The sequence below is a fragment of the Drosophila obscura genome, unplaced genomic scaffold, assembly GCF_018151105.1.
Source record: "Drosophila obscura isolate BZ-5 IFL unplaced genomic scaffold, ASM1815110v1 contig_165, whole genome shotgun sequence".
Taxonomy (NCBI): domain Eukaryota; kingdom Metazoa; phylum Arthropoda; class Insecta; order Diptera; family Drosophilidae; genus Drosophila; species Drosophila obscura.
The window spans coordinates 2,613,295-2,748,493 of record NW_024542752.1 but is presented as its reverse complement, the minus strand read 5'-3'; the positions used below and the strand labels follow the sequence as shown (position 1 = coordinate 2,748,493).

Sequence of the window (135,199 nt, the reverse complement as noted above, 5' to 3'; positions counted from 1 at the left end):
ATTTAATTTTTGATCTGCGATGGCAACGGCAACGGCGACTGCGCAACGGCGTCGACTGAGCGGTAATAACGCAGCTATCGAATCTAAGAACATGTTGCTGGCAACATCAAACTGTTGCCACAGTACTAGCAGCATGCTGCTAGCAACTTAACATGTTGCCAATTTCGTAACAGCATGCTGTCAGCAGCTTAACATGTTGCCAATTTATTACAGACATGTTGCCAATTTATTAAAATCATGCTGCCAACAACTTAACATGCTGCCCACAACTTAACATGCTGCCCACAACTTAACATGTTGCCAATGTCATAACAGCATGCTGCCGTTTTTGTTTGAACCCTCCCATGTAAACAATCCAATGCAAAGGAGTTCTGAAAACTAGCATTAATATTAAACCGAATATTAAAATCGAGGAATATCAACGAATCTGGTCGTGTCCGTCAGTATATTAACGGTATATTATTTAATCATTAATATACTTTTCAAAATGACCGCCAAACTCCATTCAGCGCACATAAAAAATACAGACATTTTTCGATCACAATGTTACTCTCTCAAACAAGTCGGTCGGCTCGCTCGCGCTCTCTTTCGAGCCCAATTCGAACATGTCTGTGAGAGCTTGAAGCTTCGAAGTCGCTGCTTGAGTCAAACCAGAAATCTCCCAGCACTGCTTGCCCAGACAGACGCTTCGAAACAAAATGGCGGCCGTTAAGATCAGCATAGAAAACGAAGCAGCAGCGTTACTCGACTCGTACGTAAATGAGAAAAAAGGTACAAAAGCGAAACGAACAAAAACACGTTTACAGACTTAACTTAACGAGTTTTGCTCCACTCCATTCCACTCTACTCCACTGTTGTCGCTGTTCCAAAATCAACGTGCAACAGCAGCCAAAAAGGTAGAAAATCAAGAGAAACGCCAAAAGCAACAACAACAACAGAATATTGTTATTGAGGTTGCCAAAGTGGGATGTTGGAGAAGCTAAGAAGGGGTAGGGGTGTGGGGGGATACAGGTAGAGCGGGGGCAGATCATGATGTGTTTGTTGTTGTTGTTGTTGGGTTCTTCTGCTGCTGCCACAATGGTCGTGATGGGGGCCCACTGTGGAGACCTGGAGGCTGCTGCTGCTGCTGCTGCTGCTTCGTTTTCATTTTATGCCTTTTCATCAGCTTCTTCTTCGCCTCTTCGTTCGCATCTTCCTCTGCTTTATCTTCTTATTGGGGATTTCATAGTTGTTGTTTCATTTTTTTCATGGCCCATTAGCTGCATTGGCGCGGCTTTTGTTTTGGGGGCCAGTTTCTCCACTGGGCTGCCAGCCTCATATTCTCCTGCTTCCCTTTCCAAAATCATTGTTTATGTGGCACTCGCGGCGGTCAGGAGAATTTCGCGCCAAAAGCCACAGAAGCCAAGCCAAGCCAAGCCAAGTGAAGCCCAGAAGAGCAGGACGGAGCTAATGGTGGAGATGAAGCTGCAGATGAGAATCCGTGGAGCTTATCATTAAGCAAAAGAGAAGCGCGGGCTGGTCCGCTTAGTGTTTGCTTCTCCACCTCTGAACCTTTAGGGCACATCGGCAACAATATCTCCCTTCTACCGCCCCCTTCCTGAACCTTCTACCCATCTCCGCCACGAATTGCCTTCAAGCAAAGAAAAGTGTTTTGTTTGGGGCTGAATATTTTTTAGCATTTTGAAGGATTTGTGGCGATGCAACGCCAATGCTGACTGACTGACTGACAATTATCATAATTCGTTGGTTCAAAGCATAGAGCCAGCAAATTGGCAGTTGCATTCCACCATTTTGATTAGCTTATTAAATTGAAATGCATAATCGGCAGCTGCTGCTGCTGCTGCACTTGTCGCTGGTTAGAGTGTTCCCTCCGCAGAGCTCACCCCTCCCAGGGGCTTGTGAACAATTCGTAGCTGATAATTTGCAATTTTCTATGCCTCATGCTGCTGCTGCAACGGGTGCACCTAACAGCCAAACACACAGCTCATTATGCGGTGGCTGGAACTGCGAGCAGTGGCAGCGGGGGGCGGGAGAAGGTCGCCCAAAGCATTGCCCAACATTGGCTAAGTTGATCTACATAAATCAGCTGGCCAATCTGCCAATTGCGATTCGATTCGCAGGGCCCCGGGGCCAACCCAAGATATTTGATTCTCGAGAAAGCCCAGGCCCAGGCCCAAGCCCAGGCCCAGGCTAGCTACTCAAAGACCTTCAGAGGACCATCGAAAGGCTTTCAACTCATTCCAAGAAGCCCCAACGTATTGGTCTGTTGCCTGTCCCTTTGGTTTCCATCTGCCTTTGCAGGAGCGATCCACCGAAATACTTGGCAGCTGAAACTGAAAACTAAAAACTCAAGACTGAAAAACTGAAGACCCGAGCGAGGAACCCCAAAAAGGGGGCAGCTGCCTGGCAAGGAGAAAAACTTTCAAAAGCTGATACGAGCCGTGGATCGAGGCTGGGGGGGGGAGCACTGGGGAACTGGCTGAGAACTTGGCTGCCAGCCAATTTATGTGCACAAATTAACAGGCTCAAAAGAGTGAAGAGACAGAGACAGAGCAAGAGAAAGGGTACAGCAAAAGAGTGGCAGAGAGAGGGAGGGAATAGAGAAATGGAATGAAAAAAAAAAACAGGCAGCAGAAAGGCAATCAAAAGGCTGCCACATAAATTTATGAGCCGCGTCAGGCCAAATCCCCACTGCGGGCCAAGGAGTTTGCGATAAAGCTCCCAAGGGGCGCAGCAGCGGTGAGGCAGGAGCAGGGGCAGGGGCAGGGACAGGCGCGTGCTGTTCCATAAAAGGGGTACGGGGCACGAGCACGAGGGGGGGTGGTGGCAAGCAGCAGGGATCATTGCGCGCGGCTCACAAAACATGAAACCAGGAAAAGGAGCCAACTCGAATAAAACTGGTTTGCTGTTTTCTGTTTGCTGTTTTCTGTTTTGCTGTTTTGTTGTTTGTCTTGCCCCTGCAACTGCAACTGCACTTCCATGTCCAACTGCAACTCCGAATCCAAGTGCCCCCAGCCCAGATCCTGAGCTGCAGCTCCTTGGCTAAATTTAGCACGAGCCTGGCAAAAAGACATCAAGCTCAGCTAGCTGGCTCAGAAAGGGCCACTGACTGAGCTGAGCGCTGCGCTGCGCTGAGCCATCGGCCAAGTCCGAAATATATTCTCTTGGACTTTGTACGCTGGTCTTTCCCTCCTTTTTACTTGTTGTTGTTTGCTGTCTGTTGTTGCTTGCTGTTCTGATACCCTCTCACAGGGTGCTTTGTTTTTCATGCAACGCTTAGAGTTGGCTGGTCCGTACAGTCATTCCTCTGCAGACCAGATCAGACCCTTGCCCTGGTCTTGCCACAGGGCATGTATTTTGTGACAATTATTTAAGCTAAAATATATTTGCTGTATCGCATTAACGTTGCATCCGAAAGTATAGCTTAAGTTTCGGTATCTGTGGCAAGCCTTTCCTCTGCTGTTCCTCTTCTGTTCCTCTGCTGTTCCTTTACTTTTCCTTTGCCTGTTCCTTTGCTGTATTTCGCTGTTTACGCGCCATTTTCCACACAGCAAGAGCACAACAGCAGCCCCAACAGACACAACATAAAGCTATCTATATGGACACTGGCCACTGGCCACTGGCCACTGAGGGTTACCTCACCCATAGGGCAACCCTGCCGCACAAGCCTTCTATTTTCACACACTTAGCCGTGGAAAGTGGAAAATCTTTAAGTTCTGTGTTGAGGCTATTTGTGCCTGCAAGCATTTTTCAATTCATTTTTAGATTGTTTTCTTTGGCTGTTGCCAGTCCCTGCCAATTCTGGACGTATTTTTTTGTTCAATTTTGTTGTTGTATTAAATTAATTTGCTTTTTTATTTATTAAAATTTACTTTAGTGCATTTTGCCTGCAACTTTTATGCTCCTTTAGTTCGTTGGGGAAGTCAAGAGGCAACCCTCGTTGGCACAACTGCGCCCGAAGCCCGAAGCAGTTTGGGCCTTGTTTGGCCAGTTGCCAGTTGCCAGTCAGACGCGCCTTATGGCCAAGACGGGACTCGATTTGGCTGGTATCGGTATCGTATTGGGATTTGTTTGTTTGTTTGTTCATTCGACTTGGCTTGGGTTGGGCTCCCTCCACTGGGCTGTTCTTCGCTTTGCTTGTTTGCTTTTTCGCTTCGCCTTTTTGTTGTTTGCTTGTTTTTGTCTATTTGGTCTGGTTTTGGCGCGTGTGCAACTGTACCAAGATCGGCCACATCGGCCACAATCTGCGGACAGAGGACATGGAGCCGCCGCATATTGCACTGCACTCGACTCATGTTGCAGCTTAATTGACACAGCAGCAGCAGCAGCAGCAGCAGCAGCATCGATGGCAGCGGCAATTAATAATAGCAACAGGCTCATTCTCTGCCTTTCTCCTGCTGTCCTAGCCTCTCTCTTTCGCTGCCCCTCTCTCTTGCACTAAAGCGTTGTGGCCCGGCGTCTCTTGTCGCATAAATTGCAGTTGTCATTACCCGCAACAGCAGCAGCAGCAACAGCAACAGCAACATTAAGGAGTCAATGGCAAATTTATGTTTGACTCGTGCCCAAGCTGGCAAGCTGGCCACTGAAAAACTTAACTCGAGTGAGAGATAAGTTAACTGGATAACTGGCCAGGCTCTCCTGGCTTGCGCAGTCATCGTCATCGTCATCGTCATAAACAATGATGCAGACTGATTGCCCATCCCCCCAGTCCCCCCCCCTCCGCCTAGTCAGTCACCAACTTTCCTGCGCCTGCGGTGAATGATCAAATCACAAGAGACGGCACAGCAGGAGTTCTCTTTGGGAGTCATTCTTGGGACAATTGCTAATCCGATTCCGGACTAATGCGATAATGCTCGAATGCACAAGCGGCAGGCCTTCCAAGGGTTTCGATTCACTCACACAAATGAAGCAGGGATAAGTCCAGTCATTCAGCTAGGATCAGCTGAGTGAAAAGATTTCGTTGGGCTGCCAACCAAAATAATCCCTGCTAAGAATTCGGGGGAATGAAGTGTCTGGTCTAGTCTGCGTAAAGATCTGATCGACATATTGAGCCTCATTTGAGAGGCTTCTTTCTGGCTTGCGATGAATACATTTTTTGGCTAAGACCCTGGAATGAATTCGATAACTTTATACACAAAGTAAATGGAGAGGAAAGCATCTGGGGGCCACAAGGTAACATCAGTGAAAATTCGACTTTGTATGGCATATATTCGTAGAACAAATGAGCCTGTACCGGGGGGACCCCTTCACCTGGGTCATCTTCAACTTCTTTATGGCCGCCAATGTGACGGGGTGGCAGCGGTCGGGCGTCAACCATGTGCTGATATTCGACATTGATCCGCGCAGCCACCTGCAGCCAGGAAGGCGGCCTTCCTGGAGATCGCCTGCACCTTCGGCATACTGTGGACGCTCTCGATGCTGGGCTACCTCTGCCACGTACCGTTGCATCCGCTGGCCCTGATCCTCATAATGCTGCTGCTGCTGCTGCTGGTGATACCGCCTGCCGATCATGAACTGGTCGGCACGCTGGCACGCTGGCACGCTGGACGATGCGACTGATGACGGCGCCGCTGCACTACGTGGGCTTCGCCGACTTCTGGATGGGCGATCAGCTGAACTCGCTGCTCACCTGCCTCGTCGATCACTACTACATTGTGCGCTTGTACACCACCTACTGGTTGCGGGAGGGGGCGGTGCCGCCGTACCTCACCACCGATCTGATGGTGATTGATAAAAGTTGATTGCCACAAAAAATATCGAGAAGAGAAGCGGAACGGAGCGTTCCGTTTGCCTTTCTCCAGGTACGCGGAATGCTTTCGCCCCAGCCAGCAGCAGAGAGGTTTCTCCCCACAGCACTCCGCTGCGATCGCTTCACTAATTACTTCACTAATCAAAGCTCAATGCGAGTCAATTAAAAGATTGTCCCACAAGCAGAAGCAGCAGCAGCAGCAGCAGCGCCAGCTGCATGTTCCGGGCAGGGGATCCGTGATCGGCAGAACGGGAGAATGAGGAGGATCTTCACCGCCAACAGCAACTGCAACTGCAACGCCATGTGCCTGATTCGCATGCAATGACAATTGTTACTTGACTTGACCAGGAGACAGGCAGAACAGATCGAGCAGGCGGCTGCTGAGGCAGATCGAGGCTGCTTTTGGGTGCAGCTGGTGGACCGGTTTGGCGCGTGCCCAACTCAGTTCCGATCCGATACGATCCTCAAGCTCCCTCTCTCCCTCTCTTCCTCGCTCACTGAGCTTGCTTCAGTCCTCTTCTCTGTTTCTGTCTGTGTCTCTTTTCCTTGCTTATTTTTGCACAAACGAATTAATTAAAGATGATGACGGAGATGCAGAGGGCCATTAGCATTAACGGACACAGCTGCGACTGAGAGAGTGAGCAGGAGAGGGCGAGAGATGGCATGACAGTGCGTGGCAGCTGTGGCCACATAGCCATAACCCAGAAGTACTCCTTGCCGGGTCGCGTGCGCTGCGATTGGTCACCCTGTCCGACTCGTCCATCATGTCCTCGAGCCTGCGCTCCTGCCGCGGCTTGAGCGCCGCCAGATCGATGTGGCACGAAACTTGCCGCAGTTGTACAGATACTCTCCAGATTCTCCAATCGCACGTAGTTCCAGATGAAGCGCCTGCTGGATGGATCGACATGGGCAGGGTACAGTGTTGTACAGTGGCAAGAGCCGCCGCCCTCACTCACCTCACCGCGTGATCTCCAGGAGACTGGCCAGAGCTCTGGCCTTGTGGGGCGTCATCAGGTTGTGGCAGTAGAACGTGAACTCGATCACCCAGAAGCAGCGCAGCAGCAGATTCAGCAGTAGAAGGACTGCGGACTCCCCCTTGCGGATGCGGAACAGGCCAAAGTCCTTGATCACGTCCCACAAATAGCAGTACACGGTGGACACTATGGAGGCGGCCATAGATCCGTGTACGGATTATGGACATCTATGGAAGGGAGGGGAGGCGAGAATGGGGCTAATGTGAGTGGGAACCGGTGGGGGACGAGGCTCGTACCATCCGTTCGATTGCGCAGCGTGGAGAAGAGCACCACGCAGAATGTCGTCGAGTACTTCCCGGCATTGAGCAGATAGGTGACGGACTTGGAGCCGCTGTCCCGGAATCGGCGCAGGCGGGCAGGCAGCGCATGAACGGCACCATCAGATCGGTGGTGAGGTACGGCGGCACCGCCCCCTACCGCAGCCAGCAGGTGGTGTAGAAGCGCACAATGTAGTAGTGATCGACGAGGCAGGTGAGCAGCGAGTTCAGCTGATCGCCCATCCAGAAGTCGGCGAAGCCCACGTAGTGCAGCGGCGCAGTCATCAGTCGCATCGTCCAGCGTGCCAGCGTGCCAGCGTGCCGGCCAGTTCATGATCGGCAGGCGGTATCACCAGCAGCAGCAGCAGCAGCATGATGAGGATCAGGGCCAGCGGATGCAGCGGTACATGGCAGAGGTAGCCCAGCATCGAGAGCGTCCACAGTATGCCGAGGGTGCAGGCGATCTCCAGGAAGGTGGCCGGCTGCAGGTGGCTGCGCGGATCCATGTCGAATATCAGCACATGGTTGACGCCCGACCGCTGCCACCCCGTCACATTGGCGGCCATAAAGAAGTTGAAGATGACCCAGGTGAAGGGTCCCCCCGGTACAGGCTCATAATGGCCAAAAGGTTTGCCTGCGCTATGTGCCGCTCGAACCAGTCCGCGCCGGAGTTGGACTCCAGATACTTGGCGTACTTCTTACAGATCTTGCGGAAGCTTGCCCGTCTCGTTGAGCGACTGAAAATTCTGGAGCAGCACCAGGCTGAGGTAGAACTCGCTGTAGACGGTGCGCAGCTGCCGCTGGGTCATCAACTTACGGCTGCCCGACGTATTGACCGGATCCGGCCGCGTCTGCTGCTCCGCCGCCGCTGTTCGCTGTGAGTTCAGCGCTATGGCACTGGACGTATGCCCGGGCACCCGGGCGGATGCCAGCAGCTGCAGCTTGAGGGTGGCATGCACGCGCCTCCGCCAGCTTCTCCATGAAGAAGTTGTTGACGCGATCCAGCTCGTTGTGGCACTCGGTGCAGAAGGCCTCCTCGAAGGCCTTGTAGTAGCTCTCGACGCCGTATTTGTGCGATGCGGTTCCGAGATGCGGCCACCGTCCACACCCTGCCTGATCATTGCCTTCAGAGCCTGCAGTTGTACGGCATTGGGGATTGGCGGATTGGGGGATTGAGATTCGGTTGGGTTGGGTTCCCCATTGAACTGGAACTGCCGCTCACCGTATATCGCAGGTACTGCTGTCGCCATTCGATGGTCAGATGCGTCTCAAAGGTTTGGGGGGCTTTTGCCCCACAAGCGGCGCAGGAAGCCGTCCCAGCTCAACGCCCGGAGCTCGCTGCGACAGTTCAGTACCTCATCAGTCAGGGGCTGCAAATTCTGACATTCTTCTCCACAGTAACTCAACCAAATCCAGCCCGGCCGAGCCTTATCTGACTGCTTTGCCGAATGAGTTGTTCAATTTTCAGTGTTGCGCGCAAGGAGAGGGAACTCTGGATTCACTTTCCATTGTTCCCCTTGGCAGCCCCCGCCGCTCTCAGCGCACTCTCTGCGCAGTGTGTGAGTCACTTCCTCGATCTCGATTATGCGTGGTTCACACGCTCTTCCTGTGCGCCAGGTCGGCTGACGGTGACGAGTGACTCAGAGAGCGAGTGTTCCCGTTGGCTGAGCCAAAATTGTTGTAAGAACAGTTAAACCCAGGCGATAACGATCGCGCGTCAGACCAGACCCAACTATCTTTGGCTTCTGATTAAAAATATAAAAAAAAATAAACGAAAAACAAAAAAGAACTTAGTTATGCCTTCGGGCTCGTCCGGGAGTTGAACCCGGGACCTCTCGCACCCGAAGCGAGAATCATACCACTAGACCAACGAGCCTCTATATTCGGGATCGTAAAATATGAGAATATCAATGAACTCTGGAGCATGAGCCAAGCAAATGCGAATATGAATCATATTTCATATTTCTGCAATTGCTAAAAGTTTATGGCATATTTCAGTGTTTTACGACACATTTTGCACTGATCAATAAATGTTTATATGCGCCCAATAATCGATCAAATGTTGGCGCTATCCGAAAGTAGATATTGCAATAAATACTTGCAATTAATATAAATTTACATGCGCATCGGCTGTGTCTTCTTAGAACAATGCTCGACAAATGCCCCGAGGTATGAGAATTGCCAAAGCGAAGAAAGCTACGAATTCTGCACACTTTTGGGTCTTCCGAGGGCCACTCCACTCGACGGTGACGATCAGCAGACAGCCGCCTACAACAAAGTACCGCTACTCAGCGACCGCAAACGAGAAGCGAACGAGAAAGAGAATTCGCCAAAGAGGAGGACTGGCAGAAGGAAAGCAAAAATCAAAGCAGCAAACAAATTTTGCATCAAGAACTCTTCCAGGCGGCATTGTGGTGTGGCATGGCATGGCTCTGCCTCTGCCTCTGCTCTGCTCTTGGGGCGCTGACCACCGATCGCATTACGCAACAGTTGAAACAGTTTTGTCGCCGAGTTGCCAGATCGCCTGCAGGCCAAGTCCAAGTTCCAGCCACAGGCCACAGCATTGGCGAGACCAAAATCAATTTGTAAGTGATTTTTCCCAGCTTAGCCAGAAGCTGAAGCTGAAGCCTCTCAGCCAATCTTAATGCACGCGAATTGAGGCCACAGGGTTGCGCCCCCTTGTGACGTGAAATGGGAAAGTGGCCGGGGCGAGGCCTGAAGCTAGACAAATTCGTTTGGCCGCATAAATGATTGAATGCTGGCTGGAAGTGCAGTTCCAGAGCTGGGGTTGGGTAGGCGTTTGCTGTTACCCTGTAAATGAGTTACGGTACCCTGCCCCTGCCCCACCCAACCCTCTCTTTGCTGTGGGCAATATCTGAAACTTTCGAAACACACACACAAAATGTGGGTACAACTTTCTTTCTGTTCAAAAATATACAAAAAATGCTGCTTTAATCTATAAAAAATAAAAAAAAACAATGATCATTCATCAAATAAAATCAAACCTTCAATACATCTTCTAGTTCCCCTGTAAGTGCCCCACCATTCTCCTGCCCCATATGCAGATGTCTCCCTCAAAAGCTAGCCTGAAAATCAAGCTTTGAGAAGGCTTCTCTTCTTCGCTGCCTGCGACCCGAAGGGGGCCATTTGAGCAATCAATCAATTAGAGGGGAAGATCACTTCCTTCTTGCATTGTGTGGCGCCAAAACGGAAGCTGCGCAGAGGCGTGTTGGGGGGCTGGCCAGCAGGGAGGAGGAGCAACACAACATCCGACTGGGATGCAAAGCTCTGGGCTTAAAGTGCTGTCCCCATGCTAGCCGTAGCCGTAACCGTACCCGTCACCCGTACCCACCTATGGCCAACTTCCGTTTTGATTGAGACAACTGCAAATTAGCAATTGGCCATTGGCCATTGGCCAGCAGTGCTGACAATGGATGGACTGGTCTTGGCACTCGTCACTCGTCGTAATCACGGCTAGAACGCAGGCTCTTGTGCAACTTCCGTGCTCCACTTGCGCTGCACTTGGTGGAAATTGGTGGAAATTATGGCATCCATCGCTTATATATATAATTAGAAATGTCAGTGGCTGGGCAATTGGCATGCGTAATTGGCTAATTGAATCCAATTGCCTGTCATGGCAATCGATCGCTGGATTCCATCGCTCCATCGATGAATGGTTGTGTGGATGGCTCTGGAGCCCACATCCGATCTGATCCGATCGGCAGCAAACATCATTCATCTAGCTTGGGAGACACAACAGAAACGACAGAAACGACATCCTCATTAATCATTTGGATTTCCCTCGAACACATTCCCATAAGCATCTTAGCGCGAATCCCTTTTGCCCTCCCTCCCTCCCTGCCTCTCTCTACCTCTCTCCCTCCCAGGGTGGTCCCTAATCTACGCTTAGCTCTTTTTAATGCTGCTTTCTGTGGGTGGCTCTCGGCCAAAATGCTGGCTAATGGGCCCCACAGCACAAAGAGAGAGAGACCACACATCAATGTCTTGACTCCATTCAGACTTCGTTTTTCCCAGGCCACACGCACACCAGAACCAGCAGGGAAACGGTGCGGGAAACGCAGCCTCGGGCAGCATGCAACAAGTGTGTGGTGCTCAGTTTCACCGCCGAAATTCCATCCGAATGTGGCATGTGGAGCAGCAGCAGTAGCAGCAGCAGCAGCAGTAGAGCCCAGAAGCTGGCCAAATATGTGCCAGAGTGGATCAAAGAAATTCAATGATTAAATCTAAAACTTTTGCTGATAAATCCACAGAGAGAGAGAGAGAGAGAGTGCCCATGAAATTGATTTGTGGAAATAAATTGCACTGCCCCCGTTTGGACTGGGCGGAGCGGAGAGTGCTCAGTTTTTGATTATTATTCTGCAGCAGAGCAAAGAAAACACTCGTACAAATGAGTACACACCAAATAGAAATTGATATAGAAGTTGGAAAATTGCCAAAGAGCCGCCAAAAATTTGGTGTAGACCGAAGGTACAGGAAATGGGCATTCTTTTGGCCCCCAGCCGCAGCCACAGCCGCAGCCCCAGCAATAGCAATAGCAATAACCATTACGATTACCAACGAACAAAAAAGAAACAAAACAAAACAAACAAAAATATAAAAGAGAATTTCTAATCTTGCCGACGCTGGCTGCTTTCACCTTTTTGTGGCTCGATCTTGGGGTCCGAGTGTGATTTCTAGGTCTCGTCCAAGTCTGAATTTAGCTCACAGTTCAGAGCTAACCACGGAAATGTATGTAAATTTAAATGTGGATGTAAATGCCGTGTAAATACAAAGCGGCGAGCGGACTAATTGAAAATGCAACATGAATCGAGCAAACGGAAGTGTAGCTCCAGACAAGCCCATTCCATTCCATTTCCATTCGAATCCAATCCAATCCACTCCTAACCAATCAATCCAATTCGAATCGAATCGATTTTGGTTGTCTGGTGATTGATTGTGTCTCAATTAGAGACCCCCCCCTCCCCAGCCACGGCAGCAAACTGCATTAAAGCCAACTCCAAGCGGACGCCACACAACTGCCTAATGAGGGGAAGATACTCACTTTGAGGATGGACATACAAGTCCCAACGATTGGCTAATGAGGATCCATTGATGTTAATTTGTATTCAGCTTAAAATCAACAAAAAGGAGTACAAATGAATGCATAACAAATCCTCACAATCCCAAGAGACGCCAGAGGGAAAAGCCTATGGAAAATGTCCCATAAAAAGTTAAAATAAATTCTTAACTTTTTGCTCTTGCCAACACTCGGCTTAGATTTGCACTTTGAGGGCAGTTTTCTTTTCTAAATTAAAAGCCAATTTTTATTTTGTTTTCAATATCTTCAAAGCATCTTTGGATGGGATTCTTTTTTGATAGATTATGTGCCACTGTACCCCGCGACATTGTGGCTATTGGTAATTGTTGTGCCAACAAAAAAAGACGACAAAAATATATTTAAATTCGGTAATTGTGTCCGGGCAATGTCTTGATCATGATGTGTCTGTCTGCCTGTCTGCCTGTCGCTCTGTGTGAATTTTTTTGGTCAGCATCTTATGGTCAGCGGCTGTTGCTGTGTTGTTTCAGGGCCAAAAAGGCGGCTATGCTCGTGCACACCCCGCACGTACACTCATGATTATAATTGTGGTACACCCGCATGTCGCAGGCCCGTCCGAGCGGGCCCGTCTTCAATCTTGTTTCGGTAATTGTACAAACAGCAACGACAGCAACATCATGTCAGGGCATTCGAAAGTTGTTCATTGGTGGTTTTTGGTTTTTGGTTTTTGGTTTTCGGTTTGGCTGTCTGTCCATGTTCAATGAACCTCTTAAACTGTTACCATTTCTTGTTGCTTGCTGCTTGTTGCTCACTTTGCGAGCTGTGGCAAGTTCGAACTGTGCGAGTTCGTGTCTCAAGTCTTTTGTTCGTGTTGCGCGCTGCTGGAAATTGAATATTTTTGTCTCTCTGACTTGACTTGACTTGTTGTTACCTTCCCTTCCCCTGCCCTGCCCTGGAAATGTGCGTCTCCCAAACATGGCAACGATACAGTCCGGTCCGGTCCGGTTCGGTTCGGTCCGGTCCGGTGGCAGCCCAAATGGAAAGTGTTTTCCGGGCTAAACTCCGTTGCGTTACCTTTTTTATTTTTTTGTTGTTATTTCAATTTATGTCTCAATTAGTCGCCAGAAGGGTCTCGGGCTCGGGCTCGGGCTCGCTCTTGGGCCTAATGAAGTCGCCATTCTGGCTCTAGAACGGTAGCTCTCGCTTGGCTCTGATTGCAATCCCATTTGGAGCCACTTTGTTGCTTGCTCATGAATATTTATCGAGTGTCTCCGCATGGGTTTTGGTGCTCCACATAATTGCGACTTCCTATGGATGCTTGGGTGCTTGGAAAATCTGTGATTGGATTGCATAATTCAGAGAGCCACAACAATATTACGAAGAGTGTTCACTGTACTCGTAGGCTGAACTCTGATAAGAAGCATTTCATATTAAATAAAAATAAAATTAAAATAAAATTAAAATGAAATAAAATAAAATAAAATATGATTTAAATAAAATAAACAATAAAATAAAACTAACTTAAAAATATATTATGAAAAATAAAATAAAAAAGAAATAAAATAAAAATAAAATAAAACTGACTTAAAATAAAATAAATATGAATTCAAATAATATAAAAATAAAATAAAATAAATAGAATTAAACAATAATAAAATAAAAATAAAATGAAATAAAAATAAAAAATAAACTTAATGGAACTCTAACAATAAAGCTATATAAAATATAAAATACGCTTTTATCAGTCCTTAACTCCCACTACTCCTACGAGCGATCTCTTTACCCAACCCCAACCCCTAGCCCTAGCCCCATCCCAAAGCCCATAACAATTTCCCATATGACTCAACGATCTTTTAAACGTTCTAGTTAAGCCCTGCCCATGCCTACACGAGACGTATCTAGATACATATTTACATATGTATGTGTGCTCGTAAGTGTGTGTGTTAAATTAAGCATAGCATTGACCATGGCAGACACAGGGCGGCAGAGGTTAAGCAGTGGAAAGCCGAAGAGGCAGCCAGGAAGGGCACCGTCAAGCAGTCAACTCCATGTCCAGGTCTCAGGGCAAATACAGGGGCTAAGAGGTCCGTCCCGCAAGGAGACTACGAAACTCGTCTTCGCGCGGCAGACTTCTTTATTTCACAGGCAACTCCGTCAGCCGGAACCGACTTCACTTCACTTCACTTGACTTGACTTGAATCAACTTCTTCTCTTTTATTTTTTGTTCCTGCCAAGTTGCCTTATTTTATTTTTATTTTTTTTTGGCAGCTGCTTTCAACGACTGCAGGCGTATCTTTTGAAGACAAATCCTACACATATGTAGATCATATACATACATGCTACATATGCATACTACATAGACGTATGTATTGTTGGAAAACTGTTTTTTTGGGGGGGGGGGGGGGTGCCATTATGGGCACGCACTTGGCTTGGCCAAAAGCGCGTTTTTGAAGCGTTGCTTCTCACACTCCTAATGACAGCCAATCATCATTTGCTTTCGGCCATAAATATCAAATTCATATTAGCTGCCAACCAAGCAGAACCCACCGCCCTCCCCTCCCCCCCCCCTCCCCTAACCACTCTCGTACTCCCCCCTTTTTCGCCTTCTTTCTTGGCCATGCCGTTTGTTTGGCTTATCGTGTGAACTAATCTAAGGGGAGTATAGCTGGTCCCAGTCCCGGTCCCGGTGCCCGGCTCAGTGTCTACAACTCGTCGCTCGTAGATTCGTAGCTGTGAAATGATGTGCGAGTCTATGAGCATAATATATGCCCCTACCTCTATGGGGTATATCCACTCCCCACTGCCCACTCCCCCCCCTGTTGTTTTGTGGGCTCGTATCATGGTCTGATCCGATTGTTGACCATCTCGGGGCCCACCATTGTAATTGAAGCCCAGGAAAATGTTGCGACTGGAAGTTGTTTGCAGGCAGCTACTTTATTACACTCGGCACCACAAGAAGGCCCGCCAAGCCGAGGTCCCAGAGACGTACCACCAAGTGGTTGGATGGCTTATTTCTGCTTCTTTAGTTTTTCTTTTAGTTTTTTTTGTCGCCTAGTCGAGCCGAGGGTCTTTCGTTGCAGTTGAGTGCCCCTGCCCCTGCCCCAGCCCTGTCTCTTGTCTCTCAAGTCTCATGTCTTGTCTCTGCCCCGAAGTCCGACTCCAGCTCTGACTTTGTGGCAAAAGAAACACATTAAAAGCATATCAAGTGAAATCATCAGCCCTGTTCTCAGCATTTGTCAGCTGCAGCGTGCAGCGTGCAGCGGAAGTCTTGGCCAACAGAAAGCCAACAGCTTTGCCCCTCGCCTGGGATGCCTGTGGATCGATGAATCGGCTACCCAAAAATATATTTGTTTATGTCCCGCCAAACAAACGACAATCACAATTAAAGAAAAGACAGTCGAATGAAAGACAATGAAATTATATTGTGCGTAGCTGGCGGAGCAGTTGCCGGAGCTGAAAATCCGAAGATCTGAACTTCGGTTGAGATCGACAGAGTGGAGCTGTGAAGCCAAACAATGAGACCATAGACGAATTCTCTGGGGCTGGCTGACAACTGTCAACAGTTTGGTTTGTCTTTGGGCTTGGCCCACGCCGCGATGGCCATTTGACTTGATTGCCATTGTCTCGTGTTGATTTCTAACCATTGCCTGGCATTGTGCGCCACTGCTCTGCACACCGAGGGTATATAGGCTGGCGCACTCACTTGGCTGGGGGCACTGGGAGCACTGCGATGGGTTGGGCTCAGGTCCTCCTCTTCAGGGGTCGCTGCCCGAAGAGTCGATTGGGGGGAATTCCCTAGAGGTTCTCCGGCACTGTTCCGCAACCAATTGCACACCAATTGATATCCCAAAGTGCCATATATATTCACAGGAATACAGGGTAGCCCTCTGTGTTGTTTAGCCACCATTCCGGCACGTATTTATGTATATATCTTTGCCCCATGCCACGCCCTTGTTGGCCACATGTACATACGTGTGTGTGGCGCAAGAGACTGTGTAAGAGTGTGTAAGAAATACGTAAAATCGAAATAAGAGCACATGCCACATGCCGTCCGTGCAATTAGTTTAATGTTAGTGGCCGCACCTAGGCCTCGCCCCGCCTCGCCTTTTGCCAGCTTCCAGCTTTCAGCTTCCACTCGCTCCCAGCGCCCCAACAGCCCCAACAGCCAACTTCAACTCCAGTTTCAACTCTTAACTCTGACGAGCGAGCCCCACTTGGGTGGGGGGGGACTGGGGACTACTGTGCCTTGTTATATGTGAGTCATGGTGATTGAGATTTATTCAATCGATAATTGAGCGTTGCGATGACTAAAGATGGTTATAAAAAAATCAATCTACCATCCGCAAATCTGCAGAGATAGAAGGAGAGAGAGAGAGAGCACATAGAGATGGTAGATGGGAGATGGGAACGTACTCGTACCTAATGCTGGATGCTTAGACAGGTTAATCATTCATTTTACTAGAACTAATCCGTTAACAACTGTCGCAATGGAAGCACAGATATGGCCAGACAATCCAAGAACAATCCAAGAACTCTCTACTATATCAACAGGGAAGGAACGAAGGAAGGAAGGAAGGCGCAACATATTTATTTAATAGGAGACCCTACACTATGTACCACCGTGTACACCGTGTACACCGTGTAACTGAAGCGACAGCTGCAGCTACAGCTCCATCCCATTTCTTGTTGCAATCGGACTAATTGTTGTCTGCTGTTTTTTCCACTTTTGCATAATTTTTCTAGCCGGTAACCCCATTCTGCATTCTCCAGGCAATCATTAATATACAAATTTATGTTTATTAAGAGTTGCTCACAAAATTTATGCAACTGGGTGGCGCTTCCTCCTGCACGAACCCTCTTTCACTCTCTGTAGCCAGTGCCCTGTACCCCTACCCCACCCAACGAAGAACACAGCTTTGGGCCATGTGAACAGAGAACTGAGAACTGAAACAGAGCCACTGCCTCGGCTGTGAATGGAGCAGAGTCAAGACTGTGCCGCAGAGTGGCGACTGTGCCGCAGAGTGGCGACTGTGGCCCATACAGACTGTGTGGTGTGGTGTGGGTGGCTGCCGCCAGTGTGGGACTTGCTCCACGCATCACACAAAGATGGGCAAGCAATTAACACAATTTCCGTGTCGAAGGCTGCCCAAATATCGATGCGTGGCCTTCAATCAGCAAGGGTCAAGGGTTGCAGAAAAAATAAAAACAAATTTGAATCTGTGACCTACCTGCACGGCACAGTTGAGGAAACAATTATTCTGGCCGGGTCCATTCAGCAGACCCTTCGAGGATGGCTCCAGGCTGGGCGATGTGAGGCTATTGGGCGCTCGCAGCAGCTCCAGCAGGCGACTGCGTTCCGCTCCATTGGCCACGGAGCCGGCGGCGTAGGGCTGTGGCGCCGACTGCCCAAACAGTGTGCTCATTTGATGCGGCGTGGCAGGCGTGGCCAGGCGATACAGGGTGCTGCTGCCACCGCCACCGTTGGCAGCGTTGAGGGGCGTGGTCGTTGTACTTGCCATTCTGCGGCGACCGGTGGCTGACATTCGGAATCTGTGTATCTGAAAGAGAGTAAGAAAGGGTACGGAAATGTTAGAAAAATATTTGACAATATTTATGGACTTGTCGAAAGATTATATGCAGCACTTGCAAAACTTTAGCTGCGATCTGATCTGTCCGTGTCCGCCTGGGGGAAAGTCGTCTCGAAAAGCGGCTTTGAGCTGCCCCCTGTACCCTCCCCTACCAGGTATATAACGAATGACGAATGCCGCATCCGTAGAGTAAAAAATGTGTGTCACTTGGATGCCAAGCGAACGGACGACGGACGGACAGACGGCGGACGGTGGGGAACGGAAATGGCCACACTGGGATGGATGGATTATGCAACCGCTAATTACAGGCCAGCCGTCGGTCATTCGCAATTCATTCATCAAATTGCACGAATCGTGCAGAGTTTTATTTTCATATTGTTGTTTTTCCTGTATTTTTATTTTTGTTTTGCTTGTCCACATTTTCTGCTTTGCAATGCGAGCAGAAAGAAAGACTTGAGACTTGAGCAACCTGCTCTGCCCTGCCCTGCTCGCTCGCGCTGACAGCTGGAAAACTTTCTCAGATACTCTCCAACAATATGTACATACGTATGCATACATATGTATGTATATATATGTACATATCCGTGCATTGCATTGCCGATTAGAAGAAGAGCAAGAAGAAAAATATAAGGTTCCACCGAGATTTGAACTCGGATCGCAGGATTCAGAGTCCTGAGTGCTAACCATTACACCATGGAACCCTCCAGAGTCTAGACGCTGTCGCTTTTTATATGTTATTCGAGGTATCAAAAGTGGGTGGGTCGGGAGGTAAAGCCTCCCTGAAATACTTTCTTCGTATCTATTTTTAGACATTTTATTCAATATATATTTCTATGCATAAAAGTTACCAGAATATAATTAATTTTAATGCAGAATATTGTAAACAAAAATTTATAATTATTATTTTATTTATGATTATTTGTTTAATTTACTTTTTCTTTAAATAGAAAATATATTTTTATTTATTAAATAAACAAAATTTATAATTCCAAGCAACAAGTCTGGCAAAAATGCTCTTTGGACATTTGCATATTTGATTCTAGCAAATATATTTGTAATATTTACATTAAATATATGAATAAAAACATTTTTAAGAATTGATTTAAAATTAAGCATCATTCAACAATGACTAAAGTCCCCACACTCCATTAGACATTCTGCTCGTTTAATGTGATTACTTTTATGGAATTCATTTAATATAGAAGAGAGAGAACATGTATATGGGTATACCCATTTATTAGTTCAACGAATCCATTTCCAATTCTAAACACAAATCCATTTGATAAATTCCCTTTGGTTTGGTTTGTTTTTGAATATTTTTTTCAGATTCGATTGCCCTCAATTCCTAGAATTAAAATAAAAATTTTTCCAATTATCCACAGAAGGGAGAGAGGGTAAAAACGAATCGGATTCTCTTTGGTAAATTTGACTTTTATGCTAATTGCTGAATGCCCAAAACGTTGCTAATTGATAAATGCTACCCATAGGGCAGGGGCAGGGGCACGGGCACTGCTGCAACACGTTGCCTCAGCTCAGTGGCTCCCCACCCCAACTTCGGCACCGACGGACACAGGTTAATTAACATAATCGGCCCGAGCACCTGCAACTGCAAATGCAACAAAAGAAAAACTGTTTTGCATATTAATCGAGCTGGCCCCAGCCCCCCCACTCCATAGAGAAGCTTCGTACGGTGCGAGTGAGAGAGCTGAGGATGGGATAGGTGAGGCATTTTTCAATTGCTGTTGCGTGAAATGCCACAATTTGTGGCATGATATGATCCAATCAACATTCGCCATCGTCTTGCTGTCAATTCAATTTCTGTATGTAGCCCCCACCGGCCCCATGCAACATCATAAATGTTGATAAACTTTATAATTTTCCACTCTTCTGGCTGCCGTTTTGTTGTTGTTGTTTTGTTTTGTTTATTTTTTTGAAAGCCTAATTTAGAAATTCTTGTTAAATTACTAGGAAACCGTAATGGTACAGACCAGACACGAGACTGCAGCAAAAGGAGCAGCTCAAAGAACTCGGACAGAGCCATGGCTCATACAATCCAGGGGAACCGACGTGGATCATGTTTAAATGAGTAATGTTCAAATAAATCAACTGACTAATTGCAATATTTTTTTTGGTTTGGATTGGATTGGATTTGCTTTAAAGCTACATCAGTTGTTTCTACAGCAAAAAATGATTCATCTAAGTAGAAAAATTCTTTCAGACTGTCGCGCAAGTATCTGGAATTAAATATGAAATGTCTCAAGCTCTACATTCTGCTGACGTTGATCAAGTAAAATCCTGCACATATTCAATTGGTTCTCTCTCTCTCTGCAACACAATTCTCTAAGTTTTAAATAGAGTTGAAGGAACTTTCTCCTCATATTGAGGGAGCTGGGCCACACACACAGTGAATGGTTTTGACTGCCATGCAAGTTCTGCCTGGTCACGCACTCGAATTTTTGCGACAATTACGCAGACAACGAGCTGAGCTAATGAGCTCTGGTCACTCATTATTGTTGTAGGTTGCCGCCTGTACTCGCACGACCCGAAGACTGTTGGTCGGTCCATGCTGGCGCCAGCAACTACTGATGCTTCCCATTAGGCAGGCCCAGAGCAAAAGCTAAGAGCTGAGTGGAGCTGTGATTGGAGCTGTGTGGAGTGGAGTGAGGTGGCTTGGACTAAAGTGGAGTGGATTGACCTCGCCTCGGCGGGAAAAACGTGACATAATGCAAATCACACGGTGCCCCAAAGCAGATGGTGGCCCAAGTTGTGCATGCCACGATGAAACTGAAATAAAATGAGTTGGTTTTGGATTGTATGCGATGGAATTAGTCTGACTCAGTCTCTTACTCCTGGCATAATACCCAACCAATGAAGATCTCCCATGCCCCCAGGCTGCTTTAAATAATAGCGAATAATCGTTAAAATATCAGTTCCTATTAATCGTATATTTTGAATACTTCCAAAAGCACACCAACAATTTGCCTTCATATTATCTTCGTCTCTGCCATTGGGTCTGCCCATAAATGATCCATAAACGACCCATTTATGACCTATGACCAGCAAACACATGCCTATTTATCGATTAATCGTTGACCAATCGAAAACATGCCCAAATGGTGTGGATAATCTGCTCTATAGCAGCGATTGGTCATGCAACGAAAACGAATTTCGTGCAGTATTAGAGCAATTTAGATCGGGGCTACAGACTTTCTTCACTGCCACAGATTGTCTGTTGCAGGTCCATCAGCAGCCCCCTTGCCCAGTTTCAGTACCCAGTTTCGGTACCCAGACCACAGCCATGACTCTGCATGACTGACAATTACAATAGCTCAATCAAGTACCCAGCCACCTGCTTTAGTTTTGTGCGAGTATCTTGTGGCCCCAGTCCTAGTCTCAGCTTCAGCTCCAGCGCCATCCCCATACCAATGCCAGCCACCCCCCCAGCCACCTTTTCAATGATCGAGCCTCAATTGCTCTAGAAACTATGCCAAGAATGTTGAGCACCTGTTGGCATCATTTCTGGCACGACAGAGCACCAGAGTTGCAGTTGCAGTTTCAGTTGCAGTTGCTCCAACAAAAGCCGCCGCAGGCAAACGAGTTGCTTGCCTGCTTGCCTGCTAGCTTGTCTCCGACCCTGAGAAATCAATGCAGTTTCTTCTCTGGCTTTGTTGTACACTTTAAAAGAGTACAATGGCTGTTTGCCGTATATTTTTGTTGCTCAAAAAAATAGTTCTAGATATCTGCACCAGATTTGCTCAGAAAGGGTATATCAATATTCGGCTGCCGAAGTGCTCAGGATCGCCCTCTGTTCTATCGACTGCGCTGCTGCTGCTGCTGCGCTGTGAATGAAACGTTTGAACGTGTCCCGCAGCTTGAAGCTTTCAATTGAGCAGCTGCTGGAGCTGTTCTGCATCCAACATGAATTGATGGGCAGCCAGCAGGGGCGGTGTGTGTGCTGGGAACGAGATCAAGATGAAGCGAGAGACCAAATGGTTGTCCCTCTTCTGTTGTTGTTGTATTTAATTTGACAATTTAACGGCCTGCATTTTGTTGAGGCGAACGTGAACCCTAAGCGCAAGCCGAAGCCGAATCCGAACTTCCTCCCACGTGGATCGCTCCATAGATAACGCATTTATCTAGCCGCCCACGCGCCACCCACCCTCGCAGTGATGTGGGCGACATCGCTGTCCGAACTTGAGCACAGTCCGAACCGAGCCGAACTGCTGACGAAGCTGAGCAGGCACTCTGTCCGCTCTCGCTGCCCTCTGCTACGTCGTCGAAATTTGGCACGAGCTTGCATGTCGCGGCGCATTCCTGCTGCTGCTGTGCTGCTGCTGCTGCACTTAAAGGTGAGCGCGCGGGGACCTCCATTTGGCATTCCCAATCGTCGCGCATCAAATCGGTGTGCGGCCAGCGGTGTGGAGTGTGGAGTGTGGTGTGTGGGGAGTGGGGGCTCCAGCCCGCTATTGATTGGACGCGCATGCGCATGCGCAAAGGCGATGAACACTTGCGCAGCGACAGCAGCTGCGCAGTTTAATTGCAAAAGCAGAAAAGAATGTTAGCTTCAAACAGCAAGAGAATGATCGACTGCAGAATACTCTCGCTGGAATATTAGAGAATTTTGCCAGCTACTGCTGCTGCTATCACTGCACAAATTGTACATAAGAAAAACGCTAGAAGATTGCAATTAATTGTATTATGTGGGTATTACCTATGGCTCGTACCTATCAATCCTATCTATTACCTTAACTCACTAAAATATTGTACATATTTCTTTCTTTTCGATAGGAAAACAGATCCACCCCACGAATACGCTGTAAGCAACCACAAAGCCACAGCGGCAATCAAGAAAAATGGGCGTCTTTGTGCGGAAAATTTTAAAGAGTGGGCACGGCGCAAAGCAGTGAGAGAAAGGGTAAGAGAGGCTGTCCCATGGAGACCGACCGCGAAATCGAGAACTACCAAGACAATGGCTGATTGTGACTGACAGCATAATTTATAGTTTCGCGATTTGAACTGCGTCACAAGTCTGCGTCTGCAGCGTTTGCCGACAAAAACATGAGCGAAAGCCAAGCCAAGCCAAGCAAAGCCAAGCCAGCGCACCCGAGGAAAGCCAATCCAAGGCCCAGCTGCGCCAGGCTGATGATGATGCTGATGCTGGTGTCCACTCTGGTGTAAGGAACCGCGTGTCTGGTGTCCAATCGATTGGAAACGAAACGAAGCATTGTGTGTGGCATCCAGCGAAGCGCTGACCACAGCACTCATAACTGACAGCGGTCATCTCCAGCTCTGGTACATCCATGTCCATCATTTCCATCATCATCATTGAGGTATGCAAATTGGTTTGTGGTGGAGGGAGGCCCATCAGATGTAGGCTTCATTAGCGAATCGACCCAAGTAGTTTGGCTGCCATTAGCAACACCTTCGACCAGTTAATTATGGCACCGACTATAAATCCACGCTAAATGCGCTTAACAAGATCCAGCCAAAGATACAGATACAGCTAACAGCTAACAGATACATCCAAAGTATACAGCAACAGATTGATTTTTGTGGGAGCGTGTGGGCGTGTTATGTAAATTTCACGCATAATTATTTTGACAAACGCAACTCCATTCCACACAGTTCCACACACCACAAAATTCTGAAGCGATACATTCCGCATGTAAATAAAAAAGAAAAAAAAGATAAAGAGAAAAAAAAAAAAAAAAAAAAGGTAAAAAGATACACAAACGCCTTGCCTTGTTTTCTGAACTGTTTTTGGTGTTTTTTGTTTGTTTCGTTTTTTGATTTTGTCTTATATTTTGTGGCTTTTAGCCACGTGCTGGCTGCTCTCGCTCTCTCTCTCTCTACTGCTCCCCATCTAGGCAAGAGCTACGATACTGAGCCTCTATATGGCCCGCTCTGTCTTTTCAGACGGTTTTATTTGATGGAAATTAACATTTTTTAATGGGTTTCTTTTTCTAGACACACAAACACACACACACACATTAATTTACTGTCGGAAAGTCATGTCATGCCGCATATTCTCGTACTACTACGACTGCTAGTTTCTCCAGGCCCCGGTTACCCACAAAACAAAAATTCCCCTAATCATGGTCTGCTGCTGCAGGTTGCGTGCGTGTTGCATTTTGGGGGAAATCGTACATCTATCGATCTGGACAGGTTTCGTAGCTGACCGAAGAGACCGCATTTAACGGTGTTTCCCATGGCAAGGCGGGGCTGGGCTGTGCTGGGGTGAAAGCGCTGCAGTATACATGGGTTTATCCACATACATATAAAAATATATATAGAGGGACAACATCTTCATATTCTGGTGGTTCTACATAGACAATCCTTCAAGATCCTGCCCTTAATCTTGAGCTAAAATGGCAGATCATCTGGCTGACATTTGATTTAATTAACCCCCAACTTGTATGCATGTTCTTTTTGATTCAAATATTCATTAAATAAATGATCCTGTGAAGTAAGAAAAGTTGCTAATCAACAGTAAGAGTACGTTTAGTAATTGTACTTTATTGTCTGTGATAATTTTTTACAATAAACCTACATAATAAAATTAAAAAAAAAAAAAATATGTATTCATATTGATACTCATTTCAGTGCTAATTGGTTGCATCGATCAGCTTTTGCGATATCCGTACTCTAAATTGGGAATAGAATAAATATCAAATAGTGGAAATTCCTTGGGATACATGCAACATGACAAATGGAATAGCGGCTTAGATCAACCGTTGCAATAGACCTGATACTCACACCCGATACACATGGCCTAAAGTCTAGACTTGGACACGAAATTGTATACGGCTCCGATGATGCAAATCCAACGCGTTCGAACATCGCGGAGATTCAATCAATCAGCAACATACAAAGAGCAAAATGCTCAGGCAAAAAACCGAAACGAAAATGTGGAAAAATCTTCGAATGGAAAAATCAATGATAATGATGATAATAACAGTGCTAATAATGATAATGATTGCTGCCACATGCAAACGGGTGAGGGGTAGGAAGGCGTATCAAATTTTCGATAAGTCTAACGGAAAATCCTCAATTAGTTTACGATTTGGGGATGGAAGATGTGAGAGCTGACATGTGGGAAACCGAAGACCGTGGCCACTTGAGCCAAAAATTGTACAATAGGTTGAGGGGAAAATGCAGCTCAAGTGATCAGAGACTTTAGCCAGAGAGAGTGAGAGGGAGAGAGAGAAAGAGCAAGAGACAGAGGGGGAACACAAGAGGTTGACAAGTGCACTGAATTGCATTACATTTTGGACAGCCACAAAAAAAAAGCAGACCAAAAACGAAACCAGTCAACCAACAGCTGGCACATACATATCTCCACCTCCATCTCCATCGCCATCAATCAATCTCGAATTTAAAATCGATTAAAAAAGGAACCACGCAAAGAGTCGTGCCAAAAAGGAGAACTGCCGGCCTGATTCGGCTCCTGTCACGGCCACTAGTTGCCCATTTTGGTGTTTTAGTTGAGATGTTGTTGAAATTTGAATGCCCCAAGCGGGGCCGCAGCTCAAAGCTCCAAGCTCCAAGCAACAGCAAAGAGAAGAACCCAACAGACCAACACGCAACGTCAACGAAAATCGAACATAATTACAGGCCAGGCCCCCGCTCCCACCAAAATGGAATGTCAGAGATACACCAGAACGGGGCAACGGAGAATTACGGGTCTTGGAATCGTCTTGAGTTGGGTTCTTTTGCCACTCCACTCTACCATTCGATTCGATTCCATTCCCCGTTCCGCCGCCCACAACAACAGATCGGATCGTTACAGATGGGGTGGGGGGGAGAGTCGGGTGGGTGGGAGAGAGGGTTACATGGCAAGATGACAAATGGTTGATGGAACCGCCATCCGCAGATAGATGGAGATAAAGTCAGAGTCAGAGGCAGACTCAGACGCAGAGACATAGATATGGTTATGGCTATGGCTATGGCTATGGCTATGGCTGTGGCAGTGGCAGTGGCTGGAATGGTGAATGTGAGATGTGAATGGCAAGAGCGGGCGAATGAAGCCAAGACAATGCCTGGGACACAAGGCGGTGGCAGAGCAGGTTCAATGACAGCCCAAGATAATCATCTTCAGCACTATGATAGTTCATTAAAATTTTGTCGTTTCGCGTTCTTCATTCAAAGTGAAGTTTTCTGGATTCAATAAGGAGCAGCAAAGAGAACTTCCCACTTGGGAAAGTCTAATTTATGGGGGCAGCGTCTGGATATCTACGAGAATATGCAATTATTTAATGGAATTTAATTTTAAACTTTAAATTTTTCAAGTAGAAATGAAGTAAGGGGCGGGAAGGGGTTTATTCCCATAAGAAGAATAAAGTCCCATTCTCGATCTAGTACATATATTTTGTCTTATAAAAAACCAGAGAGAGGGAGAGAGAGCCAGAAAAATATATAGAGCGATCAATGATCTGTCGGTTAGTTCCCTACCAAAAAATACAAAAAAAAATAAAAAATAAAGCAGTGCAGGGCAGTCCTAAGAGTGAGAGTACATGCGGTGCATACTCCATGCCACATGTGCTGCAACATACAAAGATCTGTTTATTGTTTACGAATGGCCAGCACCAGCAGCAGCCCAGCACCCCGTCCAGTACCGTGCGGGATCATTTTTAGCTGTCCAGGCACGTGCCCCTGCCCCCAGGCCCAGTCCCCATCCCACCCTTCTGCCATTCTCGAGAAAAATCTGCTGGGCCGCCTTCGTTGCGATTTGGAATTTGATTTAGGGGCACAACGAAAGCTGATAGCCAGCAGAGAGAGGGGGAGCACTGAAAAGAGCAGTATGGAGTGGAGTGGAGTCCGAAGAAGCCTGATGGGAGGCACGTCTCAGTGCACTCGATATCGTTGTTTGTTTATATTTTATAGGCCATTCATAGAGCGGCAACCGAAGACGAAGGCATTGGGAATGGAATTCCAATTGGTTAAGAATCAAAAGTTCCTGCTCAAGTCACTTAAGTGGTCGGCAGGGGGGCTGAATAGGGGGGGCTGCAAGTTACATATACATATGTACATACATATGCGAGAATTGAGAAGAGTCAGGCACAGGTTCATTTATCCAGAGAACTTCTGAAGATATGTACTTTGCATGTGTTTGGTTTGCCTTCAGCTAGAAGCAGTTCCAGAATATATATATCTAGATATACATGTGTATGTATGTAGCAAGAGAAAGAAGCCATTCGACAATGAAAATGAGTCTGACTATGTACAAGGCATAATGGACTTTTTCTGCATTTCTTTCTGGCTTTACAAATGCTTGCAATTATTTTAAGCAACAATTTTTTTGGCACAGCTCAACCCTTTCGTTCGCCTTCTTTCTCTTCACTTCCACGTCTCTTAGTTATGCTCTTTCTCTTGCTCTTCTCTGCTCTTCTCTTGCTGGTGTTCTGGCATTGGGTCAACTGCCGCCAAGCCAGAAGCTGGATCTACTTAAACTTCAAATGAAACTCAAACTCAAACTCAAGAATGAGTCTCAGGCAATTCGCTTTGAACAATTGCTAAATTGGCATTTGCTTGTACGAGTGTGGCTTGTGTGTGTGTGTGTGTGTGTGTCTTCACTGGTTGCTCCACATACATGTATGTGCAAATTTGTGTGTGAAGAAAATTTCTTCTTTATATTTTCACCCATTTTCATTCTAGACGACACAAAATTGGTTAATGGTTATGAATTATGTACATGCCCAGGCTCAAGGCAGCGCAGTCTCTACCTCCCTTCTGTGGCTCCAACTCTTTGGCCCCCCTCTGACTACAAGTTGTGCTCACCGCAATGGAAATTAACAATCTTTTGGCGGCGACAACATTTAACGGGAATTTTATCGAACGCAGACATCTACGCACCTACAGACGCAGGCACTGCCCCTGCCACTGCCACTGGCACTGGCAGGTGAAAAGCAACTCAACGCAAATTTTACGCAATTGGGGACAACAGGCAGCCGCTTCGTGGCACTGGAGGGGGGTTGGTACACCGGATCCACCATCAACCACATAAGAGAGTCTTTATTTATTTTTATATTTTTTTGCCCAACCCTCAGAGATCTAATAGCCGAACGAGCCCAAAGCCATCAATCAGTTGCCTGTGGCTTCATACCGATATACATATACATATATGTCAAATATATCACGTACAAAATGTTTCATGCATAACTCTGGTGTACGATCGCATCAAAAGCTTCAAAAGTGACTGACCCCGAAACCCCAAAAAAACACCAAAAAAAGTTATACATTGCCAGAGAGAAGCCAAACACCGCAAACATTGCACAAAAAGTGTGTCCAAAAAGCAAACAGCAAGAACTGGCCAAATCGGAATCAGAGTGCCCAAAAAAGTATTGCTGCGAGAAGAGACCTTCGGAAGCCATGAATCTGTATTTGGTCTCTGGTTGCCTGGTTGTTTCTTTGAAGGTTTTCACTTAATGGCTGAAGTTTTATCAGAACTTTACCTATCCGAATTTATTCCCACATTAAGAAACTTTGCTCAGAACTTTGATCTAACTTCTACTTTGTAGTAAGCTCTGCAAGAAGTGCATAAATACTCCAAAAAATAAAACATGAATCCATTGCTCACTGATCGTTTTCCATACCCATCCCCGTTCCCATACCCATACCCATTCCCATCTGCATTCCACTCTTAATCTTTTGTTATGCTGTTTTCTGTGGAACACATTTCCCCGAATACTTTCAGATCACTGATTGATTGATTGTTGATTGACTGATCTCGTCTGCTTCATGATCTGATTATTCCAGCCAACCGACATACCCTTGTACCTTGGTCTTGGTCTGCACTGATTGATCTCTGCCCCCTCCCCATACGATATTCACTTACCTCTTAACACCTGAACTTAGTGTGATGCTGCGGCTGCGGCTGAGGCTGCTGCTGGCGCAGATGCTGAGGTCGATGTCGCAGACGATGACGAAGATGGGGTTTGGCTAGAGAGGTGCAACAGTTGCGGTTTCATTTTGTTCACGCTAGTTGACCGGAAGTTTTGGCTGGCCGCAACACAGGATATGGATATCCACAGGGTGTTAGTGTATTAAGCCCTGTCGTCTCCCCTCACACACGCACGCCACGCGCACACGTACACTCACACACCCAACACGATAGGGCGCTGATGGAGGGAGGGGGGTGGGGGGCTCAAACATTGGGGGCTTCGGCCTCGACGGTTGGCCAATGTTAAGGGGCTACTTTTCACACGCTTTCACTCGAACAACAACAACAAAAAAAACACAAACAAACTTTCCAGCTGCTGATTAAGCGATGCGATGCGGTTAATTGTTGTTTATCGAAGGCTGATAGCCGATCCTCGATCCTCGAGCCTGTTCGGTGTGGCTGCAGTTCAAATAGTTTGTCGTTCTACGATTCAAAACCCAAACAAACAGGCCAAAAAATATCAACAGGTGATTCAAGTGCACAAACGCAAACAAAACCACAAGACGAAACACATACACACGCACGCACGCGTACAACAACACACGCGCGCACACACACGCACACTCGAACACCCTCAAGACGTGCGATTAGACGACAAAAATAATGTTGCCACAGCGCCAGACAGCGAACACAAAAGTCAAAGCAACCGCTAGAAGCCGACAGCAGGCCGACGTCCGAACATTTTTGAATCCGAAATGGAAATAACCTGATCTCAAGCAAAACAAAAACCCCGCCGCCAAACGCCACAGCACCACACTTATATTTTTGTCGTTTCTCTGTGCCAGCACGTGCGGTCACACTGGCCCGCGATCGGCCACCCTGAAAGTATGCACCAGCGAATAAGTTGGCCAATGTTGCTCGAGTTTGCCGCCAGATGGCGCTGACGATTTGTCAGTGTGCCAGCCCTGGCAGCGCCAGCTCACAACCTCGAGACGAGATGGCAGCGCCAGCAATGGTCCCTCGAGTTTCCGCAACTGCGACGACATGCGAAAAGTAATTGTAATTGAATATTAAGAAATAAATAGTTATAATAAACAAACGATAGAGCGTACATTGGCCAAGTCGCCAAATAAGGCAGCTTCCCTGGTTTAAAGCTCCAGTTCGATGAGCTTTTTGTTTCTTGACCGTCAGCTGTCTCTGTGCAGCATTTTGTCGTGTAGTTACCATGTAGAAAGTTTCCGTTTGACATGCTGCCGCGCGAAATTTAAAAGCTTAATACATAAGCTCTGATTTATGCTTTAAAAGGGATTTTCCGTTATAGCCAATTGGATTAGATCGTTGATTGTCGCTTGATGGCCATAACCAAGCTGACAAGTGCTCCCCAGCACATCACATTTTTACGAGCATTATTGCCTTGGGCCACATCTGGTGGGGGGATGGGGAGGGTTGGCAAATGCAACATAAACCTTTTTTTTGGCCAATCTTTATGAGTACTTTCAGTGTGGGCGGCACATCGGACTGACTGTCCTTGACAGTTTGGGGGGAAATATTTGTTCTGTTTGCTTTTTGGGGTTTCTGTCCGTTTTATGGCTTCCAGCGGCTTGTTGCCTTTTTGAGTTTCTGTCAGCACATGGCCTCATCCCCAACCCCATTCCCAACCCCAGCCCCTAGGCACCGACTATGACCATTTGTGGGATGGATGAATGAATGGCTGGGTCTCTGCTTGGGTCAGCGTCTCGGCCACGCCACTCATTATCGCTCGTTTTATTTTCACGCATTGTTCTCCCCACAGCCCACAGCCAGCCCACAGCCCACAGCCCACAAAAGCGCAGAGAACAGAAGAATCGAGAGAGAAAACTTGATGAGGCTGCGTGTCCTTTGATTATGCCATTGCCATCTCTATGCCGCTCGTAAACATTGATGACAGCCGGGGGCGGCTGCTGGCGATGCAGTCATGGCAGCCGCCCACCAATTCCAATACCAATACCAATACTGACCCCCACCCCGGAGTCCTGCCATTGATTGATTCTTGGTTTTTGGTAACAGTTACATTTTTGTGATTTAAAGTGACTCTCGCACAAAACTGAGGGGAGGCTGTGCAATGAGTTCTCCGGCTGACAACTTTGTTTGCCACTGAGTACAACCCACACCCAACGCCCAACCATGACCATGAAAGTGGCCAGGGACAGGGCCAGGGACAGGGACAGGACAGTGTCAAAGGTCCAGCCTCACTCTTAGCCAGAAACCAGCAGGGGCGGCAAATCGCTGTCATTAATCAAACTGGCAACAGTAAACGCTCGCCCCATTCTTCATGCACTGTCCACTGGGCCAAGCTCATCAACAAAAGCTTCTCCATTTTGGGGTCTTTATTGCATGCATGGGGTATACGAAATGTAGCTGTAGATGGTGAGAAAAGATGCGCATTTAAGATGGCAGATGGGCGATGGAAGATGTGTGAAAAGACACGCATTATTTGTGGCAGGAGGGGCAAGGAGGTGTGTGGTGGGTGGTGGTTAGTCGAAGAATAATTGGCTGTTTAAAGAGTGTTTGAAAATGCTTGCTGGGTAGCTGCCTGCTAGCTGGCTCTGCACTGTGTGGCCCGGAAGCAGCCGCATGTTTCCATGCCATTATTCTGTGGGGCAGCCAGCTGGATGTAGAAGTGAAGCATTCCTGTTTTGGTAATCAAATATCATGTTTCCTTGCACTTGAAATATATGCACATACATATGCTTGTTTTTCCCTACTCCCACTCCCACTCCCGCTGCTGCTACGCCATCATTCATGCAGTCAGACGGGAAAGAGCCACCGGAATGGAGGGTCATCCATCAGCTGGACGTACTACATCTATTTGGGTACCCGGGGACTAAGCATAGCTCTACATAAATCTCAAAAATATATATGTATATATTTATTTCATTCAGACTTGCGAGAAGAAAATTACTGGCGTTTGATTATGTCCGGCAAACGGCAAATACTGGCACTAGCACTAGGAATAATACAACAGAAAAAGGCTGCCAGAGCCAGAGGGGAGCGCGAGCATGGAGGGGGCAGTGGCAACAGCAGTTCAGGGCGGGAGCAGAGCGAGTCAGTGCAAGTGCAAAGTAACTTGTGGATGCCCTTGGAGCACAAAGCATTATTGCATATGTATATGCCATGCATGGCAGAAGCCAAAGCGCTCAAACGATGAGTATTCGATTGCCAAAGGTATTCCAGTTTCAATCAATAACGAAGATGACGCAAGGAAAGGGTATTGAATGCTGCAGACCTCAAATCAAGCATTTCTTGCTGTCATGGGAGCAGTTCGGAGAAGCAGCTGCAGGGAGATGGAGAAGCAGTCGGCGGGGTTTGCGCAGGAGCGTACGTTAAAGTTAGTGCTGAAAGACTGAAGGCTTCCGGCGTTTGTTCTTTATGCAGCTTTTGTGTGGGTTTTGTGGGGGTTGTGTGGGGGTTGTGTGGGGTGTGTGTGGTGTGGATTGTGTGTTGGAAACTAAGCAAAAATTTCATTTGAATGTCTCTCGGTGGACAAATCAAAGATAACGCCAAAACAGACGGAGACAGAGACAGACAGAGACAGACAGAGAGAGGAGTGTCGAAAAGTAAATTGAAAACCTGAGAAACTGAGCAGAATCGAGACTGTTTCTTTCCTTGAGGGGGCCACAAAACAAAGCCACAAAATGTCAAAAGGCAATTAAGTTCCGCTCCCTGACCCACGCGTCCATAAATCCTTGGGCCCCCATTCTGCGCCCCGAAAAACCCCCCCATAATACTAAGCATTTTTGATTAGACACTCAAGTGATGGAGGGGAGTCCCGGCACGGTCCAGTTCCCTATTTTAATGGAGCAGTCCAGGCTGCCATGTCAATCAATCTTTAACACTCTCTCCATGAGCCCATGGATGGGTATTACATGTGCGTGTGTGTCTGTGTGTGTGTGTGTGTGTGTGTGTTGCCCCCTCACAATTTGTGGCATTGTGCAGAGATTTGCATGGCATGGATGCTGTGCCTGTGCCTTGAGCCTGTGCCTGAAATTAATTTACATAGTTATGCATATTGCTTGGGTCATCGTTCAGCATTTCGTTGGGATCATAATCGTATGATAAAGCTCTGGCAGAATGTTTTGGCAAGAGAAGCAGCCATGGGGACAGAGGATTGTCAGTGACAGTGTTCACCAGAGATATGGATACATGCTCGTAAGGGAAGTGGAAGAGAGAGAGAGAGCGATGTGCGTCTTTCGTTCGCCCCCAGCTTGTCACGCAAACAGTGGCACAAACACTTGGCTGCCACAGCCACTGGCACCGCCACCCTAAGTTGCAAGTGTCAGCAGCATCTAGCATGGGGGTAATGGCGGCTGGGCGGTTGGGCGGCTGGGCGGCTGTCGCGACATTCGTTTGATTTGTGGCCCCCGGCAACAGCAACATCGACAAGGTCAGGCAGTGGCCCTGCCAACAGGAGGAGGCTGTTGTCACAGCCACAGCCAGAACCCGAGCCCAAGCCCGAGCCAGAGCCACTCCATGTTGCAATGTCATAAATTCCCTGCACTTGAACCCGTCCCGGCCCGTCCGATGGCCCGGGCATAACATCGAATGGCTTCCATTTATTGACCTCTTTACTCTCCTCACACTTTTCGCTGGCTGGTTGGATTGGTCAGCAATTTACGCGTCGCTTTCTCGCCATTTTGTCAAATATGTTTATGGATCCCTTTACTCAAGACATCCACAGCAATGTGCCCCGAACTGGGGTGTAGCTGCTCTCCAATTCGATTCATTAAGAATCCAAACCAAATGGCTTAATATATATTTTATTACACACAACCAAAACACATCAATTGAAAGCGTTTTAATGCCGACAGGCAAGTGCCAGCTGGTCCGTTAACCAGTAACACAGAAAAAAAAAAAAACATCTATTAGATCTCGTGGGTGTTGTCGGAGGGCTGGGAGCTATAAAAGTGATGCCAAGTGGCAGCTTAAAATGATTTAAATGATTGTGTGTATTTTATAATTATGCCATGGCCACTTGAAGCCAATTTCTCAGACATAAACTTGAAGTATCCATTAAAAATAACGAATAGCGAATAACAAGCAGCGACTAGCGAATAACGAATAGCGAAGAGCAGCGAATAACGAGCAGCGAATACTCGTAATCTGAGAAAGAATAATAAACAGTGCACAAACCACTCACACTCATCGTTTCAAATATAATTGTTTTAATTGAATTTTTCAAAATGTATTGTATATAATTGTAATTGTTTTTTTTTGTGATTTTTTTTGTGTTTTCTTTTGGGGGCTTTTGCCTCTCCGTATGTATATGTATACGTATATAATTATATATTGTGTGTATATAAATATATATAGGTATATATTTAGCATTTATTTGATATATAGTACACATGTGTACATGTTGTGTTGTTGAGGCTCTTCTTGTAAATATTGTAAACAAGTTCAAACATTTTGTTGTCGGGGGAAATACTTAAATGGTATTCCTTCAATATGACTATTGGATATGGAGTTCCATAGTTGTAGATCTGGGTGTGTGTTTGTGTGTGTTAGTGGTTCCTTAGTTTGAATTTGAGTTTGAGTTTAGTTATCGGTTAGGCTTTAGTTTAAGTTTTAGTTTACATTGTTCCACATATTTTGCATTAGACATTTGCTTGAGATTTATTTATCTTAAACTTAGAATACAATTTTCGGATGGGTTTTTTGTTTGTTTTTTTGGTAGGCCCCAAAGGAATTTAAAGCTTTCGTTAGTTAGTTTTTTCTTCTTCTGTTCAACTTTTTCTCTCCCTTCTATATGCAGTTTCAATCTGCTGCTTGGTCTTCAAATACTTACAACTTACGAGTAGTTTAGACAGTTAGTTTTGATCGTTCGTGTAAGTGTTCTGCTGCAATAAACAAAATGCTCTGAATGTGGTATTATGCGGGAGGTTGTTCCATGTTGTGGTCCATTTGCCCACAGATCCATTTTTGAGCTTTAAACTTACAAACTAAAACAGTTTTGTTCATAGTATATGTATGTATGTATGTTTATATTAAATATATTTTCATTCGTATATTATGTATGTCTATTCTGGTATCCAATATTTGTGGCAGAAAGAAGTAGTTAAGTTCGAGTACGAGTACGATTAAAACACGCTAAGTTAGATAAGTGTAGAGAAGAGAAACGGGGGGGATTAGCATAGACTACGTTTGAGATTAACACTGGATAAAGCTAACAATACCAGAGCTCTACATTAGATAGTACAACGACTTCGTTTAGACTCCTTTCCCTTCGGGGTTTAACTTAAACTCTCTTGAATGGATACTGTGCCAGCACAGATGTACCGATGAAAGGATAAAGCACTTATCCTTCCCACTAATATAGACAGACAGACAGACAGAGACAGAGACACAGACGAAGAGGGGCATAGCGATAGACAATTAAGTGTATATATAGTTGGGCAGCGTTTCTTTCACACACACATAAAACGAATAAACAAATAAAAAACACTTTGTTCCCTACTCTTAGCACTTACACACTGACTTATAAAACATATGCGACTTAGTCCTTGGCTGCTGCTGCTGCTGCTCCTGCTGCATCTTCGGGGCAGGACATCTACACCTGTTCGGCACTCTCGTCCAGCACCATCGAGTGCAGATCCATGGCCGAGCGCGTCTTACGTGGAGCCCGCGGCATCAGATAGTGACTGGTGCTGGCGCCCACAAACACAGAGTTCTGGCGCGGCCGTGACACGTGCGACACATGCGAGGCATAGCCTGAAACGGCAAAGGAAGAAAAATGTTTAAAAAGCCTGATGCCTGCCACAGAGAGCGGGGCTAAGAGTCATCCATAATATGCAAAGCAAAACGGATTCCATGGACATATTTCTAGCTGAAAAAAAAAAATACTGCAGCGAGTCGAGCACTTTTTGGGCCTCCACTTAATTTGTTTGGGGGATCATTGTGTCTCATTTGATTTAAATCGGAATGCTAACATGGGTTGGCGTTGCCTTTGGCGTGACTCACGTTCGGGTCACGTGCCCTGCTGAGATTCGGGCAAAGCCCCTCAAGCTGAAAGCTTCACCAATTTAATAGACTTCATTCCGGTTTGGGGGTTCCTCTGCCACACTCCCGCTGATTTCCCCACATCATTTTTATCATGCTGCCTCGCATGTTTTATGTGTGTTCCCCTTATTACCCGTCTTCCTGTTCGTGTGCTCCATGCGTTTCCTTGGCATTTAAGTGCGCAACATCCCAGTTGTAGGGCAGAGCCAAAGAGCCAAACAGCATCAGAGCCAAAGAGCAGTGGCATTAAAATTGTATTTGCTGCCTCCGCTCAGCGGGCAACTTAATTGTCTGGCAGCTCATTAAAAAAGGGCAGTGCCAGTGCCAGGACGTGGCAGCTGTGGGATGTCACGGGGCTGGGGGTGGCGGTGCTGAGCCTGATGGCATTAAACTACAGCGGGCATTACGCATAAGTATTCCGATTCAGTTTGAATTTGTAATCTGCCCATTTGGCATAATAAAGAGGGGCCATGGATTGCTGCTGGGGGCTGGATAATGTGTGCTGCTTCTGATACATTCGAGTGCTTAAAGCTCCAATTGCTATCTTAAATGCGAACTCTTTTTGGCTTGAACAACTGACATTTCAAGTAGAGGCTCTTGAGAATTTTGAAGGTTTTCCTACCACATAACACAGCATGGTGAGGTCGACTCAAAAAGCACAAGCAAAGAGTTGAAAAGAGAATTTAAAAAAAACAGCATACATGTCGTGTGCATGATGCGGCACATGCAATGTCCGACCCGGTTGATGGTAAAAAGAAAAAAAAGGACAGTCCCATTTCAATTGAAATAATTTCCAATGATAATAAATAAATTAACAAAATAAATAAATAAAATAAATAAATAAAATAAATTATTAAAATAAATTAATTAATAAATAAAATATATTAATTAATAAAATAAATAAATATTATTATTATTATATCACAATTGCAATATTTGCCTCTCCCAGTTATCATACTTTGTCCGTTCCATTTTAGTTGAAATAATTTCCAATGATAATAAATAAATTAATAAAATAAATAAGTTAAAAAAAAAAAAAATAATAAAATAAAAAAATATTATTTAGTGTATCATGGGCATTGGAATTACTAATAGTATTAATGGGTGCCAGCTTCATATGTCCCCCGGTCCCGTTGGGCCACGTTTTCCCCCCCCCCGCTATAATTTTTTTCCCCCTGTCGTGTTGGCCCCTGGCGGACTCACAGAAGTGGGTGGCTCGCACTGCAAGTGAAGATGGAGGATACTCAATGGATACTCGATGTGGCTGCGGATGCGTTGTTCGATTTTAATTGCATTCGGCACTCAGGCAGAGTTTAAAAACAGAAAATGAAAATGAAAAAAATCAGAGGGGCAAGAGGACAGCCAGAAGACAGCAAGCAGATGATGATATACAATTTTGTTCAATGAAATAGTAGTGCCGCACCTCATCACTTTCAAAACTCTTTTTGACACCCTTCCAGTTATCCAAATTGAACAAATGATACCTTTTTAAATAGACTGGACTGTTACCATTAAAAACCGAAGAAATATCCATACATTTGAATTCCATTTTCTTGTTTTACATGACATAAGCCGATCCAGAGAAATTTGCTGTTCAATGAAATAGTAGTGTTTTTTTACATTGAAAAAAACAACGAATTCTAAATAAAAACATATATTTCATGTTTTTCATGTTTCCTGAGCTTTAATATTTAGTTTTTAATCAATTTGGTTTTCATTTCGAACTTGCACCGGCCGGATATGGGTCATTAATCTCTTGCCAACGCTTCAATAGGATTTGAGCCAATAATCCATGAACCACTTGCTAAATCTAGACTCTGGTTCACGGATTTGCAATTGCAACAATGTATTTGGTATTCCAGCATAAGACTTCGATGAGATTTATATCTAGTTGGACAGTTGGCCTTGGAAAAACGTCGATCTTTTCCGATAAAAATCAATTCCTAGCGAGCTTTTCTGGGTATTTTAAGTCATTATCCTGTTAAAAGATCCTTTTAACATGAATTTTTCAACTGTAATATGAATGTAATGTATTCTAAATGTATGCCTACATCCTTAGTTTCGCACTATCACTCAAACGCCAGGCCAGAAAGTACTAGCTCATATGAGCTGGGCCCCATAAGGCTCAGCCTAGCATGCCCAATGTTAATTTTTTCATGATTTTAGGTGGTAATCGGATTTCTGTGAATGCCAAACATAATCTTTTGAGTTTATCTTAACATATAATACAACTTTACTATCTTTAGTCAAAAGTATTTTTGTCACTGTGACACAGGCCATTCCACATGCGTTTTTCCAAACTGAAGTTGTGCACCCATGTACTCTCAGACCCAAACGCGGAGCTTTCTGAGACTTCTTGCATTCAAATAATGTGTAATCAACCGTCTAAGAACCGTCACATCACTGACAGAGCGATTTAAAATTTTTTTCATAATTTTTGAGGATATTAAAGGCCTGGTCTTGCCTTCGACCATCGCCGACCATCGCCGACCATCCCCTAAAAAATAATTTTTTCGCATACAAAATCGATTTCCAGTCTACCTATTTTAGTTAATTGGGTTAAATACAATAGTGAGAGTGCCTACAACTTAGTTTTCAATCCCATTATACCTCCTGCCTTAAGTTTTTAGTCTAACTCTTAGGTCTCCTCTTCTGGACTGAGCAATGATTTCTTCAACGCCACAAAATCAAAAGTACCGCTATGTCCAAAACTTTCTTTCATCAAATTATTCAATAACCAATATGAGCTTACGGATGGTGACTTATTTAAAAAAATTTGCTTTGCTTTTTCATTTTTAAAAATTAATTTAACCCAGCACTACTATTTCATTGAACAGCAGATATCATGGATAGTTGTCTAAAGTCATAAATAACAAGAAAATAGAATGCAAATGTAATGGGGTTTCTTCAAGTTTATAATGCTTACATTCCAGGCTTTCCGTAAAGGTATCACTTGTTCAATTTGAAAGACTAGAAATATCTCAAAAAGGGTTTTGAAAGTGATGAGGTGCGGCACTACTATTTCATTGAACACAACTGTACATATGCATGCATGCACATGTATGTGTGTGTGTGTGTGTATTGTACATACCCTTGGCATACATGTTGGGATTATAGGCCGCAAATTGACACGTCGGCATATTCAGATTATGCACCATTCCCATCGACATACGCGAGACGGATGTGCGCTGCAAAAAATACGCGTATTTATATGTAAAGAGAAGACGGAGGTAGAGAACATATGTATATATAGGATTGTTGTATACAATATTGAATAATGCCTCACCTGATGCGCCTGCACTGCATCCAGATCGACCAGGGGACAGGAGCTGCGATGCTGCTGCTGGAACTTGGGCTGGTACGGCTCCAGCATGCGTATCTTGCCCCAGCGATTAAAAAACAGCATTATGGCGCCCACCCAGAGCACCAGCACGAGGCCCACAATCAGCACTTCCTCAGTGCGCACAATGATCTTGGGTCCTAGGGAACGAACGAACGGAATATACATACACATATATTGAGATTAACAGAAGGTATTCCAGAGTAAGAAAATTCCCATCCCCTTCGCTGCGCATTTGCCGCATTTGTATTTATTTATTTGTATTGTTTGGTGGCACGTTCATTGCGTAAATAACTCAAGAGTCAGGACTCAAAATTCAAATATCCTTGCAGCGAAATCTCACGCGATAAGCAATGGATTTTCGGCTGCCATTGGGAATGGAATCAGCGACGACTTTAAGCACTTAAATCCACCCCCCACCCCACCCCATACACAAAGGGCCAAAGCCGACAGAGAGGATTTTCTGCAGCGGTTCCGGCCAGCTGTGGCACGATGTGTGGAAAATTCTGTGATGTAAAGTCAACATCAAGCGGGAAATATATCGAAGGGGGAAATCCATCAATGGCAAATCCCACTATTATGATGCTCGTGCCACTTTCCAAACTCCATCGAGAGACCCTTCCCATGGAAACCCCCGTCTATATATTTCCCGAAATTAAGTAAAAATTTGTTGCATCTTACCCGTCTCCACGGTGCTGGCATTGGAGGCGGCTCCCGGTGTGGTGCCCGTTGTGAAGCCGCCATCCTCCTCCTGGCTGCCCAGATAGTCCTCAACGTTGCCGGAACTACTGCCACTGCCGCTGCCACTGCTGCCAATGCCACTGGCTCCTGATACCGAACCCGAGGCAAGGGAGGGTGCCGTCTGCTCCACTTCGACCAGGAAATTGGTGCCCCTCCAGCCGGAGCCCCATTCTGCGTGAAATGAATGTTTGATTATCGTTTAAGTGCAGCTCGGATGGGATGGAGGCAACTCACCTTCCGAGAGGCTGCCTGAAGTGGTGAGCTCCTCGGCGTAAGCCGCCAGTCTGATAGCTGCAAATCGAAGAAGAAACTTTCAGACTTCAGGTGTTGACTTGGCAACAGGATATACAAGTATGCATGAATGTATCTATGTATGTTTGGGTGGGTGGGTTGCAGAAGCAAAGGCAAAGGCAAAGGCTTGTGGCCTTGGTAGGAGAGCTTGTCAGGGACAGCTAGACGGGACTATTCTCTCGTTCGTTTCCAGCTGTTCGAGTACGAGTATTTTAAATGCAAAACCAACTGTGAAATAGCCATAAACATACACTTTGGCCACAGATTGATTTGATGGCCCAGAAGGATTGCGAGAGTTCGTTCAAGTTTTCCCCAGTGCTGCCTCCCTGCCACTGCTGCCCCCCGCCCCCTAGCTGTTGCAGAAGCACTCAAAGGATCAGGCACATAACTGACTCATCCCCCCCAAATACTGAATACGAGTATTCAGCGGTTTTCAGGGGGCTCGGAGTGGCTTAGAAGTGCTTCGAATGCACAAAAATATGCAAAATGCCACAGGGGGTTGGGGTGGAATGCCATGTGGGGGGTTGGGGTGTCAGCCGCAACTTTTCGTAGTTATTTAATGCATTAAAAGTTTGCCAAGAAGCGAGTATGCCATGCGAGTGTAGCAGTAAAGTTGCAGGGTGGAACATGCGATGATGGATTGCCAGCCAGCCAGCCAGAAACCAAAAACCAAACTCCACTCGGCTGGGAGGATGACTCTCAAGACCGCAACCTCAGCCACATAAGCCGCAGAACGACTTGGCCCCATGCCAGAGGAGCACACAGGTACAGCTGGAAAGACAAATTATCTGGCAAATAAAGCCGCTATAACAGACACCAGCCATGGGCCAAGGGGCACATAAAAGGGAATTGGCCATTAAGGCAGCCTGGCGAATGACCTTCAAAGCGTTACCATTTAGCACTGTCTATTCGCATAACCCCTCCTACTCTCGTCTATCCCCCCTTAGAGCACACTCCACTACACACAGAGCGCCCCTACCCCGCCAACCCCCCCAGCACACTTTGAGTGACAGGCACCCCTGCTATAGGCATTGCCACCTATTTATTTGGGCTGCTGCTACTGCTGCTGTTGCCACTGCTGCTGCTTCATTTGCCTAATTCGGTTAATTACATGTGTTGGCGGGGCATTATGTCTTTGGTATTCCATGTCTGGAATGGGATGGCAAATCTATGCCCACAACGAACTAATTAACATGCCTATGCTGCCCGAATTATGCGCAATTCCCCGAGGGATAAGGCTACGTACGGAGACGTACCCTGCCCTGCCCTGCCCTACGGCGGGGGAATTCCGCACAAGGATAAAGAAACAACACAACAAAAAAAGCAACAACAAACTCCGGCGAAATTCCCCGTAATTTATGAATGAAGTGCGCCAGAAACAAAACACGAAAAAAGACAAAAACAAAAAACAGGCACAGAGAAATGGTAAAAGTGCAATAAAAATCAAATTAAAAAGAGAGAGTGAGACACACACACACACACACAGAGTGAGAGAGAATGAGAGAGAGAGACAGAACAAAGGGTAAAATGCAAACCGGAAGGGAAGGGAGTATCATCATCGGTGCAGGTAAGCCCGATATCTGATTGTCGTGGCAGTGCAATATTAAGATCTCCTTCTGGCCATTAAATGCTCATTAGAGTTAAACAAACAACACACAGAAGCAACAGCAACCAGACAGAGGCCAGCGACCAGCCAGCCAGTCATCGATTTCAATTTCAATAATCAGCAGCCAAAGACGAGGACAAAGAAATGCCCAAATGGGCAGCAAACTCACAGAGCAATTAACAAACACCACCACCACACATTTTACGCAATTTGTCACACTCAATTGAATGGAGATATATGTGTGTATGTATGTACGTACAAAGGTATGGACAGGGGCCGTTCGGATATATCCCTAATGGAGAGAGAGAGAGAGAGCGAGGGTGGGGCCTACGCCAACTGTCCGCCCAACTACTCATCATACATGAGCATGTCTTAGGAGAGTCCTTGTTCCTGCTTCCTCCTCCTTCTATTTTCTTTACACTTTGAATACCAGAAAACTCTTGAAATATTCGTAAATATATATGAGATAGAGCTAAACATACATTTATTTACATTTATTTATTTTATTTATTTATTTATTATTTTTTATTATTTATTTATTTCTTTTTTAAAATTTTTATTATTTATTTATTTATTATTTTTTATTATTTACTTATTTATTTATTATTTTTTATTATTTATTTATTTATTTAATTATTTATCTACACATAATTGCAGAATTTTGTCAGCTAAAACAATACGGGAAAAACTCGAGAAAGTCTGAAAAAAAATTGGGAAAAATTCAAGCACAGAGGACATTTTTCACTCTCTACTTAAGAAAGTATCTGTATGATCAGTATCTGTTATATTGCTACACAAAAAAAGGGCATTCACTGTTCAAGTTAATCCAAAAAGCTGAATCCGAGTACAATATGTGTTAATCATAGTGTGTGTGGTGTCATTTGAAAGTGTAGACAAAGTCGAGCCTAGTGGGTTTGGCATAATCAATCCTGTGTGTTGCTACATATTCACATTCCGTTTTAGTTGTAAAAGTACGTAATAATATTTAGACATTGTTGGCATTCTTGTTGGTTCATTCTTTTGCTTTGCAGTTCAATTATGGATTTTCGTAAGCGATTTACCAGAAGGAATATCCCCAAGCTGTGCATAGGCAAGTCATCGCTGGATCGGCTAGCCTTTCGGCCGGATATATACAATTTTCGCCATGGCATTGGCATAAAGGCAATCATTGCCAGAAAGAAATCGTTGATGCCCTTCCGGCGGTTCCGGATGCTCCAAACTATAAGCGCCATTGACCTAATGCCCACTCAAGACCCAACGCTTGCGTGCACTTATCTGGCTGACATGGGGGAGAAGCGTCCCCAGCGACCAGGACGCTTTGAGCTGCTGCTGATTTTGTGCCTCTTGGCCATTAGCATCTTTAGTCTTTCCCAAGTGGCAATGAGCGGCTTTGCGTTCATATCGAAGAAGTATCTGATACTCAAAGTGTTGGGCTTGGCGCGTTTTGCCAACGTTTCCTCATCGTTTTATATGTTCGAAAAATGGGTTTAACTTTTACAACATTTACACACAACAATACACAATATCTTATATTATTTATAATAAATTTAATTATGGGGCGGGGAGTGCAATTATTATGTGTATTTTATTGTTTGGGTATTTAGTTAAGGGTGCTAGGATTCTAGAGGGTATACGCGCTGGTCAGCTGCTCTCTGGCTTACCCAAAATTCGCTGAAAACTAAAATAGATTTGGGAGTATTTATTCCGAAAGCTTTTGGCCTTCCACAGATCATAGAAGAACCATTTAATAAATTGATTAAGCATCTGTAATATATTGCCCGTGCAGTTAGGCGGATGCCTAATCAATATTTGCTGCAGCGAATATCTGGGAGAAAGGGGATCTATAAGGTACAGATGCAGATACAGAAAGGAACGCATGCGAGTCTGTGCAGTCTGTACCCCCCATCATTTATTTGGCTCAACAGCAGTTCACATAATTCATTCTTCACGGACCGACATTCGTTTGTATATTTTGTATACCTATATATTTGATTTGGGAAAAGTATCTTGGGGATACGCGTACTCTCTCTCTCTCTGCTGCTGATGATTGGCAAAAAGAACACTCCATCGACTGGATTTATGAGGTGTCTCATATGTCTCGCTCGCCCCTTCAGTGAAGTCCTGGAGGCTGAAATGCCGATTACAAATGTAAATAAACATCAAGCGGGAGGTTGGGTACAAACTCCAAAAGCCATTCAAATATTCATAAGAACACACAGCCAGACACGTGTCCTTTGGCGCCCTCCACATAACGCCACACACACACACACACATGTGAAACACTGAGGGAGAGACACACACTCATAACACATAACACAAATACAATTATAAGTAAGGAAATTCTATTGATTTTCTCCGATTACAGGTGGTGCGAGGCCCAGCGCCAGTCACGTTGAAAGTTTGCCGTAAGACTCCAAAATCAGGTGGGGAAGGCAGGCAGGCAGGCAGGCAGGCAGTCAGACAGGCAGCTAGGGTGGTAGGGGGGGGACTTACGAAAGCCGCTTACCGCGCATTCCCCTGCCCAAAGCTTCGATTCGAGTAAAGAGCTCAAAAGAATCGCAAAATTCAATAGAATTCGATGATGAAGATATGCGTGTGCCATGTGCCATATTATATATGATACATTCGTTAATCTCTCTTAATAAATAGCTTGGAATATGCTTTAAGGCCGCTGTAGTTAAAGGGGAAAGGGGGCCACACTCCTTGCCGGAATATGGTGGGGAAAAAAAAGTTGCATACTCAGAGGCGTGCAGTCAACTGCAAAAACAGATAGGGAATAAAAGTTGGTGTCCCGTGCCGTGGGACACTAAAAGGGATTCCTCGCCAGAGGAAATCCCCCGCCTCCTGCCGCACACACACAACCCACCAAAAAAGAAAGAAAGAAAAAAAGTCACTTTAAAGCTGGCCCAAAAAGGCATCCATGGCATGCGGAAATGGCGAGCTGGCGAGCTGGAGAGATGGAGATGGGACACGTAAAGTGGCCATCGTAAAACTTCGAGGACAGAGGACAGCCAAGTGGCGAGCGGGGGACAGGGTATGGGGTTAGGGAGGGATGCTTAATTGATGTTTGTTTGCCACAGCAGCAGAAGAATATGCCCGAGGAAACACAACTGTACTTTAAATTTCACTGCAACTTCAACTTTAGGGGAGAACTGTTTTTTAGGGACTAGCCAGGGACTAGGCAGGGACTAGTAAGGGACTAAAATGCATTCCTTTAAGTATAATCAAGCCACACACACACTGGGGTTGGGCTTTATTGCGAATGGAACATCGGGGTAGGGGAGTAAGGAAATATAAACTAGGTATCCTGGCAAAGGAAAATGGGCTCTGTACTTTAATTTCGATTGCACATGAATTGATGCAGCCCATCGATAAAATATCGATAAAGTGTGCGGGACTGTACCCGAAACTTTGTGCCAAATTTCTATCTATAACTTATTCGCTTGGCCGCGATTACATGAACGCAAATCAGGGCCTCAGCAGCCGCAGCTCGGCAAACACCTGGCTGAGTTGAACAGTTTTCGGCTTGGTTCGGGCAAATCCCATGACAGCACGGCACAACAGACCAAAATGCACTTGGATCCAGCTGTGCGACACTGATTCTTGGATAGAATCAGGTTGTTATTGTCGAAATTAGGGCCTAAGTAGCCTCGCCTAACGACCAAATCGCGACATGTGTGGATTGGATCGATGCTGGCCATGGCCATTGCGATGTGTTTCCCCCGGTTTAGTCGGCACAGTCTGTGCGTGAATTTCCCACAGGATGCGGAAATACCACATGGCAGCACACCATGTCCAGATTCTACTTGACCCGGGCCATGGATCAACAAGTGCGTCCAGTCCAACCAACCAACCATCGAATCGAATCGAATCAGACAAGACGAGACGGGACGAGCGCGTCTTGGATCTGCGTTTCAATCATCATCATCGGAGGGATGGGACTGGGAATGGGATTGGGACTGGCACTGGCACTGGATATGGGTGTGCTACCTGCGATCGGTCCTTGTCCCGTTACCGAGAGAGCAAGCACGCGGTATATTTTATGGTTTTATGGCCCCGTAGCAAGGCAAGGAGTTGCTCCTGGCCCGTCCTTTCTCCAGCTATCGATCTACACGGAAAATGCGTTTCGTAAACAAAAATCTGCAAATTGAAATTTTTGAATTTTTCCACCCGCACGCACACACACCTCTATGCTGTTGCTGTATTTTTTTGTTTGTGTACCAAAAAAAAAATAGAAAAAATGCAATAGAAATGCAAAAACCTTAAAAACGAAGTCGCCTTGATGGCCTGCGGCCAGCGACTCCTAGAAATATTCATGTCCTTGCCATTTGGCATTGTCTTTGCCATTGCTGCAGATTGCTGGGACCCGCTCGTTTTTTGTTTTGTCTTCTTTTGGCCAGATGGTCCACGTACTGGTCCTGGCTGTGGCTTTGCCTCAAGTTGGTTCAATAAAAAAATATTCCAGACAATTGCTTGGCTTGCACTTGTGCCCAAAAGTTGCATTCAGCTCCGGCCACGGCTACGGCTACGGCTCCGGTACGGTTACGGTTTCGGTTTCCGTTTCATTGCAACTAAATTTAGGGTCCCAGGCACGTCCTCTGCCTCGGGATCGAAGGGTCTGAAGTGGACTGCAGTGGAGTGAAGTGGAGTGCTCTTTGTACACTTTGCAGTGTCCTTCCTGCTGTGTCAATGGCATTTCAGTTTCGTGGCCATTTCCTTGAGGGGCGGATTCGTGCGGAATCTCTTTGCCTTTGAGCCAGCTTAATTGACAGCTTTCTGTGCGTCAATGAAGCAGGAAGCAAGGCCAGGAGTCCTGGCGCAGCCAGCCAGCTATCCCCTCGCTTTGATTTTGCTTGGCTATCCGCTGCACACATCCCTTGGTCGGTGTGGGGCAGGGACTGTCTTTAAAATGCTAAAGAATGCGTAGAACCAATCGACATTGAAAGCCTTTGTCGCACATTTGGATCTCTCAGGTGCAGTGCTTCCGCTTCAGGACTCTCTTTCGTTACATGACCGACATCCCCCCCTGCCTCTTACAGCCCTCTCAGGGCTCAGTCGGCTTGCGTAAGATGGCAGCTCAGCTGGAAATCAATTCCAATCACGTGCAGCCGAATGCGACTTGCAGGGGTTACGTGACTCCGACTCCGACTCCGACTCTGACTGCCACTCCAAGGCGATGCGAATGCAGATTTAGATGCAAGACTTAGGCTCAACATTGGATAAGCTAGCAAACACACAGAGTAGCAGTGGCAGTGGCATTGGCATTGGCAGTGGTAGTGGCAGTCGCAGTAGTCGAGGCAGATCGTGTTGGAAAGTCCGCAACGGAAGGAAACTCCGCCCGCTCGTTTTCCCAAAAACCAAATATGCGGGAAATTTCACGATTGCGTGTGAAAATGCAACAAGAAACGCGGCCCGGCCCGGCCCAGGCCCAGGCCCACACAAGGCAAAAGGCAAAAGAACACCAAATGTTGGCCAGCGAGGTCGGACTTGAGGTTAGTCCAAAGCAAAGCCCGGCCGGGTACCAAGCAGTACCCCAAGCAGCGAGTCCATTATTGGCACAAGAGAATTAAACGACACTGATGCATGGAAATAATGCTGTTAATCATTGGAGAAATGTGTCAAGAATTATGCATTATATTGGAGTGCCCTCGGTACCCTTTGCGAAAGTCTCTTTTGAAGGGTGGGGCAGTCTGTTTTCACTTTGAGAGCAGTGCAAACACAGGCAAAGACTCGAATCAGACAGCAGAGAGCTGCGTCATGCACACGACATGTAAATATGTGTTTTTTACTTTTTGGGGTATTTTGCTTTGCACGCTCATCCATGTGCCGCATCATGGGATAAACATGGAAGCCATGAACGCAGTCAGTCGATTCTGAAGGGGTCTCCATATGTAATTTAATAAGTGACACATTCAGACGAATGATTGATGATAATTTGGCAGAGAATCCAGTGCGGCTACTCTGCTTTGAGTAGCGCCTGTGGGGAGCTCCTGCTTGGCTGTGGACATGCGAGTATTAAGACAACATCTGGAAAACCATTCACCTGCATTCATTGAGCACAAAACGAATGATGCCAAATGATTTGGCATTCACTTTCATTGCGTTGTTCCATTTGATTTCGGTTTTGGCTTTGGGTTTGGCTTTGGCTTTGGGTTTGTGGCCTTGGATAGAGACGACCTCGTGCTAGTCCAGAATGAATGCAGCAGCAGGAGCCGCAGCAGGAGCGCACCCAACTCCCATTGAGGGAAAATTCAAGCGAAAGGAATTCGTAGCCACGAAACGGAGAAGCAGAGAGCGGAACAATGGATGCAGATCGGTCGGACAGCTGCGCTCTGGCCGCTGGCCGCTGGCTGTGGCTTGGTCTGGTGTTTGATTCGATCGGTGCACTTGCACTTGTGGCCGGCGTCAACGGCGTTCCGGGCACTGCGCCACGGCGTTTGCACAACAATTGCCGCAGGGCCAGAGGGACAGAGGGAAAGCAGCAATGGAGAGTACAATGGCCCAAGGACGCGGCGGCTGCTGCTGCCACAATGAAGAGCAAGGACAACTGCGCGATGATGCCCGGGATGTACGGAATGCACGGGATCAGGCAGCGTCTGCGCAGCCCTGTCTATAGGAAAGTTTTTGCAACCAGTGAGAAGAATATCCAGCAAAAGGGTTGAGCTGACAGAGAGAGAGAGAAAGGGAGATTTATGGTTGGTTGCAATGGCAGGGAGAGAGATGCTCACTCGGTTAGCTTGCCACTTAATGCAGATCCTTAACTCGTTGGCCCTGCATATCGAAAGTGCTCGAATCAAGGACATTTACGGACACATCGACGTGCAGCAGGTAGGAGAACCAGCGAGAGGGGATCTAAATGTTGTTTTGACCAAATTGCCGGGCCATAAAACATTTGTCGTGATTCCTCATGAAATCCCCTTCGCCGCGTCCCGGCGGATTAGGCCAGGCTAATCAGGTAACCTTATCAGCGGACAGAGAGCGAGCGAGAGAGCGAGAGAGTGTCCGCTGGTCCGCTGGTGGATTCCAGGAAATTTGCAATAGCCGGGAGAAAGCTACCTGCTGCAAGATATGCGACAACTGCTGCCTATATAAGAGACAGCTGCCCGCAGGCCAAGCCAAACAGTTGACCACGAACGTCTCGAGCACGAGAACCTACAGCGAACAGACAGTCACAGTCACCGTCTCAGTCACAGTCACAGAAGATATCATAAACCATGGGTTGTTGTTCGAGCAGCATGAAAATCAAAGAGCTGACAGCCAGGCCAGAGCTGGATGGCAGCATCTACTTGGCGGCAGGCAACGGCAATGGTGGCAGTGGCAAGCGGCTGTACAGCAGTCGCAACAGCAGCGGCATGGGCAGCAGCAGCAGCTCCTGCAGCAACAGCAGCAATCGTAGCATCTGGAGCCGCTCCAGGGCCATCTGCGATGACTTCTCCGAGCAGCCACAGCAGCAGCAGCAAGGGTCAGAGCAGGAGCAGGAGCTGGAGCTGGAGCGCTCCTGTGGCTACTACACATGCAGCAGCTCGGCCTCAACGCCCACAAAGCAGCAGCAGCGCCAACTGATGCGCACCCAGGACATGGGCAACAGTTCCCAGGGCTCTACGGGCTCCACCGAATCGAATGAATCAAATGTATCGACAGAGTCCACTGAATCCACACCGATGGTCAGCAATCTCGAGTGGGAGATGTACATGATGCAGCAGGCGCAGCGCATTATGCCAAAGACCTCGTCGCCCATCAGCCAGCGACGCGCTGCGGCTGGCGGTGACTCCTACAACAAGTGGCGCAACTATCTGCAGGGCACACCCGCCCACATGCTGCACAATGTCAGCCACATACCGGAGGCCATTGCCGGCCACTTCTGCCCCACCACCTTTCCGGCCTTTAGCGATCTAGAGGAAATGGAGAGTGCGGCCAAGCGCTTCAAGGTGGATGTGCAAATCGAGGAGGAGGGGAAGGAGGAGGAAATGGAGGCAATGGAGCAGGAGCAGGAGCCACTGTACACCACCTCACAGCTGCTGGCGGGGCATACGCACACCATCACCACAGACCTGTAGTGCGGGTCACCTGGACAGCTCCGCCTGGAACGGAGCCGTCTCTGGTTGGCCCACCCCTGCCCCACCCAAACACACACACACACACACACACACACACAGCGCTCCCGGAGGAAAGGAAACGACTGGCAACAGGTGTGCCAGCTGTCAAACAGTTGGGCAACAGGCAACCGGCAACCCACCCTGCCTCCCCATATTCCTCCTTCCACTCGCACCACAATTGCCCAGCAATGCTAATTATAATTATAAGCGGATTGCTTCGATCCATTTATGTATATATGTATCCCTTTTTTTTGTGTAGACTAACATTGGATAATGCAAATATAATTATATAAGACTTTAAACAAGCAAAAAGACTTTTACATTTTACCAACTGAGAAAGAGGAAGGAACGGGCAGAAGTTCCGACGAGTGAAGTAAAGGAAAGGTTAGACGTCCCAAGTGTGCGATTATTTACTGCAGCACAATACATATGTACATATGTACATACATACGTATACATACATATATATGTATGATTGTCTGCTCGTACTTGAAGAGCTTCCAAAGAATTCTTGAACAAAAATGTTTATTAGAAATCAAAGTTTAAAGTGAACAAATAGGAGAGCAGCAAATACGAAATGCTTGAAAATTCAAGAGAGAGAGAGAGAAAGATGATTAATGTACATTGGAGGGCCATTGAAAAACTTGATGCATTTTTGGGCAAATAAACTGAGAAGAGGCTGAGCTTAGATTTATTTATTTATTTATCTTGAAATATTGCAGCGTATTCAATTACATGCGAGTATACATACATAAGTATGCATGATTTGGTACGATGCGCAGTTCAGCGGCATATAAACAATTGCTAAAGCTTTCAGATAAATATTGAATGCAGATGTTCGAAACTAAGTTCACGACAAATCAGTTCAAGGTTTGGATCGATTCACTACGATGTCATTTGAAGAATATAATTGTTGGTACTCGCAGATGAGAGGTCAACTCAATATCACTACAATGGGAAGAAGGGCGCAAGAGATTGAGCGAGCAGAAGCTCCAAAGCGAAAGCACAAGAGAGCGAGAGCAGCTGTCATTGCTGCTAACTGAAAGCGAACGGTGCAGCTTACATACATAGGTATGTATGGTATGTTCATACATAGGTATTTATGTAGATATGTAACAATGTTTGGGTACTGCAATTGAGCGAATAATAATAATAATATAGTTTTGGTTTTTGCCTGCGCACCTGGCCAATAATTCGTAATTCATCGCGATGCGTGATCCGATTAAAACTGATTACAGAATTATCTATAGCCAGTGCAGGAACACAATTGGTTAATAATAATAATGATAATTGGCTACACTTAGAACAAAGGACAGAAAAACACTCAAGCAGAAGTAAAAGGCAAGAGGAGCTTCCTAAGCTACAAATCTTTTATAAATAATCCACAAAAAGTGGCATCTTTTAGCACTTATTGTACGAGTATATTCCGAGGTGATATATTGTACATATGTATATGTAAATATTTTGAACATTTTGATATCTCTTTTTGGATGGCGGAAATAGGGAGGACTTACTGTGGGGAAAATGGTTTAGGAATCTCCCGTTTAAATGCATTATTTTATTGCAATTCTTTTCAATGATTCTTCTCCAAATGATTATTCACCCGGTTTTAAGCCAACTAATTAGCTGATTGCCAGCCCACAAATTGGCTTAATTGGCATTTTATAATTCGCTGCCACAAGCCGCACCGTGAGTCAGGCCACAAAACAGAGATACGGAGAGAGAGAGAGAGAGAGAGAGAGAGTGAAAGAGTGAGAGACAGAGAGTCCACGCTCCACGGATTGTTGCCCCATATCCCATATCCGTGTCGGGCGGCAAAATGAAATTGTTTTCTAAATAACTGTTCCCCACTACCCACTCCCCACTCCAACCCCGCTCCCCACGCCCCGCCCACCGCATTAAGGAGCCGCAACACTCGTAATTAATGCAAACGAACCAAAGCCAATCGAAAGCGAAACGAACAAATAAATCGAAGCCAGAGATAGGGCCAGCAACCAAATAAAAACGATTATGGATTATGGCTGCCTGCCTGCCTGCCTGCCCGCCTGCCTGTTTGCCCTCCCGTATGTTTGCATATCTAATTTGTGCGGCTTGTCGGCAGTAAAAACAACACAAACAAAACAAAAAACACCGAAAGCAATGACAGAGCCTCGAATGGGCAGTACCCGAGATCCAGCAAAAAAAAAACAAAAAAAGGAAACAAAAAACTGATTGCATGACCCTGAAGGCACAAGACTTGAGCCACACTCCAGGCTTAGTGCGGGCTGGAAATACAGCCTCCTAACCTAAGTGATTCTGCTGTTGGTTCGGGGTAGTCTGCGAGCGGTGGAAATCTCGACTATCCGTCATGATGGGTCCCACTGTAGCGCATAGCTATTCGGCCAAACAAAATATGCTTCGAATTGAAAGTCTTTGGCAAACGATATACAATATACCTATACATATATTTACATATGTAAGTATGTACATATATGCAATGTGCAAACTTACATGGATCGCAAGTACTCAGGAACTGGCAGAATTTGCCTCCATCGATGGAGAAAAAATACAAATTAAATTCAATGGAAACGATTCATTGATAAAATATGCAACAAATAGTTCCACCATTCACATAAATGTGTGTGTAAATATGCATGTACATATGTATGTCTATGTGTTCAAATTAATCACAAGATCAGCAATTTAATTATATTCCCACTTGGCAGTCGCTTGTTTGTTTTTTTTTTTGTTATTCCAGGATATCTGTGGATAATATTATCGATTTTTAGGTACCCTCTGCAGTGTCTTTAGTGACCATTATTCCCTCACTGCATACACCCACTCCGCCCCCCCACTCTACCCTATTCTCTAGACCTCCCCTGAAACGTTTGCTTTTTCCTGCACAATTTTTGTGCTGACAAGCTGCTTTGGGGCTGGCTGGCTGGCTGGCTGGCTTAGCATTGCCATTCAATTGATACTCGCAGCGGACTGCCATAATTGGTGGCGTTCAATCGTTGAATCCGCCAATGAACAGGCAACCGCCGTGAAAGTGAACACTTGGACTGTAATTTCAGTGGATTCCGGCAAGCAGCCCAAAGTGCAAACGAGTGGGGAGGTGTCCTACAAGTCCTACAAGTCCTAATTGCCGCCACTAAGAGCTGCCTTCGGTGGCCCAAGGCGGGGGTTTCCGGACCTTTCCCGGACTTGATTATTGCAAAAGTTTTTCTCTCATTCGAGGAAAGGTGCAGGACGGGGGCAGGGACAACAAATGAAAAGTGCAAAGTGAAAAGTGTAGGACCAGCTAGACGTCGTGGAAAATGGGAAAATGTTAGTGGGGCGGAGGCGTGGTTGCGGGGGCATAGGGAAAATAAGGTGCAAAATGTTGCTGAGAAGTTACAGTTGGCGCCTCAAGGTGCCAGAGTGCTAGATTTTGTAATTTTGTAATTAAATGTGCTCAATTTTCACTTAAACTTTTCTCACACACACACACACACACACACACGCACGCACACATACTAAAATTAAATTATAAATTATTAAGTTTCTTTATTTTTTATGCCGTTCCGTTCCCCATATGCCATATCTCCCCCCACCACCCACTCCTTCTGGGGCCTTATAAATAGTAAAGTGTGGAGCTATTTAATATGGATTTAAGGCATGAACGAAACTGCAAAAAGACGACGACCGACGACGACGACGTCTCCCCTCTCAGAGCTGCCTTTTGGGGGGAGAATTTAAATTGTAATTTACGTTTTTCCATGAAAGCACAGAATTATGGAGAATAAATTTAAATGGAGTGGCTCAAAGGAGTTTACACATGAAGAACGGGGGAAGCAGCAGAGCAGCCGGAGGGAGACCACAAGCAAGAGAAAACTGACATAGAAAGTGCTAGAAATAGCCGGCCAAGAAATACGGCAATGAAGGCACTGGAAGAGGCAACGGAAAAAGCAAAGGAATAATAAACCAAAAATGCAGATCCTCAAGAAGAGTGAGAGAGAGAGAGGAAAGCGGCGAGCAACAGAAATTATAAGGAAACAGAAACAATTTTTTCCGAAAAATATAAATTAAAATAGAGATAAAAATTTGTGTACAATCTGTATAAATTGCTCTGTTTTCTGTTCGCCGCTCTGGCAGCTCTTTGTGTTCCCCTTCGCAACACTTTTCTTCAAGCTTTTCTTCCATGCTTCTGCTACACTTCCGTTGCTTTATCACTAATTTACTGCTTTCTTCTGCCAAGAAGAATTAGCCGCACAGCCATAAAGCCAGAGCAGGAAAGTCCAAGCTAACTTTGTTGCTAAAGAAACAGAGTAAAAACCCGAGAGGAAAAAGTGATGCAAAAGAAAAGAAAAATTGGGAAAATAGGGAAAACAATGCTCTTGCTATTGGGTGTTTCCGTTGTCTGTTAACCCCAGCGGAGAAGGGATTTCTCTCATTTCCGGACAGCTTTTCCGCTCATTAAATCTCGACCCCTCGTGGAATTGCTTTGGCACTGGCTCCTGGCATTTAGCCCTGCCCTGGACCGCCATGAAATATGCAAGTTGACATGCTCCCATCCCTGTCTCTGTCTCCACTGCTGGCCTCCATTTGGTGGCACCATTCCGCTGCCCCTTGAAGGCAAAACTTTCAAGTGACAAACTATTTGAGCAAAATGCATAATTCAGCCAGGCAGGCAGGCCAGGCCAGGCACCTACCCGGCACCTGGCTCAAACGGCCGATCCTGTGGGCAGGGGCAAACGTGAAACGTAACGAAATGAAAAGGGACTTTGCTGCCGTTTGACAGCCCTGCCCTAAGTGTTTTGGCTGACTCCAGAGCGACACAACACTTCCTGTTGGCCTCCTGAGGGAGCAAACCATGGCAGAGCAGGGCAGGGCATGGCAGGGCAGAGCAGGGCAGGGCAGAGCAGGGCTGAGCAGGACATTGCAGAACAGCGAAACAAAGACAGTCTTAAAAACAAAGGGCGCGAGGGCGAATCTCAAGTGCTGCTCGAGTGCCGCTTGCTTTGTGCTCATCCTGGAAACTGGAACAACAGGAGCAGCAGCAACAGCACATAAATCCCGCACCGCTTACTGACGTAAGCCCCTCGAATGGCGAATCGTGTAGCCGTGATCCGCTCTAATTACAATCTGCCACAATTGAGGATTGCTCCGCGTTGCGTGGCCAAAGCCGTATGAGCGAGCGAGAGAGAGTGAGAGATTTTTCTCTAATCATTGCTCTATGCTATGCTCTATCGTTCAGATTAAATGGCTCGGTATCTGGCAAGTCGCGTGCTTTGCGGTGTGAAATCTGGCCGAAGATTAAGGCTTGGGCCGGGGATCATGGCCGCAGATTAACGGATTCCATGGAGCGAAAGGGGCACTTGAAAGAAGGAGACTCGACTCGAAGAGAGCGAGAGTGGGAGTGGGTATGGGTGTGGGAGAGAGAGATAGAGATAGACAGCGTGGGTGGTAGGCGTGGTTAAGCTTGTAAATCCACGAAGCGGCGGGATTAGGCCATCTTGCGGTTTTAATGCTGCAGCTGCTCCACGCACTCCGTGTTAGCCATGTGCCGTTCTCTAAGCCACATTTAAGCCATTTAGAGACGCTGATGAATTTATGGGACCGTCCTCCCCTCCCCCTGCTCTGCTGCCTCGTTTTACTTTTGCTCTCTTTATTTTATTTTATTTTATTTCTTTTTGCGCTTATTGATTTTCCTCATGTGTGTGTGTGTTGTGTTGGAAAAATCGGGAATCCGATGAGTGCTAACAGGAAAAGCTTCTGCCACTGCCACTGCTTCAGGGAGAACATTCCAAGCCCTTCGGGTGCATAGTTCCATTGATTGGAGCTGGCAGGCCTCAGGCCCCATTCCCATACCCATCACCCATCCCTTTTTCCCTTTGGCTGCCGGCCCCCTTTCACTCATCCCTTTGCCCACCCAAACAACGAAATTGAAAACCAAGTTCAGCAAACAAAAAACATTTTCCTTTTTCTCTTGACGCTTAATCAAACGCAATTATGAAAAGCAAAGGGAAATGCTGCCGACGGTTGCGTTGCGACTGCGATAATGCCCAGCAATCAGCAGAGGCGAAGCCATGCGGTCGGATGTATCCAAATGTAGAGTAGTCCTCATACTCATCCCTTTTAGTTACAATTTAATTTTCTAGTCTGTATATAGTAAATTTTCCCAAAAAGTCCACACTCCAAAGAACCCTAGCAAAAAATATAAATATAAAAAGAAAAATAAATCTAAATACAAAATTAATTATTATTAAATAATTAATCTAATCCATAGAACTTTATAGATTTAAACAATTTGCACACAGTTTCATTAAACTAATTAAATAAACTTTTTCGTTCATTTTTAGTATTTTTAATACCATATTTTCCTATGTTATTATCTTGTAAAAGAATTTTAAATATGTGCAACGAGTTCATCATTTAATATCAATTTAATAAAATACAAATTAAGAGAGCCCCATTCCGATTGACTACACGAGTATATGTATGCCTGTACCTATGTACAAAAGAGGTACATAAGTATTATGATGGAACAAAACATTCGATGAAATGTTTAAATCATTTTTGGGTTTTAAAATAAAAAAAGTTCTTAGATGCATTCGGACATCAGTCACATTAAAATGCGTTTGAATTGTTCGACGAGAAAATCACTTGTGTTGTTTTTATCTTTTTATTTGCAAAATCAAACTTGGAAAAAATTAAAAAATGAATTAATTATTAAGCGCTGTAAGTTTACGCCTATTGTTAATATAAAAATCTGTTTTATTTTGATTTGATATGATCATCCATCGAAACAGTCCGTAATAGTCACTTGCGTTGCTCTCCAAGAGATTTAATTGGTTGCCCCCATCTTTAAACTCTTTTTATATATTTAATTTAATTTTATTTATTTTTCTTTATTTTATTTATTTTTTAAATTTATTTTATATATTCAAATGAAACTAATGGAATTTTTCTCAATCTTTGTAGATGGTTAAGATGGTGGAGCCGTAGTAGTAGCTGCCATTTTCATATTGCTCTCGAAGAATTACACAAACAGCTGATACTCTCCATTATCTGCCCCATCAATTACAGGGTACGCGGGACACAGAAGAGTTTTGGTTGGGGGAATGGATGGCTGGCAGGGAGTGAAACAAACGCACAAATTGTAAACCAAAGACTGTCAAAACAGTCTATCATCTCCTCCCTTTCTCTCTGTATCACTGCCTCCACCTCTGCCTCCCTCACCCTCTCCCTCTGTCTCTCACCCTCAAAGTGTGTGTGTCAAAATCACATTAGATGCTGTTAACTTTTGCCAGTGACTGTGTGACTGTGTGATGATGCTTCCTCCGGCTTCAATTTCGGTTTTTTGTTTTCCCCATCAATATTTTTGTGGTCAATTTGTTTGCTTGCCCACAAATTGATTGATTGCTTTGTATTGGTGGGTGATTTGTCCTTAACCCTGCCAAACACACACACGCATGCGTTTGTCCTTATCCATATCCTGCTGCCCGACTGAGATTTGTGGTCATCCCTAAATGGCTTTTCTTTCATGCCACTAAATTACACAGAACTAAATCAAAAAGCCAGCCGCGGAGTGTGTCAATCGGCGTGTGAATAGCTGCCAGTGGGTATATATATTTGCACGTATGTATGTATGTATGTATTAGTGTTTTTAACTTTAGGTTACACTTGACTTTGTATTAACTTTGTAAGGAGATTGATTGTGTGACACTGCTAAGCAGCTTCTAGACTCTAGATGAAAGTAGATATTAATCAATAGGCGAGGGCAGAATAACGGACAGATAACTACTAATAAAGTTGCAAAAGGATTATAATTGTGAATAAGAACTCAACAGATATATAGCACGGCTTTAAAGGGCTAGAAGTGGCAATAGATAACTCCAGAATTGTTTAACATAATAACAAATACGGAGGTACTGCCAATTGTGGGATTTCAATGCCAGTGCCTGGAGCGCACATTTTCCTAAATTTACTAGAAATACTAAACAAAGCGGAAAGCATTGAATTTCTGTTTGTGTCTGTTCAGTGACAGACCCATAAAATACGAGTGCCATTCAATTCACAAGAGAACCATCCGAAAGGCGAAAGGTGCAAAACTGTTCAACTTTGATTCGAGCGTTTTTTATTTTTATCTTCATTGTGGAGGGCAAAAGTTTTTTTGGACAGCCACCAGCGCACTCTCTGCCAACTCCTTGCTCTAGGGAATTCGTTGACACACACACATACACCGAGAGAGAGAGAGAGAGACAGGCACTCGTATATGCTTTGTCCTTTAAAATGTGCAGCGCAGCGGGTGAGGGAATTCGATTTGCATAGGGGAAACAGATAGGGGCAAAGGGTTGCAGATGCATTTTCTATTTTCTGCGGCTATGCTGGGTATCAAAGGGTTAGAATAGAAAAAGGGAACCGCTGATTTTTATGCCAGTTGTTTTATTTTTTGTTGTGTGCCCATTTATTTGTTTTGGTTGCGTTTTATGGCATGCCAACATGTTGGCCTGCTCGTAAAAAATCCGCTTTCCTCGCCCGTTTCTCTTTATTTTTTGTTTGGCCACATTTTTTTCCATTTTGGCCAGGTAGGCATCGAATTGCGTGAGCAGCTAGGGATTTAAAATTTCCCCTCTAAATTTAATTGAAAAACCCGCCGCCAACGAGACAAATTGGAAATCGAAATCAATTACGCTTAGCCGCATTCATTATGGACATTTACAAATGCATTGCCATTAAATATTTGGAGAGCAAATAAACACACACCACATTAAATGCAAGCCACAGCGCACAGTTCTCAGTTGCAGTTGCAGATACAGATACAAATGTATCTGATGCAATAACGATAATATCATTCATTTAGTTTTTGTTCCATTGCATGGCTTCAATTGCGAAAATGCCATCAAATAAACCGTAGAGAAAACTCAATTAAAAGCGAGTGCTGATGGATGTGCATAAATAGGATTGGATCCGCTCCGCTCCGCTCCGCTACTGCTACTTTCTGCAGGGATGCCGCACACACACACACAATTCACCCAAAGCATACTTTCGGGCGTTCTCCCCCGGCCGCCCGAGCGGTGTGCTATGCTTCTGTCACTAACTACCCATGGTTCCCCTCTCTAGTTATTTCTACCTTTTGTAACCCTTTCTGACGCTGCTTCCTCTTCCTGTGCATATCTCTGACCACCAACTCTGCCTCTGTCTCTGCCTCTGTCTCTGCCTCTGTCTCTGCCTCTGCCTCTGACTCTGTCTCTGGTTTTGTTTTTGGCTCTGCCATGGACTGCCCCATTATATTTCTGGGTGTGTGGTGTGTGGGGCAGCTACACTCCATTTGGAGTTATCCGGCAGCTGTTTTAAGCTTGCACTCTCTATTCAGAATTAACATATATGTTCCGCTAGGCAAGGTCGCGTGAGGGAATGAAACTTAATCCCATAGAGTGGAAAACAAATTGGAATTTATGTATGGCACACTCAATCCAATCAGCGGTTGCTCTCCCTTGGCAGTTCCAATTGGCATTGCCTCTAAGCAGACCGTTCCCTGTACCCTTTCCTTTCCCTTCCATAGGGCACACCAAAGTTCGCTCTGGGTACAAAATTCCACTTTTAGCTGCTGTTTTTTTCCTGCTGGAATTCGCAAATGAATTTTCAGCTCCCTGCCACACATCGCCGGACACTGTCGACCGCACAGACCACACAAAATCCTTCCTTGTCCACTTTTCATATGTTTAGAGAGAGAGAGAGGGGCAGCCACAGGGTGTGGCACAAAAATAGTACGAGGTGTGAGGTGTCGTTAAAGAGAGAGCAAAAAGAGTTTTGTTGCCATTTAAACGCAATTAGGGAATGCATTCAAAGTTCTTGGGGTCAGAGGCGGTGGCCAGAGGTGTGGCCATGTACAAGCCACAGGGAAGTCCGTCCAGGGGAGCGCTTACTGTACGTGGAACGCGTACTGCCACATATGTAGGGGATATGTTCGCACTTTCGATGGTGGTTCCTATTGGCTCCTGGCAATATTTTGCTGTAGTACTGTAGTACAGTCTGGCTTGAATGTGGGCGGAAAATGGAAAGCCGCTTAGACACTCAGGCACATCCACATCCACACACAGAGACAGGGAAAGAGAAAGCGAAAGCGATGAGCACAATATTGATGAGGGCATTGCTGACATGGAAAAGCCACGTCCAATGCTGCCTGATTGACACACAAAGGCAGGCAATCTGCAGGATGCCCAAGCACAGGACAGGGCCCCCCCACCCAATGGTCAACCATTGTGGCAATCTCTCATGGCTTTGGCTCGTCCCTGATCTCTGTACGTAATGGCTGCCACTGCAATTCATTAACAATTTTCCCCTTTAGCAGCAGCAGCAGCGGCGGCAGCAGCTTTCCCCATGACTTAAGTGGCCTGCCTACCGTCATCTTGTCTGACGTCTACTCCAGCAATTACCAGACGATGTCCATGTCTCTCTCGCCGTGTGGAGAGGATTACGGCAGGCGACAGGCGAATGAGGCACCATTAGACGTCAGAGAGCAAAGCCTCTTGCCAGGCTGCTGCTGGTTGCACGTGCAGCCACCTCAACCGCCGCCATATGGCCATAAAAAGGAGTCGCAGGCAAATCGCCCCGCCAAATGCTGCTGCTCATAAAACTATGCAAAAACAAGGGGATTATGGTCAGGCGGGGTTTTTATGGAGGGCTAGCAATAAGACCGGCCGATCCGTAATGCCCATCCGAATCCCTATAGGCAGGTAAGTACGAGGTAAATACCTACTCCCTGTAGGTACACAGATATCTAGGTAACCCGAGCAGGGATACATATATATAATGCCTGGGGCAGGGGCCTACAGACATCAGTTGCCAGCGAGCCAGCGAAGAGAGACAACCAACCGGAATCAAGCATCAATCATGGGCAGCACACACTCCAAGAAGGACTCCGAGGACACGACCAGCCAGGCATCTGACGGGATCTGCTGTGTGGTGCCACGGCCGCCACGACTCTCCACCATACTGCGCATGCTGCGGCGCCACCTGACTCCGGCTAAGTCCGGCATGCAGAGGCAAAAGCAGAAGCAGAAGAGCGTGTCAAAGCGCCGGGCCCTGCACCGACCCATGCCCAGATGCTCCTCCTTTGGCTCCTGCGGCACCCTGCTGACGCCCACCAAGCGCCGGTCGACGACCAGCTCTGCCTCCGGCTCCAGCTCTAGCTCTGGCACCGCATCCATCGCCGATCTACACTACGCCCAGTGGAAGTGCATGTTCGAGCAGGAGCAGCAGCAGCAACAGCAACAGCAGCGGCAGTTGGGCTCTTCGCAGCACAACACCAGCGAGGCGCTCTCCGGCCAGACAACGCCACGGGGCTTCCCCTCGCACACGGATCCCAGCCGCTGTCTGGTGCCCGAGGAGCCGCTGCCCTCGCTGCAGTGTCCACTGTACGACTACGTGGGCGAACTGAAGGTGCGGCGCCGCCTTAGCCTGCGCAGTCCACTGCGCCGGACCTCCAGCACCACCAGCCGGCAGCGGTCGCAGGCCCAAGCACAGGCACAGGCACGGGCCCGTCTGGAGGCACAGCTGGAACGGGAGCTGCGCGACCTGGAGGAGTACTACGGCGGATTTCACTTTTCGCAGCGCGGCGAACGCTTTGTGCGCATCTAAGCAGCGGAAAGCGGCAGCGCAGAGAAAGCGAAAGCCCAGATACTTATAGCCAACATTGTGATAGCTTGTAAGCCTAGTTAGTAGTTCTCACCACAAAAGAGAGTTGAATAAAATTCGGAATGAAAATTAAATTGGAAAATATATTTTTTGAATTATTTGGATATGGATTTAAGGGGCGGATAGTGCATGGGAAAAATGCAGTAACAAATAGAAGATACATGCAGATACATTTTAATATTTATGCAACTTTGTAGCTCCATGAAAAAAGAGATGCCCCCACTGCAGAATGAACTTACTTCAGTGCATTCGATGGCAGAACAATAAATATCTGAATATATTTATGTATATTCCAAAACAGGTTCTATCCAGGTCTAGCCATAATTTCAAGTCAGAAATTTAAAAAATAAAAAAATTAACTATAGAAATACATATAAATAAATACACATAAATACAAATTACATATAGAAATATTCAACATTCAGCAAGAGTGCTGCTTGATTTGCTGTTTATATTTATATTTTATATTTATATAATTGTTAGTTTATTTGGTTTAATTTTGCAAATTTAACTGCTGACAAATTAACAACAAAATTGCACATTCGCGATGACCGATGACCGATGACCGATACAAAATCGATTTCAATAAGCTGCAGCAGGCAGGGCAAGCTGATAAGCTTACGAGGGCACAATGTGGCATAAAATGAAAAACTTTAAGTGAATTAAATAATAACATTAATAGCGCTAAATGATTGAGGCAAAAATCGTATGTTGAAGCGAAATTTTGTGTTTATTTATGTTGAATTTAGCGATTGGAAATGTTGGCAAAAATCGGAGCATCGTTAACCACAATCGGCATTCCACTTACAGCAAAAAAAAAAAAATAAAACAAATTGTTGAACAATTTCTGACGCTGAACGTGTGTGAATATGTTATGTCCGATATTAATAATCAAATACCGCGTAGATTCGCGCGTTCAGCAGTGCCACTCCACTATTTTTAGCGCAATTAAAATTCACAGAATTCAGAATCGAGAGCATCACAATTATTGAACGAATGGGGGGCCTCACAGCGAAAGTACATAGCTACCCAGAATGTGGGACAGGGTCAGAATGGGGCAGAATTGGTGGCTGATGGGTGTTAGACAGATGAGAGGCGAGCCAATTAATCAGTTGCCGCCAGCCAGCACGAACAAGCGGGCCAAGAAACAACAACAAAGGCTGATGAGCTGCAACAACAGACAAAAGGCAGACATGATGATGAAAATGAAAATGAATATTTTCTAGCAATTGCTGCGGGACGGGGGGGCTGTGGCCGAGGGTAGACATGGCGCAGCCAAGGGAAAACACTTTGATGAGGCCTTGCCCGATTTTATGCCGGCGCTTTTTTTTTTTTGCTTACCCATTCAAAAAGCCGAGGCGCAAAAAGTTTTAGATTTGCTTTATCCATAACTTTTCAATCAGCCAATTTGCCACAATTTGTGAAACGCCAGATGAATGCAGCTAAATGCTGCACCCCACCCCACCCCATCGATCGAATGGCAGGCTGACGGATGCACTTCATTCGCTAGCCCGCCTGTGGCCAGTGGCCAGTGCCCAAGTGTCAGATGTGAGCCGCCTCACAATAATGCAAATTTCCCAGTGAAATATTTGCGGAATTTGTCGTTCTCGAGTCTCAAATGCGTCAGTCGCCAGGTTGAACGAACCCCCCCCCCCCAAACGCATGAAAAACAAAAACACTTGAGCGCAGTGAAAATAATAAATAAATAAATAGAAAAGAGACCACGAGCATAAACAGCTTAAAAAATACTTCTTGAATTATTTACTGATACTAAAATACTTTTTCTGTGACTATTAATGGGGAAATTCGTTTGGAAAAAATTTAAAAATTAATATACAGAGCTGCCGCATTGTGTGGCACAGTAAGATCTAAATGCCAAGACCCAGCCCCATTCTTATGTTCATCGCAAGACAGTTTTGTGCTTGAATGGTCAGCCACAACAAAAGCAGCAACAGGAAGAGCCAGTGGAAGAGTTAGAACTAGAGAGGGAACAGCCAGAGGAACAGCCAGAGGAACAGCCAGCGGAACGGCCAGGGGAATAGCCAGAGGAACAGTCAGAGGAAGAGAAAGAACCAGTCACAGGTAGAGGCAAAGGAAGAGACAAAGGAAGAGCCAGAACCACAGCAGAAACAGTCACAGGAAGAGGCAAAGGAAGAGCCACAGCGACGGCTAGAGGACCAACCACAGTAACAGCAAGAGGAGGAGAAGCAGCCAACGCCCCGAAAATGTGGAGCAAGAAAACAAAGCTGCTGCAGCTGGGGTAGCTGTTGGATTCCCAACTGCAACATCACACGAAAAATGTTGCAAATTTGTTGGTTGATCGTTTAATTTTAGCTTTTGTTCGCCAACTCTCTGCCTCTCGATGGGCACTGACATTTAACTGGTTGTTGGAGATGGTAATTGTTTCTATATGCAGGTTCGTTCCCCTTGGCACACAGACCGAACGCGCCAAATGTGTTGCAGTCCATCGACGTGGCCCGTAATGCCTTGACCCTGCCACAATTATCCATCATTGATCCGATGGCAACACTTTGACCATTAGCCCAGAGGCCACACCACATACACATACACTTACACACATACACAGGGGAGGGGGATACAAAGATAGCAAATGTCGAATCGATACAAGAAACCAAAGCCAAAAGCCAAAAACCAAAAGCCAAAACCAAAGTCAGTCCACGTCACGTGCTGGGCGCAGCAAAATCAACAAATGGAAACTAATAGGCAATTACGAATACACCAAGTACACCAAGCAACCGAGCAAGCGAGCACACGAGCACACGAGCATACGAGCACAGGCAAATGTCGATACGGCCAAGACACTAGACACTAGACGGGGGATGTGGCTGTGGGTGGTTGGCTATGGGTGGCAGCATGTAGTGTGGCGGGCTGCAATGTGGACACTTGCAATGTGAATTTGTGCATGGCTGTGGCAAATGGAGGCGAATGTAAATCAAATCTCCTCTCTCCTGCCGGCTCTCTCTCTTCATTACGATTTGAGACAGCTGCTGACAATAATCCTGATCAGCATTCACATTTGGGCTTAATGGGGGGTTCCATGCACAACAAATTACAAGCAAATGATTTTTAACCGACTCGTTATATATGTTCCCAAATGATCAGCAACCTCCGTTCGCTTGTTCCCTCCCGATTCGATCATCACTCTAAGGGGATCTCTACCGAGACTCTCTTGAGTCTCAGGCGCAACGAGTATTTGCCACTCCACTCCACAACACATGCAAATTGTTTGTCTCTCTCTCCCCCCTGTGCACTGTCAGTTGGGCAGGCAAACGAAACAGCTGGTGGGGGCCAAAATCGAGGAATATTTTCCCATTCTTTCCTCCCCTTCTGATGGGAAATTTGATTTTACGCTATTTATTAAAATTTATTTATACTTTATCTGCAATTTGGTCTTTGGGGAACATCAACAACGGAGACGGCAGACGGGGACGGTGAACGGGGGACGGGGTAAGGGTATGATGACGAGCAATCTCCTCGTCATCCGCTCTCTCATCCTGTTGAAACGGTTTTATTTCCTCAGAAATGACAAGAGCGTAGGGTGTGGGGAAAGGGAAGATGCGAAGAGGAGGTAGGTTCGAGCCCCATGCATACATTATTTTGCCTTCCCTATTTTTTTTACTCCTTCTCTCGCCTCTTTTCCACCGTCTCTCGTTAATTTTCTTGCCTCTCTCGCGTCTTTTCCTCCTTCTCTTGCCTCTTTTCCTCCTTCTCTTGCGCCTTTTGCTCCTTCTCTTGCCTCTTTTCCTCCTTCTCTTGCGTCCTTTCCTCCTCCTTTTGCGACTTGTCTTCCTCCTCTTGCCTCTTTCCTCCATCTCTTGCCTCTTTTCCTCCTCCTCTTGCCACTTTTCCCCCTTCTTCTTTGTGTACACTTATCTTCCACTCCTCGTTACGCATCCCGTTGACGCTGACGCTGAGCCCGCCGCAGCTGATTGTGTGCAAATGATAGCAATATGGCAACAATCTTTATATATTTCCACCCCACACCACCCACTTTCTCTCTCCCTGCTCCTGCCCCTGCCCCCACATCAGCCACAGCCCCTTACCCGGACAGGCATTGTCGCTGCGCTTATTTTGTTATTGTTATCATTATCAAGCCTGGCTGATGACGATGACAATGACGATAATGATGATTTTTTTTCTTTGCATCGCTTGCCCTTGTGACTGCCTCCGGGGTATGTGGGGAGCCTTCACGACCAGTGACTGAATTGGGCAAGAAAATAAAAAATAATTCAGCCAAGTAAATGCAAGGGAAAATAAAAGTGCACAAGGAAATGAATTTCAGATAGTATCATGCAAGAGCAAATATCCATATACTAATCAAATCAAATGTAAAGGGTACGAGTGTTGCTCTATGAAATAAGACTAATACTCGCATAGTGCGACTGCCAACCGATTGAAATTAATTTTTGTGCTGTGAAATGCCTAAAAAATGCGGAGGGAGCTGCAAGCTATACAGGAAATATTTCAGGGCCGCTGATCAGAACGTATCAGAACAGATCGCTAGATTATGTTGATGCGCGATACCTAGAGATCCCCCAAATACGTTTGCCCATGGATGGTTTTTATACCCGTACTCAAAAAAGAGTTAAGGGGTATATTAGATTTGTGGTAAAAGTGGATGTGTGCAACTCAGAGAAGGAAACGTTTCCCACCCCATAAAGTATATATATTCTTGATCAGCATCAATAGCCGAGTCTATATAGCCATGTCCGTCTGTCCGTCCGTCTGTCCGTCTGTCCGTCCGTCCGTCTTGATGAGCGCCTGGATCTCAGAGACTATAAGAGCTAGAGAAACCAAATTTGGTTTCCAGACTCATGTGATATCACACTGCTACAAGTGTATTTCAAAATTTCGCCCCGCCCCCTTCCGCCCACTCAAAGGACGAAAATCTGTGGCAGGCACAGTTTTAAAGATACGATAAAACTAAAACCGCAGTATCGTAGAGAATGCCCATATCTACCAGATTGCCGAATCATAATTATATATCATAATCATAATTATAGCCAGAATAAAGAAATTAATTTTCAGTTTCTTCCCCTGCCCCCTCCGGCAAACAACAACACAACTCATTTTCCTTCTCGCTCGCACACTCTGCCGCGTTCAGTGCGCGAGCAACCCCTAGCGGAGGAGATGTAGAATATGAGTGGAACATGTACAATCTACATGTTAGATGTAGAATAGACATTGTATATGTAGATGTAGATATCAGATGTAGCAAAAAAATGTAAAATGTAAAATTTTTTTTTTTCTAAAATTCTAAAAAATCATAAGCTCAAAAATGTATATACTGACTGAGTACGGGTATAAGTAGAGTCGCGTCCCCAGAAGCGACTCACACGTTCCTTCTCGTTGACTATTGTTTATTGCATAAAGTATACGTAAATGATAAGGTTCTATGGCTGTTTGCCGAGTGCTCTGTTTAGAACCTGAATTTATTGCACAAATTAATTTATTTAGACAGACAACAGAGGGTAGTCTTATGGCTTTGACTTCTCACACAGGCTTCTCATGTGCATGTAAATTAGTTAAAGATTCAGGTAACACGTAAGTTAAAATTTTTTAATATTTTTTTTGTTTTGTGGTGGTTTTCTATTTTGAATTTAAATTCCCCCAGGGAAGTACGACAAAAGAGACGCGATGCGAATTGTGAGATATTGTCATTTTTATTCCCCCAACAAAATGGGAGCGCTAGAACCTTGAAGCTTGGAGTTTTCCCTCCAAAAAAAAACTGCAGACTAATTTTACTGGCTACACTTTGGGTCTAGTCCCTCTCGCTCTCTCCCTCTCTTGCCAGTTCGCAAAATAACAGTTAATTTCCATGCGTGTGCCTTGCGTGGAGTGGTGGGATGTAGCAGGAGGTGACAAGTTCATCCTGTTATAAATTATTACATGCTCGAAGACGAAACAAATTTCATTTGATGTTGTTGCCTCTCTGAGGATGATGATGATGATGATGATGCTGATGTGGCGTCATCAGTGTCCTTTCCTGTGTACTGTATACTGTGTCTTGTGTCCTGTGTCTTGTGTCCTGTGTCCTGTGTGCTTTCCTTATGTGAATGCTCAGGGCATTTAATTAAATTTTAATGACACTGCACACTACCAAATCATGGTCGCACAAATCCTCAGAAGGATTCGCGAGAATTTCGGCATCATAAAACGAAATCGGGAAATGGAGTGAGGAGCACAAAGTACACAGACAGACGGCAGAGATGGAGGGAGAGCGGAGAGCGGTAAGCAGTAATTCAGGATCAGCATGGACTTGGAATGAAGCGCAGGGCACTGCTGTCCTTGGCGCTATCCTGGGGCCCAAAGCCCACTTAAGGCACACGCGGCGTATACGCAATTAGTTGACTTTAATTTATGTCGCAGCCTCTCCGCCATGCCACGCTCCAAAAATGACAAAGGGATAAAAAAGGCATTGCCAAACAACACAAAAAAAAAATATATATATATATATATATATATGTATATATAAATTAGGCAAAGGCAGGACAGAAGTGGCAGCCGGAAGGAGGGTGGGGGTAAGAGCTTTTGATGGGGCTTTGGTCTAATCCAGAACGCGTAAGTGGCAATTAAAAAACGAGAACAAGGACACCGCCAGAAAAAAAGGCCGCAACTTAGCAAAAGAAAGCCAAGTCAATGAAGAAAGTGGAGTTGACAAACGAAAATTTGAAGTGGGTACAACGAAATTTGTAAAGATATTTCCCATAAAGACTTTAAGTTATTTTGGATTCACTATGGGCTCTGGGATAGAGCCTCACTCATTTTTTTATATATCCGATATTTAGTTTATAATTTATTTATTTATTTAAGTTTCCTTCATTTAGAAAAATATTACAATGATGCGCCTTAATGGGTCACAGCCCTAGCTGATCATTGGTCTTTCTTTCAGCTTTTTTAAGTTCAGTTTATTATCAGTTTGCGGAAAATATATTTACCTTAATTCTCATCGCTTTTGCTGCGTTATTTACACCTTTTGGCTTCTGTTTATGTTCCATATTTACTTTCACTTTGCACTTTTGTTGTGCTAAAGTTTGTTGCTTTTTTGCCTTTGCAAATATTTGGAAAGCAAAACGAAAACCAACTTTACCTACAGCTTCCCATAAAAAAGTAGGTCCAAAGATTGAAGTGGGAATTTATTATTGGTTTTCACCCACACCCACACACACACTCACGCACACAGATGTGGCTCTCCACTACAATTTCCAAGCAAATGCACAACAATAAACGGAGCAGTAAATGTTCGCATTCTCATTTCTTTTCATAATTTACCATCATTCATCTCAATACACATGCCGTGCCAGCACCGCTGCCAGCTCCAACTAAAACAAAAGAAGTTGAGCAAAAGCATGAAAGTGGAAATGGCAAAGAAAAGCATAAGAAAAGCTATCGAAATTTCTATAGTATACTTAGCGGGGCGCTTCAGCAATGAAAGTGCCATTGAAATAAAAGCAAGAGAAGCAGCTGGAGCTGGTTCAGGCAAGATGTGTCGATGCTGTCGTGTCGTGTCGTAGCCCATGGATTGGCCATTTGGAAGGAAAGAATGAAAAAGACGCCATAATTGCACGCATCAAATGAAGTAGCAGAAACAGAAGGATGGAAATGGGAGGGCAGGAGAAGTATGGAGCAGGAAAAGAGAAGTAGAAGCAGAAGCAGACGAGGAAGGAGCAAAGCAATAAGTAAGATTAAAGATCAACTGAATATCAGAAAAACTAGGGATAAGCTAAACCAGAAAATGTTTAGGAAAATGACCTTGAAGGTAAAAACTCGTCAGATTAAAAATTACATTAAAAAAAATGAAAGAATCCCAAGAAAACGTAGAAAAATCGAACAAAAAATTAAAAAGCAACTAAAAATAATAATAATAAGGATAGGCACTAGAAGAAGGTATTAAGAAGGAGCTAAGGCAGCAGCCAAGAGATCAGTTCACAAGAAAAATTAACGCAAAATACAAGCTAAAGGATCAGCGAAAAATGCCAGAGAAAAAAGCTAAAAATGCAATGCAATAAAAAGGAAATGTAAGAGAACAAGTAGAAGCAGAATAGGCAAATGAAAATATATGAGAAGAGAAGAGTAGGAGTAGGAGTAGGCGGAGAAGAAGTAGCAAATGGAAAGGAATGGCTGAGAAGAGTAGAAAAAGACCGAGGAGCATTCGAAGCAAATTGAAAGAAATGAAGCGCAGAGTAGGAGAAAAAGGAAGAGCATTCGAAGCAAATTGAAAGAAATGATGGGAAAGGAAGGAGCAAAAAGGAGATGGAGGAGCTGAAGAAGCAGAATAAATATCAGCAACGAAAGACACACTGAAAAACTGGGAGTGTGAGGCTGAAAAATGTGATGATAGAAAAGAAAGTTTCAGATGAAACCTGCCAGAACAGAGGCAGATGAAGCCGTAAGCTGAGGGTAGCAGCGGAAATTAGGGGTAAGGGGCACAACCTAAATAAGAAACAGAACCCATTAAGGAACCATTTGATGTTTGAGGGTGCTGAACGAATTGAAAGACACTCGAAGAAGGCAGCAGAAGCAGCCAGAAGGCAATGAGCGGCCATCATTTCCAAGGGGGCGTGCAACAATGCGTTGCAAATCAGCCGCCAACTGTAGGCTAGTCAACCCTACCCTTTCTACTCCTCCCCCCACCAAATCACTGAGCGAACGGTAGCCCCTATCCTGTCTCCTGTCTCCGGTAAGTGTGTGTGTGTGTATGTGTGTGTGTGTACGATTATTTCGCGTTTTCTTTTTTTTTGCGGATTCTTCCGCCTTCTTACCCCATTTTATTAGCTGCCTTTTGTTGTTTTTCCCGTCGTCTGTCCTGTGTCCTGATTGTTTGCCCAAAGGATATTAAGTCAATTGCAGAACACGACCCAAGGGTAGGAGCAGCAGCACCATGCCCAATTCCAATTCCATACCCAATACCACGATTCCCCATGCCCACAATGTGAATATTTAATTTTATGATTTTGGGACGAGCACGCAGCCAAAGCCAACGCCAAAGCCAACGAGGTGGGAACTTAAAGGGGCAACCTTGAAAGTAAAAAAAAAAAACAAAACCGTAATTTGAAAAGAGATATCGAAATCAGGAAGGGAGGCAAGTTCCTCCAGTGGTTGCTCCAGGCACGCTACGATTTTCGAATACTCTTCAAGGTTTTCGTTCTACTCACTGGCCAAGTGCCAATTACCATGATTGGCCCAGTGACAGATCATGCACGATTGATGCCTCTATTCCACACACACACACACATATATATACTCTGGCCCCCTCGAGCCACTCACCACATATCCTTTGAGCATATTTCTTGGGTTTCGACCACAAAAAGTTTGTCAAGAGATTTCTTTGTTGCGTCACCCATGGAGCTGGGAAGTACCCAACATCGTTATGCGAATGCTCTCTAGCTTTGGCTGCTTCCACTGTTCTCACTTTGGGCAACTCTTTTGCTTTACTCGCTTGGCTGATAATTGGATCATTGAGGGATTCACTGCAGCCCGAATAACCAGTACTTTCGTCGTATTAAAACTAGCCATATTTCCGTACACTCTTTCTTTACAAGTTATCTATAGAAAATTATAAATTCCTAGCCAGTTGGCGCTCCCTCTTAAAGAGTTTCCATACTCCTTTTTATTTACACGTAACTTACTCAATGTTTTTTCGATCTCGCTGTTGTTCGATTGCGATTGCATTCACAGCGAGTGCTTTATTAACGAGTGCTTTCACAGCGAGTGCTTACATAACGAGTGCTTTCATAACAGGTGCTTTCAAATTGGTTGTTTTCAAGGCGAGTTCTTTAATAACGAGTGTTTCACAGCGAGTGATTATGGCTGAGTCCTCGCTAAGTTGTAATAATGCGACTGCTTTTAGTAACGAATGCTTTCTCCTGTTCTCGCTGGAGTCCCACTTAGCGAAGATACCCTTTAGTGCCCTGCAATCAGACTTGAATCCAGATCCAGATTCAGATTCAATGGGCATCGTGGCGGGCGCGTAGTCCAAGGAAATCCGAGCGCGGCCGAGTGCAGTGGTAACTTTTGATAAACTTTGACCAGAGACAATCCATAGTGAGGATTTGTCGGTGGTTTGACATGGACGGCGGATGGGGAGGGGTAGGAGCTGGGTTTGATAATGACGGGGGTGGTGGTGCGTTAGTTTGGTTTCTGCTTTGTTTTGGACCTTTGTTCGACATCCCTTTATACCTTTTCCATTGGCTGCGGTTGCCCCGGTTTCTTTTGTCTGGCTTTGTCTCGTTTTGTTTTGGTTCTGGTGCCGTGCCGTGCTGTCCGTCTGTGTGTCCCCACTCTCTGCGTAGATTATCAGAGTCGTCAAATTGAATTCAAAGCATGTAAATAAACCATGCCGAGGCCCATTCTCGCCCATCATACCATACTACCTCATGGTCATAATTATGGGCTAAACTTTTGACTTTTGGCTTCTAATTTGTCCATCTTCTCTACCGTTTTGTCTGTTGCTTTAATATGTAAATTAGAGGTTCGGTTTATGTGATGCCTCGGGGCTCCCAGACAAGGAGAGAGAAAGGGTCCCTGGGATGGCCAGCATATTTCGCATGTTTACCTTTCCACCCGATATGCATAACTCAAACAAACAAACGACTGTACAGCCCCCACGCCCCGCCCCGCACCGCTTTTACCTTTTGCATTTGTCTAAATGGAAATTGATGGGAGCAGGCGGTGGGCTGTGGCGGGGGCACAGTTCATGTCCAGCCCACTGATTGATGATGATGGCCAAATATTTGTTTACATTCAAGCACAACAGATCAATGGGGGCTCCTGCAGATAATAGCGGAACTGTAGGGAGGGGCATAGCTTGTACACGATGATAATCTGCGATGTTAAAACTTTTTACACTTGTATGCAGCCATAATTATAGCATAATATGTATTAAACATAAATCTAGGTACATTTATTTATATATTTTTTCAAATTAAAGTTTACAATGTTCAATGTACTTTCCATTTTCGATTAAAATAAATGGATAATTCAGTAATATTAATTTTTTATATATGTGCATAGGAATTAAATTTTGTTGGTATTAATTAGTTTATATTTAGAAACTGTTCTGCTTTTGATTTGCTATATTGATATCGTAATATTATTGGGGGCTTTTTTTTTTTAAGCGTAATTTTATAACGTTTTTAACTAAAAATTGTTCTAATGTTATTTAAAAAGGGATTTACCCCTAGTTCCCAGCTGTTTTGCTGCTGTGTTGCTGTCGCTTATTATCTTAAAGTGCATTTAAAGGTCGTCAATTGTCCCCCCCTGTCAAGACTCTAACGAACATTTAAGTCTATGACACCCTATTCGCAGCCAGTGCGCGGCCAAAAAATACAAAAACTGTATGGCCCGATGAAAAATTGAATGGGAAAAATAAACAGGAAGGGGAAAATCAAATGTCAAAAATGAAAATGTTCCAGCAGACATATAAATTCAATATTCAAATGCAAACAAGAAAGCAATAGTAATAGTAATAGCCATAATCAAATGCAGCCCAAAAATGGAAATGGAAATTTTCTACAAAAAAAAAAACCTGCATGAATTTATGGTGGCCATGATGCAGCTCTGTAGGTACTCTATGCAGATGCGTATGTATCTGTGGCACCATTCACCATCTGCAGCTCAACTTGTTGGTTCAGCTGGTACTCCCCCCCAATGCTGTGTTGCCTCCTGTGTTGACGAAGCTCCTGCTGTTGTGGCTGTTGGCTTTGTGCGTTTTTCATTTTGTGGGTAAAACTACTGCGAACACAAAGATCCATTTTTTTGAGTTTATTTTTTGGCCTGGCAAAATGTGAAACATTTTTGGAATTGCACAGCTTAGGTGAGCAATTTTTAAGTGCAGAAATGGTACAGGAACTGAGACTGGGACTGGGTGTGGGATTTGGGATTTGTGACTGCAGAGATGCTCTCTAAAATTTGACTGCATAAATCTACTTGAATGAGGCAGTGTACTGTGTACAGCACACACAACAAAATTTAATTAAAATAAAAACAAAAACTAATTCTCAAAGCGATTGCATTTTCACAGAGTATTTTCCGATTGGATATGGCAAAAATCCGTCACTGAAATGCCAACAAAGAAACAACGCCACACAAGTTCCCGGAGACAGCTGCTGGACAGCTGAAACATATTTTCTTGCATTTCAATGCGGTCCTTGGAGCCCAGTCTCGACTTGAATGGACGCAAAACTGTTTTGGGGAGCGAAGAAGGTTGAGTACGTGGATGTGGACGAGGACATCGTTAGGATGGTAGTTCTGAGCAGCCATTTGGGTAATTATCCATTGAGCAGCTTACAAGTTTAATCCCCAAGCGGGAGGGAGAAATTCCCCTGATGGACGATTTCAATTAGAGCTTCCACTTATCCTGTCCCACTTATCCCTGGCTTCTGCTGCTGGTTCTTTGGATAGGAGTACCAGTAGCAGCACCAGCACCAGTAAACCAATAAAAGTGATTAGCCGCAGTGGCTACCTGGCACCGCCAGGTACGGTACCTACGGCGTGGCCTGTGACTGCGACCGCACTTTGGTCATTAGAGAAATGTCAAAACATTTCATATTTAATTTTACTTTTGGGCTGTACATATGTATGCATATATTTGGGATATTTTTGGAATGTTTTTTCTGGGGTGTGGCAGCAGAAGCAGCAGCAGCAGAAAGGCTTGCACCAGGGGGTGTCAGTAATCCATCTGAAAATTTCACACGTTCCACAGACAATTCTCAATGGGTTTTTAATGAACTTTCACAGCAAAAACGCTACCAGCGATGCTTCTTCCGAAGAACCCTCATTGTACATACATACTCGTACATATATGGTGGGTGTATTTCAGGGGGCGTACACCGGGGGGGCGGTTGTCACTTTGCATTAGTATTCAATGCGCTTCAGGGTGTGGGAGTGGGAGTGGGCGTGGGAGTGGCAGCGTCGAGTTGAGTTGGTGCTCAAGTTGACTTTCAATTTTCTAGCGCAAGGATAATCGTATAAAGGAGGAGGAACAACGAGCATGTTGTCAGCACTAATGAAATTACAAAAGAAACGAGACACGAGACAAGAGACAAGAGAAGAAGAGATGCAGCAACTTGAAGCGGACTTTTCGACACTTTAAATAATTAAGAACCCTCAGGGTTCAGCTTTCCCGAGCAACTAATCATGTAAGGGCCAAGTAAGTAAAAGGCACTCAAAGCAAATCCCATAGAAAATCAAAGCAGCAAATGCTGATGGATGAGGCTTCACATCTTGAGCGAATCTTTCTTACGTTCAACCAAGATTTGTTGGCACTCTCCCCCCACTTTGCATGCACAATTTTTCTCCTACAACTCCAACGACTGCTTTGATCCTTGAGCTGTGCTCATTAACCGAATTAAAGATTATGATAAATGATGCAATTCAATTGAATATATATTTAATTAATTTCCGCAGCGTACCTTTTGCTCGTTCGTCAGAATTGAATCCAAAAAAATTGCAAAAATTTAGCATTAAAGTGGGGGAAAAAATAGTCTCGTGTTGCAACTTCACGCTGTTGATTGTGTCCCATGAAAATATGAGCAAGTGCCTATCCCCGCACGTACAGTACAGTGTACACTGAATTCTGTTTCAATCAAAGGGTGTTAATGTTTGCCCAGAGGCAGAGTGAAAAAATGGCACAAACGAGCTTACAGTGAGTATTCCCAGAGGAAGAAGTTGAGAGGACTTTAAGCATTCAGCTATTCCTCTACTAAAAGATCTACGCGTATCAAAACGCAGACACTTGGAATTTAATAATTAAATAAATAGTAATAATAATAAATAATTCAAAAACCATAGAAAACCTGCAAGGAATGCTCGATTTGAATACAATTTGAAATTTATTTGCTGGAATTGCATGCACCTGAATTTGAAAATCATTTTTGTGAACTTTAAACTGTTGCAAAGACGAAAAATAAATGCTGGCCCAAGCTAATGATCACTCAAATTGAAAGCCAATTAAAGTGGGTGGCCAAATGTGTATAAAGCGGGGTAAAGTGAGATGTTGCACTTAGCCGATATGGCCTGTAATTGCATGTTATTGCATGTGGGGCGGAATTGAGTGGCGAGACCTTTTGGGGCATCATCATCATCATCAAGGGCAATTCCCGACTCGATTGCGTGACGCTGTTCATGTGTGGCCTGTGGCCTTTGCCTTTGCCTGTACCTGTACCTTTACATTTGCCCCGCGCTTCATTTCCACCGGCGAGCGCTAGCGCTGGAGTTGCCTGTGCGGGTGCATGTAAAGGATTAGGGCTTATCCCCACTCCCCCCACACGACAGGGAGCACCGCTGTGGGGCAGTGCCCCGTTTTATCGAGAATCCTTTGGACATAATTATTTTTAATATGCGTTTTGTTTCATTTGCAGTATGCTTCTTGGCAACGGGCACGGGCTCGGGGGGGGGGGGTGGGGCGGGGGGCAGCACGCACACAAACCGCAGCACCAGACCCGCACCAGCAGTGGCAAACATTCAATGGAGAAGAGCCGGGGGGTGCGAAACTAAAGGATCGACATTTTAATACGATACATTTTTATGAATTAAATATATTTTAGATTTATCAAAATTAAGCGGAAACCCTCTAATGGGTAATTTGTAATATTTCTTTAGCTTGAAAACAAATAAGAGCGTAATTCTAAAATTAATTCAAAGCTATTTTCACTTTTTTCAAGACTTGAGCTGCATTAAATCAACTCCTTTTTACTGATAAATAGTATAAATGAGCTCTTTTCATTTCATTCCAACTATCTGAGGCACAATACTTGCTGCCAGCCGCACCCATTGTGCCGAGATTTATTCCACGATAACCGATGCACAAGCGAAAAGTGCTAAAGAAAATGCCCGAGAATTCAAAACAAATTTCGCCTATTCTGTTTAATTGCTTCCAAATTAAATTAAATTAAATTAAATCAATCAACATTATCATGAACTGCTGCTTGTACGGAGTATCAGCCAGTCTATTCAGCTTGGACATGTATTATTATTTTTGGCTATTTTTTTTTTGTGTTTGTTGTTTGTTACGTTAAAACAAAATAAAGTCGACATATTTCATATGCATGCGCGTCCTTGAAGGACAGCTGGAGGAAGTACAAAGGGCCAGCAGATTGAGGGGCAGGCAACGGGGGGGTGGGGAGGGGGTGTGTCGACCACAAAAGTTGACAAATTTGGAAAAATTGCAACAGCGACAGCAGCCAGATGCTGCCTTTAGGGCAAACGAAACAAAACGAAACGAAGAAGGGGATCGGAAAAAGCTTCGCAATTGAATATCTGAAACGGGTGTGTGTATGTGTGTGGGTGTGTGTTTAAATGTGCCAAATTGTTGAAGATACTGTAGTAGATACTGCCACTGTACTTATACGCCATATACTCTGACCTCCCAGTGGGAAAAACTGAAAGATTTGAGCGGTGAATTGATTTGATTTGTGACTTAGTCAACTTTCCACAAACGGAAATCGATTAAAGGATATAGATTATTGAAAGTTTACACAGATGCCTTGATGTCTTAAAGATTTGTGTCGTTGCTCCATGGGGATTGAGCTAACTGTCAAGCAGCAGAGAATAAGTCTACAAATACAAATACATATTTAAACATTTTTGGTAGCCCACTGCTGGAAAGGGTATTAAGCTTTCCATTTATCCTTCAATTCAAATTGTTTATTGTTTGTTTTCACACACAACAACAAAAAAAAACAAAACAAAACAACAAACTTTCTTGGGCGCTCGTCCAATGTTTATAAACATGCCAAGTAGTGCCTCCGGTACCCTGGAGCCCCTAAGTCAAACCAGCCAGTGCTATATTTTCATTTATATTCGCTCATTTTTCTTGGCATTCGATATTCAGTAAGCACCCACGCGGCACACCCACACCAACACCCACACCAACACCCACACCGAAAGAATGAACAAGAAATTTCTTTAGTTCTTTTGAGTTCGATTGAGTTGCGGTCGAACAATAATCCATATGGGATTGGGATGTACGTTTAATCTCTCATTGGAATTTATTAATTATGCTCAGTGGGGGGTATCTATCTACCAGTGATGGGTCTGTAATTGGGGCTTTAATCATGCCTTGAAGATGGCTGGAAGATGGACTTCCCTCTTTGATGTTTAAACTATTTTTTCCTCTTATTTCTGCCTCTCGCTTATTTTCTTCCCAGTTGAATCTTTCACTGCCCGTCCAATATCAAGATAATTTGTGTGGCATAAAGGGCAATGGTCATCTCTGTTCCATCTACAGTTAAAAGTTTTGTATGCCTTTATTTTACTCAGCTTAGCAGCCTGGAAGAGCACATTATGATTTGAACAGATACTTGCCACACAAACACACAGAAAACCAAGCATTTTCGACTACTTCTAATGCCAAACCAAAACTGAGTAAAATGTGTAAAGTTATTTTCCACAGATCCCGCCAAAGTAAACAGCTCAGATCCCCTAGCTACCAGAGTAACAACTTCTGTGAAAGGGTATCAAAGGTAGCCATAAGCCAGCAGTTCCCTTGATGTTTTTTTTACCTTTTCACAAAACACTTAAGACGAAAGAACGGAATGGAAGGGAAGCACGGGAATTATGATACGGCATTTTCGCCAAGCGCACAAACTTTATGAATGTATTCATATTATTCACATTGTTGTTGACACTTCTCATTAGACCAGAGACAGTGGCATTCATCAGGGCCATGCTGTAGCCAAGATGGGCGGTGTGGGGATGGAAGTGGAAAGCTCTTGAGTTCTTTTATATAATTGGGTAACGGATGCATAAGAGACCTTCAGCCCCTGAGCAGTCTCTCTGTGACGTGGCCAACAGACGCAAGCACTCAGTCAGTCTCAGGCAAATGCGTAATGCAACTTCATAAGACGCACGCGGGGGCTGTCAACCGCATGGCCCTTTCAGCAGTTTACCGTGTGGGTTGGCTGGAAGTGACGCAGGGGCTGGTGCTGGGCTGCTTGCGAATGACAGGTAAATGGAGTGTCACTGCCACTGCCACTGCCACGGCCACTGCCGCTGAGTGCCGCCATCTAATCAGCTGTGCGCAGCGGCAAGCAGGTTGCCAGGGGGGCTGGGCACTGAGAAGTAGATGAGGGATTAGTGTCGCCATATTGAGCAAGGTGCAGGATTCACCCTTTTTGTGACAGACCCCCCACCGCCCCCCGGGTAGTCCGTTTGTAATCCAGTTAAGACAGGTTGCACCCCCCAGCCCCCAGCGCCAGTCGGTGCTGCCACGTGAGTCAGTAACCAATCCATGAAAATAGCCACAGCAACAGCAGCACTGACAGAAAGTTGTATCTACCGTTGCCACTCACCGGAATGTCTCTGGCTATCGAGTGGTGAATTTCTCTCAGTGCATTGAACGCACTGTCCACCGTCCACTGGCCGAAAGGGAGTCTGCCTGTTGTCTGGCGCTTTCATTATGGCACGCTTAAGCGGAGTGATGAGATTTCCCAACTGCGATTTGTGTCTATTTATGGAATGCCACCAGTTGGGGCAGGTGGGGTATGGTGGGGCAGGTGTTGCCACGCCGAAGGGTAAATCCCATGGAGATAACTGTAAGACAGCTACTATCTGTGGCTATAGCACCCGCACAGGCAGTTAAACACGTGAATGGCAAAACAATCAAACGGCAGAAATACGACACGAATGCTGCTAGCTGCTGCTGGTGCTGGAAGGGATTATCATGACCAAGAGGGTTTGGGTGTTTTTTTTGTTTTGTTTCTTTTTGTTTTTTATGTCGTATTTATTTGCATTTGCATTTGCAGACATTTTCAAGGCTATTTGCCTCGTACATTCAATACAAGTTAAGATGAGTTCTCTTTTACTGGACTTGCACTGCAGCCAAGCGAGTAAAAAATTCAAGAAATTCCAACAATTTTGATTAACTTTTCCAACTAGAAAGGAAGCTCTTTCCCCCCAGCACCAACTTCACCGCCAAACCCTCGCACATTTTTTCTCAGCCCATGCTTGACCTAAGGGTGGGGAGGGGGGATCCCTAGACCAAGGGTATCGCTGGCCTTTTGGCCACTCACAAGTCGGCTTATAGTCTTGACACTTTTCGGTCTGGATAATTGCAATTTGCTGTTGCGTCGACAGGAAAAGTTTCGTTTTTGTTTTCATACGTTTTCCACTTAGCGTGGATTTATCTTTGAAGCATTTTCCCCCTTGGTATTTTGTTGCAATTTTTTTTCTTTTGGTTGCTTGCAGAAGGGGGTGTTGGGCAGGAGGATTGTGTGGCGAACAGGCAACAGTTTTCCGAGAATACTCAATAAAATAGCATAAACTTTTGCTGCTGCAGCTCTTCGAGGGTCTTGGGGCTGTGCATTTTACACATTAACGCGGCTGCCTCTGCCTCTGCCACTGCCACTGCCGCTCAAGCAGCAGGCGGTATGGGGCTCTTTCTTTCAGTTTTAATTTCGTTGAGTAGCATTATGGCAAGACGGCGGGCCCAGAGGGTTGGGTGGGTGGTGGGTTGAAGGGACTGCAATGGGAGCAGTGCCATAAATTACGCATTCGCCGCATATTCCCGAATGGAATACCCCCACGCGCGTGCAAGGGCTGTGCGGTCATCTACATAAAGGGGTTTGGTGGCGGTCGGTGACTGCGGGAATTCCCCTATCCCTATTCCCCTATCCACACTTACCTCGGGTAAACAAGCACAGCTGGATGAGGCAGTCCAGCCAACGGAGTTGCGTGCCGGCCGCGCTCTGGGACCTGTATTTGGGCTTGTTGCTGCTCGATGCCATCGCCTCCAATTGCATTTACATGCTCATCCTGGACTTTGTTTTTCGATTGTAGCTCCCGTTACTGTTCCTGTTTTTGTTTTTATTTTTGTTTTTGTTTGCGTTTCTTTTGCGACAGAATTAAAACAGGGGGGCGAAAGTCTCGCACTGAACGTCTACTGAATTATTGAGCCCTTTGTCGCTGCACTTGTCCCATCAATATTTCAAATGCGCCCTGCAATTAACCTCGCACAAACACACACTCACTGAGCGAACACACAGCAAAAAAACAAATAAAATTGTATGCTATCGAATGGCAGCTTGAATTTCTGCAGTTTGACAAAATTGCGCGCCAAAAATCAACAGCGTTTCGTTTCTGGGGGCCACGATTGGTGGTGGAGCTGGCCAGTGGTAGTGCTACTCTCGAGCAGAGAGCGTATTATCAGAGGGCGCAAAATTTGGCGTCAAGCTTTTATAGGTCTCGAACAGCTGTCGGCGTGTTCGAAAATTCGAACTTGGTGCGGCAGCAGCCGGTCGCATGCCAAGCGGGCGACAGAAGAGCACAGCCAATGGGCGCGTATATTTTAAACTGGGTTTGGCCTTGCCTTTGTAGCCATTATTACATTTCAGGCAGTTCTTTATAAACTTATTTTAAATACAAACTATTGCATATTGATAGAGAAACAAATTGACGCTCTGCAAATTATGGAAAAAGGCCTTTAAATGAGCAAATGTTGTGATATTTTTAACCAACAGTTGAAAAAGACGACCTGGAATTCATTACTAGTCTACTTTCCCCCTAAGCAATGAGCGACCAAGGCAATTAAAACGAGATAAAATAATATGAAATCATTGCCCTCTTCTGTACTTTTATAATTATTCTTATATTAAATAGCAAACTAATTAAAGTTATAAAAAAGTGATTTAAATAATACGACAGGCTGAGTGGTAATAACGGTAGATTAATATTTTAATCTTTTCTGCTGACATTCAAATTTAAGCGGAAATACTATTATTCGAACATTAACCGTTTTCGGCTGCGAACGTTCGAAAATGCAGCATCTGGCAACGCCCAGCATAAACGACCAGGGCTCTTTACTATTTTTTTCTTGTGGATCCTTTTCTGTTTAAACTTTATTTTCTATAAAAACCAATGAAAAAGAGTACTCAAAATCAACCAATCTCTAGAAAATTGATTCATCAATTGGATAAAATTACATATTTAGTGGTGAGAGTCCCAGTTGGATAGCAATATTAAACCGAATTTCAAAAACGAGGAATATAACTTCGGATCAACTAAAAGAACGTTAGCCCATTGTCGACCACGGGGGTATTAAATATTCCCACGAAATTTATGAAACTAGAATAATTTTAGCGTAGTTCAGGTGAAAGATATTGTGCTAATTTTTGTTTTGTAAGTAAAGAGGAGAATAGAGCTATATAGAGCATTTACAAACAGTATTTTTTTCACGGCTTATTTGAGGGATTTTTACTGTTTAAATAGAGGGGGGTTCAGTGGGCTAAAGCTTCAACCTCGGTATAGAACAAGAGAACTTTTTTTGTTTATATCGCGGAAAAGGCCGCAGGATGAACCGGAAACTGACCAGGGAGACGGCCCAGCAGCACTGTCTCACCTGCCTGTTGAAGCTGGACAGCGAACAGGATCCGGTTGAGGTGGCCAACAGCCAGGAGCTGCAGCATCTGCTGCACCAACACCTGGACTGGCCGCTGGAAGAAGAGCTCCAGCTGGAGAAGTGGCTGCCGCAGCAGCTGTGCCCGCCCTGTCGTCAAGAACTGCAGCGTTTCGAGCAGTTCCGACGGCGGGCGATCGAGTGCCGTCTCCAGCTGCTGGACCTGCTGAAGGAGGACCAGTGCACGGAGCCCTCGTTCGAGATTGTGTACGAGGAGCCAGCAACTGAGGGTCAGGACGAAGAGTCGCTGCACAGCCTGGAACCACCGGACCCCGACCCAGATCCCGATCCCATCGACGAGCCTGCTGCAGCAACACGGCCAGAAAGTGGACAGGGCCAGACGGAGAACGAGGCCAAGGCGGAGAAGCGAACCTCACGGGGCGCGAGAAACAGCCTGAAATGCAGCCTGTGCCAGCACAGCTTCGCCCACAAGCTCACCCTGTCCGCCCACATCCGCAAGGTGCACGAGGGCAGCAAGCGGCCGTTCCAGTGCGACCAGTGCGACAAATGTTACAGCTTCATGGGCGGCCTCTACACACACATCAAGGAGATCCATGCGACGCGCGAGCGCCGCTATCCGTGCGACCAGCCCGGCTGCGATCGCGTCTACACCAGCTCCATTGCCATGCAGAAGCACAAAAGACTGAAGCACAGCACCAAGGAGCCGGTGCGTAAGTTCATCTGCGAGCAGTGTGGGGCCACCTTCAACCAGTCGGCCAACCTGAACTACCACCGACGCACCAAGCACCCCACCGAGGATGAGGTGGCCGCCAGGGACAGCGGCAGCGAGCAACACTTTTGCGAGCTCTGCCAGAAGCACTTTCACTCCCGCTACACCCTGCGCTACCACACCATGCAGCAGCATGGCGACCAGGAGGGCCTCCTGCCGCACGTGTGCCAGGTGTGCGGCCGCCGCATGGCCAAGAAGTTCATGCTGCTGCAGCACATGCTGATGCACTCCACCGACAAGATGCCCTGCGAGCATTGCGGCAAGCTGTTCGCCCGCAAGTTCGAGCTGGAGGCCCACATCCGAGCGGTGCACCTCAAGCTGAAGCCCTTCGCCTGCAAGTACTGCTCGGAGTGTTTTGCCTCGCGCAAAACCCTGCGCCACCACGAATACATCCACACTGGCGAGAAGCCGTATGTGTGCGATGTGTGTGGCCAGGGATTCCGGCAGCAGACGTGCCTCAAGAACCACCGCAAGGTTCACGACAAATAGGAGACACACACGCTGGAATTGTCTGTCAAACAAGTGAAATTTAATTAGCATTAGTCAATACAATAGTTCTTACAGAATATAGTTGTAGTTTATGGGTGGGGGTGGTTAGTCCGCAGCCTTTGCCTGATTGGCCGGCGGCTTCTGCTCGCGCTCTATGTAGACGGGCAGATCTTCGAGCGGCTTGTAGTACAGATGCACCGCCTGGGATCCGGCCATCATGGCCAGCATTGCGCTGGCCAGGAACTTGCTGTATTGAGCCCACGACACGCCAGCGGGCATGATTCCCTCAGTTATGCGACTACTGCTGCTGCTGCTGCTGCTGTTGCTGCTGATGATGCTGCTGCTCCTCCACGTAATTCTTGGCCTGGCGACGCTTAAAAGTACTATCTGCAAGCGGAAAATACCCAGATTAGACAGGGACAGAAGACGCAGATGCACAGAAAACGGCGGGGAAGGGCACATACAGAAATTCGTTTCGCCCACCGTCCAGTTGATCATGGAGAACTCAAGGGCGGCGCCCAGCACAAAGAAGAGCGGCAGGAAGCGGTAGATGCCAAAGCGTCGCTTGCCGGGCCAACTGTCGAGCAGACGTCGCACGGAGCCGCTATATAGATTCATGTGTCTGGCCGCAGCGAGGGGGAATTATATAATTTCGTGCTGACTGCTGGCGGTTAATGTGCGCGGGCGTTTGTCTGCTTTGGCCGCTGCGGATTCAAGCATCCATCAAACTCTGTCTGCCCTCGAAGCAGCTAACGGAAACTCAGCAAGTTAGCTGGGAATTTTTAAATTTTTTAAAAAAGTTCTGTGCTTTTTGTACCGTCGCTATAACAGCTGGTTGGTTAACGCGGTCTGGTAGCGCTCTTGAGTATTTTATTCAAACAGTTTTTAGTATTTAAATACTAGCGCTAGGGTATTGTGTGCGCTTGCCAACACTGCCCGAAATTGCGAATCAAGAAAAAATTGTAAACAACTTGGGCCGAAATATGATACACAGTTTGTTTATCGTTAACAGCGGGGGGTAAGTGCGGCCTAAGCCAGGAATGAATAACAAACAAGTGTCAGCCATTCCACCTCTCTCCCCCCAACCAGCGAGGTGTTCCTAGAGAAGCACTGGCGGTCTGTCGTCTCGCGATCCGTTTGCGAATATTTCCTCGATGCGCAGCGCGCTGCACCATATGTAAGCCCCCCCCCATCAGTGATTCTGCCACGTACTGAAAAGTTAATTATGTTTGGCAGGATGTGCCGCCGGTGATAGCCACGCCCCACTACTACCTCATCACGGTGCAGCGGGAGGCGGTCTCCCTGGTGGCCGCCTGCAAGCAGGAGGTGCCGCCACTCTTTGTGATCGAATTCCTGCACCGTGTGGTGGACACATTCCAGGACTACTTTGGCGACTGCTCGGAGACGGTGATCAAGGACAACTATGTGGTCGTCTATGAGCTGCTCGACGAGATGCTGGACAACGGCTTTCCCCTGGCCACGGAGAGCAACATCCTGAAGGAGCTGATCAAGCCGCCGAATATACTCCGCACCATTGCCAACACCGTCACCGGCAAGAGCAAGTCCGTTTAGCCATCACCTGAACGAACCTTCACCGCCATTCCCATTGATTTCCTCCATCTTGCATTGCAGTGTCAGCACCATCCTGCCCTCGGGCCAGCTGTCGGCCATACCCTGGCGACGGAGCGGTGTGCGGTATACGAACAACGAGGCCTACTTCGATGTCATCGAGGAGGTGGACGCCATCATTGATAAGTCCGGATCCACTGTCTTTGCCGAAATCCAGGGACACGTAAGCTCTGCGCTGAAATGTGCGAGTAGCAGAAATTGAACCAACAAATTTATAGATCGATTGCTGCATCAAGCTGTCGGGCATGCCGGATCTGACGTTGTCCTTTATGAATCCACGCCTCTTCGACGACGTCTCGTTCCATCCGTGCGTGCGGTTCAAGCGCTGGGAGGCCGAGCGCCTGCTCTCCTTTATACCGCCCGACGGAAATTTCCGTCTGATGTCCTATCACATTAGTTCGCAGTCGGTGGTGGCCATACCCATTTACATACGGCACAACTTTTCGATTAAGACGGGCGAACAGGGCCGCCTGGATCTGACCATTGGGCCACGCAACACACTGGGACGCACCGTGGACAAAGTGCGGCTGGAGCTAACGATGCCCCGGTGCGTGCTCAATTGCCTGCTGACGCCGAATCAGGGCAAATATACGTTCGATTCGGTCAGCAAGACGCTGTCCTGGGATGTGGGCCGCATCGATGTCTCCAAGCTGCCCAATATACGTGGATCGGTAAGGTCTAACGATGAGGTCTGGCGGTATATATCCATTAAATATCTAACATTTGTTTCTCCCAATCAAAAAAAAAAAACAAAAGGTGTCCATCACACCGGGCACGACCAACATCGATGCCAATCCATCGGTGAATGTGCAATTCCAGATATCGCAGCTGGCCGTCTCCGGTCTGAAGGTGAATCGCCTGGACATGTACGGTGAGAAGTACAAGCCCTTCAAGGGCGTCAAATATCTGACAAAGGCGGGCAAGTTTCAAGTGCGAATGTAAACGAATGGCGTCCATCCTAACCGGCCAGGCAACCGCAAACCAGCCTTCATTAAGTGTACATCTTAAGCGTATTCCAAATACCTTGTTTTCTGTCACCCCGCTATCTCTAACTATCCATCTATCCATCCATTCCTTGCTCTGTCCATTAAAGAAGAGCCACAGCCCGATGGCTTCAAATGTTGGTGGGGTTCTTGTTCTTGTGTGGCGGTGGCGCGTCGGCCATGTTTGAGAGCCGCAACAAAACGAATGGGGAATAAAAGAAGCAAGAATCGAATCTCAATACTTGACTGGAAACGTAGTTGCTAGTCTGGTCTTTGAGTGGTGTGGTATGGTGTGGTGTGGCGTGGCAAGCCAAGGTAAGGCATGCCATGGCAACAGACAACGCAGAAAACCAATAAATTTAAATGAAAATGCAAAACTTGATTTTGCCAGCCAGCCAGCCAGCCAGCCAGCCAGCCGGCCAGCTAGCAGCGCATACCGCATACAGCATACATACAGTTTGCATATACATACATATATATGCATCGCTATGTGTGCTGTATATAAGTGCATTATATACTCGTATGTAATGAGCCACAGTGGAGCACTGGCAAGAGGGATATGCACAATTCTGCCAATTTATATTGCTGCAAGTATTCAAATCAATGCATAAAGTTCGTGGCACAACCGCTGCTGAGTTTCTATGAATATATTCTTGCATGTTGCTGTGTAAATTTCGCACTGCTGCACCCTTAACTGGCTAAGCAACACTGAGATAGAGCGAGCATGAAATAACAGCCCCAAGCTGGTGAACTTAATTGCTACATTCTGAAGGCCCCCGAATCTTTTTTCGTGTCACTTTGACTGAACTGAGAACGTCTCAATATATATTTTCTTGGATATCCGCAGCATCCGTTGGAACGATCACAAGAGCTTTATGAGTTGAGGAAAAGTAACAGGCGAAAATCCATCATCTAGAGGCACCACTGTCTCTCTTTCTCTCTCTCTCTCTCTCGCTTGCTGACTGTCTTTCTCTTGTTATCTCCCCATATAGCTTGCATTTTTCTGTGTCCCGACGGAGTTGAGCCGGGAACCGGTTTCCTCCACCATTTTAGACGTTGCAGCTTCTAGCTCCAGTGTTTTGGGTGCGGCGTGCAACGGTAGCCAACAAGCGCCACCAAAACCGTCGACCAAGCCAAGCCAAGGCGAGGACCATGGCTATGGCTAGACATGTTATACACACACACACACACAGACTGGCACAGATCCACAGAGAGATCTCTTGACCAGACCAGACCATGCCAGACCTGGCCAGACCAGAGTTGACTGGTCTGAGCCCCAATCTCGTTCCAGCTCCGTTTGGCTTTGACTGCCATTTTTCAAGCGTGGGAAATGCCTATTTGGAGCTATGCCATGGAGTTCTTTTTGGTGGGCAGATGGTTGAGTTGAGAGGGGGGCACAATTTGCTGCACAGCATGGCAGCATGGCAGCATGGAGCAGAGAGCCTGCCCCGAAATGCTCATTGATTCAGGTTCGTTGCCTAAGTCTTTCGTTATGGCCCTCCTATGGCTTCCATTCCCTCCACTCCTCTTCCATTCACTCTGGCAACACTGCCCCACCACACCACCACTCCCCTGCCCCACTAGTGGCGTTTCCCCATAAGCATTTCTCTCGTTTAGTTGCTGTAATTGATAGCACATTTCATACGGATCGATTATAAATTGTTTCCATCTCATTTGCATTTTCCACAGCCAGCGGGCAGAATTTGACTCGTAATTTTATGGTAATTCGGGGCCAACACATTTAATAGATATTTGTAGCAATTTAATTTACTTTTGAACAAGCCTCATGAATGCGCCTGTGCTGAGATGCTGCTCGAAAACCTCATTACAAACTGTTTTTGTTTTTCTCACTGAGAAACCTTACAGATCCCTTGGCTGAACTTTGCTCACATAAGCCACAGTCTGAAGTTCCTCGCATAGAAACCTTATTGGGGTTTTCCCTCAGCTCCCATACAGCAGATCCACGCTGAGAGACCTCACAGATCTTTTCCCTCAGCTTAGCTGCCTTTTCACAGATAAACTTCTGGGCGGAGAAACCTCACAGATTTCACCTTCAACAGCAAATCTCCTCCTTGGAAAAACCTACAGATATCACCATCAGCTGCAGCTCTTCTCAGCTCTTCTCAACTTCTCAGGGCATAGGCATCTTGTCATCGCATGTATGACTGTACTTGCTGTCGACTCTGTCTCGTTATCCCATCCAAGTAACTCTATTTCTAACGCCCTGCTAAGTGATTGCCACAGACTGCCTGCAATCTTCTCCTCCCATCAACCATGGTGATGCTTTGCATTTGATCTACTTTGCATTTGAAATGTTTGAACAAGACAAAATCGAAATAAACACACGAAATACGAAATACTCTTAAAGGTGAATTTTCAATGCGGTTTTTATTAAGTAAATCACGGAAAAGTATCCATTAAAATGCATTAAAGTCACGTCAATGGCGTGGTACTTCTTCTGCTTCTTCTGGCATATAGAAACTTATGAATATATGACATACCGAAATTACTTTTCATCTTCTCGCAGTAGAATAGACACACTGGCATGTATTTTAGTTAAAATAAATTCCTAATGTTTCTGTTTGAAGATAGATACCCACCCGGTACTTAGTTTCTATATATGGGATTTATATATCTATACCAACAGTCAATAAAAAAAAACATTTCCAAATACCTTAGTTTTCTATTATTTCTTATTCTTCTTACTTATTTATTATTAATTTATTTTTTTTACAGTGTTTTTTGTTTAATTTTTTACCAAACCGAAATTCAATTCACACAGGCCGCTCTAAATCAAAAAATCGCAGAAAAATGTTTTAATCTTGGAAATGGGTATATATTTCTTACACTTTTATTAACTCGAAAATCTAACGTATGAAACAGTGTTAAAAATATCGTTAAATAAAATTTTCAGAGAATTTAGTTACATATTATATATCTTAGCTTTGGGTCCAGAAAATATGATGGGAGCTAGGGAGGGGAGGAGGTGCGTTGCGTTAGCTAATGGAGCCATCGGGGCGGCATAACCAAAAAAATTTCAAGTGAAAGACAAGCAACAGAGCAAATTCGAGCGACATGCATTTGTCATTAGCAGCAACGAAGGTTGCCATGGTGCGGGGAAGCACCGCACCGCACCGCACCGCACGGGCCAGCGTCAATTGGAACGGCCCACATCGTTTTGTGAAAACTATAAACCAGAGCAGCAACCGGTGCCACCTCCTCCTCTGGTGTCTGGGGGGCATAGAATGTCTAATAAGCATTCGGCTGGCACGTCTGGCCATCTAATTAGAAACGCTGATTGTGTCCACGCGGGCGACTGCTGGACTGGTGGGCGGTGGGGGGTGATTTGCGGGATTTGACTGCCAGAAAACATATCCAAATGGCAATCCATCGGCAATGCTATCGGGCATAGTGCATGAGTACATGCCCTGCTCTTGGTATGGTTGGATGGATACCATTATTTAATAGTATTTTACAGGAGTTTAGCCCGTTGCTTCGATTTTTGCATGCCTAATAGATTTTCGCTGTAAATGGGGGGCTTGAAATTTTAAATATAATATCTGCTAATGGTCCAATAAGTTGCTTAAACGGTGCTTCAATTAATCCCAAACTTACCCTTAACGCAACATACAAGACAATATTTCATATTTAAATATTGCCAACAAATACTTGGAAAACTTAAGCGGAATTTGTAGTTGATTACTGTTTGAATGGGTTTGCTTTATCCCAAAGTTTTACCCTCAGGCGCATAGTAAAAAGAAATTAAAATTAAATATTCGAATATTTGTATAGAAAAATATTGAAAGTTAATTGAATTCACTTTGATTTAAGCATAAATGTTTTACCAAGACTTTTATCTAAATATAAAAATTAAAAAAATTAAAATTAATATGATACATATATTAAATTTGTTTTAAATATATTTATGTTAAATGAGAAAAATATTCAATTTAAAATAATATGAATTTCGTTTAAAAATTAATAATATTATAATATTAATTATTATAATAATTATTAACTATAATTAATAATTAATATTAATAATAATAAATATTATTAAATCAAATATTTGCATACCAACGGCAAAGTTTACATAAGTGAAAACACTTTCCTTTTCCAATCGCGCAGAAAATCTATGGATAAACATTTTAAAATTGATAGGTAAATATTATAATTTCTCCCACAGCTAAAATAACCAAAACTTGGAGAAGGGTATGGTAGATATGTACATTGGCCCCCAGTCCATATCTCATCTAAGTGGTCTTTGTGTGTCACTGGCTGTGGAGCTCATTAAAAACGATTGAAACTTCCGCAAGTCGATGGAAGAAGAATGAAAGAAGAAACACACAGAACAACTGCACTCAAAACAAAACGCCAGAAACTACTCGTACTATACTCGTACATAGCATATTATAAGCATGGGTATGATCCGATCCGATCCCGACCGAACATATCATAATCACAATCGCAGCGCGAAAATTGTGTTTGTGGCACACACACACAGTATAGCAGTATAGCAGTTCCCTTGCCGATTCTTCAACCCTTTGTCATATGGGGTACGGGTGGGTCTTTAATTGTGTTCCACCATAAACAAAAACCCCCGAAAAAAATTGAAACACCAAACCAAACAAATTAAACCTGACATATACACATTTTGGACACTCCGTCCGCCGAGGATTTGCATACAAAGTCGCAGTTTTTTTGATAAACAAAAAAAAAGATATTAATTACTCAGCGCAGCGATACTCGGTATCGGTATCTGTGTGCTATGCTAATGCAGGAGTTTTAGCTGATAAACCAGGCATCGATACACAGACATTTGTATACCTCATACACATACATGTATATGTATGTATATGTAATGTATCTTTTGTGTGCCACATAATTAGTGGAAAGTGTCACCAAATGGCATTTAATTAATCGATTTATAAGAGGTTAAAGGTCGCCCCTGATTAATTACCGCCTGACTCAAAGAGTCCACAACATCTCTATATATATATCTAACTATATATAAGTGTACGAACAGTCGGAAAATTTGTGCTGGAGAACATAAAAAACAAGAGCATCCCCTTTACGTGTGTGCAAGTCTTCCTGGAAGAGATCTGACATTTAAAGAGAGAGAGAGAGAGAGCACTAATTACAGGAATAGAGAACAGTCAAAAGATATTTCGAGTTCATTATGGCAACCCCAAAACAAGGCAGATGTCCGCCCAAGAACTAAACATACATATATGGAAGTTGAAGACGAATGCTGATGGAGAAATATGCAAGTAGAAGTAAGGACTGGTAGTGGAGAAGCTCAACGCTGACACTTGACCGATTTAGGTCGAGAATATTTACTTAGCAAGGTGATAAATAAACTGCCGATCTGCTGATCTGCTGCCTCCTCCTCCCGCTCCACAAAGCCACAGAACACACAATGAAATAAAGTACAAAAAAAAGGCACAAAAAACAATTGCGACAATGGCACGAAAAAAATGGCAATAACAATAAATCTGGCAGCAACAGCAGCAGCAACAAAAGGAGGCAAACCCGACAACGATTCACGGGGAATTGTCAGAAAATACAACCAGAGTTGAAATCGGCGAAAAACAACTTTTTAAATAAATAAATTGTGTCTAAAATTAAATGTAGACGAGTGTCCGTTGCCGTAGCCGTAGCAACCGCCGCACAGATTACGGGCACAAGCCGCCGCTTACGTGACAACATTACGTAAGGTGTTTGCCACCGCCAGAGGTCGCCACTGCTTGTTTTTGGGCGGAAGGGGCTGGGTTTGAAGTGCTGTTGAAATTGATCGCCACAGTGGTTGCTTTTTTGTAGCGCTTTTGTTCAAATTGCGGGAAATTAATTTGACAATTGTCCGGCGAGAAACAAAAAAAAAACAACGACAACAAACGCCCTGCTCCGCCCCCCTTACAAGTGCAAGGTCAACCAGAAATACTCGTGTACATTGGGACTGGGCTATTGGGGTGCATACACCCCCACGTATTATCCAATGGGGTAGGTATTTATATCCATTCAAGTGGAGCTGCTCGTCTGGAAATAAGTATGAAATGCAGCCTAAACACGTGTCGCGTGTCATGCAGCAGCGCTCCTCGGTCGTGGGTAGCTTATGGGATGGCCCCTGTAAAGAATTTATGAGAGTCCCTGTCCCTGCCCCTGATAGCTGTACGAGGGCGTGCCTCAAATGGAAGCCATCCCCTCGGATATACCAAATCAAATAGGATACCATGATCCAGGCAAAACTCTTATTTTGTTTAATATATCTACAGTTTACCCTGAGACGTGCTATTCCCACGTTTGTGTGTACATTTTGTTCTGCGGAATGTTTAAGGGGCGGGCGACAAATAAAAATTCAATTCAATCAATTCAGAACTTTGACATTTGTCGTTTAGAGCGATAGAAAGAGACAGAGAGTCGCAGTTTCCATTAATATATACGTACATATGTACATACTCGTATGTACCCATTTCTATTCCACACTTGGGTTTCGCCTTTTCTTGGCAATGCCTTGCCGTAATATTTATACGAGTATGCCATATGCATGTATTTATTTATTGAGGGCAATTGCAGCGCTTAATTCAATTTGATATGATACCCGTAATTTGCTCAACATCTTCTCAGCAATCCGCATTGCCCCAGCCGCAGTTCCAGCACCAGCACCAGCACCAACACCTCACCCATGAGGCTACGGCATTGCCTTACGTTCAGCATAAATTTGCAATGTTTGTATAATTATAAAATCGCTGGAATACTTGCGACCTGGTCCACCGCATCGCGATTACAGCATTCCGTTGCCGTGTTTGTCCGGAATGCGCAATCCGGAAAGGGAAAACAATTGCAGAACAAAAATTAATCCGTCTATCCATATCCATGTCCATTAATCCTATATCCATTAAGGTTGTGTCTCTTACGTAGCTGGCTCTTGATAGATGATGATAGATTTTTATTTATTCGAATGGACTTTTGGACTCCAGTTTCCCCAAAGGAAACGCGCACCCAGACCCCAGAGGGTCTTATACAGCGTACAACAAATATTGTAGAACATTTTAAAAATTCAATTCTGAGCTGAGTGACGAATATTTGGTGTAAAAAAAACGTGATGTTATCCAGAACAACAAATAAAAAGTCACCAAATTAACCCTGATAAAAGTGACTAAGATCGATTCACGTAATGAAGGCGTAATCGCCTTTTATTGGGCCATACGTGCGAGTACAGAACCCAGCCCAGTACCAAACCTTCCGCCTGAAAGAAGAGCCGCTGAAGTGTATGCTAAATGAAATATTGGAAATGTCTTGCGCTAATATTTCAACACCTTTCGTAAGAGGCTTGGAGGCACAGGCACCCCTAGATGCCTCCCTGTTGTCCACATTCCTCTCTGATAAGTTTCTGTACAATTAAATATGGAGACGGTATCCCTAGGGAAATCACACGTCAGCTGCAGCTACATACGTTGAGAACAAAGTTCTGAAGATAATTCTGGTGAAAAAGGCAGGTGGGTCAAAGACCATTAGCACCCCAGAGATCGTGCCAGAGACGCCCGTTCCGATGTTTGCTGAAAGTCAACAAGTTTGGGCAGGTTCTCAGCAGTAAAAAATGTGGAACCTGCACCCACCCGCTCTCCGTGCCACATCCCTCCCTCCAACGAGAGAACCTTTGAAGTGTCGACAACTGTTTTTGTTTTGTTGTTTGGCTTTGTAATTGCTTTTGGCGCACCCCCCCCCCCCCCCATCCCCCACCCGATAAGAAAACGGTCTTTGATTTTTCCTGTTTTATTCTGTCATTTATTTCCGCATGAAATGGAATTGTTCTTGAATGAATACAAACGATAAATCTTAAAAAACAAATCATCATGTTCTCGAGTAATTTTCATAAAATTATAATTAGGCATAAGAATATGGAATTGAAATTGAAACTTAGCCTAAAAATGACAAACATTGATTTTTATTTTTATTTATTTTATTTTTTTTTTTTTTATTGCTTCCCGATTTTAGCTGTTTTTTAAATATTGCCTTTGAGTCTTTCATTTGTTGCTTGTCTTTTCAATGCACTTACATTTAGTTTTTAATGTATATATGTATATATTATATTTTTTTCTCTTGTATAAATATATAGATTTTTCTCCTTTCCTCCCTTCGTTTATGGATGATTTCTCGTGAGTGTAAAAAAAATTGCGCTAAACTATATAAATGCTACCAAAAATATGCAAAAAAAAAAAACAAAATATTATTAATATTATGAAAAAATTACTAATTACTAATTGCTGGCGAAAATTGCTAAATTATATGTGTAAAAATTGAAATAGAATATTTAATATATGTATGTATGTATGGTATTGTATGTATGTATGTATATTAGTGTTAACAATAGGGGGTGGTTCTCTCTTTATGCTGGCGTTTTTTGTTTGTTTTTTACTTTACTATTTGTAAATTATTGTTATTTTTTCATGGATAAATGTACATACATACATATGTATATAACCGAATTTTTTTTTGTTTTTTTTGTTTTAGATAGATGTCTTAATCAATGATCACAACTCTTAGCATAAATATTACTCGCATGTGGCATTTCGTAAATATATATTGTATGTCTCTTCGCATGTATAAATATCTGTGTAATTGCTTATTAAAAATATATTATATATGGATCTGTATATAGTATATCTCTAACCCATAACTTAATTCGTTAGCTGCTGCTGCTGCTCCTTGACGGCATACTCGTACCTACATTGTATGCCATAAATTATAGTTGAAAAATGTCTTTTTTTTCCTGTCTTTTAATGGATTTCACCCAGGGGGATTTTCGGGGGTTTCGGAACTTGTATGTAAATTCTGATTGTCGTGCGCCATCGGGGCAGAGCCAAACCCCCAGCCCCTGGGATTCGGCTAGTATATGTTACATTCATTTGTGTACTATTATTATTAATTCATATTTTTCTTTTTATAGGAGTATACGTTCGGCTGTCTCTCCAAACTGCATCTCTAGCTAACACCCCGTTTGCGTCTATCCCATTTTCAGCAGGGAATTCGTTGATATGTGTTCAATTAGCTCGTCATTAGCTCAAAAGGCCTCAATCTACATTGACATCCAGCGACTTTGGAGAGTCCTCATTTAACCTTCGGCGGCGTGAAACTACAAAAAGAAAATGATATAAAAATAATAGTGTTAGTTCATTTGCTTGGAGCAAGGAAAATGTATCTCATTCTTAAGATAAATGACAGTTGAAAAATTTCCAAAATGCAACAGATAAGATTAATGAATGGAATTGTTTGATGTGGCTTTTGTGGCGCGTTTCTATCTTTATGTCCCATTGGATGGGGCACATATGTATATGATTAGGCACAAATCTAGACACATCTTTCCGATGAATTCGTACAGCATACATGTACATATATTATAGCAGAGTTAAATATTCATATATTAATTTATTTGCAGCAGTTTTTCGGAATTTATGTATGCATACTACTATTTAATATCCATAGACTGTAATACATTAAACGAGTATTGCCACTACTTATCATATTAACAGCCATTTGCAAATATATAATATAATAGAGATCTGCATCTGTATCTGAGTCTGTTCTCATTCCTTTTTTCAATACATCTGCCATGAATAAGAATCCCACAACTGTTTTACTATCATTAAAGTCCCATTCAAAAAAACAAACCTGCAACTAAAGGGAAGCAATAAATCTATAAATCATACTCGAGCATTGCTCCACACTCCATTGTTCTAAGATAATATTCGTAGATGTATGGCGGGATATGTATGGATTTTCATCTGCGACGAGTTAGGGGCATTCTTCTTCTCGTTCTCATGCTCTTTGTTAATTGAAACCAATTAATGTAATTAAAGCCCCATAGAAATGTTTTGTATGTGCGAACGAGAGAGAGAGCAACAAATTAAGTGCGTGCGTAGTAAATTTAATTAAACAACAACAAAAATTAAACCCTAGTTTTCCGACTATTGGATACCTGTATCTGTACTTATGCTTCACTTTTAAAATGTGGATATATTTTATCACGATTTTAAATGCCTAAAATACCAAAGGTATGCATACATTCTGGCTTTAATATTATTTGTCCGATTGGTATGATTTTTACATGATCAATATATTTTTTTTTCAAGATCTCAAATGATTGCGGGGTATACTGCAAAACAGAAAACATTTAATAGAGAGCAAACAGCTTTTCGCGTGTCTGTTTCTCATTTCATTCATGGTGACTCGTCCAGGGAAAGGCTGTGTGTAGGGCCATGTGGAGCTGTGGGGGAGGGGGGGTGGTGTACTGGGTGTGATAGAGCGGTCCGGTACGGTCCGGGGCAGGCCCATTCATTCATTCATTGATATCCCAAATTGGCGGTCACACACACTAACATGAACATATACTAATATGTGGAGAGGGCAAGAACAAAAATTTCATTCGCTTATTTGTTGATTATGATGATCATCAAAAGCTGTTGAGGCTAAACAGCGACAGAGACCCCGAGACGAATTGTGTGTATTTTTGTGTTTGCAATCATTAATGAAACTACAGTCCGGCACGGATACGAACACGGACACAGACCTGGTCTGGTCTGGATCTGAGATCTGAGATCTTGTGATCTTGTGATCTTTTCTGATCTCTGAGCGAATGAAAATGTGTGCTAATGGCAGCACTTTGTCACCAATCAACAGCAACATCAGCCACAACAGCCTGAACAGCCTCTTTTCTGGCAGCCTGTAGCCAATTGTATATCTGTAGCGTAGCTGTGTTCCCTGTATCTGTATCTTATCAGTTTTTTTTTTTTTTTTTTCTTTTTTGGATTTTACTGCCTCTCTCTCTATCGCTCACTCTCTTGAGAACCTCGTTTCTTTCGATTAGATAAGTAAAATATTTAGTTGGAGCTGTCACGTATGCGACCACGACCACACATATTGCCCAACTTCTAATTGGCATTGCATGTCGTCTCAGAGAATGGAGAACCGAGAACTAAATGTGCGCAGACATTGAGCAACTAAATGCTGATTACGCGGCTGACAGGGAGACATTTCAGTTGAGTTGAAGGGCAGTGTGTGTGATTAGAGATGGTAACGAGAGCGATAGCAGGGAGCGAGAAACAAACGGTAAAGATGGCAACGAGACCCCTAGTGAGGAGAGAAATATAACTAGAGATGGAAAGTGATTGATCGATCATTAAATCAGCCAGTAAGACTAACACAAATCAAAATCAGATTAAGCTCCATGTAATATGATACATTAAAGTATTGCAGTGTTTAAATTTAGCTAAATTGATCGGACTGCAGGTTGAGTTCAGTAACGAAAACGAACAAAACGAGCTCTCACAGTACGCATACAACCCAACGGCTTGGACAGGTTCGACCATCCACTGGTTAGCCGTAAGAGAAATGCCAAATGCCAGATGAAGTCGAAGTCGAAGTTGGTAAGAATCTTTTGCTTTGCTGGCAATGATCTTTCCAGCTACTATCTGCTGGTCAAACTGGTTTTCCCTGTCCCTCTCTATGAAAGTGTGTGTGTTTTTGTGTGTGTGTGTGTGTTTGGTAGTGGGACAGAGCTAGAAATGGCTGTTGCGCATGCGCAGTTGCCATCTCGCTTTGACTGGAAGGGAAATCAAGTGGAGACCCAAGCCAGCGCCGGAGTCAGAGACAGAGCCGGTTGTTGCTGCTTGGGTTACGCTTAAATGAGCGCGTAAGACCAGTAGAACTTCTCTCTTTCTCTCTCTCTCTCCCTCTCTCTTTCTCTCTCTCTGTCTCTCGGTGTAAAAGTGATTCTTTGCTGTATTGGAAAACATAGTTTTTATTGTCGTTATGAAGATCTCGCTTAGTTCGTTCGCTTTTGTTAAGACTAAAGATAATGGTTAAAAAAAAAAAAATGGTGGGTGTTGGTGTCTTTTGTTGTTGTTTGAAAAACTACAATTTACGCATGGATGGATGCCATAATCGTAATAATAGTCAAAGTTTACAATCAATTGAAAGGTTTATCAACTAAATCACTACGAACTAATGTCTTTCTTTTGTCTTAAGATCGATGGAGGGTTTCGGTTTTTGGGGTTTTGGGGGGGATTGGAATGGGAATGGTCATATATGTAAACGTTAAAGATGGAGCTTTCTTGTGTGTGTGAGTTTTTGTGGGTATATGTGTGTGGGGGACACTTACTGGCACTCTGGCACACTGCCACGCCCACTCCTTGAATGGATGAGCGCCCCGTTCTTATTCTCGCTCTCGTCCTCGTCCTAGTCTTCCATCTTCATCTTCGTGTTCGTATTCGTGTTGGTCTTCGCTTAGATTTTAGGCATCGAATGGTCGCTTATGAGCACTATGCTCATCGTCAACCATTTCGCGCGAGAGATCAGATATCACCTCCTTGTAGATGAGTGGATCGATGTTCTTTCCCAGCTGATAGAGCAGGAACCAGTCACCGATGTTGCACTTGTTTGCCACCAGTTCGACCTCCTCGCTCTCGGCCAGGCGGGAACGGGCGCGGAGGAGCAGGTGACGGAGCTTGGGGCCGACAACGACGGCGATGCGGTAGATGATCGAGATGCCCGATAGTATGCTGAGGATGATGAACCAGAACCACAGGAACACGTAGATCTTCTCATTGACAATGTTCAACGGCAGCACGCACAGTCCGTCGAATTTCTGCACATCGCCGGAGGGACCGTATTTGTGGAACGTACATTTGGTGACCTTTGGAAAGACTCGCGCCATCGGATCGATGCGCTCATCGGGCTCCATTTCGGTGAACTTGAGCACATCGCTGCCGTACGTGCTGAACTCTCCATCGAGAAAGAAGTCCACAAAGTAGATCTGACCAATCACATTCACAAAATTGAGGGCCTCGCAGACGAAGAAGCGAAAGGCGTAGAAGTTGTGCCGATTCAGATTGCCAATGAAGTAGTCGACGAGGATCTTCTTGCGATCATTCTTGCACTCATCATTCACGATCGGGCTGTTCAGGTCCATGACGAGCATCTTGAGACGTCCACCCTCCCACGACTTCCATAGGTACCGCGGCACGTAGAAGAGTATCGCCTGGAAGAAGAGCACAAAGCACACCCACTGGTAGTACTTGTGATACTTGACTGCATCCTTGCCCTCCACATGGGAGCCAACGCCCGGCTGGACCACATCCCTGCCGGTCACACCGGTTAGGCGTTCCGGCACCGTGAATGTCGAATAGATCCAGCAGTAGGTGTCCATCACACCCAGGGGTATCTCGTCGACGATGCAGTCGATCGGATCCCCGATATACTGGCGGGATGTCACCAGCAGTGAGAAGGCGATCAGGATGATCACGGTGGCCTTGTAGTGCATCCGGAATACATTGTTGTCGATGCACACCTGGTCGATCTTCAGCAGCCCCTTAACGGAGCCGAATACGTCAAACATTGTGAAGCTGGTCTTGTCTCTTCTGCGTTGATGCTCTTGTTTTTTTTGATTTGCCTTCTTTTACCGTTCGTTCTTGCTTTGATTGATGGATTGGCCGATTGCCGTGCTGTTTCAATTACGGCTTGTTGTTGCTGCTGCTGCTGATCTTGCTTATGGCCTGCTGCTCACTTGTCCAACATAACTCTTCAGTCTCCGGCCCAAGAATAATGCACATCAAGCGAAAACAGTAAAAAAAAATGTATATTCTTAATTCGTGTGTCTGTGCGTGTGTGTGTGTGTGCGCGCTTGTTTTGTGGTGTGCGCCTGCGTCTGGGTCTGGGCACGATCAACAATTGGTCTTGGATTTGGTCACACAGGCGCGCTCTGGTTAGAGATCCCCCAGCGAGCTTTCGGCTTCGGCGGAGTGTCTTCGGGTGCGCACGCTCTCAAACACACGACGGACGACGCGACACAATCGTACTCGTTAACTCGAACTCAAACTCAAACGAAAAGCGCGGGCGGGCGCGCGGTCGGGTGGTGGCGATGGTGATGGTGCTGGTGCTGGTGTTGGCGGTAGCGGCGACGACGACGAACGACGACAACGGCGACGGCTGGCGGCGGTATTACCCAGGTAGTATAAAACGCCGACACAGCAGCGGGCACTAAAGCGTACACTTCGGATATCGGTTTTCGTCTGAGCTCTCAGCCCAAACTGGAGGGCAGTGGTTTTTCTGCTCGCGTTTCGCTTCGCCACGGAGAGAGAGAGAGGGCAGACCGAGAGCGAGAGTGCGCTCCGCTTGAGTCATTTTAGTTGCTCTCTCCCAGTTATGCTGTACTGATAGAGAGACAGAGAGAGCAAGAGCGAGAGCGCAGCGCGTGAGAGTCGTTCAGGTAACTTGCTCGGGCTGTTATGGGGTGGATCTTGTTTGAGTCGCCACTCAATCTCTCTGCCGCTCAGGCCAGACTTGTGTTTGCTCTTGTTTATGTAAGGCAGGGGAGAGCGAGAGAGAGCGAGAGAGCTCGTGCTAAACATGGCATGTCATAAGCATCGCATCGTCATGGAAGCTGTGCTCCCAAAAAGGGTGACAATTCATTTTAGCGGGGGCTGGGCGGACTGGACGTGGGGAAGGGTGACACACTAGTGATGCTAGGTCCTGGAAATTTGAGCAAAGAACTTGCAGCAGCTGTAGCTAATTATCCTCAGGCACATCACTTAGGTGATGTCTGATGACAGCCAGGAATGTTATTTGTGCGTCAGTCTGGCAACGCCGCCGCTCTTTATGTTGCAACTGCAGCTGAGTTGAGCATCTATGTCGCGCTCCCACTCAGAGACAGCATCCCATATTCCCATATTCAAACTCTTTTGTGTGCTGGTGTTTGTGTTTGCGTTGCAGGGGCAGGGCGAAAGGTTCTTGGAACCCGTCGTGTCGTGCAGTACAATGGTGTTGGTTGTGTGTGGATGCTGGAGCTGTTGGAAGTTGGAGTTGGGGTTGGGGTTGCAGTTGGAGTCAACAAAAAGAGATACACATATGTATATGTACATATAGAGATGGACAGGGAGCGAAACGGATAGAGCGGGAGAGAAAAGTTGAGACAAAGGCTAAGAGAGGATGGAACCCGGCTTTCATTACATTTCTATAGTACCTTTAAAAACCCACACACACACACACACACACACACTGTATACACCCATACAGACACTAGCTGATTATTTCCAACGATTTATTTACCTGTGCGTCCCTTGCATTGAGAATGGAAGGAAACGTGATTAGAGTGACTCTCTCTCCATGGTATACCACATACATTTAGCGGGATTTTTCCCTGAAAGAGTGAGAGAGAGACAGAGTGAGAGAGAGGGGGGCAGAGCCTCGACGACTACCTGTTACACTCGTTCTCGTTGATGTTGCTCTCCTTCTCATTGTTGGTATTTTACCTTTTTCTTTGTCTTCGTTCGTTGCCTGTTTACCTGTTTCTTCTTTATTTCGAGTCCGACACCACGACACCATCCATAAATTCCAAAACCCTGAACCGGACGACCCATCGTTAGCGTTCCAATCCACGAAACCATAAGAACCTATCTTGAGTTTTAAATTAAGAAATCCATTGGCTTATCTACACCATAAATGGTGTTATATATAGTGCATACATAAACATGGACATTTTTTTTTTTCCTTGAGCGTTTATTTGATTGAACAAAATAATTAAAACGTATTCTTGATGTCGTAATAGCTGGCGATAGTCATAGGCACTATTAGTACCAGTAGCTGCTAGAACGCTGATAAGGAATGATAAGGGTGCTCTTTCATGACATCACAGAACTTCAAGATCTCGACAGATCTGTGCAGGAAACTTTTGTAGAGAGTGAGCTAAAGAAAGAGAAACATTTCAGATTCTCACATTTGTAGGTTCTACTATATCAAGACCCTTACAGATCAAATGGGGCAATGTCTAGCTTTCTAAAATCATGGCACCCCATTTTAATGTATTATATTTTAAAATATTCTTTAATGAGATTTCTTGAAGGTTATTATCTCCTAATTCTGCTGTATTTACAATGATTTTATCCATAGAAAATATTCGTTTCCTTTTAGTTATTTTTAGGTTAAAATCGATTAAAACTAAATTAAAGTTTGAAATAGTATAAAATTGTTCTTCTTTATTACTTTTTTATTAAACTCCAAAATATCTTAGAATAAAGTTGTACATTATACCATAATAAACATAGTTCAAAATCCCAATGAAATTCACTTTATTTTAGACCATATTTAACGCTAAATACAAACAGAATGTAATTCAGCTTTCCTTCCTATATCAAAAGCCGATTTAATTGTGATTCAAATTCGATTTAAACTTTGAATTAATTGAGACCAAAGTAGGGCTCTGTTCCAAATTCATTCTGCACTTCAACTCCTAAGTCGACTGTCGACAACTCCATTAGCCATTAGCCGAATTTTTGATCAAAACAGATGTACATACATACATACATATGTATGTAGGTAAATACCGCGCGTAGTGTTGGACAAAACGGGGGGCTAAATCATATGAAATGAGTCCTCCCCATTAGGCGGATGGCAATTAATAATGATTGCCGTCAACAACCTGAGAGCCGAGCCAATAAAAATCAGTTATAAAACCATTAAGTCGATACACATGCGGGCATACGAGCGAGTAGAAGATACATTTGCCGAGACGGCTACTGTCCGGGCTATAAATAGCACCAGAAAAACCGCAACGAACCGAATCAAAAACCAAACCCGAGACCGAAGCCTTAATTGTCTAACGCCCGTGTATAAATCATATGGAATGGCGAATGGGGTCCCTATCACCCACTCTCGAGTTTCTCACACAAGTATGCAAAGTGGAAAATGGTATCGTATGAAACTCGTGCGATTGCAAAAAAAAATGTCCAAAATATATGTGATGGGAACGATAACATCTGGGATTTCTCCCCTCAGTCTGTGATTTGTTTATTTATTGCCCAATTGCCAGATCTTAGTCATCACCAACTGAATGGGGATGAGAAGCCCAAGAAATGTCGGACAATCATACAAGAAAATTCCCCGAAAATTCTCTGCGTCACTATAAAATCAAGCTACGCCTGCGCTTAGCCTGTCTCCATCTCTCTTTGTCTTTGTCTTGGTTTTTGCAGGCCCAACAGAAGAAGCTCTCTCAAGAGCCAGCGCTTTTGAGACTGCAAATGATCCTCTCTCTCTCTCGCTCTCTGTTTGACTACTTATCTTATAGATACTTGGATACACTCGCGTTTTGTTGTGTTTGCCTAATCAATTTCTCGTGTCGGCGTCGCTTTGTGTGCCGCGCCACCATTTAAGCCATCGAATCAAGTTCATTTCGCATACGATTGTCCATTAAGTTCTCTATGAATAATTGGCAACAGGTGGCGTTTACCCCCCCAAAAACGTCTTCGAGGTCATCTTTTTGTTTCGTGTGAAGGGAGGGAGCTAAAAGCAAAAAGGTAAATTAAGGCCCCATTTAAGGCCCCTAAAAATGTGTCTTTCGCAAAGGTCAAAGGCAAAGAAACCGTTGCAATAATATTGTTAATTTATTAAATATTCCATGAAAAAATATGTCTGGATTTGAAAGCAGTATTCATTGCAGGATCAAAATCATTGGAATCTTGGTCAGAAAACAAAAAATGTTTGCTTCCAAAAGCCTAAAAGCAATCTCAGAAATCCCATGAAGACTACTCATCGAAAGTAAGGATAACTCACAGATCAAAGCAATCCTTAGATACCTGGCTCTCTCATTTTGGTATAATCTGTGTGTTGCATTTTTGTAATTGTATTTTGATTGATTTTGATCGCTGATCAATCGCATTCTTCACCCACAGAGGGCATTGTGCAATTTGTATAAAATAAAAGCTCGTACTTTCACTTTTTCAGCAGAATATTGTTGCAACGAATGCGAATTCGAGTACGAGTACGAGTACGAGCACTACTATAGTATCGTATCTGTGGATAGACTCTCGTATTGCTTATGAGGTGTAATTGTATCTGTGGCTGAGGGTAATGTGTTGTTGATCGCCTTGCTTGAATGGTTTGAATTTCAACTTCATTGCGGTTCGCTTCATTTAAATGCGAAATCAATGCGAAAATGCCAACGCAAAAAAAAGATAAATAAATATGTACATATACATATGTACGGGCATTAGGCAATTGTGTTAATGAAGCAATTTCGATTGATATTTGAATATGATTCAATGAACTTTCGCTTAAAACAATTTTCCAATGAAAATCAAGAACAGGAAAAGGCTAAATCATAGCCAGTCAACCATCTAAAAATGTGGCAATTACTAACACGATTTCACTGAGAGAGTGAGCGAGTGAGAGAGTGAAATAGTCACTGTTTATGGTTACGCATTCCCATGCCCATTCTCGGCTCTATCTGTACGGCTGTACGGGTATCTTATCCGGCAGCGTTCGACTCTTAAGCGCTTAAGTAATAAGCACAAAATATGAATTCGTCGTAGTCGCTGAGCTATTTAGATAAGCGTCAGTGAAGATACAGAATGAGATACATACAAAGTATGCTGACACAGATAATGTGGGGATCTCAAAAGTGACATTCCACCCAAAAAAAAAAAACAAAAAAAAAGAAATCAAGAATAATAAAACAAAACGAAATGAAAAAGAAAGCACAAACTCATAAAAAAAAAATGAAAAATGAAGAGCAGACCCTGACTGGTTGTCTGTCTAGGCGATAAGATTGTCATTTCATGGAAGATTAAAGAGCACAGAGACGTATGTAGAGACCTCCTACACCTGTCCCACCAAGAGTCATGCAGTTATGACGAATATCAAAGCTGATATGAAATCTGTTTCAAAGAAAATAAACGAGTAATTCACCATCTTAAGTTTAAGAACAACAGTATATGGCTGTCCGTCACTGATCTGGGTCAACAGCTATGTACATACACAAATATATCCCCCCTCTTTCCATTGGGCCACATTTATCTCACTGTCTGTCCCTCCTCCATCCATTAGCATAGACATCATTGAATCGCAATTGCAGATTGATAGCGGCGGCCCTCTGATGCGTAGAGCTCCAATTTACGGCGGAAATGGAGCTGCAGTGGGTCGCGGGTGATTCACGAGCTATGCGAAGGGAAATTAATATTCATTCTGTCATTCGATTCCACTTTCATCATCGCCTGGAAATGTCCGAAATGTTTCGTATTTCGTGTGCATTCACATCCGTTCGCTTATGGGAAATTTGGTAAAGAAAAAAATCGAAACAAATGGCAAGCGGAGCATCTACTACTAATGACCCTTTCCGTCTGTTTCCATGCGTTTTTTCTGCCAAAAATAAAGTCTTGGTGACTAGTCACAACAATCATAAAATCCAATTCCAAATATAACTACCATTCCTTTGTGTAATTTGTTTTTACGTGGCTCAATGAAATGCTGATCAAAATAAGATTAGTTGAATTAGCTTTGGCCACCACGTCATTGGGCGTTCCAAATTATTTCGGTTCAGTTATTTTCGTTTATGATTCAATCATTCGATGCGGATCAAACGCAGTCACTTTTTTGGGGTTTTTCGTTTGCTACAAATTGGTGAAAGGTTTGTAACCCATTTGTTATCCCATAAAGTACATCATAAATACATATATGTATGTATGTACATATATTTGCCAGAGGAGCTCCTTCATGGCTTTGAGATATATTTATGAGTTGTGGTTATTGATCACCATTTCTTGTTACCTTGGGAACCATTTTTGATCACTCACTTTCGGGATTATGTACTCATTTGTATTATTCTCTTTCGGTTTTCTCTCGCTGAGAAGAAATTTTGATCAGGAATGCCACCTGCAAGCTACATTCTACCCACGTTCTCTGCCTGAGCGAATACTTATCATTCGATAAGATATCCAGTGAGTGGGTACTCGTACGCTCGTACACCCCAAAAACTCAATTAAATAGCCGAGTTGGCTCTTTTGGCCGAAGTCTTATCGAAAGCGGGAGGCTCTTTTGGGTGGGTCTTAGTGCCAAGAGAACTTGGGGCAACGGAGCTCCCTTCCCTTCCTGATAACGGCAATCTGACGCCAACTCTCCCAGGCGGGGCAGTTCAGCGCGTTACCGTAGTCGAAACAGTTTGCAATCCCCGACAGTGTGCGGACAACAGCAACGTTATGAGGAGCTAGCCAGGCCACGACAATTCCTCAGACCAAAAACCTCTCGTTCAATACTCGAGAAAACCCCCTTGGTACTGTAATCGTAATCGGAGCTGAAAGGTGGAACCTAGAACAAGAGATAGATAACAGCGCGGCGCACAATGCTGAACACATTCAGCTCGGTGAGGCAGTACCTCAAGTTCGATATTACGCGAGTGATCATCGACAATATTGTGTTCAAGCTGCACTATCGCTGGACCTTTGTCATCCTGCTGGTGGCCACACTGCTGATCACATCGCGCCAGTACATTGGCGAGCATATCCAGTGCATATCCGATGCTGTGATTGCACCAGTGATCAATACCTTCTGTTTCTTTACGCCCACCTTTACTGTGGTAAGTCCAACACATAAGCCACATGCCAGAAGTCTATATTGGAGTCACCAGTTGACTGGCAGAAGTCTTAATTGGGGTCACCACGGGACTGGTAGAAGTCCCAATTGGGGTCACCAAACGACTGCCAAAAGATATGACCTAGGGCTATCTTATATGATTAACAGACATTTAATATACGGGTGAATAGTTTTGAAAGATCAATAAATATTGCGTTCTATTTTCAGGTGAAGCACTACAACAACACTGCCCTTAAGAATGGTGAGATCTTCTCGCCTGGCATCGGACCGTTCAATAAAAACGAGGATCAAATCAAGCGCCATGGCTACTATCAGTGGGTGCCGTTTGTGCTGTTCTTTCAGGCCCTCTGCTTCTATGTGCCGCACTTTCTATGGAAGAAGTGGGAGGGCGGACGGGTCAAGGCCTTGGTCTTTGGCCTGCGCATGGTCGGTCTCACCAAGTACCTGAAGAATGACAGTCTGCGGATCGGCAAGCTGAATATACCATCGATGGCGGAGGCCGATGAACGGATAAAGGATATTCGTCGCACAATGATCGATCGCATGCGATTGAATCAGTCGTGGGGCGCACATTTGGTATTTGCCGAGGTGCTCAATCTGGTAAATCTGCTGTTGCAGATCACCTGGACGAATCGCTTTCTGGCCGGTGAGTTTCTCACGCTGGGTCCGAAGGCCGTGCACTCACGATGGGTGGACGAGATGAATGCCTTGGATGTGGTCTTCCCCAAGGTGACCAAGTGCAAGTTCTTCAAGTTTGGCGCCTCCGGATCACTGCAGGAGCACGACACCCTCTGTGTGATGGCCTTGAACATCATGAACGAGAAGATCTATGTGATATTGTGGTTCTGGTATGCCTTCCTGCTGATTGTCACAGTTTTGGGTCTCGTCTGGCGACTCCTAACGCTTTTCTTTTACAAAAAGTGAGTATCCCTAGAGCCCCGTATACCCTTAGCCCTTAACTCTTTTGACAATTCCCATGCATTTTATAGCTTGACCTTTACCCGCTGGTCGCTGTACTGGGCCAAGCCGGGCAGAGTGGACGAGAACGAGATCGCTGCGGTGATCGACAAGTGCAACTTCTCCAACTGGATGTTCCTCTTCTTTCTGCGCACCAACCTGTCGGAGTTCCTGTTCAAGAAGATCATCTATCATCTGGCCAGCGAGTTTCCCGATCCCGATCGCGACAACGACATCAATGCGTATCGCGATCGTGTACCCCACTATCCGGACATTAGTGGCCTGGACACAACGGATTCGCCCCTGCTGCATCTGCGCCATTCGGCCAATCCATCCACGCCTACCCACCAGCTTCCATCGACGTCAGGCATATCCACTAAACAGCCCGTCTGAACCTGAAGACGAACCAAAATAATTTATTCACTTCGATTAAAGCTAGGCAATTAATAATTTCAAATTCTGTTTTTTTTTTATTATTTTAAATATATTTACTTTTAAGCGTATGCAATTTTTGTGTTGTTATTTTGGGCAACATAACAGGTTTTGTATCTGTTCAAAATGGACGACAGAAAAACGGTAATATTTCAATTTGAAAATTACAAAAAAAAAAAAAAAACCAGACACCTCCAGTCGCGGTGGACTGGGGGGGACTGTGTAACGTGGGCGTGGCGTGGCAGTGGCTGACAGTTTTGTGGTTTTGGTGACCCACTTTATGGCCTGCTCCGATGCGGTTTTGAAAGTGTCTCCCCCCAAAGCAATGGGGGCCCTGCCCAGTTAAGCTTTTTAATGGATGATATGTGCTTTGGAAATTTCAATGGATTCCCATCAAGAAGATATCCAGAGAACAAGAGATATTGTACTATGATTTCCCATAGAATGTAAGCCTAAATAAATACAAATAATCGTAGAAGTAAAGGCAAATAAAGCGAGGAGATACCCAATAAAAGTAGAACTGATCCACAGATTAAAAGATAATTGTACACAAAGATAAGAACACCTTTCTCATGTCTTTAATACTCTCTGAAGACACTTATCCCTGTTTGCCAGACACGTAAATCCATATAAAGTCATAAAATCTATACATATCTAATGGTACCAGTCGCTGTATGCTGTGTGTTAAAACCAATTAGTTTGAGAAGCCTCTGGTCTGACACATTTTTGCACTTACTTTTGGCAAGTATTTCCAAATGCGATGACGACTCTTGCGCCATACGCGTCGAGGTGTAATGGCAGGCTAGTTATGACACCTGCTTAGCACCAAGTCTATAGATGTCGACGAGACATTTGGACATTCGAACATTCGAATCTCCTGAGAAGTTGATTTGATGACAAGATTTCGCTTTGATAGTTTGCGGTCAATGTTAACCGGATTGGAATGGATTGGATTGGCTTGGGGATTGGTATTGGAATTGGAATGGGTTCGGATTGGATTGGATTCGATTGGTTTGGTTTCATTTCGTTTAGCTTGGGTTCATTTCATTAATTTGGTCATGCAAAAGTTCAACTTTCGAAACTGTCCAAGTCCAATACGGGGGGGCCCAACACAACGACAGACATCAAGAACGAGAACAGAAAAAAGAACTGGAGATTGAGAGCCGATCAGGTTTACGATCGTATCTTTTGTCTCTGCAGACCGTGTCTCTGTTCTCCTTTTTGGGTTCTCTGTTCGTAACGAATCGAATCGAATCGAACGCGCCTGTGTGCATATCAAGTGACTTCTTTCTTTCGTTTGCCTTAAGATCCCCAACAAAGCAGAAAGCAAAAAGCAAAAAGCAGAAAGTCAGCTCCTCGAATACTACAAGTATATCAAATACTCGTCATAAATAATGTGCTCAGCTTGCCTCTCTGTTATTCACTAATCATCGTGGAGTCCTCTGACTATCCGAAGATGTCTGGGTATAATGTTTAGAGCTGCATACATATGTTGATTTTAACCAATAGATTTGCAACGTGAGTGGAAATTATAAAAATTATATCTTAAACAATTATGGATTATAAATATGTACCCATATTTTATTTTTTATATGTATCATATACATATGTATTGAAAGAAATATTTTTATTTAAATATTTAAATTTATCACATTTAATTTAAATATATATATATGTATGTTATATTTTATTTATGTATTTTAAAGTGTTTTGTATTTCGATTCAAAGACTTAAAATTAATTTAAGTTTAAATCAAAGTGATTTCTATCTAATTTTATATATTATATTTAATATATTTGTGTGTGTTCTTTTTACTATGACAATTCCTAAGCCTGTGCTATATATTTTTATGCTAAAGAAATATTTAATAAGTTTCGACTTGATAATTTCGATTAAAGAATTCATAGAATATTATGCGTACTCATGATTAAACAGCTTTCAAATGGAGCTACTTTTGATAGCTTCAAGGATACTTCTGAACTTCTACAATCTAATTAGTATTCAGTAATAATCGCTTACTTATAAATACATACGTACGTTGTATTATGCAATTTAAGTTATATTTCTGCTAACGAACCATTTTTTTATGGATTACCTATAACAAAGAGTCGTCCTATCATCAGGAGTTTTCGTTGTGGCATAGAGTATTCCATCTGTGCCACTCTTCAATCTGTTTCTTTTTTTGGCATTGTTGTTTTCTTTTTAATTTTTCTCGATTTTTGTTGCTGCTAGTGAATGACCGTTAACATTTATGAGATCGAATTTGGAGATCGAAGTGGTTTTTTTTTCTTGGTTGTTTCTCGGTTTCTCGTTTTGGGGCATCGCTCAAGATTACGTCTGTTCTGTCTTTTGTACTATTAAGTTGTCTTTTGCAGCTGAGTTTAAGATCATTTCGATTGGACTTAGAGGGAGGAGAGAACGAGAGAGAGAGAGAGAGAGTGAGATCGATCCCAAGGCAATTTAATTAAAGATGCGAAGACAGCGGGACTACCTTCAATTATCCAAATTGATGCGACAATTAACACTCTTGAACTTTTGCGTCTGTCTCTAATCGAGAAATATTGGAGGATGACCTATAGAAGGGGTGGGGTGGGTTGGGGTGGGGCTGAGAATTTGTTGCCAATAAATTATATGCAATTGGGACACTTGTTGCATACATTTTGCCATCCCAATCTTGGCATGCAAATTTATTTCAATTGCATTTAATTTGTGCGGATTAGCAGACACTAAGACACAAGGTGGCGGTGGCGGGTGGGGGTGAGGGAGTGGGGGGGGGGGGGAGTCCCTCCGGGCCTCCCAATTACGAGTCCCAATTTATAGCGATTTATTAGCAATTTAGAAACGTTGAACTGGGGCCCGCTGCCGCCTCATTTGCTATTCGAATTTTGACATATTTTGTTGCAGCTTCCTTCCACGTGATTCGCCGGATTACATATACTAATTGCTTTGGGGGAAAATGGGGTTTATGGCGTTTCAAGGAATGTAAAAGATTGGCATGTACATATTATGTTGGATATGGTGCAGGAAAGTTATATGGAATGCAGCTAAATACGATTATAGGAGTAGAGTAGCTCATCAGGGATACATATGACAGAAAATATACTGTAAAAGATAAAAATACGGTAGAAGATATTTTATAAATATAAAATAGACAGAGATACAGAAAGGGTAGAAAACAGGCTCTGAGAACTCATTGATATAAGCAGACAAATATTAAATGAAATATCCAAAAACATTTAGGGAATAATTTGTAAAATGGAGAGGAAAGTTGCAGTTAAAGCAGGAAAACTTATGGGAAATTATTGAGATAAGATGACTGTAATAGATGGATGAAAATTTAGTGGAGAACAAAGTGGAGAACAAAGTGTCAAAATTGTGGGAGAATATATATGTACATATACTGTATGTACATATGTTAATGTGATTGAAAGTGAAATGAGTAGACAGGATACAAAGGACTCAGAGCGTAGACATGCTTAGTGTGAGCTTTGGGGGAATAATACATACATATATTTCTAAGACTAATATAAGAATAAGATTAAGAATATTCTGTGGATATAAAATGCTAAGATATCATGCTTCTCTTCTCTTGTGCTTTATAAATATTGTAAGTTAATGTTTAGAAATTTACTCTGCTGCTTAGAGTTCGTAGAAAGTCAATGTCTCTCTCTCTCTCTGTATCTACGATTATGTATCGGTGGTTAAATGACAATTAATTTCTGGTTATTGCGTTGTCCTTAGTCCTTAGCCAACGTGTAAGCTTTTTGGGGATTTACAAGCGAAGCTGAGCCCTCCCCCAACAAAGAAATTGCGTGTGAATAACCTTCATTGCGTCGTTTACAATTTGGGTGGAGGGGGGTATGGAAACTGTCGGTTCTTTGTGTCCTTTGTGTCGTCATAATTTCGTGTCCTTGCTTCCGCGAATGACGCCAAAAAATTTCCATCCACAAAAAGCATAGGTCAGTGCGAGTCGAGTGGAATGTGGAGTGGAATTTGACTCAGTTGAGTGAAAGTTAGAACCAGGAACAGGAAGTAGGAAGTAGGAAGCAAGAACAAAGGATAAACTCTCTCTCTCTCTCTGTTCATCTCTCTCTCTGTATCTCTATCTCTCTCTCTGTTTATGTCTCTCTTTGGCTGTGTACTGAGAGATCAACCCCCGGACTAATGACGCAGCAGCCTCATAAAAACAGATTTCATAGAAAGCGGACGGACCCAAAACATCATCCCATCATCCGAAATTCGTTTTCAGATTCAGGTTCAGGTTCAAATGTTTATGCTCGGGGTTGTCCCTTCTCGGGGGTTGGTTATTCCACACGGTCCGCTCTCTGGGACCCTTCATTGGTGTGTGTGTGTTTTGTGTGGCAGGCATGTGGCACGTTTCGTATGTTGGAAATTTACGAGAATTTTCCAAATGCTTGTTGTCTGTGTCTGTTGTCTGGTCTGGAGTTTTGTTTTGTGTCTCGTCTGCATTTCTTTTATTCTCATTTGTGGCTATTTTGGTTGTGCTTGGCAGTGACCTTGAGCATCATCGCATCGCATCGCTTATGCTGTTGCCTGTTGCCTGCTGCCAGATCTGCTGTCTTCTATTTTATTCAGCATATGTATGTACATATGTATGTACCTATGTACCTGTCTCTCTTCCCCTAGATTTCCAGCATCAACACATCTCATCTTTTTGCCCTTCGCCGATCCAACAAAATTCTATTTACACATCTTGTGTCTATCAGCTAAAATGTTGTTAACCTTTAGCTTCATAGATTTTTATATAAAGTTGTTATTTACATACATATTTAACACATGTATGTATATATGTACTAATATTGCACAATCACAATCGGTAGAATGTACTTTTTGGATTATTTGAAAACCAGAAACCAGAGACTACAAAAAATGGAAGCGGCATACCAATATTTATAAGTATTTGAAAGAATAAAGAGTCTTTTCCTGACTACACGCTGCCACCGACATGGCAATGTTAGATTTCAATTTTTTTTTTTCCATCTGAATATTAGCTAAAAAAAAACATATGTGGTGTATGTAATATTATTTTTCTGTTTTTCCATTACAAATCTTCAAACCTTTGGGCACGGCAGATAAGGGATACAGTGGGCGAGGAGAGGGGGCAATTGTGTCAGTGGGAAATGCTGATAAATAATCGACTCGTAGCGATTAGAATACGTTGTCGACCGCATAGAATCTTTGCATCGATCTCTCTTTCCTCTCTGCCCTGGTGTTGGGGTGTGGATGTCACAGAGATCGGTGGCCATGCCGCTTGTCGCCTGCCGCCAATGATAGCGCCTCAAGGCGCTTTCAATTTATACAATTACGCAACAGTCCGGCTCCGCTCGGCTCGGCTCGGCTGGGCTATTTGTCCGCACTGTTCATCCAAATTATTATGGGCGCTTATGGAGCCTATTGGGGGATTATGTGTGGGCGGAGCGGAACAATGCCTCAGGTTGCCTTCTTTGTGCCTTTAATCGACCGGCCGCAAATTGCGCTGGCTTAAATGATCTCTAGCTCAATTGCCAAATGGAAGAACGTCAAATCCAATTCCGATTGATGATTGCGGAGGTCAGTCGATTGACAGACTGAATCTAATCTCTCAAAGGCAAGCCGAGAACAGTCTTCGAGAAGTGTGTCACAAGAGGCAAAATAGCCAAGGTATTGCTGCATTTATGCCTCTAAAATGGGATTAATATAACTAAAGAATTCCAATACACATACATATGTATATGATAAATTTATTTAATGAATGGAATTGGCAAACGAAACTTTATCCAAATAGATATTATATCTTCAGCTAGGGCATTGGATTTAATGGGGTATGGAATAGGGTATGCACATGGGCATAATGATTACTTAGTTCTGTGATTTTGGAGTTGCGCAAGCGTAGCGCAAGAGAAACAGAGAAAAATATATAGAGAGAGCGAATCCATCGCTTCGATCGATCCCATTGTTGTTCCTCAGTCCAAGCGTTCCTCGCTTTTTCTCTTTCTCTCTGGTCAAGTTTTGAGTTGCGCTCAAAGTGTGTGTTCCAATGCCAAAGCGTTCCCATGCCCCAAAACAAATTAAATATACATCTGTGGGGTTTCTCTATATATATGTTTTGTGTGTGTTTGTCTCTCGACTTTACTTTGTTACAACTTAAAAATTACAAGCTTAGGTACTACGAAAAAAAAAAACGATGCACAACGTGTAGAAGCAGCGTAAACAGTGTAGCTTCTTTGTTCGCGATCTCTCTCTCTCTCTCTTTTTTTTCTGAGTTTGGCAGAGACTCTCTACTCTCCACAGCTTCAGCGTTGCCAGATGAGCCAGAGCACAAACATCAGGCCGGCCACACCCCATTTACCGTTGCCAAAGGGCCTCGTCAGCTGGGAAACGGCGCCATTACACCCATCCGAGTCGCAGGTATAGATGCAGCTGCGATAGTCCATGCGGTCACCCTTGTTCCGCACGTATTCACAGTAGTTGCCCAGATCCTTGGAGCTGCAGAAGCGCTTCGCACCAACGCCGCCCTCGAAGCGGCCGACATGCTTCACACAGAACTGGGCCCCATGGACGCTGGAACAGTTTTGGGGCACGATGTCCGGCTGATCGTACCGCTCGAACCACTCGCCGCACTGGAAGGGATGCTCCGTGTCGCTCGTGTCGCACACATAGCACTCGATGGCCTCCCCAAAGGGAACCAGGCACAGGCACAGGCAGAGGCAGAGCAGCGATGCGATCCACCACTGGGACAGCGATGACATTCTCGATTGCCTTCGATTGCACAATGCTACGGGCAGGGGGGCTGAGCAGGGCAGGGTGGGGGAGTGCGCTGCGCTGCGCTGGTTGCTTGGCGTGACGTGAATTGACGTGACGGAGACAACAACAACAACAACAAAATCAGCAGCGCTCGTTCGTTTTTTTGGGAGAATCGTAGTCAGCGTCGTCAGCAAATGCCAGGTTTGAACTGTGTACTGAAGCGCTGTTTCAACTTCATTTCCGTTCGTTTCACGTGTCGCTGCGTGCCTACCTCAGCTCTGAAAGAGAATGAGCGAGAGAGAGAGTGCGCCCAAGCGGGCCTAGGCAAGGTGTATTGCCCAGAAGGTGAGGCGGCTTTCCCCGTACTGGAGTTGCAGTTTTTGTAAGGTACTCCATCAGTACCGCGTCCCTGCATCCTGGTTTAGGTGTCTGCCAAAATATAGGCAACTATCCAGAGCAGGGCACTCTGGCAGTGCCGTACCCTATGTGTGTGCACCGTGGGATTATGGTGGCTTGGTGGCCGCTCTCTCCAGCGCTGGCTCTCCCACTGCTTGCTTGAGCTGCTTTGTTTGTTTGGTTTTTGTTTCGAGGGGCAAAACCGGTTGCCAAGCACCCAGCCAGCTCCCAAAAGCAGTCCTACTGCTGGGGCTATGAAGGGTTAAGGCTAGGGCATTCATTCTTGCATCCTTTTCTGGCCCCCTGGTTATCGGTGTGACTTGTCCCCCAGAAACTTGTTGTGCAGCCAGCAACAGGTATATAATAATCCGATTGAACACAATCAAAACGAATGCAAACAATCAAACACAGAGAGAGAGAGAGACAAAAAGAGACAGACGGGGCCCAACATTTTTGGTTCTTTGTTTTCCCCTGTTGCTGTTTTTCGGTATACCCAGTACTCGTGGAGTACAAGAGTATATTGTATAAGTCATACATTCATATGTATATGTAAATAAATATATTCATAATCAGCAAGAATTAACACCCTCAGAGTCACATCCATTAATTCCATGCCGAGACGTAACCCACTGTATTCATGCCCAATCGACGGAGGGGCACTGCTGCATGAAATGCGACACGTACCATGTATAACCGAAACGGTCACGCACGAAGCAAAGCTTGCCATGAATATATTTTTTAAGTTTCTTTGATTTTTCTATGTGTGTTTTCAAGAATAGGTAATAGTGCAAAAGCGTTCATCGAATATGCAATTAGCGTGGTATCTTTTTAGTCGTAATGTCAGCAATAGCCTCCTGTGCTATGCCATACTTGTTCTTTATTGGAATTTCGGTATTCTTCTTTACTTGTTTTTGGTGGAGCCACCCAAACGAGGGCATTCAACTTATATCCACGGTGCTCCATTAACTGCTTCGACAGCGAGAGCCAATGCCATTGTCAACCGATCGACCCGAGAAGACTCCACTCGCCACAGCCCACGCCTTTCAAAGCCAGTTTTCTTTCCACTGGGTACCCTGGGGGATTGGTTCAAAGTGACCAAGAGATTGGTACAAGCCAATACATTCTCTCAAGTGGATTCATGGCGATGCAATGGCCACTTGTGCACCCGTGTTTCCACCCCATAGATCTTTCTCTGAACGTGATCGTTAAGGATGCTTAATGAACAGAAAACCACTCGTTTTCACCCCATGAAAACCCATAGAGTAGCACAGCGGTGGAGGGGGCAAGTCAAGTATGTGCGAGGGAATCGAAAGATGTACATAGTTTCCAGAAAATTCTTAAGGATCAGCGATCGCATGTTGAAAGAACATCAGGCTAGAATTAAGCGTTTGAAAACGAATAAAAATCATGCGATTGGCCAAAAAGATTCTCGTAAATTTATGTTTACCAAAATAGGACTATAAATTTAAAACAATATTCAACTAAAAATCGAACTCATTAATTAACTAGCAAACTTTCGATGACGGCATCCTGCAGCTTAGTATAGTCTGCGTCTGCCTCCTCCTAGTTCTCCGTTTCGTCCCCCTGCTCCTCCTCCTCGTTTTCCTCGTTTCCCTCGTTTTGCGCCCGTTTTAGCATTCCAGTTGATGATTAGTCTGACCATTTGTATTAGATCCATGCCATAGACTACGATGAGAATAGGGCATGCGAACAGCATTACCAACCACCAAATATTGACGACAACCCCTAGTATATCTGGACGTACTGCCGGTAGCGTTCGGAGATAGTCCCAGGCCTGTTCCATCATTTCAGTAAATAATTCAATAATCGTTGGCTCTTGTTCCGGCGGTGGGTTGAACAAATTGGCAATTCGTCGATAAAACGCCATAACGAGTAACTTTCCGAAATATAGGAACAGATTTTATGGGAATATATTTTTAAATTTTATTCTCACCTCTTGACTTGTTTTTCCCCAGATCTCAGTAGGGAATAATCATCTCTCTACAGGCTAGCATGAAATTGTTTACAGTCGCCTACTTTACTCACATTTTATGATTATTCAAAACACATTTCCGAACATGAACTTCCGAACATACTTATATGGATTCCATAGTGCCATAAAGCCAAGTCCCAGTATGGAGTTTCGCGATAACCCCCACCCACCCGACCCAACAAATGCAGAAAAAAACAAATTTTGTGTGTTTATTTATCCCGAATACTCGTATATTATTATTCATTAATTGTCGAAAAGATCATCGATTTCTTCGTCTTGTTCCTGTGGACGGACACTGTTTTGGCAACGAAGAGACATTCTTTCATTATCGATTCAAATAACAGTCATTAAATAATTATCCTTAAATATTTATTAAATATTATGAATTTTGTTAATTTTTGTTGTTGTATATTTCCCTTTATAGATAAGTATATCCCCGCAGATCTTCTAACAGAAAGGGAGCATTATTTTTAGAACATTAAGATCGTTTGCTCTGCTGCCTACGTGACGAATACTGGCGGACATTGACGATCCTCCAGATACAGAACAGCACAGAACAGATGTTGGAAATCTCTCGAATGTGAGTGTTTGCTATATATAGCACTTGGCGGATGCTGCATGGGGCAATGCAATGGATGGTTCTATGGTTCAAGTACACCCCATATTTGACTCCTTTTGATCTCGACTCTTTCTAAAGCGTTTCCATATTTGCTGACAGTGCCAGCCAGCCAGCCAGCCAGCCAGACATACATATGTATGTATGTATGTATGTACATTTTATGTCATAAAAGGAAGCTGCAACCATCTCCCCCACCTTCCCACTCTCTGCTGCTGTACTCTTTTTTCCCCCCGACACTCCATCAGGGAAGCAGACCAAAAAGGAACTTGCAAAGCAGGAGCAGCAGCTGCTGCTGCAGAGCGTGAGAGAAACGAGTAAAAGAGAGCCAGGGCTATGAGAGAGAGAGAGCCTTTAGTGTGAGTCGGTCGTCCCAGCAAACCGTTTTGAGTGGAATCTTCTCCAAACTGCAGATGGCGGATGAGAGGATGAGAGGGTGATGCTCATGGTGGAAGGTAAAGATACACGCACACACAAATGCAGATAAATCCACGCCTGGAGCTCGTGCAACCGCTCACGTACCGTCGTCCGCAGGGGGTTGGGGGGAGAGGAGAGGCTATCGATACCGCCGACCGATACCGACCGGGCCGGCGGTGATGTAGAACAGGAACGGACTGTATCTGACGGACGTGACACTTAACGAGTGAAAGGTATGTAAGATACGAGTGTATGTTTCTTCAGATATGTACATATGTATGTATGTACATCTGTGCATATGTTTGTAACTGTTGTATGCTATGTACGTGCATCTGTTTGTACGTACATAAATATTTATGTATGGGGGTATGTCTTATATTCATACATATGTATGTATGTATGTACCCATGTAAATATGTATATGTACAGTATTTCGTACAGTGGTCTGTCAATAATTGAAACTTCCATACAAATTTACTCAGTTCCCAGATATTATGGCTCCCAAGAAATCCCAACTTTTTTCAAGAAATAACTTCGATTAATTTTTGGGTTTATGTAGTACATTTGCTCTCTATTTAACAAATATTTTAATAAATATAGCAGCACTAAAAAAATACGAACTGTAAACGACATACCATACTAAGAAACATTTTATTTAATTAGGTTTTGAAGATTACCCAGAAACGAAAGAGTAGATGGGGTAAATACGAATGGAATAACGGATAAATAACGGAGATATCCGCTCACTTAATGCATAATGCATGCAGATCACTTCCCTTAACCTTTAACTACATATTCTATTTCTTTTTTTCTCTATTGGTGGCATATCGTGGCCGTTCCTCTGGAGAGATCATTCACTGTACCGATCGTAAACGTGATATGTATGTACACATGAATACATCTGTATCTATGCACATGTCTTGTGCGCACTCGCAGCCGTGTTTGCGTGAGTGTGAGAGTTTTCGATATCATCCGAAAGAAGCCAAATCTGGTTTCGTGCAGAGCTCCGGATCGGGGGAACGGCCCCCATTTACGACGCGTTTCTCATGTCGAAGTTGTCCGTGGCAGCAATGACAACGCACTTAACATTTTTTTCCCTTTTACTTCTTTCACATTTTTTTGTTTTCTGTTTTTTTTTTCGGTACCTCTCTGATTAAAGTCAAAAAGTGCGCTGTTCGTTTATGGCCAGGTCGAGACAAAAATCCCGAAAAAGTCAAGACATTTTTTGTGGTTTTTTAATTAAAAATCAGCACGAAGACATCGCATGATATTTTGGGAATGGCCGCAGTAGGGATGGGGAGGGCGGGACCCAGGGCCACGAATGATTTTTTTAAGGGGCCCGAATCGTAAGACAAAACATGCGGCGGCTCAAATGCGGTTGCACTGGTAAAAAGATAAACAACAAAAATAAAACAAAATAAACAAGACCTCTGGTCTGACACTGTCATTGTAATTCGAGAGCCTGGCCATATTGGGTGGCAATTCTGGCACTCGATTGGCGAACTGACTGAATGGCTAACTGGCTGACTGACACGCTCCACGAGCCAACATATCCGATATCAGTCGGTTTGCCAAATCAAGTTTCTGGGGCATAGATGATCTGGAATATTGCAACAGCAAGCACAGATAACAGAAGATCTCGTCTTTTGCCTTACGTTGTCAGATCCTTCCAATCCACAAAAAAGTTCAGATAAAGATTTTTCAGTTGAAAATTTTACCCAAAACTTATAATTCTTTTTCTCATAATTTGAAAGATTTTGAAGCCCTATACTGGCTTGGCTTAAAATCATAATTTTGGTGAAACTTGATTGACTTTCTAGAATGTGGTCCTATTCGATATACAAATGAGATCACCTCCATAAGAGCCCGCATAGTAGAGAGAAAGAGAGCATTTCTTAAGCGACTCCCACTGAGAGAACCCAAAAATAATTTCAAGTTTTTTGCGCCTCTTACCGCATTCTGAACTCGGAATAATCAAGGTAGAAAAATGGGAGAAGGAGGTGGAGAAAACCGTACCTTAAAAAATAAAACATACACACACACTAATGCAAATATGTGTGGTTCCATTTTGGGACAAAAAAGAAAACCGAAGAAAAGCGAGAAGTGAGAAGCAAGAACAATGAGTAAATGAACAAAATGAAATTCGAAGCATTCAAAAAAAGAAGAAGAAACAGAAACCCCACACGATCCCCTCCCTGCTTTAAGCCAAGCCCTTTGAAAAGCAGCCAAGCAAGAAAAGAAGTCAAGTAATCAAAAAAGAAAGAGAATAAAGAAGAAACAGAAGCAAAAGAAGCAAAAGAAGAAGGGAATGTAAGCATACAAAACACATCTTTGGGACGAACGATAGCTTAAAGCTCGAACTGGAAATAAAGCTATTGTTATGATTTTTTTTTTGTTGTGGGACGAAGACAATATCTCCTCGACAATTGCTGCTCCAATTTTAGTTCATTCCAAGCGATCGCTTTAATTTAAGGCTTAATTCGTTTAAATAAACCAACACGCACTCCTCACGCTCGCTATTTCTCTCTCTCTCCCTCTCTCTCGCTCAAAATCCATACGCACTAACTACGCTCAAAAGCGCACTTCAAGTGAGATAAGCGTGAAAGAGCACACTCGAGTGAGAGAGAGAGAGCGCGGCTTTGAAGTTAAGCGTCGAGCGTTGAGCGATTACTTGAGCGCAGAGCGCTTCGCGCGCGAGTTTGAGTCCAGCTCGTTTTAAAATATCTCTCTCGGCTCTCTCGCTCAACAGATTCGGTTGAATTCATAGAGGAAACCTTGATACCCTCTCTTGATACCCTAAGTGCACACGCTTCGACAGCACGGAGAGCGAGCAGCTGCTACAAAAGCCAATCCCGAGCAGCGGCCCAAGCAACACTACTCAAAATCATTTTCACTTCTGCGGCGTTTGCATCTGTTTCGTCCGCCCTGCCATTCTGGTCTGTGTTTGTGGGACGTTGTCTCCCAATATATTTTTTGTTCTACGTACGTTTTTATTTTTTCGTTCTTTTGTTGCTATATTATATTTTGTTTGATTTTGCGTTTGTTTGGCTTGGACTGTCTCCAGTTTTTTTGGGTGACAGTCTAACAGACAGACAGAGAGAGGAGAGAGCGAGAGCGAGAACTTTCTGCTGCAACTCCTCTGTGGCAGCTGCTGTTCTGCCGCCGCCGCTGCTGCTGCTGCAGTTTTTTGTTTTAGTTTTTATGTGCGCGGCATTTTCAAGTTTCGTTTCTTTCTGATTTTTTAGTTGCAGCGGCTGCAACGTGACGCGCGCTTTAAACCGCCCCAAAACGCACCACCAAATCGCCGCCAACAACAATAGCAACAACAAAAACAACACCAAGGAGAAAGAAGGAGAACTGCAAAGTTTTTATTTTGTGATGCTGCTCCGCCAAAACCTGTTCTAAGTTGCCCACTGTGCGTGCGTGCATGCGTCTGTGTGTGTTTGTGTATCTCCACTGTGATTGTGCATGTGTGTGTTGGTCCGTATGCAAATTTTTTGACACGCCGACGTCGACGCCGCTGCCACCTGGCAGCTGATTTTTCCTCTGCCATAAGGAATCCAACACAACACAGCACATACACATACACAATACAGCGCCCATTCATGCAAGTACATCTGCTGGTGACAAAAACAGCAAACAGCGAGATAATACAAGCCAGAAAGCAGTTGGCAAAGCATCACATCACTCAATCAGATCAGTTGATGAGATCGAGATCGGTAGAAGGAGGAAGAACAGCAGCACCTACGGAGAAGGAGCGTGGAGAGACAACCATAATTAATCAACGGAATTCGGTGTAAGTTCCATCACTTTCACACATACACCTGAACAAAAGAGAGCAACGCAATACAATGTTCTCTTGATTTTTTGTTGCCAAAGCTTTCAAGCTGAGTTAAAGCTTAAGCTCGATTAAGCCCAAAGATATTAGGCGGTCGACGACGACCCACACGCGCAGGAAAGAGATAGCCAGCTAGCTCTTGCTCTCTGAGTTGTTGTGTAATCTGCACTCGAACAGCGATCTACCAGGAGCAGGGGTATGTGTGCAGGGGTGCCAGATTAAGCCATTCGATTTGATCCAACGGTCACCTGACCTTCTATCGGGGATATCTGTTTTAGTTCTCTGCACTTTGAGCTTTAAGCCTTAAGCTATCTGGGAATTTTATTCAATAGACTCTTCTTACGATCTTCTCCTTGACGTTTTCCCCTCATTTCTATTTCGTTCTTTAACACCATATTCCCTTATTCGTTTTCACATTCCTTTCCCATAGTTTGTTTGCCTTCTAAGCAGCTTCATTTTCTTTCTACTCCCAACGATACCTAAATATCATCATTGTTTTCCAGTAATTATTTCTCCACTTTTCTCTTCATTCTTTTCCTTCTGCTAATCAGTTTTCCACCTTCTTTCAATCATCTCATCACATGACTTTATTCATCTTTGACATGCCATCATTTCCTGCAGTTTCAAGCCTTGATTCTGAACCGTCTATCGGCTTGCCTTTAGATGTCTTGTTAGAAAACTTCACCTGTACGGGTTCGGCGACATCTATGGCACGATGATCCCCTCTCCATCATCCTACTGCCCCATCCATTTCAACGGAAATGGTCAATTTATGTGGCACAGAGGCGGCTCATTGTTTGAGCATGTGTCTCCAATCAGAAAAGACCCGAACCCAAAGCCTCTCCCCATGCCAACATCTCTCTGGTGTACCCTATTATGTGCACGCTACTCTTTGGCTTCCCAATTCTAACGATCCTCCACCTCCACGGGCCTCCCTCCTGTTCGAGCTGCATGCAAAGTTGGTGACCGAAAGTAGAAGAAGAAATCGTGGTTGGCGGCCAGCTGCCACGTTTGTGACTAGACAGCTAGAGATGGAACCGTGAGATTTAACCCAGAGGTTTCTACAAAAAATATTCAAAATTCAAGAAATTAGACACAGAAGCATATAATTGTTTTAAAATCAAAAATTAATTAATTAATTAATCAAAAAACATAAACATAAATCAGAAGAATTTCATAAAATTATCCTGCAAAATAGAAAGAGTTTTGTATGAAATAATGGTCCCAATAAACTTTAATGTTGCAAATTCTAGAATTATAAATGTCTCTAGAACTAAACTACTTGTGACAATACGTATTGCTCTTTAGACCAATTATATGATTCATTACCACTTACTTGGTGAATCACAAAAAGTAAAAAACGTGTCTATTTGCTTATGGGAAATTTTAACAGCGAATTAACGTAATTTTAAAGTGCAACGAGTCATATGGCATATGCTCCTCTCGATGGTGGCACATTGTCATCTCTAGCATGTCGCACAGGAACGCGCACACACATTCAGAGGGCCACTTCCGCTTTCTGCGGCCCAACAGCTGCTCTTTGGCTAACCAAAACCCAACCGCACAGAACTGAAACGAGCCCAAAAACCCAAACGAGTGTACAGTCAGATGCAATTATGGCCTCTGTCTGCTGCTGCTCCGAAAGCGCGATTCCAACACAGACTCCCAGTGAGAGTCGGATTCCGACTGCAATTGCAATTGCAATTTCAATTACAATTGCAGTGTTTCTGTAGTTGTTTGCTTGGTGTTTTTTTGCTGTTTGTTTTTGACGAGTATTCATGTTAAGGTTAAGCATGTTATGGCTTTCAAACACTCAAAACACTGCCTGCGACACACAGCAAACGAAAAAGTAGCAAAACAAATTGAGAAGAATGTGTGGCGCTGAGTGTTACGACTATGGCATACCCGCTAAAAGAAACCCACTTGGCAATGTAGCTTTTTCAGCCCCTAAAGGATACTTAAATACTTAAAGGACCTGAATGATGTTCACAAACACTTGCAAATACCCTTATTCTCAACGAGCAGAGTCCAAATGTTTACACGTGCCTTAACAACAAGATATCGGATACTCAGTTTCTATAAATGAATTTACACTACTTTCATGTACCCCTGTCTATCCCTATGAGTAGCCAGGGGGGTAAAAAAATGAAAAGCATTTGAGGCACGTAAATAGCATTTCATGAAAACAATTGCACAGCCTGACACTTACCCATAAACCAACCCGAAAAGTGAGGGACTATACAAATTACAATTTTTAGGGAGAAAATCTGCAGCAATCAACTGTGTCGCATGTGTCCGTGGTCTCCCCATGGCCTTGGCAATGAAAATGTTAGCGTATATAGAAATATTACATAGGAATAATGTATAGTGTTGTGTTGTGTCGACGGAGGACGGAGGGATGTGGGCGGTCTTTCATAGCCAGCGAAGCGTAGTGCAACAGAGAGAGGGAATGTCAGGGGCTGGGAACGAGGCAATTTATGTGGGAAGTGTGTGGTGCGAAAAGCGAGGAAGTGGTTAAGTGTTGGAGATGGCAAGGGGTAGTGCAACAACATGCATCATAGATTCGTAAATAATTTTTTAGATTACAAATACGAGGAATAGCATTGCATTGCAGTTTATTTTTAGAGCAGCATGCTGCATGAATTGTTCTTCAGCACTGGCTGAAAGCGAAATTGCGCTCTTACGCAACACTGCTGCGAGTTCAACAACACTGTTGAAAGCTTTCCTTAGCTCTTAGGTAAACGTGCACACTTGTAAGTCTTTTCAATAAATCTATTTAGGTTATAAATAGTCGAAGTACTTAGGAACAAAGTGGAACCATGGGGTGTAAAAATTCATAAAATTTATGGGATCATACGAGTATGTACATATGTATGTATGTATCATCCAAATTGATCGGTTTCCTATTGGCACAAAAAAAGAATCGATGACCAAAGAGACAGAATTTGAAACGATTTAGCATAATTGAGGGTCTCCAAGTGGCGCTTGGGTCAAATGCGTTGCACAAAGATCGCATGGGTGGCATCTCCAACATGCCTCAAGGTGCAATGCCCCCGTGGTAGGGGAGGAACCGAGTGTAGAAACCCAACCGAACCAGACCGAAGCGGACCGAAGCGGAGCGGTCCCAGTAGCAAGTGGCAAATGGAGCATATGGCAATTGTTGTTACTTAAATGGCGCATCAATTTCGAGTGAGAAGAGAAGAGAGAAAGAGAGAGAGAGTGAGAGTAAGAGATGTCTTTAATTGAAATTGAAACTGTCTGAAGATTCTATTAGTTGATGTTGATTTATTCGGAAATACGAGTACACATGGGCATTCGTTGGCTTCGCTTCGCTTCGCATCGCATCGCATCGTAGTACTCGTATTTCGGCAAACTTCAATGGGGAGATTTCAACTGTATTTTCAATCAGTGGAATGTACTTCTCAGATACCGGCACCCTGGAGATACACTCGATACACTAACAATATTTACTCTGTTTGTTTATCTACTTTCAGTTGATATGCATCGACCGTTGAGCAGTTACAAGAATAGAAACAAGAACCGATTGAAAGAAACGCTTGCGTAAGAGCCGTTCTTTTTTTTTTCGCTCACTTGCCAACACTGCCCAAACTCCAAAACGGGGAATACAGCAAATACATATAAGCAAAAAGGATACCCCATTACCACATAGCCCCCCGCCCCTCCTTTAAAAATTTGAGATCCAAACTGTGCCAAGATGTATAAGCTATTGGGTAGCCTGAAGAGCTACCTCAAATGGCAGGACATCCAGACAGACAACGCAGTCTTTCGACTGCACAACTCATTCACCACGGTGCTGCTGCTCACCTGCAGCCTGATCATCACCGCCACCCAGTACGTGGGCCAGCCGATCAGCTGCATCGTGAACGGTGTGCCCCCGCATGTGGTGAACACGTTCTGCTGGATCCACAGCACGTTCACCATGCCGGATGCGTTTCGCAGACAGGTAAGTGTCCAAATATGAATTGAAAAATATCTAAGAACTCTCCAAAATAAGTCTACACCATATATACTTAGATGCAAACGTTTAAACTTACAATTGTGCCTGAAGCTTTCCAGCTTTGTATTAAAAGTAGAGTCATAAAAAATCTCCAAAGTCTCCACAAGTCTACAAACGTTCTCCAATGGTTGCTTTTGTATTATTTTTATGTTTGAAGCTTAATCGATTCATCTGCAAGACATTTCTGCCACTTTACACAAGTCTCCAAATTATGAAATGGGGTTTTATGAAAACAAAACTCTAGAAATTTATAAACCAAACTTAAATACAGACAAATAATTTGTGTTTACTCTACAAACTCTACACTCTTTCTAGTAGTCTCCAATATCTTTAAGTGGTGATGTTTTTGTCACAGTTTTTGGTTAAGTCACTTTAAAATCACTGTTTTGCACGTTTCGATTACCTCTACAATGTCTCCAAAAAGAAATGTATTGTCTTATACAGTTTTTTACGTCAAAAAGTATATAAAAAATGCATAGTTCAGATGTCGTAAAAAGGTTTCCTTATAAGCTCTAAAAGCTCTTTAAAATCTATTATTTTCGCCAAATTCCTGCTTTGTGGTCAGGTCTCAAGAAAAGCAGTACTCTAAGTACGTTCTGAGCATCTTTACAAAGATAACAAAGATCTTTAACAGATTGCTTAAAGGATCCTTAATTTCTAAAGAAGTTTTCTCGTGTGCATATTTCCGCTTGTTCCCTGAATTCAGACCGTAAATAGAACTTCCTGTGCGCTTCCAGCACAATAGATGGGTGGATGGGATTCTTCGTTGATGCCTGGCAAATGCTCCTTTCAGAGTCTGCCTCTAGTGTCTGTCTATCTGCCATGGCAGTGAATTTGCCCGCTTTATTTTTTGTACGCGGAACACGTCCGACCCTTGGCTGGAGGTACGAGTATGAAATGGACATACCATATGTACATACGTATGTGCAATAAACACACAAAAGCACACACATAATTTATGCCCGGCCTATAAAGCAATTATAAACTGGGCGTAGTCTCGTCGTCTTCGGTTGCCTTGGGCCACGCACCGATTTTCACATTCGATCGCAAACTGAGGCAAAAAATAAAATAAAACCAAAATTGAATTCCCTCAGAGAGTCCCTTGCTCGGGGACTGGGACTTGGCTCAAATTTCATGCCAGGGCAGGAAACGGCTTCAACTGATAAACAAAAAAATTTGTTGAATTTCGTGGAAAACATTGCACAGACTCGCATTGGATTGCCCTAAAACTTATCCCGGTGGATCAAGTTACCCAAAAAAGTTCAAAAAAATTAACTGATTCACTAGCGGTTCCTGATAGACAAGGAGTGCGCTGTACAGCTCAAGCTATGCCCATGAAGATCGCTTTCGGAGCACTTGAAGTGTAGATTTCTCATCGATCTGAGAGAAAGTTTTGAGGAGAAATAACCACAGATCACGAAACAAATTTTTTATTTTTAATATAGATTTTTTGTGTTGCTTTTTACCCGCCCCCATAATAATATGCAATTGGTTTGGTTATCGTTTCCTGCAGGTTGGTCGCGAGGTGGCCCATCCCGGTGTGTCCAATGATTTTGGAGATGAGGATGCCAAGAAATACTACACCTACTACCAGTGGGTATGCTTTGTGCTCTTCTTTCAGGTGAGTAAAGAGTTGCCCAATAGTCAGACGAATACACTTTGTACTCGTACAACAAAGTCATCAACGTCAATGGCCGTCGATCGTTTGCGTATGTTGTCGTCGTGGTCTCGTTTCTCCAAACTCAACGCAACTCAACTCGAGCGAGCGAGCGAGCAATCGCTCCAATTAAGTTCAATTGAATGCGTGCCGTGCGTGGAAAAAGATACGAGATAGGGGGGAGTGCTGTGCTGAGTTGGGTGGGGGGGGCTCTTGGGTCAAAAAGTATTGCACAAAACGCGGAGAAATGTTTGAGCGGCTGTTGTGCCATGTCCAGAGCAGAGCAGAGCAGAGCACGAGCTTGTGAAATACCGAATGTAATTAATGACTTGCTAAATAGCAAACAACAACAAACAACACAAACAACAACAACAGTAACATCAATGTGTCAATTGCTTGGACAGATTTCAATAAAATGTGTTTGTAAAACATACATTCCACAGCCAATGCTCACACAAAGTTGCATGAAAAATGTGTGTGGGTGTGGGGGGAGTGGGGGGTGTTGGGAAGCTCATGCCAATGAGCAAATATGGAAATGGTATGCAAATACTTACAGTAGTTATCGGTTAAAGTGGCATTTGGAATGATTTTATTGCAAAGAATAATTTACTGATATAGAAAAATGTATATTTCGATGAGTAAGATAAGTCTCCACAAGTCTCCAAACATTGCCAAACAGTTACGTTGTATTATTTCGTGTGCTTAGAAGCCAATCAATGCACCTGCAATGCATTTCTGCCACTCTACACAAGTCTCCAAATACGACAATAATATTTGAAGATTAAAAAAAAACTATTAAGAAATTTATTGGATATGAACTCTATACAGTCTCCACTAGTCTACGCTTTATTGAGCACTTATAGAAAGTCTTCAAAGGGGGGGAATATTTATATAAAAAATAACACAATTTTTCTATAAGCTCTTTGTGAAAGATTTCTTCATATAAAGTTCTAATATATTTGTAGGCCATGGCCTGTTATACGCCCAAATTTCTGTGGAACAAATTCGAGGGCGGCCTGATGCGCATGATTGTGATGGGCCTGAACATTACGATCTGCACCCGCGAGGAGAAGGAGGCCAAGCGGGATGCCCTGCTCGATTATCTGATTAAGCACGTGAAGGTAAGTGAATTGGATACTTTCCACGTACTACTCGTATCTCAAACATATATCTCTCTCTTGCTCTCTCTCTCTCTCTCTCGAACCACTTGTAGCGCCACAAGCTGTATGCAATCAGATATTGGGCCTGCGAGGTGCTCTGCTGCGTGAACATCGTGGTGCAGATGTATCTGATGAATCGCTTCTTTGACGGCGAATTCCTGTCGTACGGCACCAACATTATGCAGCTGTCGGATGTGCCGCAGGAGCAGCGCATTGATCCGATGGTGTATGTGTTTCCCCGTGTGACCAAATGCACATTCCACAAATATGGTGCCTCCGGGTCGCTGCAGAAGCACGACTCCCTCTGCATCCTGCCCCTGAATATTGTCAACGAGAAGACATATGTGTTCATCTGGTTCTGGTTTTGGATTCTGCTCGTCCTGCTGCTCGGTCTGATGGTCTTCCGGTATGTCCCAAGCATCATCATATCCAATTCTTAGACTGTATTCTAATTTCTGTTTGAATTGCTAACAGCGCCTGCATCATCTTTATGCCCAAGTTCCGGCCACGACTGCTGAATGCCCGCAATCGGATGATACCCATGGAGATTTGTCGTTCGCTGTCCCGGAAGCTGGACATTGGTGACTGGTGGCTCATCTACATGCTGGGCCGCAATCTGGATCCCGTCATCTACAAGGATGTGATGAGCGAGTTTGCCAAGCAGGTGGAGCCTGCCAAGCACGATCGTGCCAAGTAAATTGACAGCAGTAGCAGCAGCTTACCCCTGGACACCCTTTCTGCGGAATTTCCCAACAGAATCCGCAACTGATTACCCCCCCCTTTGGACTATTAATTTTATTTAGCGCAAATCATTTTAATTGTTTGAAACCCCAGAGCACAGAACAGAACAGAACCGAACCGAACCACCTAGCCACCACACCCACACACTTCTCTCTAGTTCTGTGATTATGCTGAAACTCACCCCCCACCCCAAACTCCACTCCCACCCTTGGCCCTACTATCATATTACGTCTTATAATCAATGATCACAACTCGAATCGAATCGCATGGCAAAAACAGAAAGAGAAAAAAATGACAATCTTTTTTTTTTTTGTTTTATTTTATTTAATTTTTTTGGTTTCTTTTTTCCCAAAAAAAAAATATGAGATTTTCCCTCGGAAATGCATGTGTGTTTTTCTGCAAACAAAATCAATTTTTTTTTCCTAATTTTTAAACAAACTAATTTAATACCTAGCTTTTATTTATAAATAGAAATCATAAAAACAAGACACGAAAAATCCCCATAAAACAAATGAAAAAACAAAATCAGTAAAAATTCGATATTTTTGCATGAAATGGAGAAATTGTTTGTTCAAACGCTTCGCAGCCAACACATAAATACTGCTTTTGAGTCTTTCATAATAATAGTTTTTAGTTTTCACGGAAGCGTTTTAACAATAAAAACAACAACAACAACAAAAACAGCAAAAGAAATTATTCTAATTTTGCTGTTTATATTTTCAAATTCTTTTCTGGGGAAGAATAAAATGCGCTATGTTAAGTTTATTGTGTAGTTTTAGGCAAAAATGCAAAGGTTTTACAAACATATATGCAGAAATAATATGAAATAAAAAACTTTTTACAACTGGCGAAAAAAAAATAATATGTGGAAATTTAAATTTAATATTAGGGGTCGGTATACGGTATATTATATTTTATATACTTCACGGGATATTTCGACGTCGAAATAGACTTCGAGGTATACTAAAGGCATATAACGGTATATTTAATCAATCTTTTATATTTCATTTTTAAAGGTATATAGTAAAGGACAAAGGCTTGTTTAAAAATGAGAGGTTGTTACCGCCGCAATGAGTATAATGAGTATTTATATAAATCGACTATATACCAAAAAATAATATATCGATATCGATCGGCATAAATTTTTCTAATCGAATATTTTACATATTCGTTTCGGTGAACACATCGCCAGTTCCAGTTCCATACTCCACAAATAAGTCGTTGATATGTAGCAAATGTGTAGTTGCCAATAAAAATGGTTCATTTTTTGCTGACCTTTGCTTAAAGCTTATTTTATAAGTAATCCACTAAATGGGAGTCCTTCAAATAAGCCAGATTGTAGAAAATTTATTCATCTATCTGATAAAATGATATTTTCGGTTGTTAAAGTCCCAACTAGCTAGTAATTATAAATCGAATATCAAAATTGATGAATATGATTTTCCTCGGTATATTTTGAAAATGAGACGTTCTATTTTGGTATATTTCTGAGGGTCTGACGGTATATTTTAATCGCGGTCACACTGCCCACAGCCACACTGACAAGCGAGAAAAATAAATAATCAAAAAAACTAAATTTTTGCAACTTGGTTGCACCATAGAGCTGTCAAACGATTGATAGTTAAGTCATCGATAGTTTTGACTGTTTAAAAAAAAACAATCGATACTATCGTGATAGTATCGGGCTCAAATAATTATTAAAAAACCATTGAAAACTTTTAGGAACTTGTCCATTGTAAAAATTAGATGCTACCTGTCGATTTGCTTACAAATTTGTCATCGTATTTTATAGCAGCGAATCCAAACATGGTTTCGACTGTAGCTCGATACTATCCTGATAGTCTCAAAACCATCGATAGTAGAGGCTAGCAGCAAAATATCGATACTATCGATAGTGGCTCACAATTTAAACGCAGAAATGTGTCCTGAGAGCGTTTTGAGTGCTCTCTTTCGACTGGGTCATGGCAAGGGATGGCCCCAGTATTAAGACAGCCAAACTTTTTTTAAGGGCCTCGTAAGGACCTCACTCTGCCCCGACGGAATAAATATACCATGTTTGCGCGAAAGCACAAAGTCCCGCACGGCTAGTTATGTGGTGAGGTGGGTTTTTTTCTTGAAAGCTCTGAATTTTGTGACGTCATACGTCATACCCTTATCCTTGCGGCGGAAATTAGTCCGGAGAGCGTTTCAAAAGTTGCTCTCTTTTCAGAGGTGAAGAGAACGTTTTCGTGGTGTGAGAAACATGTATCTTTCGGGAACGCGTGTGGAATGAAGATTCATTGTTGCGTCATTTCAGCAACATGTGGAAATGAATTAGCAGCATTGTTCTGCATACCTTGGGAAAATGGATATTATAGAATAGAGATTTGTAATTACCCAATTAATACAGAACTACTCAGTCTCTGTTTTAAAGTTATTAACGAAATTTTGCAGCTCACGGGTACAAATAATAGGTATCAGAACCGGGATAAATGTATTTATAAAACACAAAACATATTCATCAATAGGTAAAAAAAACATGTCAATCTAGGATAAAATCATAAATAATGTTTCAATGGAGCTTGGAACAAAACATTTAACACCAATTAAAGAAAATATGGTATACAAAAGTCCTTACGCATAGAAGAAACTTGATTGACCAGCAACACTGACGTCACATTTAGTCAACATTTACGTTTTATGCTTTGGCTGTTTTTGTTTGAACCTTTTTATGGAAACAATGCAATAAAAAGGACTTCTGAAAACTTGCACATCTTGTAAAAAATGTATGTATCTATCGGATTAAACTATTTGTTTAGTGCTGAGAGGGCCAACTAGCTAGTAATATTAAACGGAAAATTAAATTCGAGGAACATCAACGTTGAATGTTTTGAAAAAAAACAATCGATCTTATCGTGATAGTATCGAGCTACAGTCGTTGCGCTTTTGATATGTTTGGATTGGCTGCTATAAAATACGAACACACATTTGTAAACAGGTGTAAACAGGTGGCATCTAATTTTTAAAATGGACAAGTTCCTAAAAGGTTTCAATGGTTTTTTAATAATTATTTGAGCCCGATACTATGCGCACCTTTGATAGTCGCAAAATCGTCGATAGTAGAGACTAGCAGTAAAATATCGATACTATCGATAGTGCCCTCTTTCGTTTGACACCTCTATCTTAAATAATTATTTGAAAATAATATAATTAAGGACTGCTGCCGCTGCAGCGAATATTGTGAAAACCAATGTTTTGGTCGCGCCGCGAAGTGCATTTTTTTCTGAATCGGACAAATAATAATTCGTGAAAATTTTGCCTGCATCTTCGCACACTCAGCCCCTCTCCCGATCCCCCGGTCAAGAAGCAGAAAATCAAATGTAATGTGATGTTAAGTGTGAGTGTTTCCAAAAAAAAATTAAATATAAGAATGGAAATCCATTAAAACGCCTTGGTGTGAGTGTGTGCGTTCGTGCTCGCTCGTTCGTTCGTCGCTCGTGTGTGTGTGTGTGTGATGTGCGAACGAAATAAAGAAGCAGCAAAGCAAAGAAAAAATGCCGCAGCCAAAACAGAATGAAGTCGCCAAATAAATAAACAATTACCAATTTCCCAAATCAGTTGTTAGTTGCGTGCAATGTGAAAACGGAAATGAAAAGAAGAAGTTGTGCAAGGCAAACAAATGAAACATGAAACAAGAAACAGTTCGAGAGCTCCCAAACAGAGCTCCCAGCTCCCCACACCTCACACCCTTCCAACCAGCTTATCCCTATCCCTTTCCCTATCTTGCGTGTGTGGGAGTGAACGAGAAAGCGCTTTGACCAGTTTCCAGGTTTTTGAAGGAGAATTGTAGCCGCAAAATTTCGAGCTTCTTTACATTCGTCCGTCCGTCCGTTGGTTGGTCCGTCCCAACCCTTGTTTTGTTATCCCTTTTCTTTTTTTTTGCGCTCTATGCGCCTGTGTGTGTGTGTGTGAGTTTGTGTGAGCGTCCCCATAACCTGGGAGTTAAATATTCAACCCCCAAAATTGCCCCACCCCACTGTCCAGGCAAATCACTGAGCAATAACCACCCACCCATTCAGCCATCCGCCCACTCTCACCCCCCAAGCGTCGACATTTCGCACTGGAAATTTCTTACTGGATGTTCTCAGTCTCCCTGCTCTTCTTATTCGTCTTATGCCTTCCCTGCCTCCGCCAGCTCCGCTCCAGCTCTTTGTTGTTGCTGTTGCGGGATGAAGCAGTGGAATTAACGTTGGAGACCAAAAGGCAGCGGGAGAAGGGTGCAGTAATTCAAAAACTGTCGAAATAAAACGGCTTCCTTCTCCACTTTCCTATCCCGGCCCCCACTCTTTGCCCACTCGTGTCCTCTCCTGCTTGTTCAACCACTTTGCCTCTCTCGCTCATGCTCTCTCTGGTCTCTTTCTTTTGTGCCTATTTCCGCTGCCGCTTGTTAGGTCAGCTCTGCCACCCGCTCTCACCTACACCACATCACATCCCCACTGTGTTCCCCCCTTTTGGGTCCTATTAAACTTTTGGGCTTCAAGCTCTCGCAATCCTGCCTGACTCTGTGTGGGTGTGTGTGTGTGTTGGTGTGAGTGAGGGTCGGAATGCGCATAAGTAAGGTGAAATATGAATAGGACTTTGGGCAGTGCCTGGAATTGGTGCTAGAACAAAAACATGTAAATGAAAGAAGGGGGAATATAATTGAGTGTGACACTTTCCGCTGGCATTGGCGTCGGCTTCTCGGGAATTACATTTCTACAATTTTTTTTAAATTGCGCAAATTGGCGCGTCTGCAGACGCACCACGAACGTTGTCCAACACTAGCCGCATGCAACCCTGCACGCGCAGTGTGAAAGAAGGGAGACGGAAACTGACACTCACACAAACACACGGCTCGCACACGGGGGAGCAATTTTTGTTATTATTGAACAGAAAGAACATCGCAAAAAAAAATTAATAAAAGACAGCTTCCGAAGCTGGGTGCAAAAGCGTACGGTTGGTTAAAAAGTGTGAATTGCTGCGAAAATGTAAGAGTGAGCAAACGCTGAGCTGCTCTCTCAATAAGAGCGACAGGCAGAGCCGAACAAAAAAAAATTCACTCGCGGGGGAGCAAAAAGGCAAAAAGAAGCAGTAGCACCGCAGCAGCCGCAGTCGCAGCCGAATCAAAAGCAGCGCAGCCGCCGCTAATTGTCGCGTCGCCGTCGTCGTAGTTGTTGTTGTTGCTGTTCCCAGTGTTCGTGCGCTGCGTCGCAAAAAAAGAATAATTTTTCCCCAAAGGAAAATTCGAAAAGAGAAACAAAAAGTTACTTTTTCCAAAAGTTTTCACGGGTTCGTTTTCTGTTCTCGTACGTACGTGTGGTGTGTGTTTGCTTTTGCTGGTGTGCGTGAAAGGCAAAGAACAAGGCGCTAAAAGGCGCAAAGGAGAAAAAGAGGAAGACCGAAACGAAGCGAAAGAGCAGAATGTGAAGGCGAAAGGAAAACTATTAAAAACGAACAAAAAGGTCAAAAAAAAATGTGTTAAAGAGAACCGAAAGATCCGAACCAAATGTGGATTAAAAGTGGGGAAAACTAGCATGTGTGCGTGTGTGCGGTGGGGGGAAAAGCTAAAATTAAGTTTTTGTTTTTGTTGCATTCGCGCGTGTAAGTGTGTGTGTGTGTGTGTGATGAGAGGGGATATGCATAGATGTGTGTGTTGATGTGTGAAAAATGATTTTTTTAAATCGCATTTACTATATATAAGTTCCCAATTTATCAATTAACGTTTTTGTGTTTTCTTTTGTATCCAAAATTGCAGTAATTGCACAAAAAAAGTGTAATCGAAAGGAAAGGAGAAGCAGCAGCAGCAGAAGGAAGACACAACAATAAAAACGAGAGGAAATCAATAATAATAATAACAATAAGGCAGTAAATAACAGAAGAAAGAACAGCAGAAGTGGGAGCCGTAGCGCAGCGGCCGGACCTGTGCCTGTGTGTGTGTGTGTGTGTGTGCGTGCGTGCGTGCGTGTGCGTGCATATAGCATGTAGTATTGTTGTAACAAACAAAACGAAAGGCGGCCAACAACAACATACAACAAGAAAACATAATGAAAGCAAATGAGCCAAATCAAGCAGCAGAAGCATCAGCAGCAGCCGCGTCCAACGTCGACGACGACGTAGCAGCCGCCGATGCCGCCGACGCACGGGAAGCACCGAAAACCGCATGACAAGGAAATGGAAAATTTTGTTGAAAATTCTTTGGAAAAGCGAACGAACAACGCGA

At 44.2% G+C, this 135,199-nt stretch overlaps 14 protein-coding genes and 2 non-coding genes across 19 annotated transcripts in view; 8 read left to right on the top strand and 8 right to left on the bottom strand.

Annotated features, from left to right (window-relative positions):
• Nucleotides 1–4,051: 4,051 nt before the first annotated feature.
• LOC111066266 (xenotropic and polytropic retrovirus receptor 1 homolog) lies at nt 4,052–8,549 on the bottom strand. Its single transcript, XM_041591989.1, is given in 16 exon segments — nt 4,052–4,429; nt 6,482–6,562; nt 6,565–6,601; nt 6,604–6,637; nt 6,711–6,933; nt 6,984–7,136; nt 7,139–7,352; nt 7,354–7,383; nt 7,385–7,730; nt 7,733–7,758; nt 7,760–7,859; nt 7,899–7,997; nt 7,999–8,137; nt 8,140–8,173; nt 8,263–8,360; nt 8,543–8,549. Coding segments are annotated over 16 exon segments (1,674 nt in total). The 3' UTR covers nt 4,052–4,376.
• A 295-nt stretch (nt 8,550–8,844) lies between these two features.
• Trnap-cgg lies at nt 8,845–8,916 on the bottom strand. The gene has a single exon. It is a non-coding gene; the product is annotated as a tRNA-Pro (tRNA).
• A 9,397-nt stretch (nt 8,917–18,313) lies between these two features.
• Nucleotides 18,314–18,385, bottom strand: Trnaq-cug. The gene has a single exon. It is a non-coding gene; the product is annotated as a tRNA-Gln (tRNA).
• Nucleotides 18,386–33,943: 15,558 nt separating this feature from the next.
• Nucleotides 33,944–80,482, bottom strand: LOC111066238. The gene is made up of 6 exons (XM_022354685.2): nt 79,977–80,482; nt 39,914–39,970; nt 39,620–39,850; nt 38,885–39,078; nt 38,690–38,786; nt 33,944–35,310 (listed from the first exon to the last, which is right to left on the bottom strand). The coding sequence occupies exons 1-6, from the start codon at nt 80,092–80,094 to the stop codon at nt 35,150–35,152; spliced, it is 858 nt and encodes a 285-aa protein (XP_022210377.2). The 5' UTR covers nt 80,095–80,482; the 3' UTR covers nt 33,944–35,149.
• Nucleotides 42,469–43,134, top strand: LOC111066241. The gene is made up of 2 exons (XM_022354689.2): nt 42,469–42,547; nt 42,608–43,134. Exon 2 carries the CDS (start codon nt 42,615–42,617, stop codon nt 43,065–43,067), a length of 453 nt encoding a protein of 150 aa, XP_022210381.1. The 5' UTR covers nt 42,469–42,547; nt 42,608–42,614; the 3' UTR covers nt 43,068–43,134.
• LOC111066239 lies at nt 48,791–49,633 on the top strand. Its single transcript, XM_022354686.2, has 2 exons — nt 48,791–49,172; nt 49,218–49,633. Exons 1-2 carry the CDS (start codon nt 48,791–48,793, stop codon nt 49,631–49,633), a joined length of 798 nt encoding a protein of 265 aa, XP_022210378.2.
• On the top strand, nt 60,530–61,276 carry LOC111066240 (protein nullo). Its single transcript, XM_022354688.2, has one exon. The coding sequence runs from the start codon at nt 60,530–60,532 to the stop codon at nt 61,274–61,276; it is 747 nt and encodes a 248-aa protein (XP_022210380.2).
• A 1,094-nt stretch (nt 80,483–81,576) lies between the features above and the next one.
• On the top strand, nt 81,577–83,791 carry LOC111066290 (zinc finger protein 708). Its single transcript, XM_022354769.2, has one exon. The coding sequence runs from the start codon at nt 81,643–81,645 to the stop codon at nt 82,963–82,965; it is 1,323 nt and encodes a 440-aa protein (XP_022210461.2). The 5' UTR covers nt 81,577–81,642; the 3' UTR covers nt 82,966–83,791.
• Nucleotides 82,984–83,244, bottom strand: LOC111066293 (protein BRAWNIN). Its single transcript, XM_022354773.2, has one exon. The coding sequence runs from the start codon at nt 83,242–83,244 to the stop codon at nt 83,071–83,073; it is 174 nt and encodes a 57-aa protein (XP_022210465.1). The 3' UTR covers nt 82,984–83,070.
• On the bottom strand, nt 83,257–83,820 carry LOC111066292 (small integral membrane protein 4). Its single transcript, XM_022354771.2, has 2 exons — nt 83,430–83,820; nt 83,257–83,352 (listed from the first exon to the last, which is right to left on the bottom strand). Exons 1-2 carry the CDS (start codon nt 83,581–83,583, stop codon nt 83,264–83,266), a joined length of 243 nt encoding a protein of 80 aa, XP_022210463.2. The 5' UTR covers nt 83,584–83,820; the 3' UTR covers nt 83,257–83,263.
• Nucleotides 83,821–83,871: 51 nt separating this feature from the next.
• LOC111066291 (AP-3 complex subunit mu-2) lies at nt 83,872–85,714 on the top strand. Its single transcript, XM_022354770.2, has 6 exons — nt 83,872–83,983; nt 84,055–84,142; nt 84,202–84,527; nt 84,598–84,757; nt 84,813–85,265; nt 85,351–85,714. Exons 1-6 carry the CDS (start codon nt 83,949–83,951, stop codon nt 85,534–85,536), a joined length of 1,248 nt encoding a protein of 415 aa, XP_022210462.1. The 5' UTR covers nt 83,872–83,948; the 3' UTR covers nt 85,537–85,714.
• A 7,705-nt stretch (nt 85,715–93,419) lies between these two features.
• On the bottom strand, nt 93,420–99,651 carry LOC111066323 (innexin inx2). The gene is made up of 2 exons (XM_022354832.2): nt 97,735–99,651; nt 93,420–94,710 (listed from the first exon to the last, which is right to left on the bottom strand). Exon 1 carries the CDS (start codon nt 98,968–98,970, stop codon nt 97,867–97,869), a length of 1,104 nt encoding a protein of 367 aa, XP_022210524.1. The 5' UTR covers nt 98,971–99,651; the 3' UTR covers nt 93,420–94,710; nt 97,735–97,866.
• A 5,869-nt stretch (nt 99,652–105,520) lies between these two features.
• LOC111066321 (innexin inx7) lies at nt 105,521–107,424 on the top strand. Its single transcript, XM_022354830.2, has 3 exons — nt 105,521–105,975; nt 106,200–106,912; nt 106,982–107,424. The coding sequence occupies exons 1-3, from the start codon at nt 105,742–105,744 to the stop codon at nt 107,340–107,342; spliced, it is 1,308 nt and encodes a 435-aa protein (XP_022210522.2). The 5' UTR covers nt 105,521–105,741; the 3' UTR covers nt 107,343–107,424.
• A 6,040-nt stretch (nt 107,425–113,464) lies between these two features.
• LOC111066334 lies at nt 113,465–114,355 on the bottom strand. The gene has a single exon (XM_022354851.2). It carries the CDS (start codon nt 114,128–114,130, stop codon nt 113,675–113,677), a length of 456 nt encoding a protein of 151 aa, XP_022210543.1. The 5' UTR covers nt 114,131–114,355; the 3' UTR covers nt 113,465–113,674.
• Nucleotides 114,356–120,400: 6,045 nt separating this feature from the next.
• Nucleotides 120,401–129,814, top strand: LOC111066324 (innexin inx1). Of its 2 annotated transcripts, none has more exons than XM_022354834.2 (7): nt 120,401–120,483; nt 120,793–121,343; nt 124,880–125,349; nt 126,917–127,024; nt 128,026–128,181; nt 128,274–128,626; nt 128,695–129,814. In XM_022354834.2, exons 3-7 carry the CDS (start codon nt 125,101–125,103, stop codon nt 128,915–128,917), a joined length of 1,089 nt encoding a protein of 362 aa, XP_022210526.1. In that variant the 5' UTR covers nt 120,401–120,483; nt 120,793–121,343; nt 124,880–125,100; the 3' UTR covers nt 128,918–129,814. The 2 variants fall into 2 exon arrangements, with proteins under 2 accessions (XP_022210526.1, XP_022210525.1); XM_022354833.2 differs by having other exon boundaries at nt 120,421–120,529.
• A 2,311-nt stretch (nt 129,815–132,125) lies between these two features.
• The window catches only part of LOC111066313 (transcriptional regulator ovo), a 10,928-nt gene continuing 7,854 nt past the window's right edge, over nt 132,126–135,199 (top strand). The window contains exons 1-2 of one of the 3 annotated variants that reach the window (XM_022354819.2): nt 132,126–132,337; nt 134,735–135,199. The exon at nt 134,735–135,199 is cut by the window's right edge and continues 2,359 nt beyond it. The gene's annotated coding sequence lies outside the window, so the exon portion shown is untranslated. Of the gene's footprint in view, nt 132,338–133,818; nt 133,968–134,734 lie in introns of those variants that run through there. The other 2 variants (XM_022354821.2, XM_022354820.2) reach the window with 2 other exon arrangements.

What these genes read in the sequence shown, in the direction of transcription:
- LOC111066293 (XM_022354773.2), bottom strand. Translation starts at nt 83,244, where the DNA reads ATGCCCGCTGGCGTGTCGTGGGCTCAATACAGCAAGTTCCTGGCCAGC.
- LOC111066238 (XM_022354685.2), bottom strand. Translation starts at nt 80,094, where the DNA reads ATGCAATTGGAGGCGATGGCATCGAGCAGCAACAAGCCCAAATACAGG. An exon ending in GCTGTGCTTGTTTACCCGAG is followed by an intron (nt 39,971 to 79,976) that starts GTAAGTGTGGAT and finishes TTCGATTTGCAG; the next exon opens with CTATCAGACTGGCGGCTTAC. An exon ending in ATGCAGTGCAGGCGCATCAG is followed by an intron (nt 38,787 to 38,884) that starts GTGAGGCATTAT and finishes TATTTTTTGCAG; the next exon opens with CGCACATCCGTCTCGCGTAT.
- LOC111066239 (XM_022354686.2), top strand. Translation starts at nt 48,791, where the DNA reads ATGGGTTGTTGTTCGAGCAGCATGAAAATCAAAGAGCTGACAGCCAGG. An exon ending in CATGGGCAACAGTTCCCAGG is followed by an intron (nt 49,173 to 49,217) that starts GCTCTACGGGCT and finishes ATGTATCGACAG; the next exon opens with AGTCCACTGAATCCACACCG.
- LOC111066292 (XM_022354771.2), bottom strand. Translation starts at nt 83,583, where the DNA reads ATGAATCTATATAGCGGCTCCGTGCGACGTCTGCTCGACAGTTGGCCC. An exon ending in GGTGGGCGAAACGAATTTCT is followed by an intron (nt 83,353 to 83,429) that starts GTATGTGCCCTT and finishes TTCCGCTTGCAG; the next exon opens with ATAGTACTTTTAAGCGTCGC.
- LOC111066321 (XM_022354830.2), top strand. Translation starts at nt 105,742, where the DNA reads ATGCTGAACACATTCAGCTCGGTGAGGCAGTACCTCAAGTTCGATATT. An exon ending in TTACGCCCACCTTTACTGTG is followed by an intron (nt 105,976 to 106,199) that starts GTAAGTCCAACA and finishes TTCTATTTTCAG; the next exon opens with GTGAAGCACTACAACAACAC. An exon ending in ACGCTTTTCTTTTACAAAAA is followed by an intron (nt 106,913 to 106,981) that starts GTGAGTATCCCT and finishes TGCATTTTATAG; the next exon opens with CTTGACCTTTACCCGCTGGT.
- LOC111066323 (XM_022354832.2), bottom strand. Translation starts at nt 98,970, where the DNA reads ATGTTTGACGTATTCGGCTCCGTTAAGGGGCTGCTGAAGATCGACCAG.
- LOC111066290 (XM_022354769.2), top strand. Translation starts at nt 81,643, where the DNA reads ATGAACCGGAAACTGACCAGGGAGACGGCCCAGCAGCACTGTCTCACC.
- LOC111066291 (XM_022354770.2), top strand. Translation starts at nt 83,949, where the DNA reads ATGATACACAGTTTGTTTATCGTTAACAGCGGGGG. An exon ending in ACCGTCACCGGCAAGAGCAA is followed by an intron (nt 84,528 to 84,597) that starts GTCCGTTTAGCC and finishes CTTGCATTGCAG; the next exon opens with TGTCAGCACCATCCTGCCCT. An exon ending in TTGCCGAAATCCAGGGACAC is followed by an intron (nt 84,758 to 84,812) that starts GTAAGCTCTGCG and finishes ACAAATTTATAG; the next exon opens with ATCGATTGCTGCATCAAGCT.
- LOC111066334 (XM_022354851.2), bottom strand. Translation starts at nt 114,130, where the DNA reads ATGTCATCGCTGTCCCAGTGGTGGATCGCATCGCTGCTCTGCCTCTGC.
- LOC111066324 (XM_022354834.2), top strand. Translation starts at nt 125,101, where the DNA reads ATGTATAAGCTATTGGGTAGCCTGAAGAGCTACCTCAAATGGCAGGAC. An exon ending in ATCTGATTAAGCACGTGAAG is followed by an intron (nt 128,182 to 128,273) that starts GTAAGTGAATTG and finishes AACCACTTGTAG; the next exon opens with CGCCACAAGCTGTATGCAAT. An exon ending in CTCGGTCTGATGGTCTTCCG is followed by an intron (nt 128,627 to 128,694) that starts GTATGTCCCAAG and finishes AATTGCTAACAG; the next exon opens with CGCCTGCATCATCTTTATGC.
- LOC111066241 (XM_022354689.2), top strand. Translation starts at nt 42,615, where the DNA reads ATGGATTTTCGTAAGCGATTTACCAGAAGGAATATCCCCAAGCTGTGC.
- LOC111066240 (XM_022354688.2), top strand. Translation starts at nt 60,530, where the DNA reads ATGGGCAGCACACACTCCAAGAAGGACTCCGAGGACACGACCAGCCAG.